The sequence below is a fragment of the Cyprinus carpio genome, chromosome B19, assembly GCF_018340385.1.
Source record: "Cyprinus carpio isolate SPL01 chromosome B19, ASM1834038v1, whole genome shotgun sequence".
NCBI classification, from domain to species: domain Eukaryota; kingdom Metazoa; phylum Chordata; class Actinopteri; order Cypriniformes; family Cyprinidae; genus Cyprinus; species Cyprinus carpio.
The window spans coordinates 14,343,988-14,488,166 of record NC_056615.1 but is presented as its reverse complement, the minus strand read 5'-3'; the positions used below and the strand labels follow the sequence as shown (position 1 = coordinate 14,488,166).

At 35.0% G+C, this 144,179-nt stretch overlaps 6 protein-coding genes across 9 annotated transcripts in view; 3 read left to right on the top strand and 3 right to left on the bottom strand.

Annotated features, from left to right (window-relative positions):
- The first annotated feature begins 29,268 nt into the window (after positions 1 to 29,268).
- Positions 29,269 to 31,266, top strand: LOC109046615 (BET1 homolog). Its single transcript, XM_019064366.2, has 4 exons — positions 29,269 to 29,451; positions 30,153 to 30,262; positions 30,527 to 30,583; positions 30,668 to 31,266. The coding sequence occupies exons 1-4, from the start codon at positions 29,433 to 29,435 to the stop codon at positions 30,821 to 30,823; spliced, it is 342 nt and encodes a 113-aa protein (XP_018919911.1). The 5' UTR covers positions 29,269 to 29,432; the 3' UTR covers positions 30,824 to 31,266.
- A 444-nt stretch (positions 31,267 to 31,710) lies between these two features.
- Positions 31,711 to 44,600, bottom strand: LOC109046952 (probable acyl-CoA dehydrogenase 6). Its single transcript, XM_042744986.1, has 9 exons — positions 44,362 to 44,600; positions 41,010 to 41,130; positions 36,129 to 36,258; positions 34,766 to 34,872; positions 33,484 to 33,651; positions 33,219 to 33,392; positions 32,737 to 32,898; positions 32,310 to 32,460; positions 31,711 to 32,084 (listed from the first exon to the last, which is right to left on the bottom strand). Exons 1-9 carry the CDS (start codon positions 44,578 to 44,580, stop codon positions 31,994 to 31,996), a joined length of 1,323 nt encoding a protein of 440 aa, XP_042600920.1. The 5' UTR covers positions 44,581 to 44,600; the 3' UTR covers positions 31,711 to 31,993.
- Positions 44,601 to 46,817: 2,217 nt separating this feature from the next.
- LOC109047088 (guanine nucleotide-binding protein G(T) subunit gamma-T1) lies at positions 46,818 to 48,124 on the bottom strand. Its single transcript, XM_019064814.2, is given in 4 exon segments — positions 46,818 to 47,276; positions 47,278 to 47,378; positions 47,479 to 47,577; positions 47,673 to 48,124. Coding segments are annotated over 3 exon segments (219 nt in total). The 5' UTR covers positions 47,575 to 47,577; positions 47,673 to 48,124; the 3' UTR covers positions 46,818 to 47,254.
- A 2,089-nt stretch (positions 48,125 to 50,213) lies between these two features.
- Positions 50,214 to 52,738, top strand: LOC109066313 (tissue factor pathway inhibitor 2-like). Its single transcript, XM_019083333.2, has 5 exons — positions 50,214 to 50,421; positions 50,588 to 50,758; positions 50,970 to 51,149; positions 51,635 to 51,811; positions 51,941 to 52,738. Exons 1-5 carry the CDS (start codon positions 50,346 to 50,348, stop codon positions 52,039 to 52,041), a joined length of 705 nt encoding a protein of 234 aa, XP_018938878.1. The 5' UTR covers positions 50,214 to 50,345; the 3' UTR covers positions 52,042 to 52,738.
- A 7,308-nt stretch (positions 52,739 to 60,046) lies between these two features.
- LOC109083203 (calcitonin gene-related peptide type 1 receptor-like) lies at positions 60,047 to 106,602 on the top strand. 3 transcript variants are annotated; one of them, XM_042745057.1, is made up of 17 exons: positions 60,047 to 60,328; positions 66,725 to 66,805; positions 81,716 to 81,781; positions 84,259 to 84,421; positions 86,803 to 86,910; positions 87,503 to 87,606; positions 88,384 to 88,552; positions 88,682 to 88,792; positions 89,060 to 89,172; positions 90,331 to 90,422; positions 94,422 to 94,548; positions 98,128 to 98,281; positions 99,943 to 100,003; positions 100,102 to 100,168; positions 100,557 to 100,775; positions 100,863 to 100,904; positions 104,106 to 106,602. In XM_042745057.1, exons 3-17 carry the CDS (start codon positions 81,737 to 81,739, stop codon positions 104,325 to 104,327), a joined length of 1,797 nt encoding a protein of 598 aa, XP_042600991.1. In that variant the 5' UTR covers positions 60,047 to 60,328; positions 66,725 to 66,805; positions 81,716 to 81,736; the 3' UTR covers positions 104,328 to 106,602. The 3 variants fall into 3 exon arrangements, with proteins under 3 accessions (XP_042600991.1, XP_042600990.1, XP_042600992.1); XM_042745056.1 differs by lacking the exon at positions 66,725 to 66,805; XM_042745058.1 differs by lacking the exons at positions 60,047 to 60,328; positions 66,725 to 66,805; positions 81,716 to 81,781; positions 84,259 to 84,421 and adding an exon at positions 84,490 to 85,030.
- Positions 106,603 to 122,085: 15,483 nt separating this feature from the next.
- Positions 122,086 to 144,179, bottom strand: part of LOC109111197 (syndetin-like) — a 41,850-nt gene continuing 19,756 nt past the window's right edge. For both annotated transcript variants that reach the window (XM_042745446.1, XM_042745445.1), the window contains 6 exons: positions 139,432 to 139,580; positions 135,588 to 135,684; positions 134,827 to 134,985; positions 129,417 to 129,538; positions 123,826 to 124,015; positions 122,086 to 122,963 (listed from right to left, as the gene is read on the bottom strand). In XM_042745446.1, coding sequence (XP_042601380.1) covers positions 122,844 to 122,963; positions 123,826 to 124,015; positions 129,417 to 129,538; positions 134,827 to 134,985; positions 135,588 to 135,635 — 639 coding nt within the window. In that variant the 5' untranslated portion in view covers positions 135,636 to 135,684; positions 139,432 to 139,580 and the 3' untranslated portion in view covers positions 122,086 to 122,843. The remainder of the gene's footprint in view (positions 122,964 to 123,825; positions 124,016 to 129,416; positions 129,539 to 134,826; positions 134,986 to 135,587; positions 135,685 to 139,431; positions 139,581 to 144,179) is intronic.

Genomic DNA, 144,179 nt, shown 5'->3' with positions numbered 1-144,179 from the left:
CTTCAGCCTAACACATAGTTAGTTTTATTCTGTGTCCACATGACTCAAAGTCTGGTCAGCAAAGGCATAATAAGCGGTATAAAAATACACAAGCACAATGTCGCAGGAGCGCATAGCCAGTTAAATTGGTAGATGGGTCTGCAGTGGTTTGAGAGTAAAGGCCTAACATATAATACCTTTTAAGACAAGCAAGGAGTTGTCCAGCACAAAAGCATACTGAAAGGAAATACTGAAAATATATTATTAATATTATTAATCTAATAGATTCATTATTATAATTATAATATTTAATTATAAATATCAATGTATCAATATAATTTTTGTTCTTAGGAAGATAAAAAAAAAACACATTAAAAAAAGGTTTAGAAACAGTTTTAACCCAGAAATTACTAGTAAATATCACCAATAATTACAGACAATTGACAAGTAACACATTGAATTAAAAGTGAACTTTTTAATTAGAAAGACTGAAATGGTATTTTCTTGTAAAACATATTCCAATAATGTTTTTTTTTTTTTTTTGTACAAGTTTCAGCGTGCACAGAATGATTATAAATGAACTATAGATTCTAAAATGTATGATTATTTAAATGTATTAAATGATTATTTATTCATTCATTCATTTTAAAATCATACATAAGTTTATTGATAAACTAAGACTATGTGCAATTTTTGCTGATAAACTGATTCAACTTTAAATGTCTAATATTGTTTCACATTTATGCATGCAAAGTAAATCTTCAGTATTTCAGTGCAATTGATAAGTTAAGACCACAATATTATAATTGGTATTTTTTTTATTGTAGATATAAGAGAATAAATATAATTTTTGTTGTCTATGAATATCAAAGAAAAGTTGCTGCACATTATTATTTTTAATATGGTATATATGATAAAATTATGAATATTTTATACATTTATTATTATTATTATTATTTAGAAATAATTTTATAATTTATTAAACATATTTGGTTCAATATAATTGTATTTTAAAAAAAAATGTTTAAGTTATTTGATTCACTAATTTGTTTATTCCAAAATCACATAATTTTACTGATATTGTAGTTTATTGTAACTAATTCTAGAGAAATAGTTACCGATAATCTGATTCACCTTTAAATATAAACTGTAGATGTAGTTTCATGTTTATGCATGCAAAGTAAATCTTCAACATTTTTGTGCAGTTAATAAGTATAATTTTAGTTATACTTATACTATAATATTAGTTGATTTGTAAAAGCTTAAGACTTTATTTAATCAGGCCCAAGCAAAGCTGGATCTTGCACATGAGTGGTTCATTAAATGGTTAAACTAAAGCAGCCTCAGTAAAGGCAAACGGTGAAATCTTTTCCATATAACAGTACACATGAGGAATAGTTTAAGTGAGTCCAGCTGTCTGGATCGTCTCTCTCTCTCTCTCTCTCTCTCTCTTTCTCCCACCTCCCTTCTCCTCTAACTCTGGAAGAGGGCAAATGTGGTGCAGTATATCATCACACATCTGGGAAACTCACTTTTAGTCTGCTGCAGCAAGGCAAAGCTGTAAGCTGAAAGATTTTCTGATCTCGAAAGAAAAAGAAGACAAAAGTGATATTGTCAAAAAACACAGAATGTTGAATATTGCTAGCTGTCCTGCCAACCTCACCAGGCACCAATATACCACTCCGTAAACACATGCAATTACAGCTCTTTGGTACTGTGGTCTCCTACAGTGTGGGAAGCAAAGGAAATGTGAATGCCAATGATAGAACGCAGCGATTTCAATGCCTTCAGCTCATTGGCTGCCTCACGGATGTCCATCAAAGGTAATGGGGAGGGAACTGGGAACTGGGCTCCACCTTCATATGAAAAGAGAGAAAGAAAAACTGTTTTATGTCATGTATGCATCTGAAATCTGATATAAATTATTAAACTCTTGCATAGAAAAAAAAAATATTCCTATTGGTTCTTTTCTAAAAGAGGAGGCTGGGCTCAATGCTTTTCCAATATGGAAAATGTGGCTGCCCAGTCGACTTATCATGTTCTCCAACACAAATTCCTTTGTCTTCAACTATTTTCACATTCATGCAAGCAACTTTCAATTCTTTCATATTTTCTATCAGTATGAAAGACAAGCTTTTGAATACAGGTTATATTTTGGATTCAAAAGTGACCAGAGCATCAGACCTTTAGAGCCCAGAAGTCCTCCGTTCTCTCCCCGTTCCACACCCCACACCCCCACACAGCCTGAGCTTAGACATAAACAGCAGGAGACACTGCAGCAAGCATGAGTTATGGTTAAAGAGAGCGAATACATTGTGGAAAAAAATGCATATCTGACTCAAAAGCTTTTCTTGTTTCTTTTTTTTTTTTTGTAAAGAGAAATTGTGCACTATTCAAATGGGCATTTATAAGTGTGTGTACATACTGATCCACAACTGAAGTACCACTAGTTTCTGGATTTGGTGAAAATGTATGCCGGCCACCTGTTTACTATTAGACTCCCACCTGTCAAAAAAACCCTCTCCTCTCACCTCTCACCTTTGTTTGGTGCAAGACTAACTCAGTGATTTCTATGAAGTCCAGTAAAGCACTTTACTGATACTGAGTTGAAGGATAAACTTTTTATATTAATATTCAACAGAAATATCCACTATGTATGTATAATGTATTTGACTTATTTGTAACAACAGAGGTCAAATGGCCATAGTTTGTTTCATTGCTTTTTATTTTTATTTTTTCATCTAAATTTTAGGGCCATTCGCTCCTGCCCGTAATGTGAGTTTTCCACATGCTGTGTCACATTTTCCATGTTGTCAGTGTGTGGGGGAAGGCAACTCAGCAAATGATGTTGGTCACTCTCAAATGCCGAAACAGACAATTCTTTCTGTCCTTCTTCACTTTCAGTGAGTTTATAAGCAACATATGTGACCCTTCAAACTTGTCTCTTGCTTTCTTCCTTCTTTCCCGCTGGTCTTTCCTCTCTCTCCAGCTCATCTTGTCTGTTGCTGAAAAAAAATCTAAACATTTATTATTTTGCCTGATAAAACAGTGTTTTTTGCCCAAATATGCTTCTACCATATCTGTTCTATTACAGTCAGTTAATATAATGCATTGCATTTAAAAAGCAAAAACAATGCAATCAGTGGTTTTTAAGATATTCTTGTATTCTTGGCATGTGCTCATTAAAAACATAAGGCCATAGGAGGATTTTACTTCTAAAACTATTGAGAATAAATACAAATACAGTATATTTTTAGGGAACCTGCACCCAGTTTATTTGATTGATGTTTTGGGTAAAAATGGTGGTTGGTTGTTTATGGTGTGATTTAAAAAAAAAAAAAAAAGTGGCACGGCTTTCTCAGATCTGAGAATCCTTGGGTAAGTGGAATAAATTGGAGCCACTGAGAGCTGTGAGGGTTGATGGATTGTTCTGTTGGCTTGTTTAGGTATGAGGAAGGAGAAGGGAATTTAACTGCAAAGATGAAGCATGAGAAAATCAAATGATGATTTTTTGGAAAGAGTATACCAAACTGCTTTTAGTGTTTAACAACTATTAGCTTAGTTAGTTAGTTAGTTAGTTAGTTAGTTAGTTAGTTAGTTAGTTAGTTGTAAATTCAAACCCAGAGTGAAGGAAGTCATATCACAGGGCCATAAAATACCTAAAGAAACCTGGAAGACATTATATCCATGAGAAAACATATGGAGGGCACACAGGTTTTAAAGGGGCACAGCTCCATTTTGTAGGTACTGAAGAGCTTGTGGGAGGTCTGGTGCATGACATCATCAAGATGTTTGTGATGTCAACCGTCAACCAAAAAGATCAAAATGTTAGAAAATCAGAGAGAAGACTTTCAAAGTGTGTGGTTTTTGGTCTGGTTAACATGATAGTAAGTGCAATATAATAAATACAAAAAAAGTCTTCGTCAACCATATAGAAATTGCACCAACGTTTTAGAATTTTTTTAAATGTCATTTTGTTTTGCTGTTGTCCCTCCATTTGGTTACACTCAGAGGCCTGGTTGATGATGCCAGAAATTCCAGCTTGGAGAACTGCAGACAAATGTATTTTTTCCAGCTTCCTTTGTCTCGTCCCTCCCCCTTTCTTCTCCAAGAGCTCTAGCAGTGGAAAATCACAGTCACAGTTAATGTGCTTGTGCTTTACATCTCTCGGCCCTCTTGAATGGAAAGAGAGCCAGTCACCACTAAATAGCTCAATAATAACACACATTTGCCATTTTAACATTGCAGTGCTTGTTGCAGACATATCTGTTGAGTTGAGCTTCATATATCATATATCTAATGCATCACTCTGGAGAGATGCAGCTACAGTATCTGAAAAATGGCAACATCTTTATGAATTTTTGAAACTGTTGAAAGTAGGATGAAAGTTTTTTGGAACTCTGTAACTATAAACCCCTCCCCTACATGAAATAGTTGAAGCATGAGTACATTCTCACTGGCCTTTCTCCAGCGTGAAACCTCTGCATCTGGTAGAAATCTCCTGTCCTTTCTCTCAGCTCTTTTTGCTTCTCCCTCCCTCTGTCGTTTGCTCTCTCTGAACAAAGAAAACAAGGCGATTCATGTGAAAACAGAGTTTTACAGTCTCTTAAGGAAAAAATATATTAATCACAGGAGTTTATAAACTGTCAGCATGCATAAATGAATTTAAAAGAACATTATGCATATGCTGAAACAGACCTTGCAACAAATGTCCAAAATATTTAGCCTATTTCTATTCACCTTATTCTAATTTTTTAATGCATTTCTTCCATTACAGTAATACAATACTGTAAGTATCAACTGGCTTTTCGGTTTTATCTATTAAGGAATCTTAGATTGGAATTTCTAGTACACTTGCCAGGTCACAAAAGAAAGAATTGAAAGGAATACTTCCCATTCTTTTTTAATTTTCCAATTTGTTTAACCTACAAAACAACTTAAAAGAGGGGAAAACGATATAAGACCAGTATTGTATTTTTTCTATTTTGTCTTCTATGTTGAATATATGAATTACATTTCAGAATGGATATGTATAGGCTGCTGCATGGAGAAACGCTTTACAAGGTCATGGGTGTGCCCCTTATTTTCACTGGTGCTTTTTCATCAGAAGATTTCTTTTCTAGTTATACTGTAGAGGAAGAGCATTTCCCCTTTTTAACTCTCTGAAATCTGTCACATATACGTGTAAACGATATTTGAGCTCTTTAAAGTACATAGATTTTTCTTTTAATGTTTAGAGAACTGAAAGAAAAACAGGAATCCATTGACACAAATTTTCCTCTTACCACACATTAACATTTAAGTATGTTGTTTAATGGAGTTTAGATTCAGTTTAAGTTGACAGGTACGTTGGTGAGATGATTGTTTGATGGGAGGTTGATTGTTTGTTTTTTTTTGTTTTTTTTGTTATTTTTTTTTTTTTATCTGAGACAATATATGTGTATTAATTGGTTGTTTTTTATTGCTGGAGAGTTTTGTATATATTTTTTATGATCAAACCATAGTACAATATTGTTTTTTAATCATAATTTACACTTGATCACTTGAAGCCGAAGCCCATGTAAATTTGCAATAAATGCACAGCTGTGCACACATTTTCTGTATAAAAGGAACAGTCACCCAGAAATTAAATATAAAGCATGTAAAGCAATTTTCCTTTGAACAAAATTATAAAGAATGGGGAATGCAGCTTTCATGCTTTAAAAAAGGCATAGCATAAAAGACTTGTGTGTATAGACAGCATATAAATATATGTATGTGTGTGCGTGTGTACAATCCACACAAGACTTTTATGATACTTTTACGGAGAATTTCAAAAGTTCATTGAGTTCAGAAGACATATATATATATACATATATATAGTCTTCTGAACGCTATGAAGCTTTTCAAGAAATATGTAGTTTTCTGAAGCCAAAGTATTTTTATGAAAGATATATTCTTCACTGTTCCTTAAAACATCTCCGTACCCAGTCTCTTCTGGTCTGTTATTTTAAAGAAAGCATTGTGTTATATTTGCATTATTAGTTAGCAATAATGGCCACTTTATTCCTTATAGCTTCATTATTAGTCCATTATGTTCACAGTAATAAAGTTGCAACTTGGTAACTCTGTTTAAATGCCTGTCTCTTTAAATTTTATTGAGGATAGATTGGTGCAAACAGGCCTCTGTGTGAAGTGTTGTATTTCCTGGGAGGTAAATGGGGGCAGATGAGAGTGAAGTTTAGTACGAGTCAAGAATGGGAACCCTCAGATTTATGTGTGTGTATGTGTGTGTGTGTGTGTGTGTGTGTGTGTGTGTGTGTGTGTGTGTGTGTGTGTGTGTGTGTGTGTGTGTGCGTGGAGGGTTGGAAGAGACAGGACAGGCCAGGACTGGTGCAGCTGCAGTCTGCACAGACTCAAATTACACTCACTCTTTCTCCCTCTTGTTTTTCAATATTTTTTACTTTCAAATCTACTTCTTTAAATTATCTTATAGACTTATTAAGTAAGGAAAATGCATTCTTTATCAGTATTTATACTAGCCTTTTCCTCCTCACTTTTTAAAATTTCATTATGGGAGCATCATATAGGTGAATTAACCATACTTGAGCCATACTTCCTCTCTTACAACCCACAGGCAATTAGTGGCACAATAGAAACCTCTTAACAGTTCTATAGTTCTCATTCACTACCACCTCTCATGCACTTGTACCTCCACCTGTATGTACTTTATTGTAATTTCATCTGTATTATTTAACATATATTACAGAGGATCATTTAAACATTAAAATACCTATTTAAATATGGAACAATGGCAGTTCTTCATGTAGAATTTTAATTATTTAACAACTGGTTTTCCATTTTAATTGTGAAGGATTGGTTGTAAAAAGTTTAGGTGAGTGTCACCTCATGTGGTTAAATTAGGGTCCTGTCTTGGGTGCTCTTTATAGGGAACACCTGCCAGTCCTGTTGAGCCTTCAATGGATGTGCTCAGCATATTGCCCAAGCAACATGTTCAAATGTTCAAAATGTTTAAATCTCAAGGTCATTTTATTTTTTGACAAAAAAGTATTCAAATTATGCATTTACTTTTATTGAAGTTTATTGAGAGTGTTGGTTTATTAGTACCTGTTGAAATCCCCAGACATGCTACAAGACCTGAAATTAAAGTACTTTCATATTATAAAGATCCAAGGCTCTACTGTTTATACTTCAGTGGCATTATTACAGATGACAGTCTTATAAATAAAGATAACAGGAAGGACCATAAATGGGTTTTCGCAATGCCACAGAAGAACCATTTTTCATTCACCAAAGAAACTAAAAGAATTTTATTTTCTGAAATGGGAAGGATCCAGATGTTTATAAAACCCTTTAGTCAAAAAATAAAAAGTAAAAAATAAAAATAAAAATAAATGAACAATAAACATGTAAAATCAACAACAACAACAACAACATTATTTTATGAATAATAAAGGGATTTTTATTTTGATTTGTTCAAAAGATCAATTCTTTTATAGGCTAATAATGAGGTATTTTATAGGAAGCATGAGTCAAGTTTACTATGTTTATATTTTAGATAAAAGACAGAAGACATTGTGATGACAAACTCTTAAACCTAAAGCTTCTTTAATGTAGTCTGTCTGTGTAGCTTCTCGTGTGCTTCCTCACAGCGGTGAGAGTGCTGATGGGCTTTTTTGGGGTGATTAACAGCTGACAGCACTGGCGGCTACGCACTGGAAGAATTCAGCTGCTCATCGATTCACAAACACCATCAGCTAGCAGGGCCGTACCCACCACTGAGGTCCCCGAGGTCCGGACCTCTGTATTTTTCCAATAACAGAAGTTGTAAAACAATTAGCCTACCTTATATTAATTATGCTTTGGTGCTGCAAGGAAAAAAAGCCAAGATAACAGATCTTCTAATCTGAGAGGCCTCAGCGGTAGGGGTGTGCGATAGGCTATATATTGTCTGCGATAATATCGTAATTGTTGTTTTAACGATGTGCGATTTGACATTATCGAGTAAACACCCCTACAGAGCACAGGCATACATTACGTGAAGTCTAGACTAGTGTGCATGCGCATTTAGAGTGCATTTTTTCACTGCATGATTCAGTCTATTAAAATGCATTCAGAATGATCACAAATTCAAGATATGGGGGCAGAAAATGTATATATTTATACCACTTTATATAGTTAATTTATATCTTCAAGAATTACCATAATTACAAATGTGATATTGATTTTTACAACAGCTCAATAAACAAGTTAATTAAGCGACTTACATTTTAGACACCATTTAGCCTGTTTTTGTTCTATTTCGCCAACAAAAATCATTCCAAACACAGTCACAGCACTGTTGTATGTCTCTGAGCAACATTATGGTGTTTCGTTCCTGAATTAATCAACCGTTTAAATGATTTGGTTCAATTGCAATGACTCACTTATTAACAGTGACTTGCTGCAACCTACTGGTGGTTAATTTCACATTTTGACCTTTTTCCCTGATTTTTTTCATGTTTTAAAGGGTTCATATGACGTTGCTAAAAAGAACATTATTTTGTGTATTTGGTGTAATGAAATGTGTTTATGCAGTTTAAGGTTAAAAAAAATACATTATTTTCCACATACTATATATTATTGTTTCTCCTTCATGCCCCGCCTTTCTGAAATGCGTCGACTTTTATGAAGCTCATCGTTCTGAAAAGCGGGGTGTGCTCTGATTGGCCAGCTATCCAGTCCGTTGTGATTGGCCGAATACCTCAAGTGTGTGACGGAAATGTTACATCCCTTAACATATTGTGATTCCGTCTCCTGGCACGATGAGACAAAAACAATAAAACCCATTACAAACGAGGCATTTGTAACATCCAGTGGTGACATAATTACTGATTATAATGACTTATACTGTCTTTTAACACTTTGCATTGCATCGCAGTAGTTTCACTTTCACAACGTAACACACAGCATCTCCACGACATGGCGGCAGCGGCAGCAACAACACTACAGCGAGAATCAAAGTTTCACCTTCTTTCTTTGCGTGAACATTTGGGCGGTGTTATGCAAATCTTCCCACACAGTGATGTAGACATGTGGGGGCATGTTTAAACAAGGCATTTTAGGAGAGTGTGTACGAGTCTTTACTTTTATGAAGAATATCTCTTTGGGTTTGAGATTTTGGTCTTTGCAACTTTAAGGCTCTTATCTATTCACGAACAGCTTGTAACACTCCAAAGAGAAAGGAAAACTTGAAATCGCATTATATGACCCCTTTAAATCATTTCAAATATCAGCATTCAATGTTTTATGTTTTATATATCAAAACATTCTTTATGCATTTGTAATTGCAGGTTAAATGCATTCATGTCCTGCATTAAACAGTGTGTAAATACATCTAAATGCCACTTCAGATACAGCTTCTGTTGATTTAATTTGCTTGGTAACATCCCAAATCTCTTATTATTCTAATTCACTGATTGAATGTAAGAATTTGACTCAAAAGATAATGCACACTTTTAGAAAAAAAATGGCTTTATAAAGGTAATAATATATATATTATAAGCCTATATTATTATCCAATTTATGAGCCTTAAAACACCTTAAAATGCACACATGTAGGTCAGGAAAATCAATATTTTCTCAGTGGAGCATGCCCCTGAGCCCCCCTACCAATCTCCTTTTTTGGGACCTCTGTATTTATAAAAACCTACGTACGGCCATGTCAGCTAATCACCATTTCTCACAGTTTAACAAATGCATGAATGAAGCAAATACTTTGTACCACACATACAGGTTAAGAAAATGTCTGAGCCTCAGCCGGTGTGTTGTGCAGGACATTTAGTTTAGCCCCTACCAAGCAGGATAAGCCGTACTGTGCTGGAATCAAAGTGGTTTCCTTTGTTTGTTTGTGAGGCAGTTGGATTTAGATAATCATACTCTTGGGTTGGGCTAAGGGCTCTTCTTCGCAAGTTCACAACATGGACGCTGTGTTTTTCTCGTCTGATCTTCATGTGTGATTGAAGTGTATATGTAAGTGTGGACTGGAAGAAGTGACGGGGCTTCTTCTGGTTATGTTGACTACAAATTACACTAACGCCCACTACCACTGCCCCAAAAGCTTCAGTAGGTCTATAATAACTACAGTCCTGTCTCACTTACAGATGGAAATGTCCAGAGTGACACAATATCCCTCCATGCATGAACACACTGTTCAGAGTCAATTAGTTTATCAGTTAAAGATGTACTGTTGTACTGCATTAGCACTTACTTGGGTATTAGATCAGGCATCTAAAAATGTAAAAATGTAATTTAATATAAAGCATATCTAGATCTACAGTATATCATGGAGGAAGGGAATTTGCAAAGCATGTGGAAAAGGAAAGAGAAAAGGGGGAGTTAAGTGTGCAGCTGAATTTACTATTAATTTTCAATCTGCTTTTCCACTGTGATATTTTATATGTCTAGCAATTTATACATTTTCTTATTTTCTGCTTACACCATTATACAAATAAGTTAAAATTACCTGTTATGTTGATATAATAAAATATAATGTATTTTTAATGAATTAATTCAATAAATTACATTTCTATTTATTAATTATTATTTTTTATTATCATGCTTTGCTCTGTTGTTCAGTTTGACCTGATTCTTATGCCAGTATTTTGGGGTTGGTAGCATTTGTCTACAGTATTTAACTACAGTAATAGTAATACAGTAATACAGTAAAAACTAATACAGTAATATTGTGAAATACACTCTTAGAAATAAAGGTGCTATAGTAAAGGCATAGTTCACCCAAAAATGAAAATTTGTTGTTTATCTGCTTACCCTCAGGGCATCCAAGATGCAGGTGACTTTCTTTCTTCAGTAGAACACAAACAAAGATTTTTAACTCAAAATGTTGCAGTCTGTCAGTCATATAATGTAAGTGGATGGGAATCACGACTTTGAGAGTCATAAAACATACACAAACAAAACCAAATTAAACTCTGCGGCTCGTGACGATACACTGATGTGTAAAGACATGAAACGATTGGTCTGTGCAAGAAACTGAACAGTATTTATATAGTTTTTTTTTTTTACCTCTGATTCACCATATGTCTGAACTGTCCTAAACAAGTCCTGAGCGCATTCTCAACAGCTGGTGCCTAGGGATGGGCGAATCGATCCTGAAGTATCGATATATCGATACTGATGCGAGTATTGAAAGTATCGATACTCAAATAAAAAATATCGATACTAAGGTGTTTTTATTTACCAGTGATTTTGTTTATTAAACAAAAAATAATGCCTACAATATGCCTTAAATTGTTAGCAAATAATTGTGTGGAAGGGATTTTTCTGCTCATCTGAACACACACGTAAATGTTGCAAGGCAGAATCAATCAATTACAGAGAGCGTTCACTCACTTCTGACAGTGCATTTAAATCTGCGTTTCCCAAGAGTAGTCTATAATAAGAAAGCATTTATGTTTTTGGAAAAGGCAGCCCAGAACAATGCAGAAAAAACATAGGCTATATGTTTGAGTTATTTCACAATAAACCTATTGAAATTGTACCCTAGTTTGTGCAGTACATTTATTTAAATTTGAATGTTAAAAGTTCATATTGCTCATGTTCTAGTCTGTATTGTTAATATAAATCATACACTCTCCAAATAAAAAGGTTGCATTTTACGCATGCAACAGCCTATTACTGGCAGTCCCTTATGACAATGAACCATGGTAAAATGAACATAGTTTAACTATAGTATTTGTAGATTTACTTGGTTACCACTACAGTAAACATATTTAAACCATGTGTAAACAAAAATATAACCTAATAAGTTGCAATTAAGGTGTATTGAATGTTAAAATGGGTTTCATATATAAAGTTAAGTAGGTATTATTACCCATTGTACTCATAATAATTAAATAAATTTCATAATCTTAAAGTTCAGTTTAGAAGTATGGTATCGGTATCGATATCGATATCGACGATACTGGCCATTAAAGTATTGGTATTGTATCGAAAACAAAATATGTGGTATTGCCCATCCCTACCAGGGGGGCAGGGTTTCATATTTTATTGAAGCATCCCTGGGCGCCGCCATTGGCTAGCGGACCCCCACCTGCTGTTAGCATTCCATTGACTCCCATTCATTTTGGCGTCACTTTGACAGCGAATAACTTTACATCTGAGGTGTTTAAAGACTCCATTTGTCCATTCGTTATTTCTAAAGAAACACGAAAATGTATAAAAGGCCCCATTACCTTGTATCTTACGTTATGGCCCTGTAGAAGCAGTTTTTGTAAAAATAGGCTAACGATTGCGTCATAACCTGCGACTCTCTGTCGTACAGTAGAGAAATTACCGTATGGACAGGAGGAGAAGCTCGCAGGCAATCTTTTACTGTCTATGAGGGTATCGGGGGGACGTGGAGGCATAAAGTCAAGCGAGAAGCCCATAGAGAGCCCATAAAAGCAACGAGACAAAATTATTCAACAACGTCTGCAAGATTTGGTGGGTGATTCAGATTTCTCTTGGCACAGCGATTAGAAGACATACAATTGTCAGACAGGTTGCTCACGTGACATTTACGTAATCAAGCTGAGTTTGAGTCTGTGCAGTACGCTCGACCCCCAGGAAGTGCGTGCTCCTAATTGACTTCACTTGTCTCCGTTGAATCCAACGGGGTCACTGTTTCCATTTCTTTTACTGTCTATGATCCCTACCGGTGCCTGACGTCTTCTTCTTCTTCTTGCTTTATGGCGGATAGCAGACTTATAAATGCATTACCGCCACCTATCTCTCAAGTAGACACTCCTAATTGAGATTGTAGACAGAGTGTCAATGGTCCATTTGAGAGATAGGTGGCCCTGGGGGTAAGCAGATAGCACAGCATCGCTGTGAAGAGCCTTTTAAGCACCTTTATTTTTAAGAGTGTAGTATTACAATTAAAATAGCTGTTGTCTAGTTAAGTATGTTTTAAAATGTAATTTATTCCTGTGATTTTTTTTAAGCAGTCACTACGCTGGTCTGCAGTGTCAGTTATGCTGCTTAATATTATGTGTAAAATGTATATTTTTCATAATTTTTTGAGGAATAGAAGGTTCAAAAGAACAACATTTATTTGAAATAGAACATCTTTTGAACAATACAATAATATAACATTAAAAATATCTTTACTGTGACTTACTTGCAAAAAAAGTTAATGAAAATGATCTATCTATCTATCTATCTATCTATCTATCTATCTATCTATCTATCTATCTATCTGTCTGTCTGTCTGTCTGTCTGTCTGTCTGTCTGTCTGTATATCTATCTATCTGTCTGTCTATCTATCTATCTATCTATCTATCTATCTATCTGTCTGTCTGTCTGTCTGTCTGTCTGTCTGTCTGTCTGTATATCTATCTATCTATCTATCTATCTATCTATCTATCTATCTATCTATCTATCTATCTATCTATCTATCTATCTATCTATCTATCTATCTATCTATCTATCTATCTATCTATCTATCTATCTTTTAATATACACAAATAAGATTCCCAAACTGATACAATAATATAAAAAAAGTAGCTTCTTTACACGTCTCTCAGCTCTCTCAGCAGTAGATGACGTGGCTGAAGACAAAGATTTTCATGACCTTACTGCACTGAGCAGCAGACACCTCCACTAAGAAAAGGAAGAGGAAAGAAAAAACAGTTAATGACATGTGTGGCGAGCCGGAGAGATTTGGGCATTGGCAGCTGAAGCTTGCAGTGCTGTTCTATCTGTTATTTTGGAGGATGGCTAGTATTTTACATAGCAGTCTGCAGCCTTGAAAAACATGACATTAAAGGAACCCGATGATGGCGAGGAGAGCTTGATGTCTGTAACTCCGTCCGAATGTTTAGACTATAGATTCCAGACTGCTTCTTATAGTAATGGAAGGGATCTCAACTCAATTGCAGAGTCTAGATGAGCTGAACAATAAAACTTGGCACACGTTTTGCTGAACAAAATCTGTAAATGCTACTAAACTAATGATTACAAACTTTTAAGGCATAAAAGACACATATCTACTGAAAAATGGAAAGTAAGATGTGTCTGTGAAAGTTTTCCTTTCTTGCTCCCCTTTTTTGTCCAGATGTGTTTCTCGTCTCTTTCTCCTTCTCCCTTGAGTCAGCCTCTGTGATTCATTTTCCACAGACATCTTGAGCCCCCCCACCCCCCATCTCCCCTTTCTCACTCTCTTTTTCTCTCACTCCTGCAGTGCCTCAGCCTGCCTGTCAGGTCTGGAAAAAACACAGACGAAGGAAGGAGTGGAATCCTGTGGCCTGAAGCTACACGCAAACACACAGAGAATGGTGGGACGTCGTTTCTCTCTGCCCCTCCCTGATCAGGGCCTGTGGTGGTCAGTGGGCAGCAAACACAATCAGCCAGGGGTTTTTACGGGACCCTGAAGGTGCAAGACCCTTATTCTAGGGGTGTGTGTTCCAGACTTGATGAAGAAGGAGGAGTTTATGGGTTAATGACAGTCTCTGAAGGTAATACTGTTTCAAGAAACCCCTCCTTCAAATGGCGTCTCTGCTCCGCCCATTTCTGAACTTTCACACTTCATGCGATTCCCCACCCAAACAAAAAAGTAAGCCCCTCCATCAATGCACAAACTTCCTCCACTGAAATAAAAATTCCTGATTGATTTGTTTTACATAGCAACAATAATGTTGATTTATATATATATTATAAGTCATGAACTTTGTATTTTGAGTATTTTTTTTTTACTTGAAATTGTATATAAAAACACTACAGGTCATAACAATAAAAGAATTATGGAATAATTATGGTTTTTAATGTTTTTGAAAGAAGTCTGTAATGCCCATTAAGGCTGCATTTATCTGATCAAAACTAAAGTAAAAACTGAAATATTGTAAAATATTATTACAATTTAAAATAACTGTTTTCTATTTTAATATATTTTAAAATGTAATTTAATTCTGTGATTGCATGACTGTATTGTTTTAGCAGCTATTGCCTCCTATGTCCTTCAGAAATTATTAATATACTGAATTGGTGCTTTTTTATTATCAATGTTAAAAATGTTTTTTACAGCTTAACATTTTTTTTTTTTTTTGTGAAATCTGTTATGCACTTCTGTATCTTTCAGAGGTTTGGGTTAAAATTACAATAAGGGCTTTTTTAGCATTCCAAATGAATTCTATTAAAAAATTATGTTCTTTTGTACTTTCTATTCATCAGAATAAGAATCTGAAAAAAGGTTTCCAAAACAACATCAAGCAGCAAAAACTATTTTCAACAACAATAATAATTAGAAATTCTTCTTGAACATCAAATCAGCATATCAGAATGATTTCTGAAGCAGCATGTGACACCAGAAATAGTAAACAGATATTTTAAATTGTAATAATATTTCACAGTTTTATTGTTTATACTGTATTTTTTTATCAACTAATGCAGCCTTGGTGAGCATTAGAGACTTGTTTAAAAAACATAATTATTCAAAACCTTTAATGTATTTTTATATAAACAAAATACCATCAATTTTATGGCTCCATACTTGTAACCTAGATTTATTTGTAGGTGTCATTTTCATTCATCCTGCAAAACAGGCTATTCAATCCATGTACCCATTCCTTAACAGCCGATCTGTGGTGCAGCCCACGTTTGGGCCTACAGTATATGCCGCCCATCAAATTACACACCTGTGGCAGGGCATACCTGCTCTTTAGAGCCACTTGTGGAGTGATTGCATGTTGAGAGGCTTCATCTCAGGTGTCATAAACTTTAAATAGAAGGTCGGGTTTAGGAAGCTCTACTCTGTCTTCCTGGACACCTACAGTACAGTAAAGGAGAAGTTTTTTTTTTTTCTTCTTCTCAAAAGCAAAGGTGCTTTCAACTTTAAAGTCATTTTGCAGTAGTGGGGTCCAAACATCTGAGCTCACACTGAAAATCTGAAATGCAACATTTAGATTGTTAGGATTTTAATTTTTAAAACAATTTTAAATGAGGACGTGTTGGGTTCTAAAATGAAAGAAGAAATATTCTACTATTTCTTAGTAACTGTATTGATAATAAATTAAGTGAATTTGTAACATTGATCATGTGACTCTTTGTACAAGATGCACTCTTTGGATCATTTTTTGCTGTATATATACACTACTTTTCAAATTTTGGGTTCAGTAAGATTATTTTTTTAATTACAGCAAGGATGCATTAAATGACAGGAAAAACATTAAAAATGTTACACAAGATTTCTATTTCAAATAAATATGAATACACTAGTGTGCACTACTGTATTTTGACCAAATAAATGCAGCCATGGTGAGAATAAGAGACTTCTTTCAAAAACATTAAAAAAAAAAATCTTCCTGACCCCGAACATTTGAACCAATAGATGCTTAGATCATAGGGAGTTTGTGTTCATTTGCTTCTTTTTTGATACATTTTTTTTTATTTGAAAAAGACCATTAAATGCCATGGTCGTCTTTGCTACCTCAGATGAACCTTTAGTAACTTGACTGTCTCTAGAAGAAGCACAGGAATACACACTGCCACGTTGTCTCCTTCATTCTCATTCCCCTCCCTGTCTCTCACGCCTATTTCATTTTCCTGCTGGCGTAGCATCCCATCTCTTTCTCTGACATGCTCTCTGACCTCCCTGATGTTTAGCGCTATGCATTTCAGACTTAAGATGTGGTTGTTCCTGGGCCAGAAGGAGGCAGTGTAATTCAGGGACTTCCTGGGCAATTTGACCTCAATGCCATCCTAAACCACAATATCACCAAGTGCCGGAGCACCAAGAAGCCTTCTTGTCCTTTTTGGTTTGGCTTCTTAAATAAATTTAAGAATGATTAGATGTTTTTACTGAAAAACGAGAAAAAAAAACACAACATTTTACAGTATGTTGGAGTGATTTCTAGTGAAATACCTGTGGAAAACCCCTCATCTTAGATCACAGGATCAGTGATCGATGATTACAGGGTCCTTTTCTCTGATCTTTACTGTATGTACACTGATTGAACAGATGCTGTGTGCTTTGCTAGATTTCGTTGCGTTCATGTAGACTGCTATTGTACTTCAAAATATCTGACCACCGGACTTTCAAGAAAACAGCTAAAACAGTTCACAAACTGCAGCCAGTGTTGTTTTGCAATCTTCTGAAGATACTTACCTGTAGTCACATATTAATTTGAATCTTTTACAACATTTATAACATTTATTTAATTTTGATAACATCTATATTATTGAATTTAGCTTGGTCATTAAATGCATCTGGAAAGAAAAGTGTTAAAGAGTTCATCCAATAGCCCTGGAACAAAACTAAGTGACTTGAGGTATTCAGCAACCACCACCCCCATTCTCAAACTATTCTCAAACGACTTCACCAGACAAGTAATAAAAAACAGAAAAGTGAGGTAGTGAAGTCAACACATTGAACTTGAAAGAAAGAAAATATAAGTAAAAATATCCGGGGGGAAGTGCCTCATGAATACTTTTTTTTTTTTTACAGTTTTATAGCAAGTCATTGAGAAACCAGTGTGCTTTGTCAGATTTACAAAGTAGGCCACCATTCAGCTTTAAATAAATATAAATTTGCCTTCCAGGTTTAAACGTAGTATAGTAAAAGGGTTTGCTAGACTTAAACGCAGTTTGGTTAAGCAGATTTTGTATAAAAACAACCCTCCTCGGGATCAGCATCTCTAGTTCTGCTTCTGCCTTTAGTTCTTGTGCTCAAAAGCGCCATGAATGAGAGAGCAGCGACCCCTTCTGGTAAAGAGGCCTAACTGAAGGCTGTCTAAATGTTTCGCAGATATTTATTGCTGAAATGAAAGCTTTAACTTTTTGCAGCTTAACTTTATGTCCTCTAATTATCTGGATAGTACTGTATATTTACTACTTTAATAGTAAACAAGAGACCTACCTGCAAAGTTACAGTACTCTTAAAAGTTTTAGGCACTTAAAAATGTTGTAAAATGAGAATTCTGTCAAAAATAGTCATAATTAGATTCTTTCTTTCTTTCTTTCTTTCTGTCTTTCTTTCTTTCTTTCTTTCTTTCTTTTTTAATCAATTAACTTCTATTAACTAAATTAAATCAACATTTGGTGTGAACATCCTTTGCATTTAAAGCATCTTTTGCCCTACAGGTACAGTAGGTGCACTTAAGCATAGTTTTTCAGGTAGCTTTGCAGGTAGGTCTCTTGAAGCATCTTGGAGACGTTGCTACAGTTCTTCTGGATTTAGTCTGTCTCTGTTTGTTTTGTATCTTCATGTAATCTCAGACTAGAGACAGACAGTGGGACTATTGGCAAAAAAAAAAAAAAAAAAAAAAAGGCTAGGGAACCTGATCAATACCGCACAATAAGCTGTAAATATCATTAAAGATCACAAGAATGATATTCTAATGGAGATTAATAGTGATGAGGTGCAGAGGTGCATCTCACAAGGAGAACACCCTAACTGCGTAACTCTTGCAATGCTATTATAAAACTAATACACACTTTTACACATATTATTGTAAAAATTACTGTATATTGGTTTGAAGCATTTTTAATGTTCAATATTATAACTTTGGATGATGGTGAAATCAGATCTCTGTGTGAAGCACTGCCTTTTGTCAGACAAAAACTCACTGCCCTGCTAAAAAACAGACACCATCACAAAATGAGTAATGGTTTTACTGGTTATAATGGGACTTGTATTGGTTTTAATGGGAACTGTAATGGACCCTGTTGGTCTCTACTGGTAGTTGGTCTCCTTTTATTGGTGGCTTGTTAAAACTAATAAATCCTAATGGAATATGTCCCCAAAAGAAAAAAAAAAACTTTTTTTAATTATTAAAAGTTGATGGTTTGTAATGTTTGTAATGGTATTTGTAGTGGAAGCCATTAGAATTTTTTTTGTGATGATTCTATTGTTTTTTTGTTTTTTTTTTCAGCAGGGTGGATTATAACAAATAATGACAAAATGAATGTTTGGAAATGTAAATTGATATTTCCCACTGACACACTACTGCAAAAGATAGAAATAACTGACTTAAAACCATTTTTTTTAGTTCTAATAATTTTGGCCACCACTCTTTAGCTCCTTAAAATGGTTCCATCTGTCTCCACGGGGTGGCGCTCACAGATATGAAGTGGGATGATGTTGTTTCATAATTTGGGGCATATCTGGGCTGAGCATATGTCACAACCAAACCCATTTTATGTGCCTACTGTCCTGTTTTTGTCCTGTTTTCTTTATGATTGAACTGTGGGCCTATTGAAGGACCTACCCCCATTACTTCTGCTTCAGGCAGACATTAATAGAGACAAAAAGCAACCAAAGATAACTGGTATACAGTATACAGACCTTGTTCAAAGGTCAATAACCTTTGTTTCTGAGCTAGGGAGAAATCTGGCAATTATGTTCTCCCTCCATAGGAAAAGTCTGTTTACATAAATTGACATAAAAGTCTAAGAAGAAATATGGTATCTATGCTGGTTCCTAATGTTTTTGGAAATGCTCCTTGCGACTAAACATGTTGGAATTTTGCTTCAGTGGTGTTTGTATTAGGCAGGAATGGAGCTGTGAGAAAGAAACTCTACAGTCTGTATTTGGTAGAATATCATAGAAGTTCAGTCTTCAGACATTATTTGTAACAATTATTCATTCAGTGCAAGATACAATCTTGTAAAAAAAAAGTTTCAATGCTTCAAACCAATATACAGCTAATAACGTGTGTAAAAGTGTGTATTAGTTTTATGATAGCATTGCAAGAGTTACGCAGTTAGGGTGTTCTCCTTGTGAGATGCACCTCTGCACCTCATCACTATTAATCTCCATTAGAAAAACATATAATTCTTGTGATCTGTAATGATATTTACAGCTTATTGTGCATTATTGATCGGGTTCCCTAGCATTTTTTTTTCCAATAGTCCCACTGTCTGGCTATAGTTAGTTAGAAACTCAATATGTCTGTCATCTGCAGAATTGAATTTGTAAATAAGCAGGATACAGGTCATAGAGCTTATAAATAATGATGGTGTTGGAGGATTTCAGAGAGATTTGTGGGGAAAAGGGGACCTCAGACGGTCTAGACAGAAAGCCAACGTTTTATCTATTTGAGTGCATAGATTTTTTTGGTCTTCTTTTTATAGCAACAGCACAATATTTGGTAAAGTTGCACTCATTAGCCTAATATTTATTAATTTATTTATTTAAAAGCTGCACCTGGTCATGTGATCTCAACATGTCTGCCCCCATATGTAAGTCTTATTGGGCTACTGATATGACTGGAGTCTTCATGTAAGTTTACATGATTATGGTAAGTATACTGTTCATTTCTTGTCATTGTGTTTTCACCTCAGTTATATACATTTGCTTTTACACCACTTGAGTTTTTTTCCCCTGAGACATACCCCTGCGGTTAAATAAAACATTATATAGTTTTAAATTTCAGGCCTGTATATTGAAATATTTGTATTTCATCTTTCATTTAGCATGTTTTAAGATTAAGCTTGCTATTTACATAGCTGGTAGTTTAGCAAAACACAGTTTTAAGGTTGCTTCTCCAGCACTTAATTAGGAATTCTGTCTGATAACCTATGTTTGACATTTATATGGTTTAGCTAATTTCATACAGTACCTGCCAGATTCATACAGTAACTTTATCTTCAGTTTTATAGCATTAAATGTTGACGCACCACTTTAATATCTTGAAATGGATTGAGCTCCTGTAGGCTGATTCATTTGACTCTTCTTAAATATAACTCGCATATATTTCCGATTAATTACCCATCAAGGTCCTATAGCAGAAGTAAGCTCTTGCCACCATGATTTGTGCTACAGTTTGTTCTCACATTTTTTCAGCACTTTGTCCCCAGTGGCCCCAGTGCATAACAATGAAAGGAAGCAGACATGTAGATTCTAGATTAGGTGTTTCCATGGCAATAATTAACCAATGCTTTCTGTTTTGATCTGATCTAAGGAAAATTGTAACAGCATTGACTGATAGTGTATCAGTATGAACTTGAAGATGTTTCCAGCATATTTTTATATATTTATATTTGTTTTTTTTGTTTTTTTTTACTATTTAACTATTATAAACAATCTTTTCTACAAAGAAAAAGTACTGGGTGCACTTCAGTATACAGTGTTGTTTTGTTTGCCACGCTTCAGTTGAACTTATAGGTCAAAAAATATTGCTATTTTTCTTTTGTATATTTTGCTGGTCGGAGAAAGACATTTCCCCTGACAGAACAGAGATTTTTGTGAAACATGAAAGGAGATTAGGTTAGAAAGCCTCTGCCAGACAAGGCTGTACTTTAATCACAATTTTCATTTTCTCTGACACGTCCTGATATTTGTATAGAATGACAATGAAAAATGCAAGAAATAATGCAAAGGGCTTAATTTTTTCCCCCCTTATGACAACCTGCCCTACATATTTATAAAAAAGACATCAAACTTTATTCCTTATGTAATTATTTTTATCCAGATTTTTGTGCAGCATATTTTGTTGAAGTATATGTCTCATAGAGCAAAGGATTTCTTTAAAAATGCATCATATTGTATGTCTTTCTAGTTTTAGTTTTTTTGTGAGATTGTTTGGTACTATCAGGGCATCCTGTAATGAAAGACTCTAGAGAAAGCATGAAAACAGAGGGATATAAGTTGTAATATATCTGCAGTAGGCTTGATGGCACTGTTGCTCCTTCTTAAATTAAAATAAAACAAAACAGAATAGGAAATATTTACATACCTTTTTACATATCAACATCCAGGGATTAATGTAAATTTAATATGCATATACTGTATTATTATATTTTATATAACTACTATATATTTAATATTTATATTATATACATTGCCGGACAAAATTTTAGAATCATAAAGATATTTTACTTTTTTTGAAAGAAGTCTCTTATACTCACCAAGGTTGTATTTATTTGATCAAAACTATAGTGAAAACAATAATATAATAAAATATTATTACAATTTAAAATGACCATTCTATTTACTATTATGCTACCAGAATATATTTTAAAATGTAATTTATTCATTTATTGATGGCAAGTTTTAAGCAGCCATTACTCCAGTTTTCAGTGTCACATGATCCTTATGATTAGTCCTACATGATTAATTTGCTGTTCCAGCTGACCTTCAAGCTATTCAAAAGGTCTTATTTTTGCATTCGAAGCAATATACAGAATTAAAGGGATCTTCTAATATGTTGATTTGCTGTTCAAGAAACACTTAATATGCTGTACAATTTTTTAAACTGTAAGATTAATGGTTTTATTTAAATGATTTTATTTAAATCTATTTCCAATAAATGCTGTACATTGAACTTTTTATTCATTAAAGAATACTGAAGAAAAAAACCTGCTTTGCCATCACAGAAATAATGTGAGGATAAGAGACTTATAAGACTTATGTGGATAATTTTATTCATGATAATGGATAATAGACTTCATATATATATATATATATATATTCCAGTAGTGTGTTTGTGTACTGTTAGTATTAACCAGTAGAAACATGGAGGGAACAGAGACCGGTGTGATGCCTTATGAATTCGTTTCTTACAAACATGCAGTATTTCACTTCACAAGACATGAACTGATGGACTGGAGTTGTGTGGATTATTTGTGGAATAATTCTGAACCTTTTATCAGCTGTTTGGTCTCTCGTTCTGACGGCACCCATTTACTGCAGAGGATCCTTTGGTGAGCAATTAGTATAATGCTAAATTTCTCCAAATGTGCTTTGACCAAGAAACAAACTCATCTACATCTTGGATGGCCTGAGAGTGAAAACATTTTTAGCTAATTTTCAATTTTAGGTGAACTTCAGTATTCCTACAGTTTTCTGGCACCAAAACTCATTAAGAGTCTATATTTAATTATCATCTCCCCCCTACTACTCTGTCTCTTAATGAGGTATTGAGTACTCCCAGAACATGAATGATGCACATGAAACTGGGAGCTACTCTAATTCCTCCTATACATTTAATATCAATGTGCCTCTGGTCATTTTGATGATCAGCATTTGGAACTTAAAGCATCGCTTGTTGCAGTTTCATCATAGCTGAACAAACCAAAGTCTTTTCATGCTGAGCAGATGGTTGCATCCCCTGTGCATATGTTTTCAGCAAACAGATGCTCAGGGGAAATTCATCCAGTGAATGACGACTTCGAATGTCTATGCTTTTTGTTTTAATAAAGAAAGCAGTTACAGCCTCACTAGGTTGTCTTTGGAATGATAAGCACTTGCTCTTGTTATATAACAAGAAATGTTTGACCAGACGGGGCACTTCATGCAAAGGGGATTTACAAAAGCAATTTTCCCTGTTCAGCAAACAATGATTTACCTGTTAAACTCAGAGAATCTGCAGCTAGTTAGTGGAATGAAATGAAAGAGAGCTGTTGGGAATGGAGGAAGACGGAAAAAAGCGAGAAGAACTGGCTCCATGGGAATTGCTTTTATTAGTTGCCTAAATAACAAAATTCATTTAAAGTTTCACCTGCCTTTGCTGGAGATAAGAAGACTTTCGGCTGATGAATTTTGCGACGTTTGCCATTTTCTCAGTCTATTGTGCATCCTCAGGCATGAGTTCACTTGTGATGTATTTTAATTTGATGGATAATTAACTTCACCTTTTATCACTTGGGTTATGCTGCATTGGTGGCTTGTGTGACGTGAAGCAATCCAGACCCGTTTTAAAATCTAATTAGTCCATGTCGTGTTTACCTCAATCAGATTAATTAACGTTGATGCCAATTTATCCACTATTAATTAAAAGACTTTTCTTTCAAATCTCTGCCCGGTGGCGTCTCTGCTTTTTGCGAGGACTTTAAGAAGGTCAGAGTGACTCATACGCTTACATTTGAAAACACATTTAAGCAAAGTTGTTCAAAGGGAAAATGCTGCATGTAGAAGCGTGATATGAATATTGTTTTGTTGAGGTTGTAGTTGTAGTTCTAGAAATACACCGGGAGGTCAGAGCTCATTTGATGGCCGTCATAAAAGCATTACTTTTCCATTAGAAGAATGTTCTTGGCCCGCTGTGTAGGTCTTTATCACTGCTTGAATTTCTCTCTTCACTTCTCTCTCACTTGCTGTATTTTTCTTCTCAAGTCATCAAGAATTGATGCACCAGCTCTGTGGAAAAATGATGGTGATTTCACCTTCTGTGAGAAAAGAAGAATATATATATATCTGTTATCTTGAGGAGAGGGTTCATCTACTGTACAAGAAACAGTCTTATATTTTTTCTTGCATGCACTAGATTATGATCTAAGCACAGAAGTCTTTGGAGTGATTTCTGAAAACAGATAAAGCATGTTTGATGAGTTGATAATAAACAGCTTCTGGGCAATAGCTGATATTTTTGCTGATTATATATCTATTAGAGCTCCCAGACTGCTTTATTAATGTGGGTCTGTGTGCAAAATATGTCTAGGGACAGTTTAAATCTTGTATATTAATGAAAGTAAAACAACACAGAGTGTAAACAGTGATTATATTCACTGAAGTGAAACACAGCTGTGTAAATGAATGAACAAAATTATGAAAATATGGCCAAGTTGGTCTAATGCAGGATGCCAGATCTGTAAGCTGTGCAGCATGACTGTATGGTTACAATGCTATTTTATCAAAATTATAATGAGCTCAGAATTTCATGAGGTTTGTGATGTGTTGCTAGTAACAGTTTCCAGCATTAGTACATCTTTGTCATTTGTAATGAATACAGCCTGAATTGTTTAGACATATATAGACATACTGTATAAGCAGAATCAGAAATATATTATTATACAGTAATACAATACATATACATACAGTATATGTGTGTGTGTATAGCACAGCAACCCATGAATCCCAATGTCTGTATAAGGCAGAGGTTCATGTAGGGTGATATCAGGGTTGAGTAAGAAAAGTAATTTATCTTTAATAAAATATGGTTGATATTTATATAAAATAACAGTAAAATGTGACACAGAGAGAATGGCCTTGTGATAAGTAGCATAAAGAATCCACATTAAGAATATTGTTTGATCCCAACTCAGGATAAAAATGACTTTCTGAAAGCTTTTTATATGTGAAATGTGTCCTTCCTCCCTTGTAAGGAGACAAAAATGAGTGCACTTTAACTCCTTTATTATTATAAAGTGTGGAGATGATAAAGGCTTATAATAGAGCCAAGAACTCTGAAGATTCCATGGCCCAGATTCATTTGTAATTAAATAGCTGTAGATGTGAATATTACAGCATGAGGCTGAGACATTTCTTTCCTTATCTAAAGTTCAGAGTGATGTCAAGTTGGACTCGCATGATATCACCCCAAAACAGAGTGACAGAGCACTTTCCTCCTCTGGCGTCTCTTCTCTTCTTCTGATGTGTTCTTGTTCCATTGTTGAGTTCCCTGTTCCTGAGAGAAAAATAATTAAAGTAAGATGTACTGTAATTACTAGTTACACAATCAATAATACTAAAGACCATTTTACCTCAGCTTTTTACTTTTTCTAATCAACAGAAGATACTTTAAAATATCACGTGCTTTTCTATGCAGAAAGCCATTAGTGATATGTGCTTTGGTCAGTATTTACTATTACACAATAAGAGATTAGTTTAAATGAAATCAGCAGAACTGCATGTTAATTTAAATTTCTGGCCATCAGTGGAGCAAGTAATTAGTTTTCTGTTCCAGCTGACCTTCAAGCTATATATTTCAAAAGGTCTTATTTTTGCATTCGAAGCAATATACAGAATTAAAGGGATACTCCACCCCAAAATGAAATTTTTTTCATTAATTACTTACTCCCATGTCATTCCAAACCCGTAAAAGCTTCATTCGCCTTTGGAACACAATTTAAGATATTTTGGATGAAAACCGGGAGGCCTGTGACTGTCCCATAGACTGCCAAGTAAATAACAGTGTCAAGGTCCATAAAAGGTATGAAAGTCGTCGTCAGAATACTCCATCTGCAATCAGATGTGCAATCTGGGTTATTTGAAGCGACGGGAACACTTTTTGTAAGCGAAGAAAACAAAAATAACTTTATTCAACAATTCCTTTGTCAACGGTCTCCTCTGTGTCTCTCCATATAACCGTATGCTGTGTATGCGCTTCTGTCACATCTGCGCCACAAGGATGCGCTGTTTCTACGTGTATTTAGCTTTCATTTGAAAGAAAACAGCGCATCCTTGTGGCACGGATGATACAGAAGAGCATACGCAGCATACGGTGATATGGAGAGACAGAGGACACTGTTGACAAAGGAATTGTTGAATAAAGTCGTTATTTTAGTTTTCTTCTAAAAGTGTTCCCGTCGCTTCATATAACCCAGATTGTACGACTGATGGCAGATGGAGTATTCTGACAACGACTTTCATACCTTTTATGGACCTTGACACTGTTATTTACTTGGCAGTCTATGGGACAGTCACAGGCCCCCCGGTTTTCATCCAAAATATCTTAAATTGTGTTCCGAAGATAAACGGAGCTTTTATGGGTTTGGAACGACATGAGGGTAAGTGATTACTGACAAAATTTTAATTTTGGGGTGGAGTATCCCTTTAACTTTAAACTGAACCTCAGTCCTTTCTTGTGTCAGTGAAATATCAATAATTGACTCAGTTCTAGGTCCCCATCAACAGATCAATAAACTAAAAAGCACAAATTAATATTAATTCATTTTTGTTCAAGTTTTTATTCATTTCTTGTGCTTTTTGATGCAAATGCAAATGCAAATGTGTTAAAATATCACTGGCTGAATTGATCAATTGAGCAATTGTGATATATCATGATTTTGTTGACTTAAAGCATTTATAACATGGATCTGTGAAGCACTTGATTCTGATAGGATGTAATATTTTCTGATATCCTCATTGTACTTAGGGGACAACAAAATTGTTTTGAGAGAAAATGCCAGATTACACTGTTGGGTTTCAACTTTCTAACAATACAAATGTCAAAAAACAAACACTTTACAGCAGTTCAAATGTTGACTTCTATCTTACTAAGATGCAATTTTAGATATATTTAATACTTATGTTAAAGGACTACACTGAACATATTCAGGTTGTGTATCCTGTTCTTTATTGAGACAGCTCGAACGTTACTGTGGCTTGTCACGGTTGTTAGACAACAAGATCAGTCATCTGTAGGCTAGACTGTCCCATTTAACAACACTTGGTTTGACCTTTGTGGATGCAGCCCTTGATTTGGGACATACAGAGGATTTCTCTTACAAACACAACTGGCTCCATTTAGCATTTCAGTTATCGGTTGTATTGAAAATGACTTCAGAGGACTTCAGTTTTAATACTACTGTAATATTGTTTGTCTTGTTGGTAGGCAAATTGTTTTGCATGTGGTAGTGAACTTATTTTTAACAGAAGCTTAAGGTAAAACTGTATAATAATTGCAACTCAGATGTATTTATTTGATGAGTAACTGTGTAAAAAGTGGGATAATGTTCAGTTATTCTTGATATGGGATTCTTGATATGGGTTTAATCAGAGTTGTGTGTTTAGGCATACTGACAAAGAAACTCATTTTGCAGTCTAGAACATACACATGAAATCCCATCAAACAACGCTGCAAAAAGAGAAACCTTTTTGCTGCACTGCTGCCATCAGCATAAGCATTTGCAAATTTAATTAAAACTCTTGCATACTTGCTCAAGGCTGGGCAATGAGTTATGAGCATCTTAATGTTTATAATCAACATCAAAATCTTTCATTTGAATGGAAAATGTCACAATGAGAGCAGAACATCCGTTCTGTTGTGTGATGAAAGTTTTCTCAGTTTATGCTGTAACATATGATGAGAAAACATGTTCTAGAAGTAAAGCAAGGGATTTCCACATATCCTGTATTTGTGTAGTTTGCTAGGTTTACTAATAATATGTTCAGTATAAAATAGTTTACAATTCCACAACTGTCACGTTTTTCTTCTGTAAGACAAGCAATATGTCCTATGGATAAATGATAATCCTCACATAATAGTGTCTTAGCTGTGTAATACAAATGGCCAAAGAAAAGACATACATTGTTCTGTGGATGTTTACCCAATTTAAGCATTGCGAAATAGTGGATTAGGGATTGTGATGGTGAATGCTAATGAGCCAGCATCTGTTTAGCTGTGACTCATATCTGGAAGTATGTCAGGATGATTGTCAGGACTTGAACAGATCCCAAACTCATTGCACGTTCTCGGCTTCTGTAGCTGTCTGTCACACATTCCACAGAGATGACAAGAGCAGCATTATGGGATTTTCTATGTCACATATTTTTGAAATCATCTCTAAATGACCACAGTGATTGTTATTGGAAATAATTCAAAGGAAATGAAAGGGATTTGGGGTTTTAAAGTACAAGAAGACATTGTAGACATCTGGATCTGGTCATGTACTAGTTTGTACTTTTCAGTCGAAAGTAAAAGGAAAATATTTTACCTTTGCCATTTCAAGCAATATTTGCTATTCTTATTGTTTGAATGATCAGAACTGTACTACTTTTGACAATGGACCAGACGAGGACCAAAGCAATATATGAACTTTGAACCCTAAGAAAACTGTCACAGATGGATTACTGGGTGCTAATCATGAAAATGAAAACACGGAAATGGCTCCTTGAGAGGTTCTGTCTGAAGCTCTTTTGTTGAGTGCTCTGTGAAGTCGCAGGTTGATGTATGAAAAACACTGGACAGACATTCAGTACACTGATGCACTGTTCAGGATAAGCCAGACCCTGTAATGGCACTTCTGTGGGAGGAAAATACTCATTCAGAGTGCAACACAAAATTGACTCCCATCACTAAATGACAATTGCAGAAGTGATTTAATTTGCATTAGCAGTCAGCAATTTAGCAAAATTAGGAATTAGTTGGCAATAAGGCATTTTATTTGAGCATTTGTGTCTTCTTAGGAAGACTCACTCTGAAAGATAACAAGCTGTTTAACTTAGCCTATGGCTCAATACAACTAGGCCTGCAGCCTTTAAATCTAATTTAAAAGATAAGAGAGAGATGGATGTTTTGGTACTATATAAAAATATGGAATTGGTATGTTGGCAAATAAGAAATGGCGACCAATTAGGCCTAAAACTGTAAATTAGGACTAAAGATTTTAACCTTGATGCTAAAACAAAAGTTCATGACCATGTCATCTATCAAGGTCACTGCATATACACAGTGATATTTCCATTAGTTTTAGATGAAGCATTTTAACATTTGTGACAGCAAGTAAAAAATAAAATAAAATAAAATAAAAAGAAAGTTGAGAGAAAAAAAAACACATGAAAACTTCACTACCCACACGCCCTTTCTGCTTTCGCGTGTGGTTTAATCCTCCGCGGCTTCCGTATGGTGTCGTGGCGCTTGTGGAGTGCGAAGGCGAAAGTACAGCGGCTCTAAATAGGAAGATAAGCAAATATTTGTAATAGGTACATTTCTTTCAAACTGCAGTGATCGATATCATATAAAGGTTTCCGGCTGATAATGAGGCGCGCAGGTTTGAGTAAGTAACTGTTTCTCTTTATATTTCGTTATATTTGAATCTTATGCTAAGCTAAGTTCTTAATTCAAATAGATATCAGTCACAGTTTGAGACATTGAACAAACACTGAATGACCAAATCATATGAAAAAGTTAACCACAATGTCCAGGTTTGGAGAACCATATGAATAAATAACGGTACGAGTCTGATCTGAGGAAGCCAGTAAGTTAACCGGCTAACGTTAGTTTTCTCTGTATCAGAACTGTTCCATAGGTCAGCTTCACATAGAGATGTTTATATCAGATGAAGAATGAGTCTTTGTTTTTGTATAAACACACTTGGCCACTGCCACAATATAAATATGATTTAGACTCCTTCCATATCGTTTTAATAAAAAGAACGATCAAAATATCATTTAAAATCTGTTCTTAGATTTTGACTAATAAATAATTAAAATAAATATTTTCACAAGAATTAAATTATGAAATTATATATATATATATTTGTCTTGTGAAGACCAACAAGATTTAATTAACAGTTTCTCGTTTTTAGATGTTCAGTAGTTTCTGATGAATATGTAAACCTTATTTGAAGTTAAAAATGATGTGGTAAACTTCCTCAATTACTAACATTTAAAATAGATTGCGGTGACTGGATATTAGATTTTACAATACTGAGAAACACCAGTCTTATCTAGCCAATTTTCCCTGTTTGCCGTTTAGGTGAGGGCGGCCCTCCAGGCAATTACGTTGCAAGTGGATACAGTGTGTATGAGGAGGAGAATGAACATCTACAGGAGGGACTGAAAGCTAAAGTACATGCACTTAAACATGTAAGTGGACTTAACATATTTGATTCTATATTTTTAATAACCGATTTGCACAACTGTCCTCCCTCTCTCTCTCTCTCTCTATAAGGGAATTATATAAAGTATATAGCATTAAATATATAATACATACTAATAAAGCTTCATGCATAATAATTACAACAACAAAAAAATAGTTAGAACTCTGTGAGCACAATTGTTCTATACAGCTAGGTTATGGCAATAACGTGTTGAATCCTAAATAACGTAGGTTTTTTACATCTTTTTCAGCTTTCAATTGATATTGGAAATGAAGTCAAGTACCAGAATAAAATGTTAGGAGAAATGGTAAGCGATGGGAATTGATTCTACTCTCTTCATCAAAACACTTATCTAAAAAGCTTAAACATCTAACGTTTGTTTCTCCTCAAGGACTCGGACTTTGACTCAACTGGAGGTCTGTTGGGAGCCACCATTGGTAGATTGAAGCTCATCTCCAGGGGAAGCCAAACCAAGGTGTACTGCTACATGCTGCTGTTTGCCCTGTTTGTGTTTATTGTCCTGTACTGGGTGATCAAACTGAGGTGATCGTAGGACTGATGAGACCTTTCGTTCGTGCCATGCTTATTTGAGGTAGAGGGTCAGAATCCTCACAGAGATGACGAGGACTGAGGTTATTGAGGAGTACGAGAGTGCTTTCTTTCCACTGGACAAGAAGTTGAACCATTGATTGACAATGTGCACTATGAGACAAAAATCTGTCCTAACCCACCATTAGTGTTCCCCGAGGGGAAGGGATAATGCTAGTTGTCTAAATCTTATCACAAAAAATATTTTGAAGATTAACAACATGCATCTTTCCTTCTTTTTTTCAGAAATAATGACCTTTGTTTAATGGTATTATTCTTTTAGGAGAACTTCAGTGATATAAATGTGTGCTAATTTATATCTTCTATAAGGATACAGATAAATGCATTTAAAAGAGTAGCACGAAACAGCACAGTAGTTCTCTAATCATATAGTTGGAAGTAATGGTTGTTATGAGCTGGTTGGTGGTGTGAAATATATATAAGAGATATTATGCCTTTAGTTTCCTTTCTTTTACTGTGAAAGTCTTACAATATTCTTGAAAGAGTTGCCACAAAATTGTATGAATGTAGTGTTCAAGTGGCTGATCTTCAGATTGTGAAAACCATACTGATACGAGAGTTTATGTGCAATGCAGATGTATAATTATGACCATATTGAAAACAACCCCATAATTCTGTGTACTTCAGAAATGTCTTAAGTTATTTTGAAGTTCTTGTCCAATCTCTTTTGGTCTCTATGGTTAAAATAATGCATGGTTAATTTTTTTTTCTTTTGTAAATAAATGTCATTTTTCAGAGAATTATTACATAAATTCCTTTAAGTTGTCAACTTGAGTCGTGTCTTTATATATCCCATTTATGCTTCTCAGAAATCTTACAACAAGCTACTGAAGAATTATGAAAACTTTATTTTTTTCATGCATATTAACAAACATTCATATAAAACTATAATCAAAATGTACATATGCTACATATAACTACATATAAAGTTTTTCATCAAGTCTTTATTAAAATACCTTTTTTTTTTTTTTACTGCAAGCTACAAATCATCCATCTTAAGGTTGTTAATGGCTTTTATAACTGATATAACTACAGTTCATTTATATTTCGTGTCATATTCTCCTTTTAAGGGCACTTTGTTTTTCAAAGTGAACTCATATTGGTGATGTCATTTCTTGGGTAGAGTGTCCATGTACTTGCATATGATTGACAGCATCACCTCATCAGCTCCTGCACCAATGGACATCAACCTGGAGTCCCTGTTAAGAAAAAAACAGATCAGATATATCTGTATCCAATATTTTACACTTTTATAAATCACTTGGAAACTGGATTCACTGCATTCACACTTGACCTGGCTCTTCCCGCTCATACTCATGAGTATATACATGCAATCCAAACCTGTTGCTTTTAAATGTCACTAGATGTCACTGCAGCTCTGAGAGCACATGCATGTTCACCTCATTCAGATAAGAGAAACTGACCTGTAGAACCTGCTGACCAGGACGTCACTGGTGAAGCCCATGCCACCCCAGTACTGGAGGCAGCTGTCACCAAGCTCTCGGGCCAGTCGTCCTGCCTTCAGCTTGGCCATTGACGCCAACTTTGTCACATCGTTTCCCTTAATGTACAAAGCTAATGAAAGTGCACAGGGGTAAAAAACAAACAAATTCAGAGGTATTCGTTTTCAGGCATACGCGCTGAGGTTCAGCTCCAATTTTTAATTTCACAACCTGAGGGAGGAAGAATGAAAATGGACTGATTGCAAGCAAGTGTTCACACCATTTCTTTCCATTATTAATTCAGAAATTGGTGGCTCTGTAGACCTACCAGACCCAAACCCATGAAATTGCATAGCTGCCTTGGCCTTTAAATTCATTCCGGAATAATTGAAGAAACGGTCGGACTCACCTGTGGCGCGATGCAAAAGGGAGCGCAACAGCTCGATTTCTGTCTGCAGCTCAGCCAGCCTGAAGTGAACGACCTGGTGGTACAGAATCGGCTGATTGAAGATCTTCCTCTGTCTGGTGTAATTAACGGTCTCTTGGACAACTTTCTCCATGGTCGTCAGAACTTTAAAAACAAGGCATAGGAAAAATTCCCATGTGTTTTTCAGCAAATTATATGATTGAGGAAATAGCTGGATTTCAGGAATGCGAAAATGTTTGCTGATGATTTCAAAAGACCCTCCAGAACATGTCAGACCTTTTTCTTCCTTGATGTTTGAAGCAAAACACACAAGTTTGACTCATGACTCATTAAACACATTCGGGCCTGAGAGGATCTGACCTGGCTTGTAAAAACACAGGCACTACTGACATTAAGACACTGACGTCATGCCGTGCCAGTGAAGAGAAATGTTTGATGTGTGGGAGTCGGAAAGGATAACTTACTATTGGCCACTCCCCAGAGTCGCTCCTCCTGGAATTGAAGCATCTGGTACGTGAAGCCCATTCCCTCCTGCCCTATGACGTTTTTGCAGGGCACACGCACGTCATCGAAAAACACCTCTGCTGTATCTGATGACCACATGCCCATTTTATCGATCTTACGTGCGATGTGAACTCCTGCGGACGTACGGTAAAACATTAGCATGTTTTCTTTGGCAGTCAAAAGACTATTTTTCCAAAAGTTGTGTGCTTTTGCATTAAGTCTTACCTGGCAGATTCATAGGTAAGCAGATTAGGGATTTGTTCTTGTGTGGAGGGCCATCGCTGGTATTGGCCAGAAGGCACATCCAGTCTGCCTGAGTGCCATTAGTAGTCCACATCTTTCCTCCATTAATGACGAATTCATCTCCTTTGCGCACAGCTTTAGTCTTGATGCCTGAAGGAGACAGTGTTTATTTCCAAATTAGACTCTTTAGATCAGTGGTTCTCAGCCAGGAGGCAGAGGCCTACTATGGGGCTTCAGAAAGCTTCCAACTGGGCCACGGGGTCACTTAAAATGATTTAAATAATATATTATTATTCATATAAATATTATTATTATTAATAACACTTTTACCTAATTAAAATGCTAAAAAAAAACATTTTCCCCCAACAGTAACTATTGTTTTTATTAAAGAGCTAGTTCTTGAAACTTCCTGGTGTTATTTTATTTATATACTATTACAGTATTTTAATATTTTAAGCTAGTTTCTATTTTTATATTTTCAGTTTACATTTTAATTTTTAGTATTTTTTATTTTATTTTTTATTTTTTACATTTTTTTAACAAAAATATCAAAATTTGAAACAACACCAGTTAAATTAAATTTTTGTTACACAATTTTTCATAATCAAACTTGACTATTTATGCTTAAATATGTTATTTTACTATTGATTATATAATATTATAGTATTAATTAGTGTTTTTATTAATTTCTGTTGTACTATTTTATATTCATATATAGCTTTGATTTCTTTATTTAGTTTCAGTGCTTTAACTTATTTCACTAATTTTGTTTCAATTACTGAAAATTATTTTTAATAGTTAAAGTAGTTTGTTAACAATAACAATGTTATGGAATCACAAAATGAACTGTGGTTAATTTAACTATATCACCGCTCCCAGTTTCTGTTAATAAAAAAGAAGAAAACAACCAGCTTTGCCATAATTACAGCAGAGATATTAGAGGACATTGGAGGATTTTTGCTTGGACAAAAAAGGACCCTCAAGCCAAAAAGGTTGAGAATCACTGCTTTAGATCATACTTGGCTTAAATATAAAATTAAGTAATATAGTACTCAAAACAACTGAAAAATGGATCTGCATCCCCCTGTGTGGTATTCCCATGTAGACAAGCCTTTTAATCTCCCTGGCCTGAAATGCTTTGATATCTTCATTTGGGAAAGTAATTCATTTTAGATTTGCATCTGGTGTATGTTTACATCTTGTTTAGAACACCCCCATGGCAATATATACATAATAGATACATTATCTCCAGCAAAATACTTACTTGCTACATCAGAGCCGGCCCCTGTTTCGCTCACCCCGAGGCAGACCACTATGTCTCCCATTATGGTGGGCTGCAAGAACTCTTTCTTGAGCTCTGCAGAACCAAACCTACAACAGCACAGAGGTCACAGTCACATCCTTACAGTTATTTTGTGAGTGTCGTAGCAACAGTGATTAAAAGCTCGTAAGACAGCATGGGCTACAGAAGACACAAACATTTTACTAGCAGCAAATGCAATTTCAGAAACTGTTCCATAGGGCAGAATCACAAAGACTAATCAAAATCCCTGATTTTCTGAATCCAAACAGCCAAACAGAATATGCACAGAAAAATGAGTGTTTCCAGAGAGTGAGCACAGTGCAGTAATATCCCCTCAGTGACAGCGTACAACCTGCAGCAGTCAGAATATATCAAATGCTAAAAACAGGAAAAGGAACCATCCTGATGACTACAGTATTTTTTTATAATAAGTGATAGGTGATTTCATTTGTTTTAAGAGTTTATCAACACATGGTGAAGCAATACCTCATTCAGAGTCTACTGCAACATTCTACTAAATCAAATAAAATAATTTTCCTATTCAGTTTTTTAGCCTTTTCCCTATAGATAAATAAATAAAAACACAGAAATGAATAAATAAATAATAAAAAATAATTTTAAAAGCAAAACTGCATAATATATTTTCTCATAAGAGCATATATCTCATATATCTTAAAATAAGTTTATTTTTCTTACCCTGTTTTTCCCAAACCAAATTCATTTTTATTTAGCAAAAAAAAATAAAAAATTTCTCGCAGATGGGTTTACTACAATAAATCAAGATATTTCTCAAGTATTAAAACATTTTTTTTTTTTTACTGGAAAACATGTAAAAGTAATTTCAAAGTGAGAGATGAATATTGTGAGATAAATGGCATTTAATGACAGGCCAACAATGAGACTGGCTGTTCAAAATAGCTTAATTAGATACTACCGTTACATTTTCCACTGTATAAATTATGCATAATGTGCACAATGCAAAGTTTCTTTATGTAAGGAAGGCCATAATACACTGCACCCAACTACACCTTTTTGTCTGTGTGACGAATGAACCAAAAGTGATTATCATGATTTTTTACCATCTCTTTTAATTATTATTTCATTATTGTCATTATCTCACCAACAACTAACCTAAAAGTGCAAAATACCATTTTTTTATCAATACAGTAATGCAGTGTCCCTCACGTGCGCAATGTGAAGAGCAATGTAGCACACATCTGGAAATTATGATGGAATAATGTCTGATGTTTTTGTTACTAATTTTAAAAAATAGTAAGCCGTTTACTTAACTGGTTACTATTTAAAGGTTAAGCAGGAGAAATACCTGGCCAGTGCAGGTGTAGCCATGTCACTCTGCACGCCGATGGCCATGGGAATTCCTCCACAGTTGATGTTCCCCAGTTCTTCTGCTACAGCCACACTATAGCTAAAGTCCAACCCCAGACCTCCATACTCTGCAGACAGTGAAGAAAGAGGTAAGTGAATGTCCAGTGAGCAGATCCCCTGGATGCTTCATCTCTTCTTTTTTTGTTAATAAGCATGTAAATATTTGAAATGAATTATTTAGACAAATATCTCAACATTTTGATCACAAAGCAGGTGTAATTTAGATTATTTCTATCATATCTTCTGCAGCATTAATCTGAACTTGCTTACTTCAGTACTGAAGACAAATATGCATCATGTAAGATTCGTCTACATATTTTTGCCATGCAGTAATCTAAAACTTGACATGCCCTTTTCACACCCCTGCGGTCCATTTAGTCATCATTATAACATACTACAATGTCTTGCGCAAACTATTACATTTGACCGTAATAAAACCATTACTGTTTCCCACGATACTTTCCTTGTTTTGCATTTATTCATGTCATTTCATGTTCCATTTCACTTAGCTTTTTTCTTCAGGAAACAAATATTACGACATTAAGGAAATTATTATATTATGTGAAAGCAATAATGGCAACAATAATGCTAAAAAGCAAGTCCTTTAGTGACTGTGCTGAACTCTACACTCACTTCCCCCATGTTTTCTGTCATCAGGTCCCACAATGGTCGTGGACAATATTTGGTGTGGCAAAATAAGGAAGAGAGAAGCCAGAGAGCAGAGGAAACAGATACAGCTGCAAAGGAACAGCTGGAGTCCAACAATTTAGTATCCGAACAGACGATCTGAGATTAATCTAAATAGAAGGTTTGTTTATCCTGACCACAAACTAGCTTAACTTACCTTAAGGAGAACAACATTTGATTGGTACGTAAAACACTGTGAAAGATTTCCACATTATAATGCAAATATTATGTAATAGTCTTATATGGGTTTGTATAGTATGAAATACTAGGAAGCACAGTTGGAACAGGATGTTTAATGTTTAAGGATCTGTGCTTTACGAAGGACAGCTATTGGAAGGTGGTCAACATTTCCATTCGCTGTGTGCATGTAAATATTTAAGTTTTTTTGGTGGAGAGTGATTCTCCTGTTTGGTGGCGTAACCTTTCGCAGTACATTTAATCAACACATAGATGTGAAATGAGAGATATTTCAAAAGAAACGAGGCCATGTACACCCACATGTTGTGGGAGTAAATGTCAAAAGACTGGTCAGTTTGGATAAGAATGGAGTCTTACTGTCTTATCTGAGGTTGCCAGGGTTGGAAAAACAGTCAATCTGGATTTATGCCAGTGTTCTGCAAGGTTTTGAAAACGGCGATTTCATGAGGAAGTTGTTATGGGAACTAGCAAAACTCTAAAACAGGGACTCAAAATACCGTATATCACTACAAACCTAGGATCATATAGCATTGTGTGCATGTTGAAAATGATACCGATGATACAGTTGAGGTCAAAGGTTTACATCCACCTTTCAGAATCTTCAGAATGTTAAAGGGGTCATATGATGCAATTTCAATTTTTCCTTTCTCTTTATTAGAAGCTCTTGGTGCATAAAAAAGATCTGTAAAGTTGCAAAGACTAAAGTCTCAAACCCAAAGAGATATTCTTTATAAAAGTCAAGAGTTAACCACACACCCCAAAACGGCTCGTTCTAACACGCCCCCACATGTCTACATCACGATGTGGGAAGATTTGCATAATGCCACCCAAATGTTCACGCAAAGAAAGAAGGCGTAACTTTTATTCTCGCTGTTGCCAACGGTGCCATTTTGTGGAGACGCTGTTTCGTTGTGAAAGCGAAAATACTTTGTTTGGTCTTCCAAAAGAGGACACAACTAGAAATCAGTGGTTAAGTTGTATTTGCAACACTGTTCCAGAACAGTTCAACCCAAATATTTAGTGTGCAGCACATTTTATGGAGGACTGTTTCCTGATCCTGGGAGAGAAGACTACAATGCCGGCACTTCTGACTCACAGTCTATAAGTACGTTTACATATGTAAAAGATTTGCCACTGATGATTAAAACATGAGTTTTGAGCAGTGTAGAGCAGCGGTTCTCAATTCCAGTCCTCGCGCCCCCCAGCTTTGCACATTTTGTATGTTTCTCTTATGGCTTCAGACGTTTGTTCTATTCAAACGTAAGTGCCCTGCGAAGTGGACAACACAGTATACTCCGCCATGATTCCATTTCTAAGCAAACGTATATGTTCCATTCAAAGTGCATTGTAGTGTGCGAGACGTGAATTTAAATTGTATTTATTTACAGAAGTATATGATGTCACATTTGTCCGTGTGTGAAGACATTGCACAGCGCGAATCCGTGAATGAATGTTCCGAAGTGCAGTAAACTTCAACAGATTTCCCCTGCTCAGGGAGTAAGGAGCAATGAACACTGTGTAGGGACCATGTCAATGGGAACACAGTTCATGTACGAAGCTCACTTCTAACGAGCTGATTATCTGAATCAGGTGTGTTAACAAAGAGAGACATGGGGGGTGCGAGGACTGGAATTGAGAACCACTGGTTTAAAGTAGTGCTTGTTGTTTGTCGTTTCTCCGATCACAAATGCAGACATGGTTTCGTTTACGCGGCGTTATGCAATGCAACGCGTAAAAACACTGTATCAGTCATTATAACCCATAATTATGTCCCCACTGGATGCAACAAATGGCTAATTTGTAATGGGTTTTTATTGTTTGTGTCCTGTGGCACCAGTGTTCTGACTGAGACACGCATAACAACTAAAATGAGTAAATGAGTTGACATGTAGTCCACAAGAGAAAATAATAGTTCACTGTTCAAAAGTTTACATCCCCTTGATTCTTACCTAAATGATCCACAGCAGGTTTTTGTTTATTGATAGTTGTTCATGAGTCGCTTGTTTGTTCTGAACAGTTGCTGGGGGGGGGGGGGGGTACATTTTTCTTATTTTGCCTAAATATCTTTTTTTTTTTTTTTTTAATTTAGTACTGATCTTCAAAATATAGTTACATGATTCCCTGAAGACAAAATAAGTTGAAATTCATTTTTGTGAATTCTGTCTTCAAAAATAAAATTGCAAAAAAAAAAAAAAAAAAAAACATTTCTGTAAACAAGTATGGTTTACGTTTTGTTTTACAGTTTAAAAGTTGCTTATAATAGGTATATTCAAAAAAGCAAGTTGCAATGTGACAACTTATCTCGAATAATACAACAACGAACCCTGCTGCTAAGTAATGTGTGTTCATTGAACTAACCATGGAAGTGAAAGAAAAATGCTTACATTCAAATAAAATGGTGCTGGTTTCTATAAATGTAAAAATGTAAACTTTATAGTCACTGATGATGGTGGATTTTGAAAATAAAAATAGCTCAAAAACTCCAAATCTCGAGAGTGAGCGCACAGACGAGAGATGAAAAATAGTGTGTGTACAGGAAAAGCTACGCTTTAGCCTACAGCAGTCAAGTCACAATTCACCTAAACAGATTTTACGTTATTGTTTAGAGACTTGCTGGTGTATCTGTGCTGCACATATCAAAAGAGGTGAGGCAACGCTTCGAGTACTAATCTTCTCTCTAAGAAGAGTCTGTAAATCCAGCCTGCTAATGCAGAAGTGTCAGTGTCAGCACTTCTTAATGCAAGTGCTGCTCTCCATTGACCTACAGATTTATGAAGCTGCTTCCCCCAGAGCATCCATCCACCTAGAAATTATACTGAATTGTATTCTTAACATTTAATTACTAAAACTTTTGCTCTGTCATAAAAAATAAGAAAAATTGTAACAAATTGTAAGGATATAATCTGCATGAAATTTAGAAATGATTGTTTGCACAAGTTCTTACAGTCCTAGATTTGGATTGTATATTTGTTGATGTCTTCATTTCAAACATACCAAGATAATCTGTTGTACATTCATAAAAATGCATAGAAGAGTGTTAAAAACAGGGCAAAAAATACTTCAATTTGAATTTTACATTTCACTGAGAGCCTGTGGGCTTTTAAAATTTGCACAGGCACCAATTGTATTTCCTTTTGGTTGTTCTTTATTCTTCTCGTGTGTTGGGGTTTATAGCAACGCTTTGAACCGTATGGTAAAAAGTTGTGTACTGACATTTTGATATGTGTACGGCCACAAATCTATTTTGTGTTACAAGGTGTTTTCCACTGTTCTCATAATTGCTTCTTGGAGCCATGTTGTTATTTTGTCATGAATCCATCTGTACTCCCATAAAAAACTAAGACTCTTTAAGGGCACCCTACAATCTTCTTTTTCTCTGCTTTTCTGAAGAAAGTTTCTTCGAACTGTGATTCTGTCATTATTGGAAAATCAAAATGTTCCAGTTCGTGCTTTAAACGCATATTTTTCTGTGGAAGAGCAATATTTTTCACAAATGTCTTTTTCAACCTGCTGCTTTCAATGGGTCACATCAGGTTTTCCTTGATCTTGTGCAATAGAACAAAATAGATAAGTTTGGAACTAAAAGAAAACCTGCTTTAAGTTGCACAAACAGCTTGTGCTGAAATTGTGTTCTGGCATCAAAATCTGAAACATGTGAACACCCAAACTGGTTATGTAGCACCTGCAGCTCTGTATATAGCATTCTTTTGAAGGACCCAGTTTTAGGAAAGAGTGGTTGAAGATTTAGGGTTATGGTTAAGGTTAAACTTCTGGTTTAACTCTAAATGCCAGAGAGTTGAAGGAAATTAGCACGAAAAACTAATTTATGACAGTTTTGGTGCAAAAGGGGGGGGGGTAATACAAATATAAAATACAAGAAAAATGGGTCACTTGTATGCTTATGGTAAATCTGAAGTAGTGAATGTTTACTTACCTACGGGTTTGTTGACTCCTAGAAATCCTGCATTACCCAGGATTTTGAAGATCTTATGAGCAGGAAATAGCCCTTCTTCTTCCCATTTATCTACATATGGGTTGATCTCTTGATCAATGATCTGTAAAACATTCAATTTCAAACATAGATCAGAACGCTTTATCTGAATCCTGTAACCAAATCTAAAAATGATCTGACATGGATATGATCTGATTCATAGGGAAATTGGGCATTACATTAACACCCTGTTTGCAATTAAACATTTATTCCACTGAAGCAGGATTTTACGATAAATCAATTTACTGGAGGAAACATCTGCGCTGAAACACACAACATAATCTAAAAACAACACGACAGAAACTGGGAAACAGTCTAAATGTTTGCATAAATGATCCATAAAAATAATAGAGACTGAAGTCTGGAATTCCTATAATAAGCAATGAATCACAAAAGCTTTTCAAAGTAACCAGAAATATCAACAAGTAATTCAGTATTTAATTTCTGACAGACATGTTGCCTAGCAATTAACTCACAAAGTGTAATGACGATTTGAATCCAGTTCACGTCATTTCCTGATCCATACCCTTCCACTCATCAATTCCCACTCTCTCTTTATATAACAGTAACAAAAGGCCAAAAATAAAGACACATTCATGTCCCTTCAAGCTATATAGAGTAATATAGCCTTACAATAGCTTGCTTCCTTGAAAGCGGGACCAGACACTAAACTTCCTTTTGAGTCACTTCAAGACGCCTGCCTGTTGTAATAACCATTGTGAAATATAGTAAGCGTCTGCAGCAGTACTCCATGTACATTTGAACCATACAAGCACAGCCAAAAATATATTCCTGACAGACGAGCGACATTTACAAAAAAAAAAAAAGTTCCATAAAGGTATGAACCATTAAAAAAAAAAAACTGAAAATATGTTCTATATTTATGATTTTTCCAAAGCCATGCAATGTACTTTTGAGAGGGGCAGACTGAAATTTATAGTTATTATTAAACAAAATTATTGCCTTCTGCTTGCTGTTAACTGGCAGTCTGGACATTCTGCTTAATAACTGTCCCATAGAAACTGACACATATTCCAAACATAAAGGTGAGTATTTTGGGCTAAACTATTAAGTTGAAAACAGATGGAGTAGAAGTCTCTAAAACAAATGCAATTAAAAGTCAACAGACCTTGTAATACTCATTGTACGGTTTCAGTGTCTGATCACAAGAACACTATAATGTTGCAGTGGGGGAGTCAAAGGAAAGTAAGGCAATTCATTAAAATCTACTTAAACAAATGAAGCAAAAAAGGAATTGAATTATTTTCCCAATAATGCATTATGTGAGCAATAAAAGTAAGCTGATGAGCCACTAATTTTAATTCAATTAAGGCCATACATTTTTTCAGCTATGGAAATGAGTCCTCTTGAGCTAATATGTCATGCTTACTTGTTTAATGAGTACAAACTGAGACAAAAACCTGTTTCAGTATGAGCTGTGAAAGTTAGAAAAATAGAGGGATGAGCACCACATTTCCCCAAAAACATGCAGACATGCTGCTACACTGGCCAACAAAAACGTCCTGACTCAAAAGCAGTGTTCACAAGACAAACAGTGTTTCAAATCGAAAGGAAGCCAGGGGTCAACATCACACTAACAAACTCAGCGTGAACTAGTTTCAATTTCTTCAGCAGAAGGAATTGGCGGGAAAAACTGGAAAAGAACATATAACAGAAGAATCATATTTAGTATTGGTTTACTCAAAACCCAGAAAACATTGACTGGATAATACGGTCAGAAAGGAAGGGTGGTCCGCCCTGTTCGAACCTACAGTACAAGGTTCCTAATTCAGAATAAAGTTAGGTGATACATTCCACAATTCTCTTGTCGGTCCGAGCAGAGAATTGTTTGGTGGAGTCCAGAACTCTGACTTATGGTTTGTCAACACTTTATGCACCCAGAAGACATGACCATTGAACTAATCTGAATAACAGTAAGTGATGTTTCCTGGAAGCGGTAACCCTATTTGTGCATGAAACATTTAGATTTTTTTTTAATCATACTCCCTTTATTTCAATCTGAACAGAACTGACGCGACTTAAGCATTACATAAGATTAATACCGTGTGAAGAATTTCATGTCATGAGTCATGAGATGACCTTGTGAAAAAGTGCATTTTACTGTAAGATACTTGTAGCATGAGTAAAATCTGAAAAATAAAACCAAGCTCGCAAATATTATGCACTGTTAAATTTCACACCAGTCCTTCCTTTTATATAGATGCATAATAACATAACATGCTTCTAAGTCAAGGACTATTCTACCTTGTTTTCAATGTGCCACTGTCTCTGGTGAGTTCTTTTAATAAACTCCCTCCCTGAGCTTCACACTATGGCATTGTTTTCATTATTCGTTGCTTTTTCTGTTTTCCACTTATATCCTTCCTGATACTAGCCTATTCTGACACACTTGAAGCCGCTGGGAAAGAAAACTTCCTTCCCCAGCCCTGTAACCCTTCCTAGCCTACACAGTTGATATAAAAGTATAATTATAATGACTTACAATCATTTAAATCTTCTTAATTCAGATATAATTCATGTTAACATTTATCACATGCCTTAAAGAAGATAATAAGGTATAATGGAAAGGGTATTTTTTCACTCTTTGGAGAAAAGCCTTGACCTTGCTAACTCAAAAGATTAGCTATTGGAAAATTAAATGTGACATTTAAAAAAAATAGAGATGGCGAGAGATTACTAGATGACTTATAATAATCAAGCATAACATTTTTGGGGGAAATAAATACTTGTTTTTTTTAAATATTTAGAGTAATGGAAATGACAGCAAAACAATAGCTTTATCATAAAACATTCAAACTGTAATTTTAATGTTAATTAAATGTAAATGAAAATTAAAAACTATCTATTTGGTAAAGAAGGATTAAAAAAAACTTAGTGTGGAGTTGACAGGCCATAGGCCTACGCAACATGAGCGTCACGTGACAATATGAGCTTCCTGGAAGCATCAAAACAAAGCGGTTAATCTTGACAATTCAACTGTTAATCGAGAAAATGTATCTTTATATCAGAAACTCCGTCATAAAATCGTTTAATTATGTCAGACACTGACAATAACATCCCAAGCAATTCATACAACCGACCAGTTGCAATTTAGCAGAGAAATGCAAGCTATAGTGCGTGACCTCTTACCTACATTCACTTGCTGAAAAAGATTCGACCTGCACATTAATTTGTGTGTAATAATCAGGTAGCAAGATACTTTATCGACATTCATATCGACAGAGAATTATACAGTTATTACAGATACAATACAATAGCACGCGGCCATATCTACCTTTCTCAAAGATGCTTTTAATGCATAATGTTCCTCTGTGTAGATAACATGTTCGATATTGTCGGTAGAAACGGATGCTTTCGGATTGGAGGACGCTTTATCTGACAAGTGCCGTTTGTTGCAGACAACAGTTGTCTTAAGTAAATTGCGATTCAAAGCCAAACTAAATCTCAAGACGCGCAGTGCCATTCTGACAAGTGTTGATCTGCGCATGCGCATTAGACGACTCACGTAGCACTCGAATGTACAGTACAGTAACTATGCTATCAGTACGGCCAGAGCCATAGAGAGAGAAACATTACTATTTTTAATCGACTTCTGCTCATCAAGCCTGCATTTATTTGATCAAAAATACAGAAAAAACAGTAATATTGTGAAATATTATTACAACTTAAAATAATAGTTTTCTATTTGAATATACTTTAAAAAAATTATTTATTCCTGTAATACAAAGCTGAATTTTCAGCATCATTACTCCAGCCTTCATTGTCACATGTAACATCCAGTCTATCACATGATCATTTAGAAATCATTCTAATATTCTGATTTATTATGAGTGTTGGAAACAGTTCTGCTGTCTAATATATTGATGAATAAAAAGGTTAAAAAGAACTGCATTATTCAAAATAAAAAAAAAATTCTAATATATATATTCTAATAATATATTTTCTTTACTATCACTTTTTTTTATCAATTAACACATCCTTGCTGAATAAAAGTATTGATTTTATTTAAAAAAAAAAGAAAGAAAGAAAAAAAATTACTGACCCCAAATTACTGACCAGTAGTGTATATTGTTATTACAAAATATTTATATTTTTAAAAAATAGCTTCTTTTTTTTTTTTTTTTTTTTTTTTACTTTTTATTCATCAAAGTATCCTAAAAAAGTATCAAATGTTCTAAAAAAATATTAAGCAGCAGAACTGTTTTTCCAACTTTGATAATGAATCATCATATTAGAATGATTTCTAAAGGATCATGTGATAATGATCCTAAAAATTCAGCTTTGCATCACAGAAATAAATGATAATTTAAAGTATAATAAATTTAAAAACAATTATTTTAAATTGTAATAATATATCACAATATTACATTTTTTTTTTTCTGTATTTTTGATCAAAAAAAATGCAGGCTTGATGAGCAGAAGAAACTTCTTTCAAAAACATTAAAAATAGTAATGTTTCCAAACTTTTGGTCTGTACTGTATATATATATATATATATATATATATATATATATATATATATATATATATATATATATATATATATATATATATTCTGCCTGAATTTGATAATCTGGAACAGTTCACTGTGTATTATTACATATAATTATATTATATGTATTAGGCCTAAATAAAAAAAGCCTATATTAATCAAAGCATTATGAAAAAAATGACAAGTACAGAAATCTCAATAAGAAAAATGTATATTCCAATATCAGGAAATATTATTTCTATCTCTACATAGGATTAATGATCTACTGTGTTAATTCATTTAAATTCCTTTAAAACTCTATTAAAATTGTTTAACATTTGTTTAATATTGTATTAACATTTTAAAAAATCAACTAAAATTTAAGTAACAGCAACAATTTATGATTGTAACGATATTTATGCTAATGTTATAACCTCCAGTAATTCACCTAAACACCCATTTCTCATTATGGCATATATTAGCCCTTGTCAATAGACTTATAAAGTCCCTAAATGCATATTTCCCCCATTTGAAAACTGTCCCAGATTACCCAAAGCATGCTGTCCTACATTCTCAATCATATTTGATAATATGGGACAACAAGGACAATTTTAAAAGAAAAATTAACTAAAACACATTTTCGGCTCTTTAATGCATAATTTGTTGCTTGATTACATATGAACATAACTTGACAACAATTAGGAACATAAATGACAGATTTATTTCCTTAACATTAATCTAGTCACTGAGCTTTTCATGCAGTTCCCAGGGGAGCTTCTTGATTGACAAGTGCCCTGTCCCTTTGTGTGGAAACACCCCCATGAAGTTATGTGATTGCAGTCACATGACATCCATGCTAAAATTATAGTAAAAGTCCTGTTGTCTAAATTTTGTTAGAACAGGAAATAAACACACTGCATCTTAGGTGTACCAGATTACTCAATGTCCCAGATTACCCGAGTTCACCCTATTTATTTCTACACTAAAACTGTGGTAACAAAAGTAATGGTCAAATGAAACAAAATCCATTTTTATTAAATAAAAACGTATTAAATGTAGTAGTTACTGTATTTTGGCAGTTAACCGCTGCTGGTACCTACATTTTGTAATTAACAAGTGTGGCCTTTTGTCTGAATAATAATGACAAACTCCTTTAAGACATTATGTAAATAAATATGGTTTTTTGAAAATAAAAAATGTACATTTTAAACCAAACCCATTATGACTCTTGTGGTGACAAAGATTTTACTCAGAAACTGTAGTGGCCCTTTGCCAAGTAATGTGATTTTATTGAATAGCTAAAATATTCCACCGATTAAGCCTTGATTTATCATGTGAATTACAAGCTCATACATTTCACTTTCACCGTTTTGTCACACAGATGTTACCCTTTGGCAGGCTGCCCACAAAATAAATACATGTATTAGTCCATCAAGTCTCTGGTGATCAGTGCACAATGGTTGTCTGATTTATTACAGCTCTTCAAAGAGGAATACACAACATATGAGGGTCCAGATCCTGGGGACTCATTTACAAGGGAGAAAAAGCCATTTAGACTTAATCAAACATCTATCCATGTTTGTGATTGTCCTTTTTCGGGTAGCAGAGTGGATTCCAGCTATGATTAAATTTTATCAGGTGTCCATGGGCAGCAATGAACACTAAACTGCAAGAGTTGGGGGTTTCTCTGTCCACATTAGCAAATGACACAGCCACCTCTCTTTGAATGGGTTCTTCTCTTCTGGAATGCCTTTGACCAAAGGATCCTCATCTGCTCCGCTCTGAATGTACTCTGAAATCTCTTCACAGCATTTGGACACCTGATGAAAAAGGTCATTTAAGTGACAATCAAACAAAAATGAGCATAACAATGCCCATCCAACTTTGATGACCATTTTATGAGTAGATTTCAACGCTTACCTTCGCCCTTTCAAGCTTCACCTCAATTTTGAGTTGGGTTACTTCCATTTTAGCCTTATCCAGATCTGTTAGCTCTTCTACATTTATGACCGGCATTGTCTGAGAAATCAAATCAAACGTTCACATCACATGTGGTAGGGTATTTATGTTTGAGATATTTAATTATACAATATACTGCTGATGACCAGACTTACTGCCGCTTATGATGAGGTCTCCTCCACCTGTGAAAATGGACAGAGATTCTGTACCTCTCTCTCAATCTGGTTTATAAAGTAATCTGCATAAACATGTAATCGCTTAATCTCATTTAAACAACCACTCATATTTTATCTTTCCATAGTCTTCTCCAAATGTCTGGTCAGCTGTTCTTGTGAACAACCACAAATTCAACTAAGTTAATATACATTTAGATAAACAATAAAATATATCCCAAACATAATGAAACTGATTCAGGTTTTCTCGTAATGACCCTTGGATTGTAATATAGGTCAAGGGGACATAGAAAGTATCACAGGCTGCTGGGATGAGCATGCTAATCCATGTTTACCCCTGACCTGTCACATTAGATAATGCATTATCATCCAAGATATGATAAATGTATTCTCTCAAAGAACTGTTTTCATAGGTGGTCAAACATAATTATTTAATTGTAACGTTATATCAGAGCCAAACTACTACAACTATTCTATAATAATCATAAAATAATACACTGTTATTGTTATGTAAATGTAACGTTTGTTATATATATATATATATATAACAAACGTTACATTTACATAACAATAACATAACAATATATATATATATATATATATATACATAAATGTCTAGTAAATTTTAAAAACAATTATAAAACATTATAAAAACAATTATAAACCTTCTTTGATAAATATTTTAACAGTGCATTATTATTAGTAATAGTTATATATAGGCTATAATATTATATAATAGTTGTAGTCATACTAAGTTTAGCTTTGATATAATTCTACGATCATTAAATATGAAGCCATTGTTTTGGTTTTTTTTCTAGTTTGGGAATATACGCATTTGCTGTAGTAGCCTACTGTGTTGAATTGTCATGGAAATGGTGTCACAAAAATGTCTCAGCCACTGGAGAAACAGTGTACTGTCCATCCACCCTGAGTCAGTCACTCCACCAATCGATCCTGCTGGGGCACCACACAGCAGGCGCTCATTCATTCTTTTTCTTGGAAAAATGAACAGTGGTGGTACAAACTGCCCAGCGGCGTTCATGGAACAGGCAGCAGTGACAGTAAAGCCTCTTTCCGCACTTGTGACTCTTGCCACCTGCCTCTTCCCCTTTGAAGCAACAATTTTGTTTGGCTTCTGTACATTCTGGACACCTACCTCATCCATATTCCACAGACGGGTGGGGTCAACGTTTTCGCCAAGCCTATGGAGCTCATCCTCATAAATACGGAAGAACAGATCCACCTTCGGTCTGTTGAACCCCACCATCCTAGAAATGCTCGTCGCCTGTGGAGTCCTGACAGACAGGGTTCCTTGTCTTCTTAGAAAATTATAGAACCAGTCTTTCCCTGCCATCTTGCGCTCTGAATTAAAACAATGGTTCAAGCCTAACCTCTCTGCCAGGTCATAGGCCAGCCTCCTTACATCAATCGTTGAAAGCCCAAACAATGCCCTCTCCATTGATTGAATGTGCTCAGTTAACTGGAGCTCGAATGATGACGTAAAAACCTAAACACTTTGATCCAGGCTCCAAAACTTTTTTTATCCCTATGCCGCCTCAAGGTCTTTGGGGGGACTCCAAATTGATGGGCTGCAGCCTTCAAAGCAGTTCCCTCTTCAATCGCTCTGATGGCATTTTGTAGAGCTTGCTCTGTATAAGCACCACGGTTACTTTTTCGTTTATATGTCCGCATCTATATGGAGAGAAAAAATATATATATGAGGTTGAGATTTCTACACTAGGCCTTTATGGGGTTGATAATTGATGTATTTGTTCACCACTATCACCAAGACAAACAGAAAACCCTAAATAAATATTAAACTTATAAATTTGTATATTTCTGTAGTGAAATACATTCAATAAATGCATTAAAAGCCACTATGTTTTATCATTGGGTCACCTAACCACCTTCCATCAGTGAGCTAACTGTGCTATCAAGCTAGCCTAATGCTCACTTGAGGTAATTATTTTTTTTTTTTGTTCAAATATTTTGATTTTACCACCTAGTTATACTGCATTAAGTGTAAAACAAAGGATTTGATAGACAGAAATATGTTATTATAGTAATTATGATAGATAGAAACTATGCCCTCTGGGGGGCGTTTTACCCCTCAGCGTAGGGGGCGTTTTACCCCACAACCTATGACTTTTTCAAAAAATGTTTAATTTTTTAAATATAATTATATTCCTTATAAATAACATATACTCTCAAAACTACAGACTTCACTTTTCATCTATCATACATCACTGTGATATCCTGCAGAACAATATTCTCTTAAACACTTGTTTACTAATATCTGAAAATTATAGCGCTTACCATGTAATCCTCTTCTCTTCAAATACGTCGCTGGTGTCAGCTTCTCCAAGGAGATTTGTTTATCCCCGTTGTCAAACGTAGTGCATAGCAACAGTGAAAATGTATCTTGACTCCCTCTAGTGGTTATTTTGGGAAAAACAGGTGGGGGGCGTTTTACCCCAGGGAGGCGTTTTCCCCCACTCTACCCTATAGCCCGCCCTTCCAATTCCACCCCTAAAAAAATTATCCATTTATAAGGCAAGGATTGTCAGAAGTCAAGTTAGTTACTTATCAGGCGAGTAACTTAACAGTTTGTACCATATCAGACTACTACGAAACCTCAGAATAAACTCTATCACAATGGCGTGTGATTTCCTTGGAGGTCTTTTGTTTCTTGTTGCTGTCCTGCGAAGCGCCGTCGGACTACAATCCAAAGGTAAAGAAAACATTCTACTCTTTTAATGGCTTCTTCAAAAGTTGTAGTAAAATGGACGAAACAGATGCGTTGTTTTGTCGAAACCGGACACTGAAATCGGACAGTTGCACGTGAATTTGAGGTTGAGGTTTATCATTTTTTTTAATGCGTAATTTATTCCCTACAGAAGTTTGCCTGTTGCAAGTTGAAGAAGGAAAGTGCAATGACGACATCCAGCGTTATTACTACAATACGATCACTCAACAGTGTGAAGAATTCAGCTATAGCGGTTGTGAGGGAAACGCAAACAACTTCAAGTCCTTTTTGGAATGTCAGAAAACATGCTTCAGGATTCCAAGTGGGTTTATTTTAAACTTCCACTCTGAATACACGCATAAGCTATTTAAACAATACACATAACATCTTAAATCGACTTTTTATGAGTTCTGAGCGCAGTTATGGTAAAAAAAAAATAACATAAGCGTTATGTTCACTCTTTAACTGCCATAGTAATTTGTGCAAATGATGTGAAATGCTCACTTTAACACGTTTTCTTCTACACACAACAGAAATCCCCCAGATCTGTCGTTTTCAAAAGAAAGAGGGGCCCTGCCGTGGCCTCTTCAAGCGTTATTTCTTCAATATGACCTCCATGCAGTGTGAACCCTTCACTTACGGTGGTTGCCAAGGGAATGAAAACAATTTTCAAAACCTTCAGGAATGTACTGAATATTGCAGACCTCCTAAAAGTAAGTAGCCTACCTATTTAGACACACTAGAATTTCTAACAAATCTTACATTTAGGCTCTATGCCTTAAGTCAAATATTTAAAATGCAAGTAAAAATATATGTATTTAAAGACAAGATAGTTGGAAAGTGTGTTTGTCATCTTAAGAAAATAACCAGGAATGAAGTTTTAAATCTTCATAATCATTTGGTGAGGAAATGTCAACAGCATTAATAAAATGGTTGAGCGGAACATAGAAGAGAACTTTAAGGGACCTGTGTACTTGTTGCAACCCTAATCGTCTTTATTGGAACACATTAAGATATTTTTATTCTCATCTTTTCAAATGATCAGTACAACAGGCTTGTTTAATGGCCATCTTGTCTAAATGGTTTCCAGTCTCTTTCCTTGCTTAGTTAATAGACCCTGGCTTCACCTAGAACATCTTTGAGGTCCCTATAAAATGCAAAGATCAGAAGTTAAACATTTTTGTGTGTTTTTTTTCAGCAATCCCTGTGATTTGCAATGATATATTGGACAAAGGAAAGTGCTTAGCTTCCATCCCAAGATATTACTACAACTCTGCTACAAAGACATGCGAGGAGTTCATATACACGGGATGCGGAGGAAGCAACAATAACTTCATCTCCAAACAAAGCTGTATGGATGTTTGTGGTAAAAATGGTATGTTCTTGGGTTTGTCTGTAATATGAGACTTTATCAAGACAACAGAACAGCTTTATTTTGAATGTTGTTATTATTATTATTTAGATTTATTTTCAATGTTTTAACAGTGTGTTTTGTTGCTCTCAGGTAACAAACGTTGGAGCCCTACTAAAAAGTCTGTAAGAGTTTCCAAAGGATACCTAAGACGAATAAAGTCCCAGCCACCAAAGGAGAAGTCAGCCAAATAATGATTTATGAAGTCATTGGCACTGTATTACTGACAAAGACCATTGCACTGATTTTACAGTATTGGAATAGAAGGCAGCAGTTCATACACATCTCACTCTGTGTATATATAATATTGATTGTTTTTTATAAGATTTGTTTAATAAAAGTTTGTTTAATATTTCCATGTATTTTTATGCATTTGTAAAATGTTTATTTTGAATAAAATAAAAATGTACTATTAATTATTTGTATTATTAAATACAATATTTTGTAAAGTCTAACACTGTTTAAGTGATACAGCGATAGTATTTAACAAAAGTGTTTCTATAGTCTTTGTTTATACCCAATATATTTAACTGAATGTTGCTGTTTTTTTTTGTTTTTTTGTTTTTTTGGTCTTAGCCAGAACATGTTTAATTCAGACTGACAGCAGATATCATCTCAAGTCTAGCACATGACTTTGATTTTAAAAAGCTAGTGACACTTAAGCTAAGAAACACAAGAATGAAAAATGAAAATGGTCATTCTGCTGGGTCAAAAATAGCAGGTTACAAAATTATTAACCATTAAAGTGAGAAGTGACATTTATTTGACCTTTTCATTTTGAATGTTTTATTTTTATTTCAATATATATAATATAAATGATATTGTCTCATGCCTTTTATGGCACTTGATATCAAAGCCAGAATAAAATAAATAAACCTTGAATACAAGCATTATGAGTCTTTCATCTGCATCATCATTTCTCTAATCAGTTTATTTCAAGTTGTTTTTTATCTGTCATATGAAAAATGTTACCATAAATAAAACCAAACACATCACCTGCACATCCATTCTAATTTCCAAAATGCAGTACCTTCACAATGTTGTTTTTTTTTTACTTTTTGAAAGTATATCGTTTGTGAAAACAGCAAAGCAATATATTGTTCCATATCATTTGCTGTTAATCATAACTCTATGTGAACATTTATTTGGAAGTCTATATATAGCGCCCCCTAGTGTATTTAATCAATCAAGTAAATAACTTTGGCCAGATAAATACAGATAGTCTAGACATAGTGGCTTGAGGCATCTGTCACAGACAAAAATTAAATTCCATGTCAAGATCAATAAAGCAAAGCTGAAATTCCCATTACCAACTTGGCTTTTTAATATCCCACAAACTGGTGTCAGTCCCATGCTGTAACTCAGTCAATGCCTTCAGATTAAGGTTGACTAAAACAACCACAAGGTGGAGTTCTGTATTCATGCAGTATAATGCTCTGTTAGTAGCTCAACCAAGAATATCTTTGTTGTGATACATTATACAAGACCATTAATGTCAGTTTTTAAAGATACACAGATTACTTTTTCAAAATGCATTTCTGCAGCTCAGTATTTTCATTTGGCATGACAAGGGTGGTGTGTCATATTTTTTTGCCATTGCATTTTAGAAAGTTGTTTTGCCCACCCTGAATAAGACATGGAGTAATACAGTATTAAGGGAAAAATCATCTAAATATCTAACTTATGGTGTGAAGGCTCAATGTGCAACATCCTCCCTTGAGGTTAAAGACCTTTTCCTTAAGGAGAAACGTCCTGTGATAAATGGACTATGATATGTTTGCAATACATCCTGATAAGCTGCAGCATTTCCTCCAACAACAATTTCTAGAAATACAGACCCTCTTTTAGCCTCACTCTGAATTCATGTCAGTTATGTGTGGAGTTAGATTGCAATCATACGTATTTTGCAGAGTCTGCATGTCCTGTGCTGAAGTCTGCAAAGGTTAATAGTTTTATACTAAAAAGAGATTAGTTGGCTCTTGGCAGGTTTAACAGGTTGCACAGCAGCACAACTGAATTTACAGCTTAATAAAGTCTTATTTTATGTAGGATTTCTAAGAAGCAGCAGGATACTCCCGTGAAATAAACAAGCAGTAAATCAGCAAAGGTGTGCTTATCACAGGGCTGGAACTTTCATTTCTCTGCAATGACACATTTAAATTGAAAGTGACAGTTTTTAGCAGATACAGCAAAACCAAATAAGGCATGTTGAACACCCCATGAGTTACTGGATTGTTGAAATTTTGATTTCTCTTTAGATGAGGCCCAAAAATATGTTTTGTTGAGCCACCATCTCATTTTTAGTTTTTGTCCAAGTACATATTAAAAAATAACTGGTGTGGGATTTACAAAATACTCAGAAATAGCTGATCAAATAATACAACGACACACATGGAATTAAGGAAAAAATGTAAAAGTAGAAAGACTAAAATAGTCTTTTCTTATAAAATGTACTTTAATTTACAAAAAAAAAAAAAAAAAAAATATATATATATATATATATATATATATATATATATATATTAGTGGTGGGCCGTCATCGGCGTTAACGTGCTGCGTTAACGTGAGATTCTTATCGGGCGATAAAAAAATATCGCCGTTAATCTATTCTCAAAGTTGGGTTGGGAGCTGGGTCTATACTACGCAAGCTATGATGACTTTCACCGTGATAGTTTAGCGCGGATGTATACCTAGACGAATTGCGCTGTAGGGGACTAGAACGAGTCTTCGAACCTGTGTGTATGCCTACTGTGAAATTACCGAGCTTCCCAAAAAAAAAAAACCTCGACAAGACTCATGCCTGTTTCACACATACTCCGTCTGCAGTGCGTATGCAGTCCGTGTGCGTTACGTGTGTGGTGCAGAAGCAGCACGGACTCATTGTTGTTTTTAAGAGGTTGCGTTTGCAGTCCGTTACTGGCCGCGGCTGTTTAGTCCACAAACACAACATTTGTTCATTATTCTATATTTCAAACCATGTAAAAAAAAAAAAAATGTCTCTTATCACAGAACAGTAACAGTCTTTCATAATCATAGACATTAGTTTAAACTTAATAAATATAAACAACATATTATTCATGCATTTGACTTCTAGGTTTGTGTAATAAGCTGCTCAAGCAAGCGGCAAAACATTTAAGCACAACAATTACCCTACTTTTCTTGTTGGGATATCGCAAATATTTAAAATTAAAGCACCGCTGACAGAAACAGTCGACTCTCGTGCCTTTTGCATTTAAATCTTTATTACAAGCAATCGCACGGTCCTTAATGAACTGTTGGCTCGTTTATCTAAAGGTGCTCTTTTTCTTGTTTTAAACCTAGCCAAAACCCATGTGTTGCGTGTGGAAAACAGTAGGCTTTAATTAGTATACATTTATTGGGAAATTACTGCATTTCCGTGTCAATCCATGTTAATTTTTTTACTGCGAACAATGCACTGTCATGCGCTGCAGACGCACCGCTCCTGGAACGCACTGACGGACCACAACCGGGTGCGTAAAAAAAAGGAAAAGTGTAAAGAATGCAGACTGAGTATGTGTTGAGAAGGAGTAGTGTTGTTTTTTACTTGTGCAATGCGGAATTAGTTTACTGTAGGAGTTCTTCCAGTCTCAAGTACCACCTAGACGTAAAGCATCCCTTAGCTAATGCAGAAGATGCCGGGCCAAGCAATGTAGTGCAGGGGAAGAGTCGTCGTCAAACTACTATGTTTGAGTGCAGCACAGCTCTATCAGTACTAACAAGTACATTTTATTGAACATAATTTGAATGCCTTCGGCAGAATCCAAATGAGCCATTTTAATCTAGATTAATCTATGATCCAAGATTACAGTGAGATTACAGTGAGATTAATCTAGATTAAAAAAATTAATCTATGCCCACCACTAATATATATATATATATATATATATATATATATATATATATATATATATATATATATATATATATATATATATATATATATATATATATATATATATATATATATATATATATATATATATTCAATATTTTGATGCAAGAATCTTAAGAAATGAAAAGGATCTTCTATTTATATCATAATTGTCTTTGTTTTGTAATTAAAATATATATATATTTTTATTATTTATTATTTTCACATTTTAAAAAATCACAGATTTTCAATATACAGATAGGGAAGAGGAAGTGAAATATAACATCAACTTTACTTGACACCACTGGTAATAACATAAAAAATAATGACTTTCTTTTTATCTATAATTTCCCACATGATGAGAAGTTCATAACTGTGGGGTTGTTAGGGTTCTTCTAACAGAACAAGGCCTGTATCTCATTTGCTTAGTACCTTGGGGAGTGAAGGTGGCATTGTGACAAATTGCAATGTACATGCCAAGTTTGCCTGAGCGTGCATTAGACGTGATGACGAGCACTCGGCCTAATTGTCACAAATGGTTTGTTATGGAGACTACATTTCATTTTTAGGGCTCCACAAAGGAATGATATCATGGGTGGAGTGTGTGACAACAGATCCAATTGGATTAGAATCAGATGAAATAATAGATATCAACAATTGCCACATTATCTATCTCTGAGAGGTCCATAACACAATGTTTTGGAATATGCTGCCACCTCAGTCATATGTCTCTTCGGGTCACTGTGAGCTTGTGCTGCAGAGAGACACTCAATCCTAATGGAATTATCATTGTTCAGAGGAGACTGTAGTCGCTTATGAAAAAGGTATGATGTGACCTCATGACGCTGGCCTGCTTTCGTCCTCCTGTGAGAGGCATGTATGGCCCTCACAGTTCCTCTGCTTTTTCTTTCAGGCTGGTGTTCTGCTCTGATAGCTGCTGTGAAGGAAAATAAGGACGCCTTGTCTTTGTGTTTCCTGCTGAGCTTAACCTTTAACTGAGGTCAGACTGTACTTTGAGAAGTTCTTATTCATTCTGAATGTGAACGAATAAAGAGAATAACAATATATAATTAGGGAAATTATTGTTATGATTAAAAAACAACAAACTGGGCATTATAGATTGCTTGGAATAAACAAAAAAATAGCTTGAAGATGAATATTAAAGCTAAAAGGTAAAAGAAATTTGGTGTTCTAAGAAAAAATTGAGATAATTCCAAACATGTGGATTTGTACACCTCTCTCAGACACGAGCCATTTAATCTCATGCTTCTGAATAGGGCACGTTTAGTCCTTCTGAGCCGTAGAGATATCATCCTTTGAAAGTTTTAATGTGTCATAAATATGCTGCTTCATGCTTATCAAATCTTTTCCTGTCTGCGTGAGAATGTATGCACAGAAGCACAGATGGGTGAGGAGGTGGATAAGAAGGAGAAAGAGTGTTTGGTTCATGTAAGAGTCATATGAAAAAGAGCTTTGCTCTGAAGACCGCCCAGCACAAGACAAATTAATGGTGTTTATATCAAACCACAATATGCAGTTCAATTAATTACATGAGTAAACACTTACATTTATGAATAATTCACTAAATATAAATGCAATGTTAATAGTGGGTTAAAGGGATGTCAGTCAACTTTGATTATAGCGTTGTGGACATCACAGCAGGACTGATATTTTTCCTCAAATTTGCTGCTTATTCTTTCCTTTATCATCATTTTGAATCTCGCTGCACATACAAAGTTTGACATCAATTTTCCAGTTCCTTGAACTACAGCAGAACCTTTAAACTTTCTCAGTTCACCCACTGTGAGAGATGGTATCAGACCTCATGAGCAACATGCTGGTAAGAAATAAATGGCAGTCACCCCAAAGCCATTTCCCCACTGCAAATTCAGACTTTTGTAGCATGTAAACCTAAAGCTAGCATCCAAAAGAAATGATCAAAACAATCATGAAACTGACAACTGACGATGGCTATTGTATTATGATCATGTTTTAAAATAAGCAGTCTTATGCAAGATATAGCTACTGAAAAGACGCTCACATCCACCCCTTAGGGTAATGTCTTTTTTATTCACCATCCCAAGGTTTATTTATTTTAAACACAATTTTATTGAATATTGATATGGCAACACAATGTGTGAGGGAAAAATAATAAGTCCGTAGTAAAATTATGTAATTAAAAAGGCTGTGAGAGGTAAAAGGTTCTCATAGAGTGACGGTATAGATATAGTGGAAAGAGTGACATGGCCAAATTTGTCACCATGCAAATACTTTTCATACAACAATATATTTTCAGACTAAAAATGAACTAAATACTTAATCAAAATAACTACTTTGTTTCAAAAACATTCAACATTTCTTAATATCAAGTACTAAAAAACTAGGCCTACTTCTTTATCAGCTGGGGGCAGCTGGGTGCCTATTGGTTAGAGAGTTGGACTTGTAACCCGAAGGTTGCAGGTTTGAGTCTCGGTGCTGGCAGGAGTTGTAGGTGGGAGGGAGTGAATGAACAGCGCTTTCTTCCACCCTCAATACCCATGGCTGAAGTGCGCTTGAGCAAGGCACTGAACCCCCAGTTGCTCCTCGGGCGCTGGATATATAGCTGCCCACTGCTCCGGGTGTGTGTTCACGGTGTGTTCACTTCTGTGTTGCTGTGTGTGCACTTGGATGGGTTAAATGCAGAGCAGCAATTCCGAGTATGGGTTACCATACTTGGCAAATGTCACAACTTTTTTTTCACTTATCCTTCGGTGTTTGTAATTGTATCTGGAAACTTGTGTTAGTACAAGCATACTTCACATAAAAATCTCCATTGTAATTGGAACAGTCAGTATGGGAATACGTTCTCTGTAACAAATCCATTCTCCTTACTTAAGGAAAACAATAAATTGCAGTACGGACATTCTGCATTTTTCTGCTCTGCGGGCTCAGGGATTTGGGTGGCCTTTATGACCACATCCTTTTCAATGAGAGTATTTAGCTCCAGCAACAATTGTTGTGCTTATTGGAAAATTACTGCAAAACTTTAATCTTATAAAAACAAAACCTGCATAAACAAAATCATAAAATGCCTTTTGTCTTAAAATACTATTATTTATACTATTAGCCTATTATTATTAGAATTTTTGCTTACTCTTCAGTGAACATGGCAATAAACAACAAGTAGTATATGCCAATATTAAGCAGTTCATATTGTTATTTAAGTAATTGCCTACATGTACCCTATACTGTATATAATACGGCAATCAGGGTTCAAATTATGGTGGGTTAACTGTGCTAGATGGACATGTTTGACTGTTGTGCCGCATCTCTCTGCTTTTTCAGCGTCTCGCGCAAGAAGGTTGCATTTAACTTTAAAAAAATGCGTTTTGTGAACTCTCCTCTCTACTGTTCTGTGCAAACGGCCACTTCATTCTATTAAATGAGGTTTAAAACTGCTGTTTTATGTGGGACTGTTGTCAGTCGACAGGTTTCAACAAATTGGAATAAAGAGCTGGTAATAAATCAAAAATAACACACACACACACGTTTGTTTTTGTGAAAAGTGGGGACATCCCATAGGTGTAATGGTTTTTATACTGTATAAACTGTATATTCTATCGCCCTACACTAACACTACACCTAACCCTAGCCCTCACAGGAAACTTTGTGCTATTTCAGATTTTCAATACACTCCATTCTGTGTGATTTCTATGCGTTTTGAAAAAGTGGGGACATGGAGTAATGTCCTGAAAAGTCACCTTCTCCTTGTAATACCTATGTTATACCCTTGTTATTATACAAATTTGTGTCCTGATATGTCACAAAAACACGCCCGCACACACACACACCCACACACACGCACACACGCACACACACACACACATATATATAAACTTGTAAACAAAATTTTCAGCGAAATTAAGAACTATATCTTACCTGTGTGATATTACTTCATAAGCCATTATCACATTAGTGTGTGTGTGTGTGTGTGTGTGTGTGTGTGTGTGTGTGTGTGTGTGTTTTAAATCATAAATATACCAAAACTTGAGTACTTTTTTTCTAAGTGTGCGCGCCAAAATGCATGATGGTTTTACCAAGAGGAGCCTCAACAGAAAATCCCCCCGAATTATCTTCACACTGACTATAATATAATGCTAATATATTCTCGAAACAATCTGCCTACCTAGACAGCCTATTTTGGGAATGTTTCTACGAGGCTCAAAATGTTGTCTATGAAGGCAGCTCACTAGATTTTAAAACACAGCCTCAGTGTGTCTTTGAGCGAGATGGAGCCCGCTGTCAGTGATTCTAGGAGGAGCCCACGCGCTCCACATGCTCGGCGAGATATGAGCGCCAGTTAGATGCACTTGGATTACCGGCTGCTGAACTGAAACAACGTCTCCGCTCATAAAAATATGTAAAACAGTGACGTTTCTGATTACACTTCTTTTTAACGAGTGGATATTCTCCTCAGTCGGAGATAAAACACAAGATGCAGTGAAAGCATCACTTATTATAGTCCCAGACGATGGAATTCAGTTTGAGAAGCCCAGTGTGAGAAAGTGAAGTGTGCGCGGGATATAGGCTACATTCTCCTCCATATAACGGTAAGATATTCATATTGTTCTGATGGAATAAACAGCGCTTTATTGCTTTGTTACCTGTATGTTTTGCATATATGTAGCCTAAATCTCGTAGTTTTTTTTCTTGCATGATTTGTGACTTCTGCGTATGTGTTGTGCTTTACATTGATATTTGATTTCTGTTACCATTGTTATTAAATATAGCCTAGAATAATTTGATTAATAAAAATATGGACAATTAAAAATAAAAGGTTAAATAAAATAAATTTGCCCAATATAAATGGTAAGTGTCAACCTGGCAACATGCAAACCTCTGTTTGCCAAATCACTGCAGAAAAAAATAGATTCATAATTTCCTACTGTCAATAGCCTACATAAAGGCATGTATTGACTGAACTTAAAGCCATTTGAAAACCAAATGAAAACCATTTTTATTGGTTTAGCAATTATATAATAAGAGTGCACATGACAGCATGGCAGAATCTGTGTTTTATAAATCTATTTTAAATATGAGGCGTCCAGTCAGATAGTGACAGATATAACCCTGGATGCCTCATAAACTGACAGCGCTTTGCAGTACTATGCTGGTCTACTGGTCTAGTTAACATCCCTGTGAGTATGATTATGACAGCCATACATTTCATAATTTGTGTAGAACATTGGCTCATTATATAAACCCTACAGGAAGCAGTGTTTCTAGGTTTCTATCTCCTTTATGGCAGGAGGATTAAATTGGAGTCGCCATATATTCCATTGAGAGGATTAAGAGATGCAGCTGGGAAATCTGAAAAGAGATGAAACAAACCCATGCTGATGCTGCTTTTACAGTTTGGTTGTAAAGTAACAGGGATCTTTTAAAGAAAGCGTTTGTTGTGATGCATATTTGACCTTTTTAGTAACAATGCATGCAAGTTAAATCTCAGAAAGCAACAAAATACTAAAGACACTAAGCAGCGATGCATCTTAAAAAGATTGATTTTTTCTTTGCAGAGATAAGGGTTTGACTTTCATGTAATCAAATAGTACAAAATGCATTACTTGTGTTGGGCTGAGAGCAGAGATAGAAATAGACAGTGATTTTAGATACCGACTGCTTTTGAAGAATGCTTGTGAGCTTTCACATATGGGTTTCCTTTTTGATCAGCCCGACAAGTTAATCTCAAACACAAAAAGAAGGAAAGCAAACATGAAAGTGTATCACTATAGAGACTGAAAACAACCATGTATGTACAGTACTAGTTTCAGTCCATGCATGGGGTCATGGACATTCACTTGTTGAGCTCTGCTCCCAATTCAGCTAATGGGTTATGAATTATTCATTAGTGTGTGTCAGACTGTCCCAGGCCATGTCTACATGTCTGCAGTGCTGAAAATATTATCTGGAGGTAATCTACCAGAAAACTCATACTTGCCACGGACCTAATGGGCTTTTGTAGAAAAGAAAAGTAATAATCTACTTGACTGTGGCATCCACTGATGTATAATTGGACTCTTTTTTATGATTAATACCGACCACAAGTAAGATGATATTTGAATTTGCAAAGACAGATTATGGATTTTATTGTACCATTTACAAGAGAAGTAATTAGATATAATTTACTTCCCTTTGAAAGTGAAGTACTTTTTATAATAACATCAGCTCTTAATAAGCACAAAGCTTGAAAATTAAACCCATTAACTTTAATTAAGTTTTGTTCATTTAAAAAAACATTCAGTTGCATTAAATTATGAGCACCATTTGTGTGTTATTATTGTACAAAGCATGCATCTTAATGCGCTTTACCTGTAGGATGTAGATTAATATTCTTCATAAGGAGACAGTTGATGATTCATCTCAAGCGTAAACAGGTAGTGTACCTGAAAATAATTACAGTTTTCGCCTAGGTAATCTCCTTAGAAGGTTTGATGTTACTCTGTCAGCTGGATTTTGATTTAATTTGGGCAAGTTTGCAATACTCTCGAGCTTAGGTTTTCATCCATGCTTGTTCTGGACAGGCTATACATGAGGTGTGAGGAATCAGTAGGTGGAGCTAAAGTACAATCATGTGCTATATAGCGATCTAGAGTTGTCTACAACAGAGAGGCATTATGTTTTGGACCGTTTTTGGGGGGTACATTTTAAAATATATGAAAGTATTAAAGAGTTATTTTATATTTTAAACAATATTTCACAATATTTCTGTTTTTCAAAAACATTAAAAGTCTATTCAACCCCAGCATTTGAACGGCAGTGTGTGTCATATGATTTATTTGAAGTCACTTGTTCCCACAATACATACCAGCTTATAAGTATTCATGAGTAATGTCACATGCCCTATTTGTAATGATTGAGTTCATTTAATGAATTGAGTTTGTTTAATGAGTTCATTTTTTTCACTTAGATAAAAATGATCATGCTTGTTAAAACTGAACTGATTCAGTTTAGTATTTCTAAATGAAGCACATCACATGCACAGTATGCACTCGTTTTAATATGCACTTGGGCATGAATGAAGAATGTTCTTTTCTGTTGTACATGAGAATTTCTCTATGCGGTTTCTCTATTCACAGGAAGAGAAATCAAAATTGTGTGTTGGATAAAGCAAAACTGTTTCTAATTTAAGCCTCAAAATAAGATCTTTCTTTGTGTCTCAACTATGTTTGTCATTTCCACATTGGTTAATTCAGTTTTTTTGCTGCTGCTTATTTACCACATTTTGTTCACTCTCATCTCCACCAATGTTATTTGCTAAATTTTGTTAATGCAATCTTACTTCATTTTCCTTCTGGTGGTCTATACTGCCCATTCTCATTTACAGCCTATTTGTTTTTTTCTATTTCCTCGAGTAGCTCCCTGCTCACCAGTAGGCAGGCCGACAGACAAGCAGAGGTTGACAGCAGGCAATGCATGGTTGGTTTGGAGCGCTCTCTCCCTCTTTCTCTCTCTGTGTAATGGGAGTGTTTGGCATCACATGGGCCTGTCTGCTCAATTCACTGCCTTTGTGTCAGTGGTGTTTCGTGATTGCTTTGCGTCATATATTGAATACGCAGAACAACCTTAATTGCTTTCACAGGAAGGTGAGGTTGTTTGTCACAGGTTTGTTAGAAGCAGCTTCATTGCAACGTTGGACATAATACATTATCAGCATTTCAAGTTCTTGCATTTAATTATACACATATGACTTTATACGAATGCAATTTAGATACATTTGGTTGTGGCAATAATGCCTCTTAAGAGGATAGTTCACCTAAAAATTATCATTTACTCTGTAGCATATTGTTTCAAACCTGTATGAGTTTCTTTATTCTGTAAAACTTTATTTGTATGTTCAAAAAACGTTCTAAAAATAATATCTTCTTATGCTCTGCCAGGTAAGTACACGAAGACAAAATTTTCATTTTTGGTTGAACTAACACTTATGGCATTAAATAATCTTCATCTTGTTGAACAGTATTGGAAAAAGAAAAAAATGCGGTGCTTGACTGTAAAATGCGTTAGTAATGTTTTCTCATGTGGACATGCTTAGATGGGACAAAATATTGGATGAGCAAAATAACTGGCAACATTCTCAGCGGAGACACTGTCAGGGTGCCATATGTGTTGTGTAATGGACTCTAAAGCTTTTTATACAAGGTTGAATTGGTTTGCAATGACTGACAATCATGGCAGGCGGAGGAATTTGCTTGTTTGAGAAAATGGACAACCTCCAGTAATATGAACATTTGTAATTTTCATTGACGTTTAAATGAAAATGATAGGATATTTTGTAACCAACATACAGAAAATATATTTTGGTTAGAAACTGGAGTTGAAGTCGTAACACAATAAAAGTATTGTGAAAACAACTAGCACTTGTAAATTCAAATGGTAAATTCCTTGATACATATAATTTTATGTGTCGAAAACTCGAAACTATCCCAAGACATTTCTCATTTCTTCGTCTCTCTTGTTTTAAGCTACTGTTTATTTCTGAAATGTTAGCACCTTCACAGATGTATTCAAAACAGCTGGATTCACTAAATCTACTTTCGTCAGTTTTGACAAGCAGTGCTTGTGGGTTGTTTTTGATTGGCAGGAGAATATACCATGTACCGTACTTCTATGGATATAACTGTATGTTTGCAGATATCGCACTTACAGAAACCACATTTATTAACAGTCCTTACCAGAAGGCTCTGAGTGAGCACTCTGCCGAGTGTTTATAAAATTCCAATACCGTCTGAGACAGTGTTATTTTACCCCCTGTGGTAGGCTTATTAAAATCATACAGAATGCGCATGTACATTTTTGTATCAGAAGTTTGAATCATTTGCATAAACAGTGTGAGAAAAATACTTATATTGAGTTATGTTTGTGTCAGCATTAAGTTTAATATTACTATAGCAGCCTGGCAGTGCCTTTGTACATGTACCGCTCCCAAGTAAAGATTTCTTTATTTATTCTTTATTATCTCTTGCAAATGGTACCGAATAACTTATATTTCCAGAATTCTATTTACATATTAAAATATTTATTCATTCCAGGATTGTGTTTTTAGCATGGCTGACAGCGCCAGACACTGTTCTCCACATACACAAGTATATTTTAAAACTGTAAATCAATCATTTCCTAGCATCATTTTCAACGCCAAGTCACAGACTCAAGACAGGGGAAGTCTTTTCATGTGGTGATCAAAACTTTTCCTGGCTTCTCAAATCTCAGTGTGGAAAAACAGAGTAACGTGTATTTATAATGTCTGAATAGGAATTTTAGTCTTTACATAATCTGCACAGACCATTATCAGAATATCAGAAAATTGACAGACGAAAACACGTTTAATCAGTTTTAAACAAATCAGGACAAAATATTCATAAGCCTATTTTTTATGTGATTGACAGTGATGAGCTGAAAATACTTATAGCACAGATGGTTGAGCAAAAAATGTATATTTCTTAAAAGTGGGGCAATTGAGAATTCAGTCTTTTGTTTAAAGCTCTTCCTCCGTTGCGTTGCTGCCAGTTGTGTTAAGACTCTCTGGAGAACAAGCAGCACATTTTCACAGCAGGCAAAGACAGACACAGCTGTGTGGGCTTTATATTTAACCTCATAGTTGGCTGCTGATAAAAACAAAAAATGATTTATATAATTCATGTGGTGAAAATTTAGCATAACAGGACTGTATTAAATAGATGTAACATTACATAATTTTTCAATATATTGCATTCAGTCTGTATTTTCTCCTATTGGAATATAAAATTAAATCAAAGAATGCATGAATAAGACAATTAAAATCACTATTTTTTGGTTTAATAAACCTTTTTTTTTTTCTCAAAAACACTCTAGAATGAACTTGGATGGGATAAATGCAGAGCACTATTTCTGAGTAAGGGTTACAATACTTGGCCACATGTCACGTCACTTTTGAACGCTTGTACATACCTGCACAACATGTATGTAGACCCTTCAAAAGTCACACTTTTTAAATGCCTCCGTCTCGCCTGACTGCTTGTGATCGTATCACGCAAGACTCATGTTAATAACAGGTGTTAACAGGTCCAGTGTTGCGTGTCTACTGTTAAATGAAGGATGTTGTGTTTTATAGCAAGACCAGAAGATCATTAGGGTCTTTTTGTGTGTACACATTTCAAATACATCTTGCCACATAAATGTGTCTCTGCAAACAGTTAAAAATCCCATGTGATTTATCTATATTACACCTATGTTCAATGAAGTGAGGATTCTCATGCTGGACACCGAAATCTTCTGTTTAGGGCTTATTTTGGACCGTATGGCAACCCATTTCTTTTTTTTTTGGCTGCTCCTTCATCCTCCATCTGTCTCATCCATTTGGTTGGAGTAAAGTACATGTACAGGTACTGTATGTGGCCAAACGACAAGATGAATGGTTTCATCCAATCTGAGAAAAATAAATAAATAAATCTGTTACTAAGTATAAATACTGTACCCCTTATGATGGAAGAATCCCAATTTGCATTGGCTGCTGTGATTAAATGTATTATAAATATAAAAGCTTTGCTTGTAAACTGATTAACATGAGCCAGCAAAACAGTGGAATAATGAACACTCATTTTCTATAGATTCCTGCCAACAGTCCCTCTTTTTTTTCTACCTTTTCCCCATTCATATCTGTTAGACAGCCCCCTAGAAATTAGCATATGAAATAGCGTTTTGTACCTACAGTATGTGCACTTTTACTACATGACATTTAATGAAAAGTCACAAACAAGATTAGAACTGCTTTCGACTGGATTTTTTTTTGCAGTACATTACATAGATTTAAACCCACAGGAGGTACAGTATGGTTTCTGGATACTGCGTGAAGCTATTAATGTTCATCTCACTGCATGTAACGATTTTCCATACTTGAAAAATTAGAAGAGTACACAGAGCAAATTTGGAGTCATTAAGCATTACTTTGTGTTTGATTTATCTCTACACAGAGCCTCCATTGACTGCCTGTGATGTGCCTTTTCTGTCTGCTCCCAGAAAGCTATTTGTGCCCCATTATCTGATTTATAGAGGTAATGTTTGTTCCATTAACCAAACCGTATCTATTGCCAATTTAACATTTTAAACACTTCTGTACAGATTTAGTGTTGGGATTACTTTGGGTTTTTGGTACCAGTGTGCGCAGTGATGGTTTTTATTCAGCCAGTGCTTTCACAACAGTGTTTGTAAAGCCCAACCATGTCTAACCAATTTACATTGCCATTACTGGTGAGCACATCCGTATTACTCGTATTCCATATTTCTATATATCTTGCAGTCAGTTTAATCACCTGGAGCAGGATGGCATTCATGCTGTTTCCAAACTATTAAAGTAAACATGTTTGACCTTCTCAGTAATAAAGTTATAACCTGACTTTCTTTCCTCCATATGCGTTTTTTTGTCAATTTTGAAATAAAATCAGGAAAACGTGTTAAAAATTACACAAGATGTCACTCAAAATCCTAAGAATCTAGGTATTCCAGAATAAATCTGGAAAACAAAAAGATAAATCATTTTTATTGACAGCTGAAACGAAAAAAAAAAAATGATAGGAAACTGAATGAAAATGACTGAATGAATACTCAGAAATGGAGAAAGAAGACGTGACAGATAAAGCGGTGTCAGTCTTTCTTGCTGCTGTTAAAACCGTCTTGTGCATATCTATGCAAAAATCTGCAGAGAAACAGAAATAGAAGTCATCGTATCAGATGGAAACCTGTTAAGGTCAGTGAAAAATGTCAAAACTGTCAGAAAGTGAGATTGCTCCACTTAGATAATCAAAGTTTAATTCTCTTTTGTTTGCAGTGCAGCTCACCTAGAGTGTTCTCAGACAGAGAAATGATACTTAATATTTGACTGTCTGCCAGATGGGGCTACATGAGGCATAGAAATATAAATGGGTCAACTTCATTTACAGAGGGGCTCAAACATTCCTGATTATGATTATCAAACATGAACTCAAGTCAGTAAGACATAAATGAGTGCAGGTCAACCATTGTCCAGGTTCAGACATGACAACAGGTTCAGAAAAATGAGCTCATCGTTGCAAATTTTTTCCAATCTCATGTGCCTGAATTAAAATGTATATTATTCCCAAACTGAGTTAAGCAAATTCAGAATGTAAGAACTGACTCCATTTCAGTTCATTAGTTGAAAAGGATATTGAATTTACTGAATTTACAGGAATACCTCACATTTAAAACCTTCACTTTCTACAATGTCAATACAAATTCAATACGTCTCACAGCAGATGACAATCATTAGTCCAACTCAAGATTTGTGATATAACCTATATATTCTATTAAATTTTAATTTCAGGACTTGAATTGATTTGCATACGTGTTGGACACATGTCTCTAAACTAAGTTAAATATTGTCAAAACAATTAACAACCATCAAAACTAATTTCACATTTGCCATACATCACCATAAAATGTCACATGACTTCTCAGCTAACAGAGAATCTTCTCAGAACTTTGGCTAACATTATGGTAAATTGTTCTCAAAGAGCAAACTTCCTTCCATTTACGGTAATAGAATGTTTTCAAGTTTTAAGTGTCTTTATTTATGTTCTAATAACCTTAGTACAAAAAAAAAAAAAAAAATATTTATGCATCAATTATGGAACATAAAAATATTTTTTAAATGTTAAAATTAGTGTCAGAACATTCTGAAAACATTCAACATCACATTCTCATATGTGCACAATTATTTTCCATAAGGGAAAAAAAAAAACGTTTTTAAAACATTTGTTTTAGAATGTTCTTAGAACTTATTTTTAAATATATAGATATGAAAATTTTATTTTGTTGATTAGCAGTAATGTCAAATTCAGGAAATAAATTGTAATTGAATTCAAATCGGAATGGGCAGAACCCTCTTCCCAGAATGCTGAGAAGAACACATTATGCTAGTTCTAGTTATAAAAGCTAATGCAGATTGTAAATGATTGCATTATGTAAATAATACATATACGTCTTCATAAATATTCTCAAAAGAGCAGTTTACTCCCATAACAGGGCAAATAAAGTGTAATTGTAAGTTTCACTTTCACAGTCACTTTCTCAATTTATTATAAAAACTTTTTTGTGACCTTTATGGTTCTCCACTCTACAGTGAAAGCACATTATAGCGAAATGCATCAAAAAGAGCCCTATGGGGATGATGTGAGATGATTACATTCAAAATCATGACGCAAACCCAAGTATGACTAATAGCCGTTGTTTAAACTGTGACTGCTCCTCACTTTGCTTCTTTTTTTTTTTTTTTTTTTTGAGCTATGAGATAGGAAATGTTATTCTGAAAATGTCTGCCATTGCAGGAAACAGTGCCCTAAGAAACTTAAGTCCTACTTTATTTTCCCCCAGAGTTTAAAGGAGTCTATGGTACCAGAGGCAAGCCCACTCCCATGTTTTCTATGGAAGAGGAAAATGCATGAGCTCACAGTATGCCATCTCGGATAAAAGTGCCTTGAAATTTATCCTGAGTCTGCAAAAGTGCTCTACACCCGCTTTTATTTTCTCCCCTTGACAGCCTGGCATTTGAGCGGCCTAGTAACAGCTCCATAGCCGTATCGGTTCTCTGTGCCACTGCATTTTGCTGGTGTGAACAGAGAAGTCACAGCAGCTGAGATAGAAATCAAAGGCTGTCTGAGGAAGGTCATAAGGCATGAATTGAAGAGTAGGATGAACCACCTTTCCATTTTGCTCGAGATAAAGTGTATCACTGTTTTATCTGCTAGACACAATGTTTTCTCAAACTGCACACTCCCCAGAAATATGAGTCAAATGGCAAGGCTGTCACTTTGGTCAAGACATTTGACTTTAACGTGATATCAGTGCACTGAGGAGGTCAGGACACAGGGAGTCATCTGTTTGGAGCATATTGTGTTTGATTTGAAAAAAGTCTTGGGAATTCCTGTTCTGTTTTATTGAATGAAAAGAATTAATAATAAGATTAACCATTGTATTCATAAAAATTCAATTGTTATTTTTTTATATAATTATTCTTAACATAACAGTTGCTTTTCATCTGATTAATCATTTTTAATTTATGTTTGTTCATTCACTTAAATTACTTTTTATTATCTGCATGATTGCCTTTGTTGCAAAGAATTAAGTTTAATAATACAGCTAATACAGTACTAGCAGATATTTTATAGATACATTCACTACCGTAGTTTGGGGTCGATAAAATTGTACAAGTTTTTGAAAGTCATGCTTACTAAGGCTGTATTTATTTGATAAAAAACAACAGTAAAACAAATATTGTGAAATATTATTACATGTTAAAAAACGTTTTCTGTTTTTATAGATTTTAAAATGTAATTTATTTCTTTGAGGGCAAAGCTGTCAAAGTGTCAAATGATTCTTCAGAAAATAAAATATTCTGATTTGCTGTTCAAAAGACATTTACTATTATTACATTGACATTTAGTCATAAAGCAAACAGTTTTTAAAGTGACTTACGAATGAATTAGATGAATATTGATGTTGAAAACATTTGTGGATGCTTAATATATATATATATATATATATATATATATATATATATATATATATATATATATATATATATATATATATATATATAGTGGAAAACTATTTATATTTATTTGAAATAATATTTTATAACATTATGCATTTATTAATAACACTTTATCAATTTAATGCCTCCTTCCTGATTAAAGTTATTAATTGCTTTGAAAAAAAGCATCTACTTTAGAAGTCATGTTAATTAAGTCAGTGATATTGTTAACTAAAATGGAACCAACTTTAGTTGATTATACAATATTAAATAAATCTGTAGCAGCATAACCTGATATCAGAAAAAAAAAAGAACTGGTGCTGTAGGGCAATATCATATTCTCTGAAACTTGGGACCCTTTTGTTATTTTTTTTTTTCTGATTATGCAAATTCTTCTGTAATCTGTCAACCTAATCATTATGATGTCCTTATGCTCGTGGCTTGATTTTAATCAAAAGTGTATCAAGTACAAGTAGGCTGTGTGCATTGTATGTACAGAGTTTCTATTTGTAATGTTTTGTTTGCTGATATAAATGTGCATAATGAACATGGGCGATTACTTTTATTTATTTTTTGTTTGTTTGTTTCTAAACTCTGATTCAAAATTTATATACATAATTGAAACTATAATTATGTATTGAGGGCTTTTTGTGTGTGTAATTTAGTTTTGTATTTGGGTTGGTGGATAGTGTGGGGAATTTTTTTTTTTTTCGATTCTCCTGTATCTTAATCCTTTTATTATTATAAAAGTTCAATAAACTTATTAAGGGTGGTTAAGAGTTATTTCCAGTTATTTTATAGACTAATTTTGTGCTCCACCATCAAAAGCACATAGCATAAGTGCATAATGTAAGAGCATAGTTTATAGTACATCATTTGGGACATAGCTCATTTAGAGAGCTCATACAGAACTTATAGATTTAATGAATATACTGTAGTATGTCTTTTTCATTGTTTTTGATCCTACCATTAGATTCCCACAGGCAGACATTTAATATGAAAAACCTGTATTATAAAATCCTTTTATTAAATCATGTATTATATTCTTTACATCCTTTACTGTGAAAAATAATGTACAAATCTAATTTGCAGTTGTGAATGATTGTGAGGTGTGAAACATGGTGACTACAGAGACTCAGTTTAAAATTCCTCATTAAACTCTGTCTGACTCTCCAGAGGACATAAAGATTAGAGATCCATCATCAGCGCAATGGCTGTGCTTAGTTCTGTATGTCCCTCATAAAGCAAACGGGACACTGGGACCATAAAATACGGACCATTTTACATTTGAGAGCTGAACTTCTCCATTTCATTTTATTCCCGTTTAGCTTTACTGCCAGCCGTCTTCTCGCACCTGGCTGGTGTCTGTGAACGCCTGCTTGTTGGGTTTGTGTCAAGAACAGCTGAGCACATGTGGCACTTGGCTCGATGGCCAAGATGGATTAAGTGCTAACGCACCTCGTCACAACAGAGGGCTCGATTTGGAGAAGATAAATATATATATATACCCATGAATCAGAAGGAGCTGGCTGAGCCTGGGAAGAGGTGCATAACTTCCCTTCACTGAAAACACACAGCTGCAGTTTGAAGGTTAAATTGTGTGCAAGCACAGACACTACAGAGTCTGTTTGATGATGGAGGTTTCGGCAGAATAATCACTAGTCAATATACACATGTGGGAAACTGAAGGCATCAAACTTGCCAGGTAAGGAGGTATATTGTGCAGAATGCAGATGGAATATAAACATCCATAGGGGACTTATCTAAATGGTCTTCTGTCCTGAGGGGAGGCTGAGGACAAGGTCATAAGAGACCTTTGCTATCTTATATGATGTTGATTGTATGTCATCACATGCCATTGAGTTGTATCTCTTTGACAGGGTGTGAATTACCTGCAAACATTACCAGTCAAAAACTGTGCTGGCTAGAGAAAGATAACAATTTTTGTTGTCAAAGTCATATTGGAATGGCTGATTAATTTGTATACAATATGAAATGTAATAAATAAATAAATAAATGCAATATGTACTGTATTATCTGAACTGACAAGCATGTTAATTTAATATGATTAATTATATATTATATTATATTATATTATATTATATTATATTATATTATATTATATTATATTATATTATATTATATTATATTAAGTGTTAAAAGAGTTAACACGTTAGTCACGAACCCTAATAAAATAAGTAAAAATAAAATAAAAATTAGTGGAGACAGAACACAAGAATATTTCATGAAAAAAACCTCAACGTTTAATGAACTCAAAATGGATTGCTACAGAGCCATATGCCAGTGAAAGGATTATGTTACAATTATATATATATATATATATATATATACACACACACACAGGTGCATCTCAATAAATTAGAATGTCTTGGAAAAGTTCATTTATTTCAGAAATTCAACTCAAATTGTGAAACTCGTGTATTAAATAAATTCAATGCACACAGACTGAAGTAGTTTAAGTCTTGGTTCTTTTATTGTGATGATTTTGGCTCACATTTAACAAAACCCCACCAATTCACTGCAAAATAGAATATTTCATAAGACCAATAAAAAAAAAACAAAAAAAAAACATTTTAAGTGAATTGTCGGCCTTCTGGAAAGTATGTTCATTTACTGTACATGTACTCAATACTTGGTAGGGGCTCCTTTTGCTTTAATTACTGCCTCAGTTTGGTGTGGCATGGAGGTGATCAGTTTGTGGCACTGCTGAGGTGGTATGGAAGCCCAGGTTTCTTTGACAGTGGCCTTCAGCTCATCTGCATTTTTTGGTCTCTTGTTTTTCATTTTCCTCTTGACAATACTCCACAGATTCTCTCTGGGGTTCAGGTCTGGTGAGTTTGCTGGCCAGTCAAGCACACCAACACCATGGTTATTTAACCAACTTTTGGTGCTTTTGGCAGTGTGGGCAGGTGCCAAATCCTGCTGGAAAATGTAATCAGCATCTTCAAAAAGCTGGTCAGCAGAAGGAAGCATGAAGTGCTCCACAAATCTTGGTAAAAGGGTGCAGTGACTTTGGTTTTCAAAAAACACAATGGACCAACACCAGCAGATGACATTGCATCCCAAATCATCAACCGACTGTGGAAACTTAACACTGGACTTCAAGCAACTTGGGCTATGAGCTTCTTCACTCTTCCTCCAGACTCTAGGACCTTGGTTTCCAAATGAAATACAAAACTTGCTTTCACTGGGTAACAGTCCAGTTCTTCTTCTCCTTAGCCCAGGTACGACGCCTCTGACGTTGTCTGTGGTTCAGGAGTGGCTTAACAAGAGGAATACGAGAACTGTAGCCAAATTCCTTGACACGTCTGTGTGTGGTGGCTCTTGATGCCTTGACACCAGCCTCAGTCCATTCCTTGTGAACTTCACTCAAATTCTTGAATCGATTTTGCTTGACAATCCTCATAAGGCTGCGGTTCTCTCAGTTGGTTGTGCATCTTTTTCTTCCACACTTTTTCCTTCCAGTCAACTTTCTTATTCACACGTTAACATGCTTGGATACAGCACTCTGTGAACAGCCATGTAATTAATGAAGTGATTATGTAAGGAATAACTGACGATGGGCCGTTGAATTATTAGAAAAATAATGTACATCCGAGGTGGTAATGCGGCCACAACGTGAAGCAGAGTTACACCTCGGGTGTGCATTATTTTTCTAATAATTCAACGGTCCGGAGTCGATTATTTCACTTACAGTATACTACGGTTACCACACCTCAAGACATCGAACAGATGATATATTAAAAGGGATTTGTCCAGTTTTTGTACTTAAATCGCTATTGTGAGTCGGATTATTTCTTCCGCATCTCATCCAACGCCTCTTTTGCTGGTTCCAAAACGTAATTTTAAAGCTGGTAATTGAGGCTTGAGCCGTTGATAGCATTCTAATGCAGTTATTGATGAAGTTATTAGAAAGAGAGCGAGAGAGACAGCGACACACAGAGAAAGAAAGAGAGAGAGAGAGAGAACTTGTGTGAATAAACAGTCTCTAAACAGCACTGTTATTACCTTGCTAGTGAGAAATGACATGTGTATTTACTTTCAGAAAATCATCTATCATGTTGTTGTTTTTGTTAGTCCTGTAATTTCCGTTATCATAGCTTTACTATATGCAAAGTGATATGGAACTGTAATTCGGTCAGGGGAGCTGCCTGGAACTACGTTCGCTGTGCGTTTCCCAGAAAATAATTGCACACCTCAGAACGTTCGTCAGCCAATCAGATTCAAGCATTCAACGGCCCTGTAGTATAAGTGCAATTAATTGGACTAATTAATGAGAATATCATGTCCTAGAATTATTAAAATTATAAGGTCCTAGAATCATATAGAATTTAATTTAATTTGCAGACATACTGTACACTGAATTTTTTATTTTCTCATTTTCAGAAATGTCACAGATAATTATAAAGGAATGGAAAGTAACACATGGAATGTGAAATTTTGAAGCAGAAGGACTGAAATTTTATTTTCTTGTAAAACATACTAGGTCACACTTTATTTAAAGGTCTAAATCTTGCTATTAACAAACCATTAACCACAACTTTTGCCTCAATAAACTAAATTTTGCTGATAGTTGTTAGCTTTAGGTGTTTGGGATGTACAGTAGCAATACAGCATATGATCATGTAGAATCAAAGTGTTATAGGTGCTAATAAACTGCCAATATGTTAATAATAGGCATAATTATAAGTTACTAGTTAATATAGAGAACTGATCCCTACACTAAAGTGTTACCACATACTCCAATAAACATTGTTTTATTTATGACTATGAAAAATCTTTTTTAAAGTGTAACGGACAGCTGACAGATTTCACCCATATGTACAGTATATACTGTATACAAATCTCAAAATATTTCAATAGAGGATTTTCAGTAAACACCAAACAACAGTCTCCTCAACGAGTAGCTGTACAGTTCAACAAAACCCTAGTCCTATCATTGAGCAGGATTAACCACAACACCATACCTGTACCTGTTTCTACACTTGATTCACATTACTGCTCGCAGCCCTGAGGTCCAAATCTGGGAAGAGCAGAGTACGCAGCAGTGCCACAGCATTTTAAGTGCTCTCTGAAATATAGATATGCCTCAGAGTGCATTTTTCTGTCCTCTTGTTTGATATCACTCCAGTCCATTTTGGCGCTATATAAATATGACACCTATTAAAGCTGGCTAATGGCTTATTGCTGTACAGAGGGATCTCACTCTCTGACAGAATAAGCCGGGTTAATGAGTCAGAATGTAGTGCTTCTCTTATACCAAAACACCCTAGTCCCTCATCCGCTTAGATATTTTCTCTTTTTTGACCTGATGCATAGTACAAGGTCAGATATTGAGAGAACAAATGAGGCTCTCAGGAAAGCTCGATATTACAGAGAGAAAAATTGTTGGCCTAATAGCACATGGAAGAAACAGCCTTGAGTTTGCATGCCATTGGACTTGAAAGCCCTGGCATCATGACAGCATTTCACAACAGCACTAAACGCTCATACCAGTGTGCTTTTGCCACACTGAGGTGCTCTGTCACCGCTGACTGTAATGGCTCACAATTCACTTATGCCTTATTTTAGTAAATGGGAGACGATATTGATGTGGATCATACTTGTCTTTCCCCCCAAATCTATCTTGTTTATAGAGGGGGACTTTTTTTGTAGGAACTATCCCAAGGGAGGGTCTAGAGAAGTTTAAAGGAGCCTTGTTCTGCTTTCCTTTCAGTCTCACTTTTCATTATGTTGGATGATTTTTGTCATTGCACATTTAGGATGAGAAACTCAAACAGTAGTAAAATGAAAGGGTAAATGAGTCAAATAAAGTGAGGTGCTTTAGTTATTCTGGGTATATATATATATATATATATATATATATATATATATATGTATATATATATGTATATATATATATATATATATATATATATATATATATATATATATATATATATATATATATATATATATATATATACGTATATATATATATATATATATATATATATATACAGTCAGCTGCAAAATAGAATTTAATAAATAAGATTTAATGATAAGATTTAATAAAACACCTGATGGGCCTTCTGAAACCCCCAGAGCTTACAAGAATTAAATTAAATTCATGAAAATTTAACACTGGAATTTTCTCTTTGTAGTCTCGGTTTCAAGGCATCCATATCCCTAAAGGAATTTTACGAACAATGGGTTCATCCTGTTTATCTGTTTAGCATTTTGCATAACAATGGTAAATTTGTGGTAAATTAATTATCAAAATTAATAATAAAAAAAAAAGATCACTGTAGAAGAACTACACTGGCTATACTTTACATTAAAATAATATTGCAGTGTTTGTACTTCAAAATTACACATTTAATGTTGCTTGCTTGTTGCTAGTGTTGCTTGCCATTTCTTTGTAATTATTTGTAAAATTTAGCAATTTCTTTTAAAACTGTTTCAACGTACTGTACATCCAACACCATTTTTATTTATTTTTTATTTTTATTTTTTTAAGACATTGATGGAATGAGTTTATAAAATAGTAAAAATTTACTCTTGTATTTTTTTTTTAAATAAGTATGTAAACATATTTAAATGCAAACTTATATTTTTTAAAAAGAAAAACTTTATTGTGCAACATGAGACCTGAAACTAGCAAACCTCAGCAGCTGCCAAAGGAAGGGGTCAAATGTAAAGTTTTGTGGGCATTATACAAAAATATTTTGAAGCAGAAACCCTCAATTAGAATAAAGTATGCCAGAGATTATGTAAAAAATAATTGGTTAATCACATATCAATCCTCACTAAGCCATCTTATGGAGCTTTAAGGAAGTGGACACAGAGGATTTGAGTTTTGCAGTCACCAAAGGATTAAAAGTCATTTTTCAAAACAAACATTGTTAATATTTCTGAAAGTCTTTCAGGGAAGAATGAGTGCCATCTTGGATCCTTCATTCTAAAAAAAAAACCTTTAATGAGTAATGTCTGGTCTTGGTTACTAATTCAACATCCATTTTGTAATTCCAGATCTTACTTCCAAAGTAACTTTTGAATCTTCAATCTGGTGCTTCCTTAGGGAATACCCAGCCTATTGGCAAACATGATGAGTTTTAATGAAGAAAAGCTTAAATTCATCCTCACGAAGGAACATTAATTACCTTGGCTAATAACTAGAACTTATATGGAGCTGAATCCAAAGACTGGAGTCCATTCTCAGTCTCCATGTCCTTTTCCTATCTTGCCTAAGTTCCATCCAGATACTGGCAGGCATTTAAAAAAAAAAAAACCTTCTGCACTCTGGGAAACAACGATTAGGCAGTTAAGCAAGCCTGATTTCTTCCTCTTTCCCCGGTGCCACTGACCACAGCCATCTGGCATGCTGAACAGAACTGTGTGCTCTATCTCGCCATCTTTCTATATTTCCACTTCTTTTTATTTGCCAACTAGACAGTATTCAGTGATGGAGATGTGTTCATAATTCATTTTTCTGGGTGTTTTGTCACATCAGAATAGGGATTTTTTGTTTCTTCTTAAGCTAAATAATGTGGAGTTTTTGGGTTCTGCAGATTGTGTGGATGACACTCAAAGTGGAAATACATCTGCATATCTATATACTGACACTGGAAGGAAACAGATTTATGCAACAGTGATTACTTGTCTCACACATAAACAAACCCAGTGGTGGACTGGCCATCTGGAGCACTGGTGGGCCGCTGAACAATGTGGGCCGGCTCATTGCGTAAATATAAATAATGAATTAAATGTACGTAGCCTAGCGGCTTTATCCTTCTATATATGGTAAGACCATATGAGGTTAGATCATAGACATGATGAGATAATTCAGCAATATTTACCAACTGTTTACACACACAAAAAAAGTTAAATGATAAACATTAATTTTCAGGGATGCGACTACTGGCCTTTTCGATTTTCTCAGATTTTAATGCCACTTACATTATTTGCCACAGTGTAGCTATAAACATCAATGTAACCATTTTCAGCAGACATAAGATAAGACATAAGATAAGTTAATGTTTGTATATCATTATATTTCTTCCGTAATTTCAAGTGTCTAATAAGAGAATGTTTAAAAAAACTGTAAAAACATAATTCTCAATCTGGAATATGGTAAATCTGAAGACTTTCGCTTTCAAGTGCCGTAATTAGGAAAGGTCTATTTTTATGTTAAAGATATTTTAATGTAATATTTTAATGGTTTAATGTTTAGGACTAAATGTATTTTTTTTCTGTGATGAAAGCTGAATTTTCAGCATCATTACTCCAGTCTTCAGTGTCACATGATCCTTTAGAAATCATTCTAATACGCTAATTTGTTGCTTAATTTTTTTCAATTATTATTTATGCTCAGTTATTAATTATGGTTCTTATTATTATCAATACTGAAAACTATTTTTGTTTCTTAAGATTTTTTTTTGTGGAAACTGATGCTTTAACTTTTTCAGGATTATTTGTTGAATGATTTGTAATAATTTGTAATTTGTACACTTAAATAAATTTTATGCAACCTTGATGAACAAAAGTATTATTATTATTTTAAATCTTACTCCAGACTGAATGGTGGTGTATCACATTTTCCACAAAAATACGAAGCAGCACAACTGTTTTCAAAATTGATAATAATCAGAAATGTTTCTCGAGCAAATCAGAATACTAGATTGATTTCCGAATGTGACCATGTGACACTAAAGACTGAAGTAACGATGCTGAAATTTCTGCTTTGATCACAGAAATATATATACAGTATATATATATATATATATATATATATATATATATATATATATATATATATATATATATATATATATACTGTATATATATATATATAAACTGTATATATATAATATATATATATATATATATATATATATATATAGTAAAATAAATAAAAGGTAACACAGGAATAAATTATTTTTTTACTATATATTTGCATAGAAAAACTTTTATTTTTCGTTATCTTTATATTTTTCATAATTTTTTATGTATTTTTAATCATTTTAAAGGCACAATAAAAAAGTCCACATTGTGCACTATATTCCAAGTGTTCTAGAGTGTATTTTTCATTTTAATTTAGTTTTTGGTCTTTTAATCTATGTAAAAGAGATGTGTAAAAATATAATAATGTATACAAAATTATAATAATACAAATTATAATGTAAAGAAGTATGATGGTTGTTCATTAATGATAATGATAATAATAATAATAAAGCATTTTTTATTTCTGTATTGTGTTATATTGGTATGTTAGTAAGTGGTGTTAAAAATAGCTCTAATGAGCTAGTGGGTTTATGGTGTGGTGGGCCCTCATGTGCAAAAAGTCCAGGGCCACTTTTTAGCCCCAGTCCGCCCCTGAACAAACCTGCATTAAACACACAGAAAATAGCTTCAGTCTTCACTGAATTTCACCATATAAAGAACGCAAATGGTTTTTTTTAAATGTCCCGTCTGGGTTAGGTATATAAATAAATGACCTGTAAACAATGTCTTACCCCATTTTCTGAGAAATGCATGGTCCGCTAGGGACTTGTGGGCTGCGTGTATGTAAGAGTATGTGCGACCAAATGCCCCCAAAAGAATGGTTAAACCTTAAATCACCTACATTGATGTTTGGGTTAATGTTAGTCCCCACGCAATAAACAGCTTAATAAACATGCTAAACAGACTTTTAATGAAAATGTAAAAATGCAGAAAGGCCATTAGCCCAGTATTAAAAACAATAGAAGTCAAATAAATGTCCCAGATGAGAAAAAAAAAGTGTCTAAAAATTACGCTAACATCAGTTAGAACAGAATGAAATATATAAATGAATAAATGTGTTAACTGTGATAAACAGTATCACTTTACGGTGCCATTAGCATTAGTTAATGCATTAACTAACAATAAGCAATAGAGTTTTAACAGTATTTATCCATCTTTGTTAACGTTAGTTACTAAAATAGAATTTTGATTTTATTATTGAAATTAACATTAACTAAAATTAATAATATACCATTTCATTGTTAATGTTAACTATTGTTACCAAATGGAACCTTATTGTAAAGTTAACAGTTATTTCATATATACAGCCCTACATTAGAACTGTACTTGTGACTGCGTGCTGCTTTTTAAAAACTAAATATGGCAACTTTTCTTCCACTTGAACAGATGCATCACTGCTTTTTAAAGGCATTTTGTCTGTTGAACTGCATGCCCAAAAATTGGTTGCATAAGGAGTTGAAGCGAATCAGGCTGTTCTTTTTTGTTCTTAAAATAATGGCCCATTTTTGGTTGGAATCATCCAGGTGATTTTTGAGCCAAATATCTTTTCTGAACGTGATATGTGTTGTGACAGAACATAGTAAGAGGCCTGAGGCGGTACATACACTCCACATCCCAATAAATCAGCACTCAAACTACATGCACACCAGGGCACTCTGTGGAGACTTGGCTGCTATTAATCTGAGGTAATGTCAACACAGCTAAGTGGATCCAGAGGTTCAGTAGCTATTTCTGGTATCTGTCTGTCTGTCTATCAGAGAAATACCCCCGCTGTGATCTGAAGAGAGGTGTTGAGAGCAAACATTCTAAGTTTTAAATTGCATGAGAAAAAGAGGTGGAAGGGAATGCTAATTACGATCTTAGCTACTGAACTGAAAACACATAACATGTGTTACAGTGACAAAAAAAATGATTAACCGTCCTTAATGTGTTTTTCTTTTCCTCACCCCTCTGGTTTATTGCGATAGCATTTTCTGTTGATAAAGTGCTGACAGAGTAGAGAATACAGATGGTAAACTGTTAGCATGGGTTAGCGTGTTATTGTTGGTATGTTGGCTGAGACTGTTTGACCTACAATTTTTTATAAAAATGTAACATGACACTCAAGGCTAATAAAAGCAGTTTTGACATGTCAGTGCTGTAGATTAACAGCCAGAGTCTAGCTTTGATATATCATACTCGGGGTCCAAAATTAACAGTCGCCATGAGCCAAATGGGAAGATAAAATGACTCTGGCAATTAACTGAATTACTCAGCAATGGCTGGTAATGTTATAAGGAACTACAACATAACATGGTTTAAGTCAAACTGTGAAAATGCTAGTTTACCCACAGTAATGTATTGCATGTTTCAAGTGATTCAAATCAAAGATACAGAAAGTGTCTACTAAATCAAGGATATAGGAACTGTCTACTAAAGTGGAATATTTACCATTAGAAGTTGATCTATAATGCCTAGTAGTTTTTTTTTTCTAATTGCAAAATATTCCTATTTTCACCAAAAAAAAAAAAAAAAAAAGAGAGAGAGAGAGAGAGAGAGAAAAAAAAAATCTGAATTCAATATTCTTGAACTTCAAATTCAGAGACTGTTGTATTTTTAAATACAATTTGTGTAATTCTTTTTGTGTTCACAGATAAAGTCAGTATCTGAGAGCATGGGTTGGCAAGATACCCTATGGCTTTTGACATCATTTATCTTGGTGAGTGTACGGTAACTTCATTCATTGTTTATTAATGTTTGTTACATACTTGTTTTATGCATTTGTGGTTAAATTAGTCCAAAATACATACTTGTACTTAAAATTTGACATTTAACCCATTTGAACTTGCAGTCGCTAAAACTTTTACTGGCCGCTAAAGTTTTTTTTTTCTGCAAACTGTCATTAGATGATTTCTCTCCTGATTACTCCACCCCCAGCCTAAAACTACCCAGTAGAAAAAAATCCATTACTCACTAATTGCTCCAGTTTGGTAATTACAAGCGGAGGTGACCTGAAAACCCACAGAACTCCTGAGGCATGAAATGGTGGCTCCACAGAGTTCCATCAATGCTGGCGTCAGAGCAGCTGGCTCTGTGTCAGAATGATGAAATGGGAGCATATGAAGCCCTCTGCATGAAGTACATTAGCACTATGTTAACACTGCAACTGTAGTCACAAACAAGCCAACAGCATACTTTGCTAATTGTATGTGGACATTAATATGTCTAAGTCCTCTCTGTTTATTTTTGACCTTGAAGCTACTTTCCCATGACTGCATATAAATCTAACTTAGTGGAATAGTAATGAGCTTGCAGAATAGCACATCACATTTAAAAGTATAATGGGAAATGGCATTTAATTAAAGCTAGACTAAACAACAAAAACTGAGAGCAAGGGTGCGGATTGGTTTTAATGGGTGTAAATGCGAGTCTAAAAAGTTGACTAAATTAAAGTACCATACTTTTTTTTCTTAAAAAAGTTAAAGTTTCTGAAACATGATGTTATCCATTCTTGACATTCAGTTTCTATTGAAGGACAAATGGTTTTCCTGACTGACTTGGGTGGTGGCCTGGTGGTCGTATGTATGACGTCATTTACTTCAAAGTTTGGAGTGACATCATATGTACGGCTGCTAAACTGCTACATGGGACATCAGAAACCTCACAGATGAATTTGGTGTTTTAAATGCAATATTGTGTGCAGGTAAGACAGACATACAGCACTAAAGAACTGCAGCACTGCCACAGAATTTTCTCAATTTGTTTAATGGTATTAATGGGATGGTGGGTTTGAGAGGATCTGCCAAAGTTAAGATCGTTGCACAAAGACATCAAAGTTTCAATCATAAATGAATGTAAAATTCATTACTGTGAGGTGTCTAAAAGGGGGAAAAAGTAAAGTACTTTTGAATTGGCTCTTTGACTTCCCATTGAACTATAAGATGACTCATACCAGCAACACAATGGTTAGAGATGCGCTTTGAATTCTGATATCAAGCCTGTCTTTGTGGGTGAAGCTTTATCCCTGTAAGTCTTTGCTAGTAAAGCTCCAATGGCTGTGAAGAATTTCTTATCTTCATTATACTGATATGGTATGGTATGGCAGAGGAATGTATCTGGCCAGTTTTCATGTGTAAAACCATACCTTTTAAAATGTCAAGTGCCCATGTGGTGTCCTCAGAATCGAGTTGGTGTGCATATGAGTTTGCAAGGGAAAAAAGTACTGTGGTGTGTTTATGGTGTTTCTGCTGAGGTTTAGTGCCATTCAGAAATGGCTTTTAAATCCCAGTCTAATTCCTTAAGTTTGAATTGCGGTAACAAACAGGGTCTAAAATTTTCATTTGAATTTAGGTAAGTGAAATTATTGAAATTCAAAGAATTTCATATAATTCTGATAAATGTAGATTTGTATTATACATTTTATTGTAAAATACCCATAAACATGTTAGCATACACACAGCATATGGATTATTCTCAGAAACAGAAAATAGTTAATGTGTTGTCCGGGAAATGTCAGTTATAGCAGTTTGGGTAACACTTTATTTTAAGGACCAATCCTCACTATTATAGTTGCTTACTAGCATGCGTTTTACTAGGATATTGACTGTTTAACAGTACGCATTAAGGTTTCATATTAATGCATTATTCTGCATGACCATATTTTAGATTCCTTAATCCTACCCCATACCCAAATTTAACAATGATCTTACTAACTATTAATAAGCAGAAAATTAAGAGGTTATTGAGGCAAAAGTCGTAGTTAATAGTTAATAATTAATAGTGAGAATGGGTCCCTAAACTAAAGTATGACTGCAGTTTGTATTTAATTTTTATACATTTCCTTAAAATTAAATCAAATTAATTAAATTACCTTCTTAAATGAATTTATATACCAGGGGACCATTAGTCATTTCCCATTTTAATAATTGAATTGAATTACATTTATTTTTTAGCAAAATTGTTTTCTACCGAACATATAAGGAAATTAGTGAGCAAAAAATATGCATTTATCCATATGTATTTTTTTTTTTTTTAAAGTAGTTATGTAATTATTTACGTAACTTCCTCTTCCTGTCATTGCCATTCATGTCAATTTATTTCAAATTCAAGCTCATGAATTGAAAGGGAGCCAGTTCTTAAATACTGGATTTTGCCCAACCCTGCTGCTGTGCATCTCAAGTTTATCTCTCTTTGCAGAGTGCAACAAAAGCTGGAACAACAGAGACAAAAGCAGAGCCCACCGCTGATTTATCCCTTACTCCTGTATTGATGGCAATGGAGGGAGAGAGGCTGATCATGACTGAGTCTCAGTACAAATGTCTGGAGCTTCTGAGCCGAGATGGATCCAATAATAAAACAGGTAGCTGTATTTTCAATTCATTTTCATCTGAATGACAGACAATGGTGTTTTTACTCTTTTCATAACCTCGTTAAGTGCCAAGGCTGTTAGTGGAACACTAAATGGCTGAAAGCTATCACAAGGTGATCAGAGAAACAATAAAGGTTTATTTTCAAAACGGATGTGTGTTAAGCTTTCTGGATGTTAAAGGGGTGGTTCACTGTTTTTTTTTCTAGGCTTGATTGTGTTTTATGGGGTGCAGTCTAACTTGTTAATGCTTCGTTTAAAAAAAAAAAAGCATTATTTTTACCTTTTATTACCTCATAATTTATCTTTATTCTTCACTGCTCTGTCCCATCTCTGAGAAACACGCTGATCATTTTCTGCTTTTATGAAGCCCTTCCCTCAGAAATAGGCGATGGGCTCTGATTGGTTAGCTAGCCTAGTGTGTTGTGATTGGCTAATCCACCTCTAGTGCGCGTCTAAACCCCTCACCTCAGCGGCATTTGCTCCAGTTGTATCGTAAACAACGGCATTGTTAATATCGCTTATCAGTTTGAGCCCGATTGAGAAGCAGAGGATATTATTGAAGAGGACCGTGCAAAACCTGTGCAAGCATGGCTTTTAATGGTAGGCCTATGTTTTTTGTTTGTTGTTGTCTCATCATTTTAGATACACTGTTATTTGTAAATGCTGCTGCTTATGTTAGCTTTTAATATACAGTTTTATCCTGATTAAAGCTTTAATACAGTATGGCAACTGCACGCGCATACATCTTTAACGCTTTTCATAGCTATGTGAAAAATAAATGTATAATTGGAACAGTTTATTGTTGGAGCTGAGCTGAATGAGAGAGAGAGAGAGAGAGAGAGAGAGAGAGATGCAGAGCGTGTGCAGAGCAGGGGGATGCAAAGAACAGTATTAAAAACCACTGCTTTAGAACATTGATTTTGAAACTTGTGAATCCATTAGAATCGTTAGAAGACAGAATGAATATATGAATAGATTTTTATGTGCACATCTAGTTTTCTCTTCTTCTTCTCTAAAGCAGCACACCCTTTGCTGCCTTTTCACGAAGGCGGGTTTATCTGGGTTTGTTGCGTCACGAACCCGGGAAGTAACTTGTTGTAGTCCCTACCAGCCGTTTTTATAGGCATTAAACTGACAGAATTTTAAAAGATGACAACTTTAAGACATTCATTAGTTGATTCCCCAGAGTAAACACTGTGGTGCTGTGGCATGGAATTAGTCTGTTTGAGTGGCCCACAATTTCCACATGAGGTCTTTTTATTTTGTTTTAACGGAATGTCAGTGCAAATAGCCCACCTTGTTGGCAGAGGCTATTTACACTAACTCCACCCACCAACGTGTGATTGGGCTAGTTAACATTACAAACAATGCCTGCTAAACAATGGCTCCAGTGGTGTAGGTACAGTGCATAGCAGTGACTTTTATGATGTAATTGAGCCGAGTTCGAATCCACTTTTTGCTGAACTCGTTCTTCTACCTTTTCACATCACATATCAGATTGGAAAGGCATTTATTTTCAATAAAATGAAGGAAACAAACAAAAAGTGGAAAATAAAGTGTAGATCAGTTAGGTTTAAGAGTAGGTGTATGGGTGGTTTTAATGCACCAAGGCAGCATCAATTTAATAATTTTAACTAAAAAGATCATTTAAACCCAATACGTTATCATTCCATACTGCTTTATAATGTACTACAATACTGAGGTGCAAATATCTGCCACTTTCACTAAGTAGTGTAAATACCATCTAATATAATTGCATAGAAATTACTGCTATTTTTTACATAGTGTAAATAGAATATATCACTATTTGCTCAGTGCAAATAGCATATTGCGCAAAAAAATGCTATTTTCATTTAGTGTAAGTAGCTGCTGCCTTGTTTTAATGACCATTTACCACCCTCTTTCTGATCCATAGAAATTTAAAATATTGATGTGCTGTGGCCTATCCTGGACCTATTCACAGTTGTGAGTTTGTGGTTGAGTCCAATACATTTAAACTACCACATCTTTCAACAACAGCCCCTTTACAAAGCATTACGGATCACAAAACAATGTGTGTTGAAATGTGACAGGATCAGACTAAAACAATCAGGGACACTCTCAAAAAGAAACTAGTTTTTAACATTGATATCCTTCAGAATGACATGCAGAGTTGCAGGTGCTACACACAGCCAGAAACAGCATAAGGTTTGGCCATTTTAGCAGCTTTGTTTCAATAAATGTTTAGTTTTGTTTTACTGGGAAGGCCATTTAGAGTTCAGAATGTTACAGTATGTTTTCACTGTATAATGAACACTTGTATCTCAAAAGATCAAGGATCATTTAATTCCTCATAAAATGACCTCTTTAAGATATTTATTCAACTTTTATAGGTTCGTTCTGCAGCAGATTCTGGGATGGCTTGCTCTGTTGGGATGAAACCCCTGCTGGAACCTTTGCTTCACAGAACTGCCCAGACTATCCCAGCTTTGACCCCTTGGGTAAGATTCTGTACGATCACATCTGGATTGTCAATCCAGACACTGCAAAACATTGAGATTCTACAGCAGGCATGACATCTGTTACATGTCTGCCTATTATGAAACACAAGATGTTGCTCCAAAGAAGGAATTCCATAGCACAAACAGCAGGCTACTGTGACGATACATAAAGTCCTATAATGAAACAAAGGTGATAAAATCATTGTCTTAGACTGTCTGGAAACATTCATATGAGCTTTTATTTAGAAGCGCAAAAACAATTTATTAGCTGACATGCAGTGTTGTTCTAAGGGGAAGGAAGGATATTTGCTACAGGACAATGTTTCATATCAAACATTTATGATTTGATTTCTGAGTCTAAATGTCAGTGAAATAAAGCAGTGACCGTAGCAAGGATATAACAGGAGTTTGCTGAGGTGCTGAAATATTGATATTCTCTGCTGTTCGCTGATAGAGATCTCTCTGTCTGAGACTCAGTTCAGTGTGTTTGTTCTAACACACAGATTGATTGATTCCAGAGGCTGAAGACTGGAGTTAATCACTGGAACACTTAAGCTCGAGTCATTACACTAAACTTTCTTTTTCCCTGCAGAAAAAGTAACCAGGTACTGTGATGAATCTGGCAACTGGGTACACAGTTCATCCATCAATAAGACTTGGTCCCACTGTCTCACATTCTCAAAGGAGAAAATAAAGGTAAAATATAGCACACTGTCATAAACTGTAGATTTATTTTGTCATAACACTAAAATTGGTTTGCCCTAAGCAGAAATAAATACAACACAGTACAACTGCTTATAACTTTAAATGAATAGGTAATGCTGTCGCCAAATTGATAAATTTATAGCGCATTGTGCCAATGATTTCGAGCATTATGTAAATATGCAGAGCCACAGATCTGCCTATTAGTCCTTTCCATTTTGGATGTGTTAAATTAAATATTTAATTAAAAAATATTAAGCTGCACAACTTGTTGATAATAGTAGAAAATGTTTCTCGAGAACCACATTTGAATGATGTGACACTGAAGACTAGAATAACGGATGCTAAAAATGTAACTTTGCCATCATTGTAAAAGAAATTTGATTTGAACAAATAAATGCAGTTTTGGTTAGCATAAGAGACTTCTTTCAAAAAAATCTCCTGACCCCAAACTTTTGAAAGGTAATGTGTGTTTTCAACAGAGATGTAAATGTCTTGCCAAACAGAAATCGAACCACTGGGCACAACTGTTAATGATAAGGTTAGAGAGGATTTAACAGGACCCAAAATTGACTGGAATTATCAGACCCTCCTCAGCAGGAGGGCCAAATCTCACAACTCCTTTAAATATGGTGAAGGCAACTTCAGCATGAAGAAAGAGAAGTGACAGATTCAAATGACATTTCAAATCTTGGCCCCTAATTATCCAGTAGGCCTATATTCAGATATTTCTTGTATATGTATACTCAAAACAAATACCTTCTTCTTCAGACGTTGCCAGTTCATGGGTTTTTAGAGACGGAGACGGAGATGGATCCTACCGCTGAGAGTCAGGTCAGCCCCGTAGTGACTCAGAAAGCGAAGGAGAGGAAGAAGATCATCGATGGTCAATATAAATGCTTTGAGAAAATGAACAGAGACCAGCCATATAACAAATCAGGTGTGCAAACAGAGAGCCTCAGAAGAGGTTTTAGATTGAATCATCAGAAACTCATAGCGCAAAGTGCAAAGAGCAAAGAGCAATTGCACGGTGGAATTGGCCCTGATTGTTTGTGTGCTTGTCTTTTAGGTCCATATTGCAACCGCACATGGGATGGCTGGCTATGCTGGGATGACACACCAGCAGGAACATACACATCTCAAAACTGTCCCAATTACTTCCCTGACTTTGACTCTACTGGTACAATTCATTCATTTGTTATTTAGACTTTAAAACCAGTTTAGAACCACTGTACTAGTCTACAACAATGCAATTCTTAAAGAATTTTCAAATGGTTTCTGAAGGATACGTTAAAACCTGACTTGCATATAAAACACAGATTTGTTTTTGACAACTGTACTAAAGCATTTTGAAAGTGCTAAGCCTTTCTGTTACCAGGGTTACTTTAAAAGCTAAAGCATAAAGGCTTTTGCACTTATTCTCACATCTTTATCCTTGTTTATTTAGAAAAGGTCACCAAGTATTGTGATGAGACAGGAAACTGGTTTAGGCACCCTGAGACGAACAGGACATGGTCCAACTACACCCTCTGCATTGCTCACACCAAGGACAAACTCAAGGTAGGTCATCTTTAAATTATGCACCTGTCTTAAATTAACATTGTGTTATGAATATCTCTGAATTAAATGGTCAGATGTTATGAAAGTAAACTCCTAGACATGTTAGAGTGCATAAAGACTTTATTTCCTGTGATTTAGCATGCGTTTAAACATGTAGGGCTGAATTACAACTAGGCAGGACAAATAATTAGCAGATCAACATTTCTGGGCAAACATACCACAAAAGTATAAATATGATACATACAGTACATCTCAGATTGGTTGGTATATGATTTAAAAGCTGTTCCTGAAGGGCATGTTGGATTTGAGTGTTTCTTTTAGACTCTAGAAGGTCTACACAAGGCCGTTTCAGTTTAACTAAACAGCTTTTCTGGGGGACAGTGGCTCTGAAAATTATTCATAACATAATGGTTTCAGTGCCGTGCAACTGCTGCTTTACAAACTATGAGGGATAGAGAGAAAGAGAGCAAGGAAAATGTCAGCTCAGACGAGCTCAAATAAAGTCTGTGCACGTCACTCTATCAAACCAGATTTGATAAAATTGCATGGAGTTTATGAAAAAGGTACAACAAATTGAGATATGCACTTTCAAATGGAGATATGCTACTTTTAAGCCTTCTTACTACTTTCAGATTTCATCCTTGTTGCTTGAAACTTGCTGTTCAATAGTACACATCAAAATATGCTTATATAATCTTTTTTCTTTTATCATGCTATGATTAATACCTTGAAAAATACACTTAAAAGGTTGATACTTTTTCCAATCTTGTGAGAACTGATTATACCCAGGATATTAATCTGATAATACACTTTAAACACCCTGTATGAATAATTTAATTGCAGTTACAAACACAATTGAATTTCATATTATATAATTCTTTAACTGGTGTACGTTCTGTATATAAACTGTTTTGATCTTTTATGCTATTTTGGAACCTTTTTAATATTAGGACTGTTCTTAATATAAAAATACTGAATAATGAATTGCTAGAATATAAAAGGTGAATTTCAAAATTGCTATTATTATTTTTACTCTAGGGTCTCGTTTTGAGTCTCTTGAACCCAAAAAATTAAAACAGTGAAGTAAATCTCAAGAGAAGATGGTTAAAAGTCTAACTATAACAATAACAAACTATAACAATATTTTTCTCATTTCAGATGGCGTATATTTTGTATTACATGGCGATCGTGGGTCATGCTCTTTCTATAGTGTCCCTTCTCATCTCGCTGGCCATTTTCTTTTATTTCAGGTGAGTTTACGTCTTCCCTTATCTGTCTCCTCCCATATGACTTGAAGAAGCCTTGAAATATCTGCTGCATAGTTGCAGTTACTTCAGACCGACCGATCAATAAACCTCTTGATGATGGGTTGCTCAGTTGTTTACTTGTTTTTGGCAGGGTTTTGTGTTGTCTACTCTCAAACAGTTTGTCATTTGTCAGAGCTGTTGACGATGACAGTGTAGAGGTAGATTGCTGCGGTGATGTCTGAGATTTATTTAATTGACAGAGTCGACGTTTAAGCTTTTCAAAGAGAGATTTACCAATAGGCTCTCGGTTACCCCATTCATCACAGCGGTCAATTCAAACCAAATAGAAAAGATGGACCGGCATTCCCGTCAGCATGGCCACACGGAAATGCAGTCTGAACCCTGAGTTAAATGCGTTAACCTCTGAATTATATACAACCGTGATTCAGGCAATTCCTTCTACAAAGTCAGGAAAACTTTCCTTTTTTTTCTGGGCATATTTACTGAATAACCATATACAGTGTCTCGCAAATGCATCAAAATCTAAACCAACCCTCTTATTCAATTAAATTGCAAAGCAAATGCAATTCATGTTAGAATATGCACTGAAACCCAAAAGGAATTATTTCAATGTCATATTGTTTTGGTGAAGAAAAAAATACAGATGAAAAACCGTTTACTTACAAGTTTTCCATTATTTCCCTTAAAATACTTACCACATTTTATGGATTAATAAGTAATACTCATTTTGTCCATCTAAAAAGCATTTATTTTCTGACTCTTTAGATTCTTGGTGACCTAAAGTATTTAGAAGACGTTACAGATTTAGTAAACAAAGGCATAATTTAGGAAAAGCATAACAATATTCCAAGTGTTTTGATGTCTCAGTCGGCATTGCTGCTTTAGTATCTGGATCTGGAAGTTAAACCAGACCACCCAAACACTGTCGAGAAAAGGTGGTCCCCTAAATACTTAATGCATAAACAAGAAAGGCTTTTCATCAAAAGAACTTGGACAACCTGATAAAATGAAAATAAAAAATGTATGGGGCAAAAAGCAGGGAACCTGTTTCAATTGGCTGAAAGTTTGTCTTTCAGTAGGAGAATGAACTCAACTACAGTTTCTTTACAAACAGGTTTTAATGGTTTGGTTGGACTGGACTGTGAAAGAAAAGCAGCTAATAATTGTCCAGCATAAATGGGAACACCTTCACTACTGTTTAAAAACATCTCATAAAGTTGGTTGAGAGAATGCCCAGAGTTATAATCTAAAATAAAATATCAAGATAGTTTTCAGTGTCTTTACTATTTAAAGGTACAGTAGTGTCGTTGAAAAGGCTCTTTCCCCTTCATTTTTTAAAATTGAATTGAAATATGGAGAGACTTAAATATGTTGCTCACATAAGTATACTTTTCTTTTTGCCAGTCACGAATTGAAGTTATTAAGATTATTGATTTGGTGCTTGAAATAAAAACATCACAGAACATTACATTTCATTGTAGGAATTATAATCCACTTCAAGGAGAGGGTAGGTTTTATGGACGTTTAAATGATTTAGAGATGTTTCTGTCATTAACATTAACAAATGAGCTTTTAATAGGAGCCAACTGTTTGAACTGTGTACAGACTGAAAGCAAAAGGTCCTTTGCCTCTGGCATTGCAAAAAAACGATAGTTTCTCATCATTGTGTTTTATTGAGTGTAAACCCTTGGTGTCCATTTGTCTGGCAGAGCTGCTCTAAGCCCTGAGCCAAATGACGAGCATTATTTGTCAGGTTTTGTGTGTCATGTCATGCTGACTTGGTATCCGTATGTCTGTATCACTGAGGGTAAACTTAATTTCATGGGTAATTAAATATAGGAGCCAAAGAATCTTATATGCATTAGATGGCACATAAACTTTGGGTTTTATCTCACGTAGTATGACCGTTGAATCTAGCAAGTAAACTTACAATCTCATCGTTTATTTTTTTTGCAGTGCACTAAGCAATCATTGAAAGGTTGAGAGATTAATATTTAGTGTTAAAGGCATATTTGGATTAAGACCTCATTTAAACATAAGTGCTCATTAAATACATTGTGTTGTTTTTGTTTTTTAAGAAAAACACAACCACAGAACAATTTAATTTTTCAAGTTTAATTTAATTTCATTATATTTAATTTCATTTAATTTTTAATATAATTATATTTTGATGTTACCAGTTTAATTTGCTGTGCAATATTGATTATGACATACATACAATGTTTCATGTCCCTGAAAATATAAATTAAAGATAATATATAATATCTGGATAAAAAAAAAAAAAGAGCAATCACTATTTAACCAACTTTTTAGACACATCTGTTTTTTCCTAAGGGGTCTGATCAGTTTTTTTAAGGATTAATGGAAAATGAATTTGCAATTGTAAAAATGTTTATTGTGCAAAACAAATAGTGTTTAACTGCTTTTCTGGACGTGTAACATAGCAACGCTTGTTTTTACGTGCGATGGTGATATTTACAGTCTGATCTTCTGAGATGTCAAAGTCTTAATGTTGTCTTATTGGGTCCAGATGTGGTGCTAGGAGAGGTACGTGTCAGCATACAGCTGCACTAAGCTTTAATTTATGCCCCCTGAATAATGCCAGAAATATTTGGTTGGGAATATGGGAAATAGCTTTGGAAAATGAGCTCAGCTTTCACTCCCATCCCTCTAGTGCTCCAGGAGCAGCTTTGCACTCAAATTGAGGTTAAATTGAGTGAAATCATGTGAGTAGCATGACTTTCTTAATTGGGTGATTGTGATGGCATTGGTGCAAGGATATTTTATCATTATCCTTTGACAGCAAAATATAGATTAAATTGTTGTCTAACAGAAGCTGTGTTTGTTGACAGAGATAGCTGATCCAGGTGTGAACTCCCAAATTTGCCTTATTTTACAACTCATGACTAACAACAAAACAGCATTTACTTAGAAATCACATTTCTCTTTTCCCAACATTGCAAATTTTTTGTTGCAGTTGTATAATTTATATTCTCTCCCCCTCTCTCTCACTTTATATAGAATTTATGTTTTAAGTCCAGTTTGATCGCTATTCCTTGATCTTATAGAGCTTAATAAATTCAGCTTTGATATGATTCCTTGCAAACACACTGAGTTTTTATTTTCAACCACTAAGCAATACATTGTAAAAACAGGCAAGCATCTGACAATCACATTATTTGAAATGAAGCCAGGATACTCAAGCCTCAGGTGACGCTTAATTTTAGTTCTGTTTACTTCATTAAATGGGTCATATCACGATGAATCAAATTCTCCTTGATCTTTCAATATAAAAGAGTTCATTGTACTATGAAAATATTTTGTACCATTTAGAACTCAAAAGTCTAAAAAACCCATTTACTGAAACAGGGGCTAAAAACTGTCTCATTTGAAATCATTGGATTCCTGATATTAACATACAGTATGACCACCCACATTTGCACATCAGTGATGCCTGCCAATTCCTGATGAGGTCATATGGAGGAAATTGGATAGATTATTCCTAAACACCAGAAATAAAAAGTGTAGAAAGTCAAGTCAAACCTCTTGTGCTGTTTCTGGCAGTGTGTAGCACCTGCTGCTCTGCATATCTGACAGAATGATACCAGTGTCAGAAACAATCAGCAGAAGTTTATTTTATTGATCTTCCTGATCATGTCAGACTAATTGTAACAGTTTGCTCTGCATGTTTGCCCAGTTCTATGAATCCGTCATAATCTAGTACAGGCTTTGCAGAGAGGCATTTAAGGATGGAACAGACAAAATCTGGCAAATCTTGAAAATGCTGAAAAGTAGAGTGCTTGAGGCTTGTGAAAAATCGAATCCATCAGAAGCAGAATGATTTATGATTGATTATGTATGTAAAATATCCAAAAGATGATTTGTTTTCGTCCTGAAATGAACTGCCAAACTGAATTCTTCTTCAAAAACTGCTTCTGTCATGAATGATCAGTGATTAATATTTCTTTGTCTTTCATCCAGGAGTCTGAGCTGTCAGAGAATCACTCTACACAAGAACCTGTTCTGCTCGTATGTGCTCAACTCAGCCTTCACCATCGTCAACCTCATAACTGTGGTCAACAACCCCAAAGTGGTGCAGAGGAATCCGGTGTGTGCCTTCACATCCACAATACTCACATCATCATTATTACTTCCAGTAATGCTTGCTGTTTATGAAAAGTGAGGAAAAAGAGGCTGATCCAAATATTAGAGAACAAGTGTGAACAACCTGAGTAATTTTACTCCATCAGATCAAATCAAATATGTTTTCCTTGTTACAATTTCATTTAGACCTTCAAAGTACAAAGTACATATTTCACCATATAAAGGCTGTTTAAAAGTTCAGGGTCAGTAATATTTATTTATTTATTTATTTATTAAAATAAGAATTTAATTATTTAACAAGGATGCATTAACTGGATTAAAAGTGACAGTAAAGACATTTACAATGTTGCAAAGTTTTCTATCTGAAATAAATGCTGTTCTTTTGAACTTTCATCAAAGAATCCTGAAAAATATATATAATAATTTCCACAGAAATATTAAACAGCACACCTGTTTTCAACATGAATGTTTCTCAAAATGTTCAAGAAGTGTGTCTTAAGCAGCAAATCAGCATATTAGAATGATTTCTGAAGGATCATGTGACACTGAAGTCTGGAGTAATGATGCTGAAAAATCAGCTTTGATCACAGAAATAAATTACATTTTAAAATATTCTAAAATAGAAAACAGTTATTCTAAATTAGAATAAGATTTCATAATATTACTGTTTTTACTGTATTTTTAATCAAATAAATGCAGCCGTGCTGAGCATAAAAAAATTCAGACTCCAAACTTTTGAATGATAGTTTAAATGTTGTTTCAATAATGAGAAAAAAATACTTTTTGTTTTTCATTTAAAAGTTCTTCGAATTTTTCACGTTAAATATCATTTTATTTAATGTTGCATTTAAATTTGAATGAAGATCATTTAGCTATATACTCTATATCTGGCAAGTGTAAGAGTTTTTGCACTTCAGATGAAGTACATTTTGAATCTGCCACAAAACTGTTTAATTCTCATTGTCCAAGAATCTGTCCTCCCGATGAGACGTTAAACCGAGGTCCTGACTCTGTGGTCATTAAAAATCCCAAGATGTCTTTCGAAAAGAGCAGAGGTGTGACCCCGGCATCCTGGCCAAATTCGCCCATTGGCCTCTGACCATCATGGCCTCCTAACAATCCCCATATCTGCTGATTGGCTTCATCAATCTGTCTCCTCTCCACCAGTAAGCTGGATGCTGCACACTGGTGGTGGACGAGGAGATACCCCCCTCACAATGTATAGTTAGAAAAGTAGAAAAGCACTATATAAATGTAATGAATTATTCATTGTATTTTCATTCCATAAGATCTTTGCTTGGAATAATGATCTTTTCAGGTTTTGCTCTCTATGGAGGAACACATAAATCTGCCACACTGGAATGCACTGCATGATCTAAGAGGTGTGGTGAGGAGATGTATTTCAAGAAAAACATTAACTTTTAGCTACTGTATCTAATGTGATCTTTTTTCTGATATAAAAACAGAGCTAAAAAGTGAGACAGTCTAAACTGAGTTTTTACACCCTGCTGTCCGGGGTTTGAAATGGCCTGTCATCATGTGTGGAGGACTGGATGAATAGATTCTGAAGGACTAGAGTGCATTGGAGGTGTAGTTTTGGAGTTGCAGAAAGACGATAATCACTGTTCTTACTTGTCTGAGAATATTGGGTTGTATCTGAGAGACACATTATCACATTCACCCAACTCCTTCATTTGAAAAAAAAAAAAAAAAAAGAACACGCTGCTGTGCCTGTCAAAGTACCATCCTTACTTATGCTTTCTCAAAAAGATATCTGTTTTATCCGGCCAGTGTAATGCATATGTCTTGAAATGTGCGTTCTTATGTGGTTGGGTGCATTCTTAGTGTTTGATTTACGGTATCCTTGTTCAGCCTGGAGAACAAGCTCCTTCTGTTTTTCCTTCCAACTCTGCAGAATCAATACAGAATGCATCCCCAGTCTCAAGGAGAAGAGTTTACAGACAGAATTACCCACTTTAGTTTCGACTTAAACCCTCTGTTTCTGACATAGTCTGACAAGAACCCCATTGCATATCAAGGACATTTGAATTGAAGTAAAGAAGCCTTGACTTTTAAAGGAAAGCTGTGTGTGGAGAATAACGTGTGAGGACTTGTTGCCAGCTGCATGGGTGCAGCAGGCAGATGAGAGCTATGGACATATGGTAAAAAGTTAATCTGGGTGACTGACGTGTTGTTGGGAGGTGTGTGATCCAGAGCTCAGCGGATTGAGAATAGACACGTATGCCAGCATTTTCTAATTAAAACTGCACACATGTTCTTAAAAAGGAGCCAGAAAAGGAGCATCTCAAACATTCAAAGTAAGGTAAAGCCCGGGCCACGTTAAAGTGAAATGAAATGGAAAAAATGAATGTTCTGCAGGTATTTGTGAAGTTAATTGCAAGTTAATTAACTCACAGTGTGAACTTAAGTTTCTGGAACCTTGTTCTTGTGGACAACTGAAAAAAAGAAACATTGCCAAATGCAAATAATAAACTGCAACAAATAAATGTACTTTAGGAAGAGGAAAATGCTTCCCATATTTTTCTTGATGATCTCAAAGCTGAGCCGTCCAACAAAAACTTTATGGTATTTTGATGTGAATCCATCTGTCACTTAGTAATTTGGCTGAAACTAAAACAACATTTGGATCAGTGTTTGTTCAATGTGTTAGGCTGTTAAATCACACTTCTGCTGTTGTTTATGCATTTATAAAACTGTCACTTGTCCTAATCAGTCTATGTCATGTTAATAATTTCACAAATGGACCCTTTCACAAATATGACGTTGTCATATTTGGGTCAACTTCTATAGTGGTGAACAGAAACTACAACAAATATAATATTTGCATTCTCAGTTGTCCCAACAGCAAAATATTGAGAGTTTGGTTATATTCGACATAAAGATAAAGAGATAAAGATGTCAAACTTGCCATTATTCCCTTTATGTAATTTAATGCCAACATAGGAAAACACAAATTATGTTATAAATGTAAATTAAATTTTTTTAAATGAAAATATTAAAAACTTAAAGAGCTTGATTTATGATGTTTATAATGCTGCCTGTAAAGTTCATAAAATTTATATTATTAATAATTTTGGTAACACTTTTAGTATAAAGACCAATTCTCACTATTAACTAGTTGCTTACAGTATTATTAGCATGCATATAACATATTGGCTGTTTATTACAAAGCACATATTCTGCATGACCCTATTCTACATCTCTAATCCTACCCCATACCAAAACTACCTTAGTAACTATTAATAAGCAGCAAATTAGAAGTTAACTGAGGCAAAAGTCATAGTTAATGGTTTGTTAATAGCGAGAATTGGACTTTAATTAATAAATAAATAATAAATTATGACCATCATTTTTATCAACCAGCTGAAAACAACTGCATTCATTTATTACTATCTTAACTAGCTAGACCAAACCAGTGTAAATCAGCTTGGATCATGGTAATTTACGCTGCTGTAAGCTGGTCTTTTCAGCGGGGCTGTCCTGTCAGATTTCATTTTTGCCTAAATTGCTTGTTGCAGTGAAACTTAAAGCACCTGTCTACTTCATTTCCCCCCCTTTGCAGATTGGCTGCAAGGTGCTTCACTTTTTCCACATGTACATGCTGGGCTGCAACTATTTCTGGATGCTCTGTGAGGGGATTTACCTGCACACGCTGATTGTGGTGGCTGTATTTGCAGAGGAGCAGCATCTGCACTGGTATTATCTTCTGGGCTGGGGTGAGTCTCTGCCAGTTCTGCTGCCCCAAAGTTCCTAGTTTTGCTTTCCCATCTGTCAGCAAACCCTACATTGTAAATATGAATACCCTCCCTATTTGCTCTGCACGGAGTGTAGCGTGACATGTTTTCATAGGCAGCTGTTTCATCAGTCTTTGCTCCATAATTTATTGGATACATTTGCTCGTGGTCATGTCCTCCTGCTCCACAAACAGAAAACACTGTCGCCGGCACAAACACTTGTTTAAACACAGACAAATCAGCTAATCCACACTTAGGACACAATGTGCTGGACATTTGTGGATGTTTGCGGTTCATGGTTTGTTTCACATTCTGGTATACTTTATGGTTCCCATTGGCAGTTTTATGATGAGGGTTTATGGAAGATCACACCCTAACTGTCTTGTTTCACCTGCTCTGTAAGTTAGCAATGACATGGGTTAGGAACTAGCCTGATAAATGGACGAGAAAGTACCTAAATTGTGGGGCATTAATAAAGATTGTCTGATAACCTCGAATCTGTCATCCTACCCCAAAGGGAAAGAATCCATTGACGGTTTGCAGAAGATCTGCTAAAAAGCCTTGGGGCTTTTCACACTGTTCAGAGATTATTAAAAATTCCCAATATTCCTAAGGAATATTTAGCCTAAAAATTTTTAAAATGTCATTATTTACTCACTCTCTTGTTATGACTTACATTTGCCCATAAAAAAAAGCAAAACAAGAATGTTTGAAGAATGTCCAATCTACTCTTGAACCCTAGATGTATTATACAAGTAGTTAATAGCTATCTTTCCATCCAAAGATGCGAATTTAACTTATGCACAAAACTGGAATATTGCGTAAAACATTTGTGAATAAACCACCGTTTTCATCCAAGGAGTCAAAGTGAACAAAATCGTCACTTCCTGATAAAGTCACTGAATATAATAATTTTCATATATGAGCAGCAGCGAGCAGATGAAACACAATAAATGCAATCATTGCTTTCAGAGGCGGATGCATTGCTGTTTGGGAATGCAGTCGTGTAAGACAATTATACAGATTTACTTTGATAACAGACTTTGCTCAGGCATTTCAGAACCACCAAAACAACATTTCAGATACTGTGCAACGAGATTGGTCCGTTGATTAGTTAAGTTATTCTGTCCCATCGTGCAAAGTCACGTGACTTTTTTGATGCGTATGGAGGAATTTATTCGGTAAATGTGTTTACATCGTAGTTTATGCAAATTTTTTTTCTTATCAGATAAAAAGTTTATCCTGCTCACTTGTGTGCATAAGTTTCTTATGTGCATTTTTTGAATTGATGCGCATCTTGCCATTTCCATCCAGCATTTTTTATGCGATATTCCAAAATGCGTATAAAAATAGGAGGATGGAAACATAGTGAATATCATCTATGCATCAATGTACGTCATTATTCACTGATAATCGTCCCCTCCAGTGCCCAATTCCTCATGCATCAAAGACAATTTAGTTTATTTAGCCTATAGATGCTGAGTTTGTACTGCGCTATGATTTTAAATACTTCAATAAATCAAGTGAGGCATTTCGCGTAGTCATGGCTCGCCGTCTAATAACAGTTACAGCATTATCATTCATTTTACATCAGAGGTATAATATTTCGTGTTTGACTAATGTCTCAATTCTCCTTTCAACAGGATTCCCCTTGGTGCCTGCATCCATCCATGCTGTGGCGAGGAAGAAATACTTTGATGACAAGTGAGTAATGCTCACTGCTTTTCAGCAGTAAATACAGAAGACAGGCCAGGTTTAGTGGACAGTGGGTCTGATATGGGATTTATTATATTTTCCACTAGCTGCTGGATGAGTGTGGAGACACATCTGCTGTATGTGGTTCATGGCCCCATCATGGCAGCTTTATTAGTGAGTCAGCGTCTTTTACATTTATTTAATATATTTATCTATTATATTGAGTTTTTGCATTTATTCACACAGTGTTTATCATGCATTTGCCCTGAATAAACCATTTTAATATTGAAAAAAAACTTGAGTATGCTTAATGTTGAGGAAAACTTTAATGCAATGTCATATTCTTGGTGGCAAAATGACAAATATTGCGTTTAACATCTCAGTAGAGCGCCTTTCTGTTAAAATTGGATTATCAAGTCAATGGCTTTGTTCATTTACAGTTAATCAAGCTTAATTGTGGCAACGCTGTGTGAAATTAAAATCTAAATAGGGCATGTAGTTAAAGACTGTTTGGAGAACATAGGAGTTCAATTTTATATATATATATTTTTTTATGTTGTAGGTCAATTTATTCTTTCTGCTGAACATAGTACGGGTTTTGGTGACCAAACTGAGAGATACACATCGAGCTGAGTCCAACATGTATATGAAGGCAGTGAGGGCCACCCTCATTCTGGTGCCCTTATTGGGCATTCAGTTCGTCATCTTCCCTTGGCGGCCAGAGAACCGCTTAGCAGGAGAGATATACGATTACATCATGCACATATTAATGCATTACCAGGTAACTCAGACTGAATGTTAACTCTTTTTACTCATGGAAGACATCTCAAAATGATAGTTAATGCTTCTATATTTTCTGCTTTGCAAGGGATTACTGGTGGCAACCATATTCTGCTTTTTCAATGGAGAGGTAAGTAAATTGAGCAATATCCTTATAACACATAAATGCATATTTCACTCAAATTGTGGCATTATTTACTATGGAAGCTTGTTTCTGTCAAGAAAAGAAAATTCTGATGTCTTTTTTTTTTTTACTCTAAATTGCAAAATATGAACCAAAATTGTGTTTATGTCTTGCAATTCTGAGAAAAAGAACTGTGAGATTTAAACTCAGACTTGTAAGAAAAAAGTCAAGATTGTGAGATAAAAAGTCACAGTTACTTTTTTTAATCCTGTGGTAGACACACTTCCATAATCTACCTACCCTTACATCATTCAGTTTAAAATTTTTGAAGAATATTACTTATATTTTCCATGCAACTTCACAAAACCCCCATAAAAGTACTGTAGTTCATAAGACTTGTTGGTGACAGATAATTCACATAAAAAAAAAAAAAATGCGTAGCAAGATGTGTCTTGTCAAAGGTGGGATGCCAAAAGGAATTGGTTTTCACATGTACAGTATTTCAACTAAACATGACTCTCCATTTTGAATATATGGAATGGAGAATGACTTTCAAGAGGTACCTCAGACTAGCAGTGAAAAACCACAGAATTTTCAACCCTTTTCTGATAAAAACTATCAAATGCCTTCAGATGACTTGAAATACAGCATTCAGGTTTTATGTGACATGAGGCTGACTAAATAATGACAATTACTTGCCACATCACATCAAAGAATTTCAAAATAATGGCTTAAGAAATGTCATCCTTATAAAAGGGGCTAAATTTCAGCGAAATCACCCCATGTGAAGGACACAACCTTTGGGATAGCTTGACGCTTTGTCAAAACACCAAAGTGCTAGTGGCTGGTGTTCAGGAAGTCAGTCAGGCGTTTAGCCAATTTCTGGTTGAATACCTGGCCATGTTGTGCAACTGACACATTAATTCAGACATGGTTGATGTCACTTTCCTCTATGATCTTTTAGGAAGCACACATGATATGACTGGTGACTTTTATTGCTTTCAAGGACACTTAAATAACAACTGTAGGGAGTTACAGTCTGTGTATAAACTAATAATCTTAATGCAATAACCAGGTTTATATATTTATCATCAATAAATCAAACTTCTTTCAATCTCATACATTTTAAGTAATTGAATATTGCTTGTTCCACAGCAACTTTTTAACGGAATAAATTGAACTGATTTCAAACAAATTTATGCAGATTTTAAGCTACTTAAATGCATTTTGAAAAGACGAGTTATTAAATAAAATCAAATAGACGCAAATAGTTAATAATAAATTATGCATGATTTTTTGAGAGCAGAAATCTTACCTGTTTCATTTATGTATGACTTATAAATATGCATCACATTAAATGTATTAGTTCTGTAAGGTAATATATGTTAAAACTGTATAATTCAAATGGATGAAAATTTTATTTGCAATTCAAATTCATGAATCTTAAATGTAGGCCTCAACTTTTTCGAGTGACCTGATTAAGGTCATTCTGCCAACTCTGATATACTTTTCTCAAGGGTTGGTTGTAATCGCAAAAGACGGAGACATTTCTCATGTCGTGTATTTTCACATTCGCCAAAAATCTATTTAAAAGCCAGACTCTTTCAACGTTTCTCTTGAAGCGAGGGGGTGCATGAAAAGAGTATTAAGTGGCAGTAAATACCAACAAGCACGTCAAAGTACATTTACCAGACTTGAGGAAAACAGACTTAGAGCACTTATGCATGACAAAACCAAAACAATGAAGAGACAGTTTCAATAGAATACTCAGCATGAGGTTCCTGGCACGAACTTGAATGGAATGAATTAGCGCCTTTCATCCGCCTATGTGTAAGTCATGTTTTAAACATGCTGAATTATTTCTGGGCCTGGAAAATGGGTCAATTATTAGCCTATGCATGAGCAGCCAGCTCACATCAGCATCAGCTTGTCTACAAACTATTTGGATGTGTCCTAAGCACAGATCCAGTTTCAGGACAATAAAAGGGCCATTGACACAGAATAATATTTTCTTTGTGGTGGTGTTTGTTTACCTCAGCGGAATGATTCGTTCTAGTCTAATGTCCTTCTACTGTGCCCCTGTCTCCTCTAGATTTGCGCCTGATCCAATATCCTTCTTTGTTATGTGTTAAAAATACACAGAGCGGTAATTGGCACATCAAGTTTGGTTATGATAATAATAGAGTAATATAATTCCCACATTCTCCAAATCCACTAAATACACAGAGGTTAAAACAAAAACATAATTTATGCTCAGATGTTACTCAATTAATCAAAACACATAAGTACAAGTAACTTTTCTCTTAAAAGTAACTCTGATGCACAAAAAGTGCAGTGCAGTTTGTCAAATCACAACGTCCTGACAATTGTAAGTTTCTAGGACACCAGATGTACCAGATAAAAACAGATGTTAAACTAAAACCTGCTACTTGAAATTATGTAACGATCAATTCAAAAACAGCTGATTTTATAATATAGCAAACGAACAGACTGTGTTTAAATCAAGTTCATCTTCAAGGATGGCTATAATAAAACTACAAAGACTCAAAGAATCTTGTGAGTGATGAGACGTCTGAGCACAAGGAAATATGACTGTAGCTGTGTCCAATTTTATTGCACATTCAAACTTTGTACACATGTCACTGGCGGATGCACAAGGACAAAATCATAAAAAATTGGGGTCAGTAAATTTTTTTAAATAAATACTTCAGAAAGGAAGAAAACAAAAGGTGACAAAATATTTCCATTTCAAATGAATGCTGTTCATTTGAACTTTCTATTCACTAAAGAATCCTGTAAAAATGTAAGAATGGTTTTTATATTATAACATTATTACAAGTATTGCTTTTATAACAATAATAAATGGTTCTTGAGATTCAATTCAACATATTAGAATGATTTCTGAAGGATGATGTGACACTGAACACTGGAGTAACAACTGCTGAAAATTATTCTTTGCCAGCGCAGGAAAAATTACAATATATTCAAATAGAAAATAATTATTTTAAATAGTAATAATATTTAACAATATTCCTTTTTACTATATGTTCGATCATGCAATAAATGCAGCCTTGGTGAGCATAAGAGACTTTTCTAAATATTTGACCGACCTTAATCTCTATATGATGTATTATTGCATAGATGAAGCCATAGTGAAGATTTGAAATAAGTAAAAGTTATATTTGAACAGATTGTTACATGTTGCAGGTCCAGGGAGCTCTGAAAAGGCAGTGGATGCAATACAAAGCCCAGTGGGGTCAGCGACGACGTGAGCACTGCTCCATGAGATCCACCTCCTACACCGCCACCTCCATCACTGAGGTGCCCACCTTCATGTACCATAATGACTGCAACAGTGAACACTTGAATGGTAAACAAACAGAAGACTCTGAGCTAGTGGCCCTCAAGACGGGCGACACATACGCATAAACATTCAGAGAGAAAGATAATACTGGGAAAGAAAGTGATTCAATCAAACTGGAGACTGGAGACTCAGATTGACTGAACGTTTGCAAACTCCCCATCTCAGACAGCACTTGAGCGTTGACACCAGAACATTCAAAGCCTTGTGCTGGCAAAGCCGTTTCTGTTGAAATATTACTCAAGGCTTTGTTTATATTCTCTTCAGCTCTGCTTCTGCGAGTTGAAACGCAAAGTAAACGGAAAAAAAAAATACAGACATGGGATGCACTTTTTAAAATGTCATACTAAAGCTGCTAGTGTCAGGCTCCTCTCACATCCTTTTTGGGCTTGTGGCCACAAATAAAAAAAAAAAAGTTACTTTGCAAAAAACCAAAGGATGTGTTGATTTGTGGGATGCTGAGTGTTTCTCTAAAGCCACTGGGAAACGATCCTCCAGAGGACAGACTATGCTCATCTGTCTCTGAACAAAGGAAAGCTCTTCTGTGCCTGAATCCTGTTCCTGATGGTGGAGAAATGTCAAAGGAGGTTACAAAGATCTGTCTGACGGTCATTTCGCATTTGAAAATAGCTTTTTATCTGTCTTGCGAGACTCCTGACTGCTTTATTGTTTTTGCAGCTGTACTTTTCTGCCTCGTCTTTGTTGTGAAAGGGGGTGTGGAGGAAAAGATGAACAACATGGACAATTTTAGGACTGCTTAAAAGCAAATTCATAAACCTGTGCATAGAAATGCACAAAAATGTATTCTGTAAACAAAAACAAAACAAAATATATATATATTTAATAAGCTCCCGTGTTTTAGAGTGCAGATTGTATTTATCGAAGTCTGATTTCAAGGCATCTTTTCAGTGTTCTGGAGTTCTACTTTGCCAGCAAGAGCATTTCCTCTTGGAAACCAAAATCCACGTCTCATGAATGCACCAAATTTACTTCATGTTTTCAACTAGTGATCAATAATCCACTTTTCTTCACTTGCCATTATTTGACCACAAATTACTTATTTTCAGCATAAATCAGTGAGTCCCATAAGAAGCGCCAAATTAAGAAATTAGAGCAAAATAAATTGTGCTCTAAATAAAACATTTATATCTTAAGCTTGAGTAATGTCTGCATAAATATCAGCTTTGCCATCAGAGTAATAAATTGGATTTAAAAATTATTAAATTAGAATAATTTTTAATTATAATAATATTTGACGCCATTAAAAAACAACTGTATTTTTGATCAAATAAATGCTGCCTTGGTGAGCCTAAGAGACTTCTTTCAAATATATATATCTTATTGACCACAAAATTTTGCACTGCTAGTGATAAATGCATACATACAAACACACATATATATACTGTAGGTTATTAAAATCAAAGCAACCCATCTTGCTAAGCCTGAAGAAATAACATAACGTCCTCAGAAATACTTTGGTGTTTTCTGAAATTAAATGTAGAACAGCACGCCCACATACAGTATATTTAAGTGTGTGTAGACTGGACAACTGTGAGGATAACAAGACCCTCTTGGCTCAAATCAAACGCATCTGGGGTGCATGTGATGACAGGCAGCTGTCACAGAGTTTGCATTGCCTGTCACGAGAATGCAGTTACAACAACTTTGTAACACAGATATCAAATGCACATGTGCAACTACAATGAAAGTGTTCTTTATAAATGCATCAGTCTCTGCTAAATGAGAATCAAGTACCTTATTGTTTAAAGATCACATGCAAAAATCAGTTTAAGGATTTACAGTATAGGAATGCTCACATTTCCTAATAATGTGAATTTATGTATTCAATACAACAACACTCTGGAAACAAGCTTGTCTCTTTTTTCTGTACGAAATGTTTATTTTTCTTGTTACTTTGGACTATAACACTGTACTTTTATTTAAAAGAGATGTTTAGCTGTACATAGTGTGTTGTGTTTCAACAGGTCTGAGGTGAAATTGTGACAGTTGGGTCATTCATTGTGAGCTGTGTCAGTATCCTTGACTTGGTATTTACCATGTAATTGTTTTAGTCTAACGTGAAATTGATTTATCATGGTGTAAATACAGCCAGTCATTAAGCTTGTTTGAGCTACAGTTATAAGTTTGACATCAAAAAGCTAAATTTCTTGATCATGTTTTTAAAGTGTCTATTGCTTATATTGGAGATGTCACTGAAAACTATTGTGCTTTCAGAAAAAAAATAATAATATTTTTATTTTGGCAATCTTTCACCTCTTTGTAATTGTGTCCATATGTACAAACTCTGCCTCTACACTGTACATAAAATATGGCTTATAGATATTTTTTTTATGTGACCCTGATTATAATTTGCTTATATTTTTACATATGAATATATATATATATATATATCTCAGGCACACATCTCATATATTCTTTGCTATTTAAAGCATACATTCATCTTACTGATATCTCCAAAACTAAGGCATATGTCGGATTCCCAGCAAGAGCAGGCATCTTGGTTTGGCATTTCAGTTTAAAGGTTTAACTTCATGGCTAATCACATTCAGTGTAATTGACTTTTGTGACTAAGATGTGGTTTGATCTGGCCTGAGGGTGTGGAAGCTCAGACAGCAGTTGAGGCTATTTCTGGCAGAGCCAGTGTCACATCCACTAACCATCATCCTCTACAGGTGCAGGACTGACAAATGTCCTTTGTTTGCTCCTAGCATGTGCTCTCCTCGCTCTGTCCATTCAGAAATGGCCAGAAAAACACCTAAACTGATTTGGATAAACATACTTGGTTTTAATGTTCCATCGTTAAATTATTTAGGACGGTGAGAAATCTTCCTAATGGGACTTAAAATAACTGTATAAAGGATAAAATGACAAGTACAACAACATTCAACAAAACATATGTATTCTTAATATGATTACTAAGGCACTGTAGCCTATTTGGCTTTATATTTATAAAACTTGCTCTAAATATCAAATATTTGGCCTTTCTGTTGGCAGTAGTATCATTATTTAGGATGAATTTAATGTATATAATTTGATTTAAATATACAAGGTATTGTCTTAAAATATTATTTTAATCTGTGGAGGTTTTAAACTGTTATACAAATCTTCTGATCAAATTGATCTGATACATTATTTATGATCTGAATGATGATAAAATGATAAAAGAAACTATGAATACCTGATTGCATTTTTCATCTTGAGTCACAAAATGCAATTAGTTAATTTGATTTGTGAGTACAGTATAAAGGTTTTGTACTTAATCGATTAAGTCATCCATAAACATACACTGTGACTATATCTCAAGTTTCGTTCTGAAAATCATTTCTCTTTGCAGTCGTTTCTTTTCTATCAGAGTTTCGTTTGCTATTGATCCAGAGATGACAGTCTAGTGATGATGTTGTTTTGTTCAGAAATTTCAATCAGATATATATTTATGAAAATGTTTGCTGTGGTCTCTCTTTACTGACTTTGGTTATGAAAAGCTTATGATACTGGCGCTTTGATATTTGCTTTCTTTTTGGTTGTTTTCTGTTACCAAATTTGCATATTATTGTTTTTGGAAATTGAGAAATTACAAACAGATGATTTAAAAGAATATGTTCAGTGGACATAATTTGTGGCATAATGTTAATGACTGCAAAAATAACTTCATCAACCACTGTTTTCCTTAAAAATAAAAGGCTAATATACAGGTTAGAGTGATGCACTTACAGTGGAAGTGAAAAGGGGCCCATTTTTGGATGATTTGAAAGCAGAAATGTGAAGCTTATAATTTTATATATCAATTTTTCTGTTAAAAATTGAGTTGAAGCAGTAAAAGTGTTTAAAATCACATTTTTAGACATTCTGAAGTTGTACAGTTGGCTACACTGTAATTTTACACAGAAAAGGTTAACAAGTGTTTTTTTCCCCCTCTAAAATCATGTTCACACACATTGTTTAATGTCTTATTATATTGAAACAGTGAGTACTTAGATTGGCCTATTCACTTCTATTGTAAGTGCCTTGCTTTAAATCAGATTTTTTTGCTGTATTTTTAAAAGAAAAGCAGAGACATGTCAAAATGATTTTTTATAGTAATCAACATTATGCTGAGTTCAACTTGTACTGAGCCTGGAATATCCCTTTAGGCATTCCCGCTGACTTCGCTTAAGCTCTTACAATGAATCAGTTCACAACCATTCAGTTCTGAAAACTTCAATCTGAACAAACACCAATCTCTGCTGATGTCACGTCACGCACCACTGTGAGATTAATATTTAGTCTTGTTGGGGGGAGTGGTACATAATCGCACGCATACACAAATATCCTGAGCCTTTGATTCTGCTTTTCTCCAGGCGTTTGAATCTCTTTCATCTCTTTGTGCTGAAGACAATGACAGTGGATTCGAATTCATCACAAACACTACTGATTGTATCATGACATAATAACTGTGCAATCTGCGAGCCCAATGGGATATATGAAAGAGATTCACCCAGTACAGCTGTATGAACACAGATATACAATTATTATTCTCAATAAATGATTTCCATAAGCCATTTGTGCATAATAGCTAAGAGAGGAGACCCCCAGTGTTCCCGCTGCATCAAGAAGATATAAGTATCATGCATTTTTGCATTGAAATGCAATGTTTCTTTCTTAATATAATAAATATTTGCCACTGTTAAATCTGGACAAAATTTTGTGCTATTACGATAATATAATTATGACCTGCTCTATTAAAGTTCAGTAGATTGTCTGTATTATGAAAACAGCAAAATCTCTGAGACTCGTCAGCCAAAGTTTTTTAGCTCAACTAATTATTTTTGTAAAGTTTAACAAGAGTTTAAAAATTATTAGTGGAAAAATGGTCTGAAAACAATTTTCTTTTGCCGAAAACTTGCCATTAATGTGAAAGTCTAATGATGTTTGTATCAAGAAGGATTAAACTGGAGTCTGGCTCTAAGACGTCGCTGGTAATTTGTGTTTACTTAGTCTTCAGGCGATTAGCGGTGGCTAAACCAGGCTAATTCTTAGCTTGTTCTGCAAATAGGATATATAAACATTTGAGAAAGTTAGTTTTTGCTGGTTACCTCTGGTATCTTGCTGAGTGTTTCTGTGGGAGACTTTTAGCTTTGTTTTAAGTCTCAGCCTGAGGCCATTACAGCCTGAAGGCAGGATGGGAAGATCTTCAGCTCTATAAAGTCAGAGTGACAGATTCATTAAAACAATCAGTTTGGTAACACACAGGCACACACGCAGACCAGAACTGCTGTAAATGTTTCCAAGAATGTTCTTTGATAAATACAAATGGTGAATATGAATGTATCTGAATAGCATGTGAGGTAAGTTTGAGAAGAAACAAATAGCTTTTTTTCCAAAACATCCCTCTGTGCCATTATCAAGTACAGTGATTTTCTAATAGCAGACTCCATTAACAATGACTGTGGGACTTACTGAACAAACTGTTCTGTATAAGTCCTGCAAAAGTAAGTATATATATATATATATATATATATATATATATATATATATATATATATATATATATATATATATTCATTTGAAAAAAAAAAATGATGAAAAGTGCAACAAATACATACTGTGAAATGGACATAAAATGCAATTAAATTCTGGTGAAAGATTAGCTTGTTCTCTAAATCTGGAATTTATTACACATAAAAAGTTTTGATAGAGTCAGACTTCACATTGAACAAGAGCAATTTTTTTCTAAACTGATCAGAAAGTGAATGTCAATTAAGTGTACAGTAACTCTAAGTTTTGCCATCCTAATTTATCTGAATACATGTCAGAACAGCGAGTGAAATTTGGAATTTTATGGGAAAATCAGTAGGGATGCACGATAGGATTTTATTTTTTGGACGATACAGATACCGATTTTAAGAAACAACTATTGGCCGATTCCGAAACCAATATTGGTCAATTGCATAAAGCAGCACAAAAATTGGTTCATTCCAAGCAGAATCGTTATTTGAACGCTTCTGTTCCTGCCTTCCTCTGTGAAACCGGTTTGAGTAGAAAACTGGTTAATAATGTTATTAATAACATTATTTTTTAAACTTTTCTATAATTTATGTAAACTATAGGTTTTTTTCTTCACTCTCATTATCAACATAATACATCATCCTTTGCATATAGGCTATATCAGCAGTGAGGCATTAATCAAACTGAACGGCACAGACTGTACTACTAACTATTTAAATTGAGCAGTGTAACTTTTTATGTTTCTTTAACTGTATTTTATTGTGATAATGAACAGGTTGCTATGTCAAATTAGTTGTATGTGCGTGTGAGGCACTGCATTGTTTTCCCAACTGTTACTCTGTAATTTATGATCATACCAACGCTGGTTTGTCATACAGATAGAAGCAAAACATAATTCAAAACTCTAAAGCTTTTGTAAAATAAAGAAAACTGCATTCTGCCGTCTCGTTTTTTTTTATTTCTTTTTTTTTTTTTCTTCGTGATGTTTGGAGTTTGTTTGAATTATCTGAACCTTAACCTTAGGGGGGTTTATTCAGTTTTTTCCGTTCACAGAAACCTGCAGCAGGTGCGTGATGTGACCTTGTGTGAATCCGTGTTCTACACTGGTTTTAAACAAAAAGCTGCATATTAACTGCCATTCATTTTCACTTAAATGTAGGCCTGATGTTTGGCGATTCGTGACATATCCTCGGATAAACTAATGCTGGTGCATTGCCATTGCGACCTATGATGAGTTCAGAGCTGAGCACAGGTATTTCACTCGTTGGATGTGTCAGCGTCACATTTGCATATGGCCGTACCATCTGACAAACTATATTTTTGTACAGAATTTATTTTGTTTCGGCATATATTTAATTATTTTGTCCAGAGAAAAACGTTGGATTATGCAAAAGACATGCAACTCATTGTCTCCATGCAGTTAATTAATAAACCATCAGTATCGGCACTTTTCATGCTATTTCCGACATGCCGATGGCTTTAAAATAATCAAAAATCAGCCGATAAATATCAGCGGTCCATCCCTAAAAATCAGTATACATCACTGTTCAAAAGTATGGATTCAATGAGAAATTTTTAAAAAAGAAAGAAAGAAAGAAAATTGATCCTTTTATTACTGATCCTTTTAAACCATTTAGGGTTAATCAATTTAACCATTAAATTGATTCTTTTATTATTGATCATTTTAAACCATTATCTACGACTTTTGCCTCAATAAACTTTTAATACTTAAGGTAGTTAAAATTTAGACATTGGGTAGGGTTAGGGATGTAGAATATAGTCATGCAGATTATGTACTTTATAAGTACTAATAAACAGCCAATATGTTATTAATTTGCATGCTAATAAGCAACTAGTTAATAGTGAGAATGGGCCCTATACTAAAGTTATCAAAATTATTCACACAGAATTAGAAAAAAAAAAAGTTATTTCAAACAGTCATAATTGAAAATGTTATTATAAATTATATAAAAATTTGTTGGTTACACTTTAGTTTTGTGTTTTGACATTTACTCAACATTTAAACTATATATATATATATATATATATATATATATATGAAGCTGAGTTTGAGCGTTTAAACTGATTAATGTCTTTCTGAACTCTGATGAGTTGAATAGTAAGTTAGCTTAAGCCCCTGCGCTTTGATCACGTCTGCTGGGAGCACAAAGCATCGTCTGCATCGGCTTTGATGAAAACCCATTAGGCTGAAAAAAGCATAATCGTGATTATACAAATAGAAGGAAACACTCTATTGGCACGTCACAGAAAATCCCACAAAACCTGACCTTTATTTTCTCCCCATGTCTGCCTCCTCTTTCTTTCAGCAGAGGTCACTGTGTAAGAAATCACTTGCAGGACAGTGGGAAAGAAGAATGAGGCAGGATGAATAGCTGATGGGTGGAGAAGGATACACACCAAGTGACCTCCAACTCAGAGCATTTATGCAGGAATCAGCACGTCATTCCCAAGAGCCTCATTCAATAACACGTGACCTCTGATCATGCCAGCACATTTGAAAACCAAAAGTCAGTTGATGTACTAATGTGATTTAAAAATATTAAATATGAAATATAATCAAACATAGACTCTTAAAAAAAAAAAACAGGAAGAACCTTTAACATAAACAGAACCTTTCCATTGCACAAAAGCTCTTTACTGTGGAAAATGGCTATTCAGGTTATTAAAGGGTTCTTCAAAAAGTGGTTATTTCAAGAATTGTACTCTAAAAGGTTCTTTTTGGAACCAGAAATGGTTCTTCTATGGCTTTACTGTAAAAAACCCCTTTTTGGGACTTTTCTTTGTAAGTGCTAGTATCGTATGTAGAGATCTTGTTTTCAAGAAGTGAATTTCAGAAGTGTAGGTGTCAGCAGTTTGGCAGAACATATGCATGTGTTTATGCATCTGTTACATTCATCAGATGATCTTCATCTGTCTACATTTGAGGAACAAACACACAGGCCAAACATCAACTGACTATAGCCAAAAAAAAAAAATAAACTTCTCAGTTTTGACAAATAATCTTTGACCTCTGAACATGTCATACATTTTATGGAAACAAAGTGCATTATGATTGTTGTTGTTTATATATATATATATATATATATATATATATATATATATATATATATATATATATATATATATAGCTATGACTGATATAAAACATCTGTCAGTTTTTATTAAAAATTTTTCTTCCTGAATGAATTCCTGAGATGTTCATTTTACCCCCAAACTATGTTTAATGCCATTTTATGAACAGGTCCTTATTTTAACGCTGAGCTAAGTGGTAACATGAATACATGAATAGTATGAATAATAAAAAATAAAATCACAATGTTACTCACTTGAACATTTATAATAGAGCTCTAAAATTCACAATTACCGCATATGCTGTCTTAATGTACTAAACCAACACATCATTTCTCTCAAGCACTGTTTACATATAAAAACATGAACACATACTCAAAAAAAAAAATATTCATTTTATTGTATATTGTATTGACAGTGGCCACGCTCTGGTCAATTTTTGAAGGCAGCTTGTATGTCTCTATATATTATCCTGCATTTTTGGTTTGGTTTGGTGGTGGAGGAAAGTAAAAAAATAAGGAAACAGGCAAATTCATTTCAAATGCATTTCTTCTAAGCATTGCACTTACTAAATATTTGCTTGGTTATGTCTACACTACTTGGAGAGATGCAAAATAATGTCTGAACATAAGACCATTAATTTTTTTAGTTTTTATTTGCAGTGTAAAGCGCTCTTAAATTTGTTCTAGATTATTAAACATGTTATTAAGATGATTTGAAAGCATGTCCGATAAACACAGACTACTTTAGGTTCAGACGCAACCGATATGTTGAAAACAAGATGCACATTCAGTGTCAGCCAAGTGCATTCAATACAGCAGTCAATCCATATTTACTGAAAACTTTAAACCTTTGCTGCAAAACAATCACTAGTATTTCCTTCTAGAAATGTAAAATCTAGTTTCCAAATCATATGCATCATTATGAAGTTGCAGTTGACTCGTAGTGACTGGGGATCAGCCAATCCTTCAATCACCATCACCTCGGCCCACATCCAGGCACAGAAACAGAGCGCGTGGCCAAGAGGAGGGACGTGAGAACAGAGTTCAGCTCAGGATGAGGTGCACCTGAGGTTCATCTCCGCTGCCACGAATCAATCAGCGCATGTCTCACAAACTGAGCTGCTCCCACTGTCACGGACACTCCTTCACTGCTTGTACATTTCTGTCAGCAAACTTTGGACCTTTGAAACTCATGAAATACATTGTCAGGTTATTCATTTTTTAGTTTAATTAATATACACTATTTCCTTGGTGATACTATATGATAAATTATCCTCCTTAATTCCAATCACATTTAAAGCCGACAAGTAATTCTATGGAACGGGTGCATTTTTCACTTTTGAATTTCTTTAATATTTAAAAAAAATTATCATAAAAATAATGTATCTAATGCTATTAAACTGCATTGTTCCATTTTAAGCTAAATTAATAATATATATACATTTTATTACTTTGGAATTTTTTTATAATTTTATCTGAAGAACAAAATAACGTTGTCATTTTAAGCTAAATTAATAAAATAATATAATAAAAATATTTTGGTGATATTGTGCCCCTGTTATCAAGGTTATGACTTTCATTAGCATTTATGAATCAGTAAACTGATTTTTGCATTCATTAGTCATGAAAAAGCAAAGCTGAAAACCAAACACTGTTTTCTGTTCTGATAGGAATCTTGTCAAGCATGGAAAAAAATACAAATGAGAGTAGAACCTGCCAGCATTTAATATATATATATATATATATATATATATATATATATATATATATATATATATATATATATATATATATATATATATATATATATATATATAATTTTAAATGCTGGCAGGTTCTACTCTCATTTGTATTTTTATATACATACAAGTTTTCAGAACTATATATATATTTCAACTATATATAGAGAGAGTGAGAGAGAGAGAGTGAGTGAGTGAGTGAGTGAGTGAGTGAGAGTGAGAGAGAGAGAGAGAGAGAGAGAGAGAGAGAGAGAGAGAGAGAGAGAGAGAGAGAGAGAGAGAGAGAGAGAGAGAGTTTAGCTTCTAAAATAACAGAAGATTTCTGTGTTTTGTTCATGTTGTGGATACAAATGGCTCTCCTTTCATGGAATGACTCGTATAATTTCTTTTCAAGTAAGGCTCACTTCAGACTCACACTGAAGACAAATCCAAAAATGTGTTGCATCCAAACGGCATTAATCTGGCAGGAGGACTGCTGGCTGTGAGATTTGTTACTCTTACATTACAGAGCTCTGACTTTATGGAGCAGAAAAATCATATCCATTCCTTCAGCCTCATAAAGCTTAAGACTCACAGTATAATCAGAATAATACTGGAAATGTCTTCATAAAAATCAAAACACATAATTAAATCCTAAATGGGGTTTACGGTGCACAAAAAATGTCCATAAAACAGGATGTATTTCAATTAAACACTCTTTTAAAAGAAAGTGAGAGCGCAGCTACAGTATAAACTGCTGAATTGGATGCCAAAGTTCTCATGTTTAAATTTAGCTTGCCTGCCTACTTTTGAAAAACCATCTGATCATTCACAAACTTGTGATACTGTAGCATTCAGATGGTATTTTATATGAATATCCATGTAAACAAATGTTTTGCTGCTCTTTCACTTCTATCGACCAACCGCTTCTTTTCCCACAGACAGGCCAATTAAAGGCAGCGCTGAATCAATAAGACAAACTGACTGCACAATAAATACACTTTCATCCTGCCATCTCGTGTTATGCTCAAGGTCTGAATTCTAGATATTGCTGGTTACCTGCAGAACTGGCAGATCTGACGTTGCTCAAAATATCGAGCAGTCCTCATATGCTGCCAATGAACCGTTTAATGTCTAGAGACAGATTTATTACAGCCTCCTGCATAGTCAACATAGCAATGCATAAGACTCATGATTAATGATAAAATGATATCAAATACATCTGCCTGTCAAAACAACCGTATATGCACGCATCAGCAAATACTGTACACAACATCACAAACAAACTTCAACTGTTTCTCCACAAAATAAAAATCTTCATAGTCTCTGATTGTTCAATGAAAAACCTTAAATATCCACGTAACCTTTCTATTGCCGAAAATGTTCTTTATAGTGGAAAACAATTTTTTAGGCCATGTCTACAATAATTCGGAAATGGCTTCATTTTCAAGTTTCTCGTCCACAAAATATTGGAAAGTTTTAGTCATCTTAACCATGCGTACATTGTAACACAAGTTCACTGAGATCAGTTAGAATAAAGTTCTCAGTTATAATGAAGTTTGCTATTGGCATTTTTTTAGTCTCAATAGACATTCCATCTCTGGTCTAAAATGCAATTCCAAGTAAATATTCTCTAATCTTTGCAGGACAAGTTACATTTACACCATTGAAATAAAGGTTCCAAAAGGGCGTTTTCACAGCAATGCAATAACATAACAAAGAGCCTTTCAGTGAACAGTTTGGCAACACTTTAGAACAGGGACAAATTCTTACTATTAAGTTGCTTATTAGCATGCCTATTAACATACTTGCTGTTTATTAGTACTTAGAAAGCACATATTCTGCATGATCACATTCTACATCCCTAATCCTACCCATACCTTAACTTAACAACTACTTTTCTAACTATTAATAAGCAGCAAATTAGGAGTTTATTGATGCAGAAGTCATACTTAATGGTTTGATAATGGAGAGAACTGGACCTTAAAATAAAGTTAAACTTTGTCATTTGAGTGACCAGGTATTGATAATTTACATTGTAATGCATTACATCTTTTCATAAATAACTCATTCATTATAATACTTGAAAGTTTGCTTGTTGTGTGTTTTAATGCATAAAATTTTCTCAAGGTGTAACAATGAAATAGACAAGTATTATAATGCATTATAACTGTGGTTACATAATCATGAGAACATACAATGCATAAGGTGCATTACAAGGCACAACTAATGCATTAAAACTACTTTCATAATGCATCATATATACAAAGGCTTCAAGTAAAGTGTTACAGAATTTTTTTTTTTTTTTTTTTTTTTAATATAAAGAACATTTTAAAAATCTACAGAACCTTTTGTGGAATGGAAAGATTCCTTGGATGTTAAGGTTCTTCATGAACCACATATGCTTAGTTGGGGACATGCTAAATTTCCAGCGATATCTTCAACTGAACTGAGCTTGGCAATGACATCACTGAATCAATGATGAGCTGACTTTAACAGAAAACTGAGTGCTTACTGTTGTCATTTTGTATTACAACACACTATTTTTCCTATTTAGTACTGAAAAGCTGCTTTGACACAATCTGTATTGCTATATAAATAAAGGTGACTTGACACAGATGCCAGTAAATAACCTTTTTTTAAGAGTGTATCTTTAGCAACTCATAGCAGGAACGTTATTGGTACAATACACATCACATGACTAAACATTTTCAAATACCTCAATTTTCACAGTCCATTCAACAATGCAAAAACTGCATTTTTAAATGTTTACACTTGTGAGAGTTGTCAAAATGCTCAGGTTTCACTGGATAAAAATGTCTCATTGTGGCCAAAATGTAGATAAAAAGGTGAATTTGCAATTGTATCTGGATTAATGTACACTATAATGCAGCCTTGGATTATTCAAATGTTCTTGGCACTAAAAAAGGTTCTGAGAAACCCAAATACTGTAGTTCTTCAATAACATTGCTGAAAAAAAAACTTAAAAACCTTTATTTTTAAAAGTGCAGATGCTTTTCCCAAGATGTGACTGTATTGAGGAGAAAAATGAGCATGTAAACAGAAGCAAACTAACTCACTGACCCACAAAAGTCAAAAAACAAGTGGCGGCGAGTCTGTCTAGCCGGTAATCCATGGTGAGATGCTCCTGAAACAGAATGATGGGGGTGTTGTCAGGGCAACCTGCGCAGATCCTTCAGGGCGCTCGGTGCTCACATTTCCCCGTGTTCTTTGTTTACAGAGAGATGAATTGAGAAGGAAGACAAAGCTTGGAAAATGTCTCACTACACCTGTGCATGGGATATAAATCCAGCTATGTAAGAATGTGGCTATCACTATGGGACCAATAAGATTCAATAAGTCCTGGCATGAATTCCCTGGCCGCTCATGTAAACCCAAGCGATCATACTGTATATAACTGAATCTGTCACCTCAGATGTCTCAATACGACAAAGAAAAGCTTCGCTGAGTGACAGTACAGCACCATTAGAGCTGAAGAACGGCTGATGTGAGCATCACGAAAATGTCACTGCTAATAATTGAGTAACTCTGTACTATGAAATCATTTACAATGTCAGAGGAGATTGGGTTCAACGCTATGAAGCTGTTGATCTGTAAAGGTCAATTAGGAAAAACAAGACAATTAGAAAAATGACAAGGCTTTAGGGTAATTAGTGCATGTGACTTTAACAGGGACTGGTGTGCTAATTAATATTAAGCCTGTTGATCCTTACTGATGGTCCTGTTTTTTCCCAATTAACCTTTTGCGGCATTGGACTAAGTATAGACAGATCTGAGATCCTAAGAGCCCCACAGTTCAAGAAAACTGAAAAATACTTAAACATGGCAGAATATATTAAACTACGCTTTTTGGTGTCTGAAAATATTTGGTACATCCCAATTTGCATACTATCCAGAAACAGTTTGATTTTCGTTTTTGTTTTTTCGTTTTCATTTTAAGAAACGGAAAAAAATTTTTGGGGGGATTTTTCGTACTTTTGTTCATGGGTAAAAAGTGAGATTATGCTTTAATATTTGTTTTGAATGTGTGGGCGGCGCCGAAATGGCTCTTTCATCCCTTCTGTACCGCACCGATACACTGCAACTGCGAGCTCAGTCCATTCACATTCACAGGAGAGAAACGGCAGGCGAGCCGAGTTTATAAATCCTGCAGATTCTTTGCTAGCGGCGCTTACAAGATACATTTATATATATATATATATATATATATATATATATATATATATATATATATATATATATATATATATATATATATACGGCTGCTGCATGTTATTGACAAAACAGAAATGACTTTATTCAATGGTATTTGAATTTCAGTGTATGTGATCTACAACGACATGGAATAAGCCTATGATAGCCTACTGATTTTTAGCCTACCCACTTTATTCTATGCCTATTTAAGAAAAACCACACAGGTAACGTCTTCATTTGCTATTACAAACAACAGCAACTGAAGCTATATCTTGAAGAGCGCAACAAGTAGGGTACTGCACTTCTTCGTTCTGCGGATCCCGATCTGCACGCGCCATCCCGATAACAGCGGAAAGAGCTTCAGCTCCGTCAGTTTTGGTCGTAAGACACCCTCAATAACAACAAAATGTTACAAAACTTTGTTGTAAGATAAAGAAACCTAACAGGGTGTGCTTTCTGACATTTCGGTCTGTCTTCCTGAACTTCTGAAATGCGTCATAAATGAACCAGGCTCATGCATCACAGACATAGAACCATGTCTATAGATAGCTCGAAATGTCTACTTTTAAAAGAAACAATTTAAATAGAAAAAAAAATAATTTTATGTTTATGTAATTCATATGAAACCAACAAGAGGTGCAGTGTTTTCCATCTGGACTCATTATCTGTAATGTGGTCACACCCACACTCTATTCATACTGTCATCATCAACGGAATTTGTGAATTCAGTTCATAATTCCAAAGTATAACCTATAATTTGGATTTAAGAATTACAGTAGGTTGCCGTGTATCGGTGCGGTACAGAAGGGATGAAAGGGGCGTTTCAGCGCCGCCCACACATTCAAAACAAATATTAAAGCATAATCTCATTTTTGCTTTATAAACAAAAATATGAAAAATACAGCTAAATTTTCATTTTCCGTTTTTAAACAAAACGAAAAAACTAAAATCAAACCGTTTCTCATTTCTTTTTAAGTAGAAAATCATATGACCAAAAGATATACGGACCAACTCCTATAATTGAAACTGAAATTGATCCACTTTGGAGAGCATTTTAAAAAGCTTTGTTTTTGTAAACCAAAGCATCTTCTCATTGTCAAAAGGCCAAAACAGAGAGAAAAAGATGCATTTTCAAATAAAAGTGTATTGGTGTGGACAAGGCCTTAAAGGGATAGTTCACCAAAAAAGAAAATTCTGTCCTTATTTACTCTCCCTGTAGTTTCTTCCAAACCTGTCTACATTTCTTTCTTCGCTGGTTTGGATACCAACATCCTTCAAAACATCATCTTTTCTGTTCAACAGAATAAAGAAATTACAAGTGGGTGAGTAAATGATGCCAAAAATTCTAATTTTTGGATTAACTATCCCTTTAACAGCTAATATTGCCCACAATCCATTGTGCTTTTGGGGAAGATTCAGTTTAGGAACTACAAACACAAACAATATATTTTTTTAAAAGTTCAAAGATGGTGGATATGGGAGACCTAAGGTTAAGTAGACACGGTATAGATAAAGGGGTTTGAGTGATTTATAATCAGCATCTAACTTGACTTCATGTTCATCTGCAACACCAATGTCTGGTGATGTACACGAAAATAGATGTGAAGAATGAAGTATCAACAACCAGTGAGGCATAGAGATCTAAAATAAACAAGTGGGGAAAAAGTCAACCTTGATCAGGAGCACATGCCTGAGTGTGGTGTGATTCAAGCAGGTTCACCGTAGAGGAATTGCAGCACACCAGCCATGACAGTAATGAAACGCTCCAGAACATACCCACAACACTGTGAAAAATCTCCTCTGATAAAACAGCATGAAGTCCAAACTCTGTTTTAAGCAATGTAGACAGCATACTTACATTATGACATCAATTAACAGAGACGGCTTTGCAAAATGTGTCCAAATCTATTCCATTAATGTGAGTATTTGCAACACATACTACACTAACATCTACATTTGCATTTTCTGGGCTTGCAAGGCAGAAAAAAATTAGGTTTTAGAAGTTGATTCTGGCAGCTATACATGCTTCAATGTATGCAAGGAAGAAGACGACTAACCATAATTAAGTATACAAACAGATGTTAGAAAGAAAATAAACTGCAATTATTATACAGTATATGCAAAAGTGATGGTGTTGTTCTTGTGATAGGTTATACTTTCAGTGCAGAAAGCTGAATGTGTCAAAATATTGCAGAACCTGAAGCCGGAAGTCATGCTGATTATGGGTGGGTTTACAATAAGCGTTTTTTTAATAGGGTTTATTTTTTAAAATGTTTGCATTATTAAATAGCTGAAATTGTTTTTATTTGATAAATGTTATTTTTGATCATTTGAGGAAAGAGAACTCTCTACATTTATTTGTTTTTGAACTTTCAAGTAGATTGGACTAGTTCATTTTTATTTTAATAGTAAAATAAAATAACAAAAATAGCACAGGATGAAATTACCTGCACTGAATGAGTGTTACTAGTTCATAGGAGAAATTCTCCATATTTCAGTGAATGATAAACCGCTATGCATGGTTATGAAGGTGTGAGAGGATGTTCTCTCAGGTGGTCCTCTGATGTTTTAGAACACAACGGTTTCCAGACGGCCCCCCTGCTGGCCATTAAAAAAACATAAAAATGCCTCCCACTCACAATGAGTCACAGCCAAATCAATACATGCTCTCCATCCCAAGCAGGCTATTTAAAGTGCAGCACAACAGGAGGAAGAGAAGCCAATTAATTAGTGCTAAAGCTTCACTTCCTATAGAGGATTAAAGGGAACTGCACAGCGCATGGGAAAAAACAAACCTGAAGGGTAATATGTCATTGTGGAAAGTTGTTAAAGAACTTTAAAAATTAATAAAAATTCAGGATTTGTGATGTGTGCTGATAAGCTAACTGTTGATCAGTGAGCTTCTACTATAGTGGAGCATGTGGTGTACTTGGATAAAAAAAATACAAATAAAATCAGCAAAGCTGCTCTAAAAATATCAGAGCAGGTTCTATAAATGGTGGCGAGTTTTTCTTCTGCTGACTGCGTTAGGAGACGTCCAGAGGGAGAGTCCAGTCCTACGCTCTTTCTAACAGCGAGACTAGAGCGTGAAACAGAGGCATGTTCAGGGATTCAGATCAACGACATTTTTCAATTTCACTGAGCACACAGCTTGCATTCAGCCAATATGTTTTTTTAATGTGAGGATTCAGCACACTTGAACATCGAAATGTATTCAAATGTCGACTAGTGGATTGAATACACTGGCGTATTGGGAAAAAAGCATGAAAAAAATTATAAAATATAATTCGCATGACTAAAATGGTAGCGTATTTATTGTACGACCTTGCCTTCGACTTGGTCCAGCTGAATAGTATTATACAAATTTAGTAACCACAAACAAAGCAACACATTTCAGCGGGAGAAATACAGTGTATCTACATTTCAGATGTACGGTATCTGAAATAAATAGTTTTATCACTTTCTAACAGGAAGGTTTCAGGTCTTTTTTAGAGTCTTCCTCTATTATTACTATTAACATATAAGTAATCACATTCCTGCACAAATGTGTTTCATGACAAATGACAACAACACTACAATAGTCTCTGGAATCTGTAACAGGGTGAGACCAGTGATGCACAGCTAGGAAGGAACGCACATGCTTTTTGTGTAAAATGTCAGAGACGCAGTCTCAGTGTGTTAGAGGGAATCTTGGTATCATTTTAAAAATGCAGATCCAGCACAAATACCTCAAAAAGGGAAATATGGCAGAAGAACATGGTTGCTTAGCCACAGCTATGTTTAAATTACTGTTTGATAGTGCATGAGTCATTCATTTGTGTTGTGATTCAAGTGATACTATTAACACCTTCATTATCCATTATCCTTTACAGCCCTTCAAATGACTGCTTCATAGGTAGTCAGAGCACGTCCTGCTTACATTCGTAATAAAATGTAAACAGAAACCACAAATGTTTACATGGTTAAAAAAATGCAGGCTGTGCATGATAATAGGTACCGGACAAGTTACACTGAAGGTGTGGGTGTTTTTTCTGTGGAGTTTGGTGACATTTATTTATCTTTTCGGCCGGTCAATGTCATCGATAGCTGCGAGGAGTTTCTGTCGTGCTTTCTTGTTGATGTGGGACCCGAGGCAGACGTTGACCAGGTTAGTCAGCTGCTTCATAGAGTACTCCTGGTCAAACACAAAACACATGCCTTACATCATTTTAATGAGGAGTTAAAGCCTGCCTTGCATGACATGCTTTACTAAGCAGCATCACAGGGCTTTTTCTTTTATCAATTAGTGCTGCATGATACATAAAAAACACAGGGTTTTGATGGTGATATTAGATTAGCTTTGAGATAGTCATTTGCAAGAGCTAATGTTTTAATGCAGGGAAGTTTTAAAAAGATCTCTGATTTACATTTCAGAAACAAACGTTGCCAGATTAGGTAAGTTTGATTCCTTTCTGTGAATAAGATCAAATGTGTATGTGCTTTAATGAATCAATTTAGAACTATTATTATTTTTTGTATTATCACTACAAACTTCTTGCATTGTAAAATATATAGGAAGACACATATAGTTTGTTATTATGTATTGGGGCATATATTTTTATAAAATAAAATGAATGTCACATTTTAAATATTTATTAAATATAAATATTTAAATATTAAATATAATATTACATAGAAAGAATACAGGTAAAATGGTACATGTCCTCATTATTGGTCATTGACCTTTTAATATTTTTGTGTTTGTAGTATTTTACATGTATTTACTTTTTATAATTATTAATATTTAAATTTGACAATTTAGATAAACTAACTTAAGATAATTATATCTATCTCTCTCTCTATATACTGTATAACAATATTTCATATTCTTGAGTTCATTTAGTCTAGATTGCAATTGATTTGATGTGTTTTTACTTGACTTTAATTGTTTTGATTGAAGGAATTAGCCATTTCAAAGCATTTAGCAGTTTATAAAACCTATTTAGCACCTTTTAACAATCTGCCTACGTTGCGTTGTCAGGTGTAACCCATCTCACCCTGTGGTTCTTGATGAACTGCTCCATGTCATTCTCAGTAAGGTAGTATGCCTTGATGTAGGTCTCTACGAACTCCTTGTCTGGAATTGGTCTGAGGTCGGTGAGCTTCTCCAGCTTCATCAGGAACTGCTGGAAGTCCAGCTGCATCAACGCACGTCCTTCATTACTGCATTTCTTCACATTTGCATAGCTGGCAGACAGGAGGAGAGCAGGAAAGCAGAGGTGAGTGTGCATCAAACCGATAAAGGGCATTCATTAACTGTTGACAGTTAATGCTACAATAATTGTTCCCTACAGTAACCTCAGGTTAAAGGTGCTGTATGTAGAATTGACACAGAGTGGTTGAACTAGGTATTGCAGTCCAAATTCAAAATATTGGAAGGGTTTTTTTTTTCACCCGGCCCCTCCTCCTCAGACTTGATGCACACGCAGGTTGCCAGATTGCACAAAACACAAACCAAAACTGAGACCGACATTCCGGCCCAGAACCCACATTTTCAAAGGAGAATAACTGACTGTAGCATTGTTTTTCAGATAAACAAGTATGTTAACTTAGCATGTTTCTTAAATATCTGCAAACATATTATGGTATTTTTATGCTTTAGCAGAGTCAAAAACATACAACACCTTTTAGTGTCTTGCTTGGAAGCACCATGGTGCTTGTAACTCTACGGGTTACATGTAACCTTATGCCCTACCACTGATTGAACCTGCAACCTCGCTAACCGCTAGGCCACCATAATGGAATGTCAATAAGAATACATCAATAAATAGATAGACAGAGCAACAATGCAGTGATTGACCAATCAGAATCAAGTCTTCTAATCTTCCAGGGCCATATAACAAGATCTAGGTCCCCTTCTGAATGTAAAGACGTGTTAAAATATAGGTGTGCATACTCATAAAAGAATAAATCGCCATAGACGCTCCACATATCTGGTTTTCAGCTCAAATAATATTAATAGAGACAGACTGTGGGATATGACATTTAAGCCAAAAGACAACTCTGCCATTTTTGGACAGATTTGCCATTTGTTCAGTTTGACACCTTTTGATTTGTACAGCTTGTGGGTCTCGGTTTGCAGCCCTGAGCCCTGAGCATCCAACAGAACCAAAGCATCGATTTACAGTGTAGCTGCATCCAAGGCAAACAAGCATCCATGCAGAGTTCAGTGCTGTTGACACCCCTGTTTACTTTTTGGCTGACAGTGGTGTAATTACTTTCTGTGAGGGGAAGACATTGCTGGGTCTATTGAGTATATCCAGCGTGCCAATATATCCCACTGTTTCCCTGCCTCCTCCTTGTCACATTCTGCTTGATGGCCAGCAATGATTTGGAAAGCAACTCAGCGCTGCACTTGCAGAGACTACTTGCAAAAAGAGCGGCTGAAATGGGTGTCATTAGAGTTGGTGCTAGGATGAATTAGCGAAGGGGCCATTTAGATTTTGGAAGATTTTTAGAAGTTTGTCTCTTCACCTTAATTACATGCAACGGTACTTTAAAAGTTAAATGTTTTTTAGTTATGCATATACATGCTACTGTTCAAGAATTTGGAGTTTCTTGAGAATTATATGTTTAAAAGCGGTAATATTTTGAAATAATACCGAAAAAATTTTATTCCTGTAATGGCAAAGCTGCATTTTCAGCTGCCATTAGTTTTATCAGATATCAGTGTCACATGATCCTTCAGAAATTTGGTTATTTAGTGCTCAAGATTCTTCTTCTTTCTTTCTGCTTATTAATTTTTAAGAAAAAAGGGTTTTTTTAATGAAGAGAATGTTTAAAAGAACAGCTTTTATTTGAAACAGAAAACTTTTGTAATGTTATAAATGTTTTACTGTCACTTTTGATCATTTTAATGTGTGAAAATGTACTAACTCCAATATTTGGAATGGTAGTACGTGTGTATGTTAATAATGAGAAGTAAAAAAAAAAAGTGCAATAAATGACATTACACTAAACAAGAAACTGAAAAAACATTTTAATGGCATCATTGCTTGCTGGTAGAGTGATGATAAACACTGTGGGTGAGAAAAAAGGTCTCAAATTCAAATACCAAAAGATCATACTTTTAACAAACCATTTTAATACACCATACCACTTCGTATTCAATCATAGACTGTAATTTTAAAATTAAATTGCTGATTAATTTATTTTATAAAACAGTTGCAAAACATAAAACAAGAAAGACACTTTTTTTGGCATTTCATGATTATTATTAATGTTTCGGGAATTATCCCAGCATTTAATCAGCGATAGGACGACAGTAATTTTCTCAGCTTACAAAATGCTGTGGATACTGTCTACCTGAACATGTGATGATTACAGAGAGCCCTAACTCCCTGCAATTGCAATCACTGTTCAGTTTTAAGCAAAACTGCACAGGCAGAAAAAGCAGTGAAGCTAGCGGATACAGACTGCTCCAGCTACACACAGACAGCCTCTTTAACACCTCTTTCAAACAACCTGCCCTCAAAGACTGTGCTCTGCCATTTTCAAACAAGTGGCCCTTGACCTTATGATGCAGGTGTACAGCTGAATCCTGCCAGGATGTGCTTGCCAATCTATGCTGGGCCATGCTATTATCAACTATATATTTTGTCTTGGCAAAAAACATCCTTTTAAACAATCACAGTCCTAGACCTAAGCTACCTCTGAAATCAGAGGATTATGACAAGCTGATGTTACTGAAACCCTAAACCTTACCCTAATATCTGATTAATTAATTTACTAAATAAACCATTACCATACTGATTATCTACCTATGATTTAAAATTCTGCATGCTCACTTCACCTTCTTATCCAGCAACAATGACCAGCTCCTGGGTAAATAGCTTAAAGTCCTCAGGGTGTTTGAGTCTTAATGTGTGGCACTTTGTACAAATGGAGTATGCGGAGTTTATAGAGGATCAACTCACCAAATGGTGATTTTAACCAAAGCACACATTTGGCCAGTGGCAGCCCATATGGGACTGAACAATAACGGAATGAAGAGTTTGTAGAAGATTCTTTAGAGTTTCCTAGATATTCTGGGAACATACGGTTATTCCACATCAGTCCATCTGTGCTGATGTTACGCACTCCATCGTGAGCTTGCACTGAGCTTTTTATAAAAAAAATAAAAAAAAGCCTGTTCATCTCTGGACAGTGTGTGATTACTTCTTTATGCACTCCCGAGCTATAGCAATGAATAATCAATGGTTTACATGGCTAGAGAAATGCATTATTCTGATACATTTTTTTTTCCCCACACATATAACTAAATCCAGATGTCTACAGAGAAGCTTTACAATGAAGAACCTCTCTGAAGTCAAGAGGTGCCTGTCAAGTCATGTCAAATGTGCTCCCAGCAAATCTCTATTATGTTGAGGGGGTGACGAGTATAAGAGCTTCTCTGCAGGTCTGTGAGCTTCAAGACTGCCAGCACACTGAAGATAATATACTGGGGTAAGCAATGAGTGATGGAAGACAAGTTGACAACCAGCTCTTTGGAGAAGACATGGCTTCTAAGTTGCTTGTCGCACTGTGCCACGCAAACTTCCCTGACGTTCATGTACAATAATCCAGCTCTCGACTAATCACAAGCAGATGGGTGCAAGAAGAGGAAACAAGAAGGAAAAATAAATATGAAGAAATCAAGCAACTTTGATGGATTTATATATTCAGCTATTTGAGAGCAACAACAGCATTCTGCACATGGCACAAAGTCATTACTGACATTTGATGAATCCTCACAGAACTAATGCATTTTTATAATATCTACAGTAGGAGCATGCCTCAGGAAAAAGGTAAAAATGGGGAAAAGCACTACAAGTAAACACAACAATGAGAGTTGTTCTAAACACAAGATCGATGAGGCAGCTAAAAATCGCAGTGTTTCTTGTCTTGAATCAAATATCATCAACACGTAGCACAAGATTTCGCACACCCACGAGTCCCCAGTGATAACAATCACTGCTAGCCAAGCCATAGTTGAAAAAGCACTTTTTGCTCTTCTTGCTCATAAAAACAATCCACAAATTTAAGCAGAGGAGTAAAGAACAGGAGAACTAAATCTTTCATTCAGATTTGCTGTTTTAATGCATATGCGGTAGCAGTGGTTTAAAAGCATCTGGCTATGAGTGCATTTACATTGGTCAGATATTTGCTTTAAAAGTGAATATAATATTGAAGGAAGTTGAACAAGAAAATTGTAGAAAATATATAATTTCTTGAACTCTGAAAAAAAAAGACATCAAGCAATAATATAACGGTTTTCAACACTGAAAAGAAAATGAAACATGATTTGAGCACCAAATTAGCGTATTGAAATGATTTCTGAAGGATCAAGTGATACTGATGGTTACTGAGGATTCAGCTTTGCCATCACAGGAATAAATGACATTTTAAAATATATTAAAATTGAAAACAGTTTCACAATATTACTATTTTTACTTTACTCATCCTTTCTGTTATATACATTTGAATTATACTGGGTAAGACATTCAATTATCCAATGATCAGTGTAGCAGATTCACACAGTACTCATGTCAAATCCACTAGTGTTCATTTGTGACTTCTTGTAGCATAAATATCACTGACTTTATGAGAAGATTTAATCAATTGAGATCTGCCTGAGGAACTTCAAGAAGTTGTTAGGAGGAAAGTAGATGGTTATAAAAAGACTGGCAAAGCTTTTAACCTTCTACGTCCATTAAAGTAAAACGGAAAGAGCGTGACGCAACCCAAACACTTCTAAGGTCAGTCCATTTTACAAAACCGAGCAACTGGATAAAAAGGGCATTTGTAAGAAAAATGACCAAGATGCCAGATGGACTACATGGAATTCCAGAGCTGTTTGAATGAAAGGGGAAAAACAGTCTAGACAACAGCAAGTGTTGAGTATCTGACGTCTTATGCCTCTTTGGGAGATCAGCCAGAAGAAAGTCACTTTTGAGACAAGCCAACATGAAGTCAGCCTGGAATTTGCTAGAAGCCATGTGACAAAACATGAAATCCATTGGAAGAATATTTTGTGGTCTGAAGAGACTAAACTTGAGCTCTTTGGCCTGAAAGTGAAGTGCTGTGTTTGGCGCAATACCAAAAATACCAAGCAAGATGGTGACAACGCCATATTCTGTGGTTGCCTTTCAATAGAAGGAACTGAAACTTTGCGACAACAATTTGGAAAAGTAATATAGAAATAAAATTAAATAAAGTATAAATAATATTTGACAATATAGGCAAATCCTTGAAGAGAAGCTGAGAGGTAAATATTTTTTTGTACATGAGAACTGTAAGTGGAGAAATAAATGGCTAAAGGTAAATTCGATGGATAAATGTGTTTAAATCATTAGAGTATTTATAAAATAAAATAGAAAGCACTATTAAACCTAGTTTAATCAATACTACCAATGTGAAGTGCTATTGCCACAGTAATAGGAGGTTCTTCAGCTTGTATGTGATCCAACTGCTCCTGCAAGCTATTTTCTTTGTTTGGGAATGATGGCCAGTACTCCAATAAAAACACACTGTGGTAGGAGATTTATCTACGAGCAGGTGGTCTTATAGACATCCACACCCATTTGGTTCAGCTTGGTAGCCCACTTACCCCTCCACTAATGTCCTGTTGGCCAGACGGATGCAGTGCTCCCATAAGACATTGGACACAGGCAGAGGAATCCGAACTATTTTCGACACATCTCCCAGTCTCTGGTTAAACTTCTCAAACTCCTGCAGAAAACAGATGATGACATATGGGTCAATGTCATGCCGCTCATGTTTTGTTTGGATCTATTCATTAACTAAAAAAAAAAGATTCATAATTAAATACTGAAAAATAATAAAAACTTTACAAATGGAATTCATACATGGTATGACTTGAATGCACCTCTTCTAAAATATATTTGAGTTAAAAATGTCAGGGTTATAAAACTCTCACAACACACTGAATATAAAGCCTCAAAAACATTACTTCTGAATAACTAACTAAAAAAAAATTATTAGTATACTCAAATAAATTAGATTACTTTTTACTTGGTCACATCACAGGATATTAAAATGAAACATTTCTTGAAAACGTCATGAAAGTTTTTCAAAACAAAATGAAACCCACATGATTACAAATCATACATTTCTAAGAACTTTACATGTGTTTTTTAACCTAAAAGTTTGCATTATCGTGGACACTCTTAGTTGTCACTGGCCCTTAACCTTTTTGTTTTGCTTCCTCCCTTGTGTGCAGTGCTTGCTGTTAACCGTTCACCCTAACCATCACAGTGCTCTTATTGGGTGGTGTTGGAACCATCTGGATGAGAGGTCATGAAAGGGCTAGAAGCGGTTTTGTTTTAGCATGCCATACAAGTCCAGAAATCCCAACAAAGGTGTAAATTAATCACAGAATCAGAGAAGCGGAAACAGCAGTCTATAAATGTTCTCTGAAGCCATATTGGCGGACCAGGTTGTCAAACCTGTAGGATTCCAGGCTATACAAAGAAACAGTCTCTGCAGTGCAGATGTCTCGATAAAGCCGTGCCACGTACAAAAACCTGCACTGTATAAGCCGGCTGCTCACGGAGTTGTTGATTCAGCTGTGCTCGAGCCCATTTCTCTTTCACTTGTGACAGGAAAACCCGCCCATAACTTTCTTAACACAATGACATATGGCTCATTTGAGAGCCAAGGACTACATGTACTGTGGGCTCGCACCTTGAATGTTGATACAAAGCCAAGAGCACTAAAACTGCTGTGCGAGTTGTCTGGGTTATTCTGTTACCTTTAATCTTCTGAATTAATTTTTTAAAATATTGAGTTTATTTTACAGCTTAGAAATATGGTTTTAAAAAGAACACAAAAGTGCTGGTGTCAAGATTACTGTTTCTCAGTATCTAATTACAATTTATAGTTCCTGCAAGAGACAGTGTAAGAATTCATACCAAGAAACTAATCACAACAAACATAGATCAGATAATCTGCACTCAGTCATGTTGATAAGCATTAAAGCAATGCAAACGGAAAGGTTTTTGATTTCTAACAAGTCTTGCAGTGCAAAAAACAAAACAAAAAAACTTTATGATAAAAAAACCACACAAAGGTTTAACCCACTTACATCCTGATGAACTGAAATTTCACTTCTGAGCTGTCATCAGTATTTGTTAGAAATGGTCACAATATCTGTCTTTTAAATCATTTAGAAAAAAAAGCTAAGAAAAAAAATTTTGTTTTTGATTTTAGTTTTTTGCAAGCTTGGCGTGCAAGTATTTTTCTTACACAAATGCAACCCGTCGCTTCAGAAGAGCTGTGTGGAGTACTTTTTTATGATGGATGGATGCACTTTTTGGTTTTCAAAATCTCAATCACCATTCACTGCCATTATAAAGCTTGAAAGAGCCAGGACATTTTTTTTAATATAACTGATTGTATTAATCTAAAAGAAAAAAGTCATATACATCTAGGATGGCTTGAAGGTGTTTTTAAATCATGCGGTCATTTTCATTTTTGGGTGAACTATCCCTTTAAGAAAAAGAAGATACTTTAATATATTCATTTAAAAACAGCTGAAAAATGATACAATAAGTCCTCTTTTGTGTTCCATAGAAATCTTACTCATTGAGAATGGCATTTAAATGACAGAATTTTCATTTTTGAAAAAAAAAAATGAACAGCTTACTTTAAGCTATAGAAATAAGAACCGGTTCACCCAGTACATGGCAGTTAGAAACAAATAACAGTGCATTCCTGCTCTATAATACAGGCAACTAATTGTGACATTTACTAATACATACAGGCAAACATCCTTTATGGGCCCAGGCACCTGGACACCATTTTCTAGGTAATTTTAAATAGAGCAAGTGTGAGTGTGAGTCACTGCAGTATTTCCAGTTACATAATTAATTCAGTCAACTTGGCAAACCCAGACAAATTGGCTTCAACAAACAGACTTGGCACAGGGTTACAATGATGGCACCAGGAGAAACGGCCACAGCGGCTTCACTCAGCTCAGTGGGCGCACAAAGGTGAGCCTCGTTTCTTCATTAGCAGCCAAGCTCTATTACATTCCCCGCTAAAACTTTGCAGCTCGGATCAGGAACTTATGTAAATCCACATGATTATGCATATTTCGGGATTCATCGAGCTTCCTCAGCAAATAAGCCAAAGAGATAATTCAACTGTGAAACCCCATCTGCTCTCGAAGCCTTTTTTTGTCTCAGTATATGCGGCAGCCATTCAAAACGCTCCCTAACTCCATGCAAAATTCATATAGGCTAATGAGCAGAGGTTATTGAAGAGATGTGGACATGCAAAGGAATGAGACACCCTCGGTCCAGTCATAACTGTTCCCTTTTAAACTTGCCCCTCAAATTCATGTGACTCCCAAAGCCTGACCGTTTAAATAATTCAGATCCTGACAAATAATTGATACCGTGATCTTTCAATCTAGAGGAATTCATGAGGCACAGTCATTAGGCAAGAGGAAAAAAATTGGGAGGAAGAATACAAATCTGCATGAAGAAAGCTAACTAGCAACCTTAGGGTAAACATATCAATCAAGACTGCTCGTTGTGGGCATAAACTTGTTTGTTTGCTTCAGTGGAAGTCACAATTGTGCCAGTAAATTATAACATAGACGTGACATTTCCATGCATTCATAATGTGCTGCATGTGAAATAGCAACAGTGACAGGGGACAGTGACAGCTGTACTGGGCTTTCATTCAAGAGTTCAAATCCCACAAGTCTCTCCAGCACCCAGAGGAGCAGCACTTAACCTGAATTATCTCACTTTAAACATGCAGCTGTGTGAGTGGGCATGGGTTCAACAACACAAGGTCCACTGCACATGACTACGCACTTAGTCTTTATTTCAGTTAATGAGAATTTATCGGCTGTGCCAGCGCTAAAATCAAACTGATTATAGTATATTAGACCTCAAAGTTGGCTAAATTATATATATATCCATCCAGTTAGGCACATCAACCATAACTCCTTCAAAAACAGCCAGAAACCTTGAAGTTGTGATTGATGATCTGATTCTCAGACCACATTACTAAAACTGTCCGTTCCTGCAGATTTTCTTTATTCAACATCAAGAAGATCAGGCCCTTTCTTTCGGAACATGCTTCACAACCCCTGGTTCAAGCTCTTGTTCTGTCCAGACTGGACTATTGCAATGCTCTCTTGGCAGGTCTTCCAGCCAGTTCTATCAAACCTTTACAATGAATCCAGAACACGGCAGCAAGATTAATTTTTAATGAGCCGAAAAGAATGCATGTCACACCTCTGATTATCAATTTGCACTGGCTACCAATAGCTGCTCGCTTAAAATTCAAGCCATTGATGTTTGCCTACAAAACCACCACTGGCTCTGCACCCCTTTACCTAAATTCACTACTTCAGACTTATGTGCCCTTTAAAAGCTTGCGTTCTGCAAGTGAAGGTAGCTTGATTGTGCCATCCCAAAGAAGCACAAAATCACTTTCACTGACTTTTACATGAACTGTTCCCTTCTGGTGAAATGACCTGCCCAGCTCAATCCGTCCTTAGCCATCTTCAAGAATCAGCTAAAAATACATCTGTTCCATCTTAATTTGACTCTCTAACTCTAGCACTCTCTATTCTAATTCTATTCTTTAAAAAAAAAAAACTTGCCCCTTTTAGACTTGCACTCTATTAATTCACTAACTGCTTGTTTTCTAAAAAAAAAAAAAAAAAAAAAAAACTAGTTTCTTTATTCTTTTTGAAGAATTCTATACAATTAACAAAAGCAAAAAAGGCCTCTATCACAAACTTGCTCTATTCTTTTTTCTATTCTATCTGTTTTCTTTTTATTTATTATATAATTTAAAAACACTTGCTGTGTACTGCATTAAGCTAACTGAGACTTGTTATAGCACTTGCGTAGCATTGCCTTTTTGTTGATTTTGATTGCTTCCATTGTCCTCATTTGTAAGTCGCTTATATATAATTTATATTTAAATATAATTACATATTATATTATTATTTTATATATTATTATTATGCAGTACCTATATACACTACTATTCAATTTTTGTAGGTTTTTTTAAAAGTAATATCTTATACTCAACAAAGCTGCATTTATTCAATTAAAAATACAGTAAAACTGTAATATTGTGCAATATTATTACAATTTAAAATAACTGTTTTTTATATTTTAATATATTTTAAGAAGAAATGTATTCCTATGATGAAAAGCTGAATTTTCAGAAGGTATTAATACAGTCTTCAGTATCACATGATCCTTCTGAAATCATTGTAATACGCTGATCTGCCACAAAATTAATTTCATTAATATACACACATACACACTTTAATTATTTCTAATCAAATGTGCTGAAATATGTGCATTTGCTTAAAATAATTGTAAAATATAATTTTTGAACTGTGTGTATAGCAGTAATACAATAACGTGATGTTAATTTTTTTTTTTTTTTTTTTTTTAAATAGAACTAATGCTCCTCAACACGACTGTGTGTCATATAAACTATAGATAAATAAGAAATAATTCCAGACTCTAACACCCAAAAGCTGATACTCCTCAACTCATCAGTAAAGTCAACCCATAATCAAATCCGTCACTTGAGTGAGTGTTTGCACAGTGTTTGAGGAGTCGCCTGTCTCTCTCAGTTAAACCCAGCATGTCAACCTTAACTTTAGACCTCTAGATAACCTTCTGACACACACTTTCTGACACCACACATTTCGATCATCCTGCTTCCTCTCAGGTGAGTACAGCAGATGAGTGGATAGGACATGTCAGCAATGCCCTCCTACTGTGGCACGACAGTGTTCTTAAAACTCAACAAACCATGTTGTAATTGACTATAGAGAAGGAAAGAAATTGCCAAGAATGAACGATAGATGAAGGAAAAGGTTGGCCGGTCTTAACTGATGCACGTCTAAGTGAACTCCCACCCGCTTTTCTGTAGTGTGAAAATGAACAGAGAGGAGGCAACACATTATTCTCGCACATAAAATCCACTGCACGGCCTCACAAACACATTACCTTTAAAAGGACATCCACATAGATGTTGTGCTGTGACATTATCTCTTTAATGTCCCATTTCACTCCCGCCATCAGTAACAGCATCTGTTCGTAATCTATGGCTTTGGCCGCCACAATCCAGTAAATGGGTTTGCGGAGCTCGCTGGCTGTAGATACAGTCTATAGAGAAAACAGCATAGAAAAGGTCACAATTAAGAGTACCTACACATAACAGTGAAAAACAAAGTTTAGTATCTCTTGAATATCCAAGATGCAAAGACAAACATTTGAAGTAGTTGAAACAGTCATACATATAGTGCCTACATATTAGAGAATAAAAGTATTTACTGCAAAAGAAATCTCTGAAATCCCCAAATCCCTACTGTACAACTTTACTTCTTAATGATACTTTCAGTTCTAAAGAATGAAGACAGACATAATAAGGACATTAAATCGGCTTATAATTGTTAAAAAACACAGAATGTGTGTACATGTTTTAGTTGTTTTGAAGGTTAACATCTCACAGAGCACAAATGAAATAAACTTCTTTAAGGCACTGTAGTATATTACACCTCATATCACCTAATATTGCTATAGTCCGTTATTAGGTGATCTATGTCATAAAAAACTCCACATCAATCATACACACAGCAGAACTCATCAATAGTCGCTTTGAGTCCAATAGCAAAAGTCACACATTTCAAAGACACTAGACACTTGAAAAGGTTCTTAAAAGGAGAAACCTTAAAAGTCAGGGCCATAAATATCAGGATGAAACTGACCTGTGAGTAGAACTGCTGAAGAAAGGGCTTCTTGGCTGAAGGCATCATGGTGTCGAGATGAAGGTGAAGGAACTCAAACTGCTCTGCCAGAAAAACTCTGCAGGGGAAAAAAGGCACAAATAAGAGAGTGTTTTCTGCATGTCTGCAGTGGCACACATGCGCTACATATCGGTTACCCACAGGGAACTGGCTGTGCTGAAAACTAGTTACAATGGTGAAGAAAAAAAAAAGTATGATCTGACTAGGAAGTTTGAGGCTTACATTTGCCCGCTTTACATTTGTCTGGTTTCATTTTATTTTCAGACACGAGATACAGACAGAGACTGAGTGCTGGATATAAGAGCTTCTATATTAAGAGCTGCAGTAACTATAAAAAGTATTCAGCCTCTTTTTTTCAGATTTTCTTTTGACTGATATACAGAAAAATACTTTTTCATGTCAAAATGAAAAGTGTCTTCAAATTGGTCAAAATGTACTACAGTTATTAAACACAAAGTAATTGTCTACCGCCCTTAAAGTTTATTTTTACACTCAATTTAAACTGCTTTGAAATGGATCTTTGACACATTAAACACAAATATGCATAATAATATTGTAAAAAAATATTTCAACAGCAAAAAAATAAAAAATGAATTATTTTATATGTATGATTGTCATCATCTGTTCACTGGTTCCAAAGTCAAATGAAGTTCACTGTGATTCAGTGCTTTAAAACAACAAAACATGAAAAAGTCAATGGGGTGAATACTTTTTAATAGGCACTGTAATAATGAGATGGGAAATTAACTACTGAATTGATTTGTTCCCCTCCTGTTTTGTCTTACAACCCAAAATTCTACAATTTGAAAACAAAGTTAGCTCACAGTCATAAAATTCATTTATATTGTCTAAGCAAATCAACTGCATCCCGAAAACGAAACAAAATTCTGCAAGCAATAATAATAATAAAAAAAAACTCTTTAACTGAGGGAAGAGGTAATTACAAATCATTAATTCCTTCTGCCGCCAATGGCTGCGCACAACTGGAAACTTCATAAAGTCAGTACTCACCCACCAACACAATGCATAAGGCACCAGATAATTTATGCTAATGACAGCAAACACACAGAGATAAGTGTTCATTGAGCAATAAGAGCCCAAATATTTGCATATAACACCTAATGAACACGAGTTTATTTAAAAGCAGAATACTTAAAGCTATATTGCATGTTGAAGACTGCCGACACATGCATGAATCAAGCAGCACTAAACAACAATTACTAAGCACTGTAGCTGGGTTTCCATCCAAAGTTGCAAATTTTTAACTTCATAGAATTACAAATGTCGCATAAAACATTTGCGAATAAGCACCGTTTCAAAGAGAACAAAATTGTCACCTTTTTCGGAAAAACTGGCACTAAATATCACAAAGAAAAGTAGGAAAAACCACTGAATGTAATAATTTTTTTATCTATAATAAATGACTTGTGCCTCAGAGCGAGCAGATGAAACAATGAATGCAGTCATTGGTTTCGTGGATGGCTGCTGGTTGGGATCACAGTCGTGTAACAGTTCTGGGAGGCAATAACGCAGAAATACTTTGATGACAGACTTTGCTTGGGCATTACTGAATGACCATAACAAAATTTCAGATGCAGTGCAATGAGTTTGGTTCGCTGGTTTGTCAGGTTATGCCATCCCACCGCACAAAGTCATATGACTTTTTGATTAGAATGGGGTAGTTTTTTTGGTTAGTGTGTTTATATCTCCTATTATTCAAGACAAAAACTACCTCAAGCGAGCATAAAACTTTTTAGCAAATTTTTTTTCTTCTTCGAAATTTGACATTTCCATCACTCATTTCGGAGGCGTTACTTCAAAATGTGCATTAAAACGGTGATGGAAACAAAGCTAATGTGTTTAACTTTCAAAATTAAACATTTGGTTTTCTGTGATATACTGAATAAATGTTTTCTAAAAAAAGATATAAAGTTCATACTGAAAAGCAGTAAAAACAGCAATGTTGTGAAATATTAGTATAATTTTCTTATTAAAGAGCCCTGACAAGCCACCAACAATGTGTTCTCAAGAAGATCTAATTACAACAGGCAAAATAAATGTGAAGGTAATCAGTGAATCAAGCTATCGTGATCAGGGCAGGAGCAAATTACATCTAAAAATTTATCATTTATGTGGGAGGTAAAAGTAAGAGGTCACTTGTTTTTGTCTGATTTTTGATATATTCATATTCAAAACACTTGATCTTGTAAGAGAAAAATACATCTGTTGTATCAACAGACATGCTGCCGATGGAACAGGGTATAATCTAAGGTTTGCATGGTTATGCTTGTATAAACTCAGCACACAGAATTTAACAAGAGACCCTGTTTTGTCACTTATCGTCCACACCCTTTGCAGCCTTCACTGATACAAAAAAGTGTTTTAACTGTAGTGCATGCCCTACACCGCTTCAAAGCTTTGATGAGTCCATATGGTGGAGTTTCTGTGCATCACGTTAAAGCAGGGAGTCATTCTTTCCTGAGAAGAACCTTTTCCAGGCTTAATCTCTGGATCTCCTGATTCGTCTTCAATCTAAGACTTTGAAAACGTTCTCCAGCACAAAGCTTGGCACGAATCGAACACCATCTGGATGCATCCAAAGCAACTATAGGGAGGATCAAACTCTCTCTGCGTAGGCTTAACGTATTGCTGAACAATCAGTCGAAGGGGATAAAGGTCAGAATAGGAGGACTGGAAGTTAAGACATGGTTTGGAGGCCTGACGACTTCCTCTTTAGGATTACGGTGGAAATTCAGGTAGCTCGCATCAGCCCCTGTGGAATACCATCACTTAATGACATGAACTCCTATGGCTGTTGGCGAAGCTGGTTCAGCCCACCTCTGTAGACTCATCAGGAGAAAAGCAAGGCTTAATGGGGTTCACTGATTAGATAACAACCACAGTGATATGACTGATTGGGTTAGTCAGGCTTGGTTGAAATGGGCTGCTGGGGTTAGACGTTCTTCACCTAGCAACAGTAGCTTGATCACAAGACAAGTGTCAACCAGCTTTTTAATGTAAATGTGTTCATTTGCAAGTCTCATTCCACTTCTGCTACAAAGACGTCACAGCTGGATATATGATGCAGATGCCATCTGTTCAGAAATTTCTTAAAACACTGATATCTTGATGGCACTTAGCTCATCCAAAAGGGAAATTCTATTTATCCATTATGTATATATACACTACTATTCAAAGTTGATAAGATTTAAAAAAATAAAAATAAAACTATACTTTCATTTAGCAAGCATGTATTACACTGATCAAAAATGCCATTTATATTACAAAAGATTTCAATTTCACATAAATGCTCTTCTTTTGAGCTTTCTATTCAACAAACAACCCTGTTTCCAAAAAAAAGAAAAAAAAGAAAAAAAAATTAAGCAGCACAACTGTTTTCAAAATTAATAATAATAAATGTTTTCTTGATTAGCATATTAGAATGATTTCTGAAGCATCATGTGAAAGTGAAGACTAGAGTAATGACTGCTGAAAATGTAGCTTTCTCATTACAGAAATACATTTTAAAATGTATATGAAAATAGAAAACAGTTATTTCAAAGAAATGTAAAATAAAATTGACTTTATATTTCACAATAATGCTGTTTTTACTGTATTCTGGAGCAAATAAAGCACAGCCTTGGTTAACATAAGAGGCTTCTTTATGAATAAAATAACATTTAGTTTATGTATTAAAATAAATGTTGTGCATATGTGTTATATACAGTACGTTTGTAACAAAAACAAGGGTAGGTAAATAAAACAATAAAAAAAATATTAATTTTTGGTTGAAAAAGTAGCTTACAGTGATTCAGTGGCGACGACTCTCTCAGCCAAGCCATAAAGCGTATCACTAGCCGTCAGGACCACCAGCTGACTGAGATGAGGACTGGGGACCTTCTCCTTCCTTTCCTCAGGAGATGCGTGAGGACCTGCATTCTCCCCTCCAGCCTCCTGCAGAAACAACAACAAACATTTAGATCCTTATCCTGTACAACTGAAAGCAATAGAACTGAAAACATCATCAGTATTCCAGGAATCAGTCAATTTATTTAACAAACAAAATGAGCAGATGTTTAAAAATCTGCTCAACTTTGGTTTTATATTCAAAAACTGTCCACTTGCAAATGTAGTGTTGGAACCTACTTGCTGCTTTTTAACCAATAATCTCAAAAATACTCAATGTAATTATTCAGAAAAGTTTAAAGGAGTTTAAATGAAACGGTTTAGCTTTTGTTTTGCCAACACTCTTAAGTAAGCCAAAGCCGCTTTTTGTAAGTAGAAAGGGGATAACTACCTCAGAGGTTTAGAGTTACAATAAAAGTTATGAGGAAATGAGCTGTAAAATGAGAATAAATACAGCATGAAACAACAAATTGAATTTAATGAGGAACTGTGAGCTCTGCCACCAAATGGTAATGCTTTGTCCATATGTAAATGAGGACTGCACACCCTTCTGCTTCACCATCATTCTGCGCAGGCAAAATGTGGTGGTAAGGTGAAACGTCCTTGATGTCCTCGATAACCATATTCAAGTGTCCAAAAAAAACAAAAAAACAATGACGGAAGAATGACTCGCAAAATGAACAAATCATGTTTTAATTTATTCACTTTTACTTTAACTGAAATCCCATTTAGATGTCACATTAACATAAACACCATATAATTAAATTGTGAATAGTGTCCCAAGGTAGAATTCACTCAAAAATGACAATTAAATCATCATTTACATTTGCAAATCTGTATTCTTCACGTTCACTATAAAAAAGACCTGCAACAACATCCTGACTTTTTTGTGAATGATGGAAGGATTAAAATAAAATGCATTTGGAACAACAAGAGGGTGAGCAAATGATGACAGGATTTTCGTTTTCAGGTGAACTACTGTATCTCTTTTCAATTCTGAGAAGGCCAAAAAACAAAAACAAAATAACAATCCGTTGTTAAAACAGCTCATGTGACCGTAAGGAATCATCTCACAGAACATGAAAATTGGTTTGGGATATCATAACATTGCAATGCAATTTGAACTTTGCCACTCTATCATTAATATTCAAAGCCTTATTTCCCAGTGTCCTTACACAAACCTATTAAGGTCATATGTGATTACAGCTAAAGGGCTGCCTTTGCAGATATGTGTATTACATTCTACATGAATTAATCATACAACTTGATTTGGTACATGTGTAGACATCTCCCTGTAGAATTAAACCGATATCCAATCCAGTCAGACTCAGCATGCATTGTTTGCAGACTTACAAGAGCATTTAACGTTAATTAATATAAGAGTGGATGGAAAAAACAAAAACAAGAACAACATTGTTATCGTAGACACATTCTGACCTGTACGTAACACTAATTTAGCACTGTCAGTTGAGTGGTGTAAGATCTTAGGAAGGCAACTGTGTAGTCAAAGGAAAGCAGAGCTCATTAACATAACAGGAAAATGCTACAAAACGGGTTGCTCTGAAAAGAGCTGGTTTTGACAGGGTAAAAAAGGTGTTTTTTATACTACCATTGAGAAATTTTAACCAAACTATGTTATAGACTCTTCATTAAGACCCTAAAGAATCATATCAACTTGTGGAAAATGGGTATCCGATGACCCCTTTAAAATAGAACATATTTTTTGTGACTATTGTACTGTTTTGAATAAATAACTGCAGTCTTGGTGAGCATAAGAGACTTATTTCAAAAGCATTAATAACATTTTAAGCACTACATTGTCCAGGTTTCACCTTTGCTTCTAGATAATAATTTCCTTGGAGACCAAATAACAAGCAATTCAGCATCAGTGAATTCTAAATAGGGGGTCTATTTACTGTCTCTACGCTTAAGTCTAAATATGAAGAATCTGGTGAGACACAGTATAGTAGCAAAACATGCATTTTGAGGTCATTTGCTGGCCATCAGTTTCACCATGTGCAATCCACAAAGCAATATTGATATTTTCTCCAGAGTAATGTATTCAGAAAAACATAATTATATGGCCACTATAAGACCTTCATCCTTACAATGAGGTCAGAACAAATATCTTCCAAACGCATATTTATTTTGAAGGACGCAAGACAAATCTATCATCTGATTGTACTATGTATAAAAACACTGTCCATAGTAATCAATCTGTCCATGAAATGACCTTTAAAATAAGCTACAGGCATGTGGAGTAAATGATGTTTGATGAAATGTAAAGCGAAATGCCAACGATAGAGACCTCTTAAAAATGATACATACAGATGCCTAGAATAGAAAAATTGTTCAACCCTTTCACTATACCATTTTTTTGTTTACACCATTTAACCACAGTGGACTTAATTAGGCTTTTGTTTTCTTCTTCAACAGTACAAACATATGAAAAGTCTAAATAAATGCTGCAAACTGCAGGGAAATCCTGAAGAAAAACCTGATAGAGACTGCAAGACACCTGCGACTTGGGATAGAATTTGGTCTTAGTGTCAGCCAAAGTATAAAAGCCAAAGCTACTTAAAAACAACAAATGTTAATGTCCTGGAGTGGCCAAGTCATAATCCAGGTCTCAATCCAGTTGAGAATTTATAGGTGGACTCTGGATCTCCATGAAACCGGCTGATCCTGAGCAGTTCTGCACAAAAGAATGAGAAACTGCAGTGTCCAGATGTGGCTGACAGAGACCTACAGCCTCCAGACAGACTAAATACTGCATCTGCTAAGTACTCACTAGAAATGTTTCTCTTTGACATGAAAGAATATTTTCCATTGATCAGGTGCCACAAAAGCCAAAATACCTCACGTGTGATTAAATGAAACAAAAACTGTCACTTTTTATAGTCACTGTATATTCTTAAAATAGAAGCCCTTATATCCGGCACTCAGTCTCTGTCTGATGTCCGTGTCTGAAAATAATATTAAAGCAGACAAATGTAACCTTCCTAGCCACATCACACCTTTTTTTTCACCAACATAACTAGTTTTTTAGCAAAGCCAGCTCCCTGCAGGTACCAAAATTTATCAATTGTGAACAAGCATGACAAAATGCTTTCTGATTTGGGTCAGTTTTTCTGGCAGAGCAGTTTGAGTTCCTTCATCTTCATCTCGGCACCATGATGCCTTCAGCCAAGAAGCCCTTCCTTCAGCAGTTCTACTCACTGGTCAGTTTCATCCCACTATTTATGGCTCTGACCTTTACGGTTTCTCCTTTAAAGTGCCTTTTCAATCTCCCCTCTGTCTGCTACAGGGTGTCTAGTGTCTTTGAAATGTGGGACCTCTGTTATACTGTTGGACTCAAAATGATTACTGATGAGCTCTGCTGTGTGTATGATTGATGTGGAGTGTTTTATGAGACATATCACCTAATAAAGGACTACAACAATGTTAGGTGATATGAGGTGTAATATACTACAGTGCCTTGATTGTTTATTTAATTTGAGCTCTATGAACCTTTATGTACTGAAATAATCCTGGTGAGGGACTCTGAAGCCAGCTTGAAGATCAAAGATTCAGCTTTTTGGCAATCCGACTAAATGATGTTTAGTGTAAGCCAAACACATCAGAAACATGCCATTCTACTGTGATGGGAGCATCACGCTGTGAGGATATTTCTCTGCGGCAGGACCTGGAAGATTTGTGGAGGTTGAGAGTGGTTGAGGAAGGTCGAGCAATTTAGTTTTCACTGGAAACTCAACAAAGGAATTGTTCTCTTATAAAATAACCATGTAGTAATTTGTATTTTTTGAATAATATCCTGAATTACATACTTTATAAATGAAAGGTCTGACTTAAATATTTTCTTTTATGATTTGAAACCTGATGGTCGCAGACCAAAAGATAAGATTATTCATAACAAATGTTAAGTCTTGCATCTGTGCAAAAACAGCTTCGCATTGAATAGCCTAGAATAAAAACAAGAAAAGTAAGAAAAGAAGCAGTGAAAAAAAAAATTCTTCAAACTGCCTACTTGGAAATGCTGACACCTTTTAATATCAAGCACATCCCGCTCTTCATATTGACATTCCTCCATGCTATTTTTAAAATACTTGCACATGACTGCAATAACACTGTCATGCCGGCTGAAAGTGGGTATATTTACATACTGAGGTATAAAAGATATGGGCTGACACATTATACTGTAGCAATGGTATATACCTTCATGCAACCCAGCGCTTTTAATTAATGCAAAACCCTGGGAAGACCTGAAGAAATCCCAGAGGGAAACCTGAGTCTGAAAGGCACCTGTGACTTGAAAAGAGATTTATCAATAAGACAATGACCCCAAGCATCCAGCCAAAGCTACACAGCCAAAGGCATAAAACAATATTAATATTCTAGAGCATCCAAGTCAGTGTCTGGATCTCAATCCAAATGAAAATGTATAGGTGGTCCTGAAATAAAAGGCTTGTCAATCTCACTGCAACTGGACTAAGCAGAGATAAAAGATATAAAAAGTATATTCAGTTGTTGTACAACTCCTCCCTAGCATCTTGCATTGGATAAATGAATAAATGTTAATGCAGCCATATTATTATGCAAGCTTTTAGGGTTTTCTGAATATGTATTAAGTAAACAGTACGCATCAAA

Bases quoted from the DNA above. Each gene is read 5' to 3' on its own strand.
- LOC109046615 (XM_019064366.2), top strand. The intron at 30,263-30,526 runs GTAAGTGGACTT...CATCTTTTTCAG, and splicing joins AAGTACATGCACTTAAACAT to CTTTCAATTGATATTGGAAA. The intron at 30,584-30,667 runs GTAAGCGATGGG...TTTCTCCTCAAG, and splicing joins ATAAAATGTTAGGAGAAATG to GACTCGGACTTTGACTCAAC.
- LOC109046952 (XM_042744986.1), bottom strand. From the start codon at position 44,580: ATGCGCATGCGCAGATCAACACTTGTCAGAATGGCACTGCGCGTCTTG. The intron at 32,899-33,218 runs GTAAGTTATCCT...TTGTTTTTAAAG, and splicing joins ACTCTGGGGAGTGGCCAATA to TTCTGACGACCATGGAGAAA. The intron at 32,085-32,309 runs GTCAGTTTCTCT...TTTTCTTAACAG, and splicing joins CTGGTCAGCAGGTTCTACAG to GGACTCCAGGTTGATGTCCA.
- LOC109066313 (XM_019083333.2), top strand. From the start codon at position 50,346: ATGGCGTGTGATTTCCTTGGAGGTCTTTTGTTTCTTGTTGCTGTCCTG. The intron at 50,422-50,587 runs GTAAAGAAAACA...TATTCCCTACAG, and splicing joins CGTCGGACTACAATCCAAAG to AAGTTTGCCTGTTGCAAGTT. The intron at 51,150-51,634 runs GTAAGTAGCCTA...GTTTTTTTTCAG, and splicing joins ATATTGCAGACCTCCTAAAA to CAATCCCTGTGATTTGCAAT.
- LOC109083203 (XM_042745056.1), top strand. From the start codon at position 81,737: ATGGGTTGGCAAGATACCCTATGGCTTTTGACATCATTTATCTTG. The intron at 87,607-88,383 runs GTAAAATATAGC...CTTCTTCTTCAG, and splicing joins TCTCAAAGGAGAAAATAAAG to ACGTTGCCAGTTCATGGGTT. The intron at 88,793-89,059 runs GTACAATTCATT...TTGTTTATTTAG, and splicing joins CCCTGACTTTGACTCTACTG to AAAAGGTCACCAAGTATTGT.